At 45.9% G+C, this 128,850-nt stretch overlaps 1 protein-coding gene across 4 annotated transcripts; it reads left to right on the plus strand.

The window, feature by feature from the left end:
* Positions 1–20,955: 20,955 nt before the first annotated feature.
* Positions 20,956–111,568, plus strand: TMEM63A (transmembrane protein 63A). Of its 4 annotated transcripts, XM_068232833.1 has the most exons (24): positions 20,966–21,027; positions 50,646–50,878; positions 62,593–62,806; positions 62,998–63,077; positions 64,934–64,982; positions 70,027–70,064; positions 73,748–73,890; positions 74,748–74,799; positions 78,533–78,641; positions 81,152–81,222; positions 84,834–84,914; positions 85,032–85,155; positions 89,866–89,999; positions 90,786–90,923; positions 94,081–94,234; positions 96,868–96,974; positions 99,560–99,646; positions 100,347–100,406; positions 104,285–104,447; positions 105,455–105,560; positions 107,691–107,858; positions 109,007–109,119; positions 109,800–109,865; positions 110,698–111,568. In XM_068232833.1, the coding sequence occupies exons 3-24, from the start codon at positions 62,609–62,611 to the stop codon at positions 110,824–110,826; spliced, it is 2,370 nt and encodes a 789-aa protein (XP_068088934.1). In that variant the 5' UTR covers positions 20,966–21,027; positions 50,646–50,878; positions 62,593–62,608; the 3' UTR covers positions 110,827–111,568. The 4 variants fall into 4 exon arrangements, with proteins under 4 accessions (XP_068088933.1, XP_068088934.1, XP_068088935.1 ...); XM_068232832.1 differs by lacking the exon at positions 50,646–50,878 and having other exon boundaries at positions 20,956–21,027; XM_068232834.1 differs by lacking the exons at positions 20,966–21,027; positions 50,646–50,878 and adding an exon at positions 34,226–34,299.
* The last annotated feature ends 17,282 nt before the right edge of the window (positions 111,569–128,850 follow it).

Genomic DNA, 128,850 nt, shown 5'->3' on the forward strand with positions numbered 1-128,850 from the left:
GTCCCTCGGACACTGGGACCACCAGGGCAGGAGGCAGCCAGTATAATAGGCTTTGTATACATTACAAAGCCTATTATACTTATTACATGCGGCGATCCGGGTGCTAGTAACCCGCCGGCGCTTCCGAACGGCCGGCGGGTTACAGTGCGAGGGGGGCGGAGCCAGTCGCCAGCGGCTGATCGCGTCACGAATGACGCGATCGCCGCATAACCACGCCTGCCTCCGCCGATGGGCGTATTGCGGTCGTTTAGGCCCAGTCTTTGCCGCCGCCCATCGGCTGGGGGTGGTTGGCAAGTGGTTAAAGGGATACTGTAGGGGTGTCGGGGGAAAATGAGTTGAACTTACCCGGGGCTCCTAATGGTCCCCCGCAGACATCCTGTGCCCACGCAGCCACTCACCGATGCTCCGGCCTCCAGTTCACTTTTGGAATTTCAGACTTTAAAGTCTGAAAACCACTGCGCCTGCGTTGCCGTGTCCTTGATCCCGCTGATGTCACCTGGAGCATACTGTGCAGGCTCAGTACAGTCTGTGCCTGCGCAGTATGCTCCTGGTGACAACAGCGTGAGCGAGGACACGGCAATGCAGGCGCAGTGGTTTTCAGACTTTAAAGTCTGAAATTCCAGAAGTGAACCGGAGGCGGGGCTGGAGCATCGGTGAGTGGCTGCGTGGGCACGGAATGTCTGCAGGGGACCATTAGGAGCCCCGGGTAACTTCAACTCATTTTCCCCCGACACCCCCCCCCCCCCCCCCCCCCCCCAGTATCCCTTTAACATTGAGGCAGAAACGCATCCACAATCCAAATAATGCCTCACCCCAGGAGTATGCGTTTCTGCAAAACGCCTCCCGCTCTGGTGTGACCCACCCCATTGAGATACATTGACCAAGCGGCTGCAGAAAAAGCCGCTCGGTGTGCACCAGCCCTTCGTGCTTTTGAAAATAAATAAATCCCTGAGAATCCCCTACGAAGAGATGGACTAGTCCAAAACCTGTCGCTTCTGTCAGATTTCTACTACCTACTATAAGTGACAACAACATAGGGGAAAAGTAATTTCCGGCTCATTTTACTCTGGAAAAAACGTACTGCTTATTTGTGTATATTTGCTCATACTTTAAATTTTACAACTTTTTGCCATAGTGCCCCTTTAACTATTTCTCCCCCACACTCTTCCGTAGTTACATATTTGTATAGAAAAAACAATTTTTTGCATAAAAAAAATATATAGTTACTTTAGGGACTGAACTTTTTAAATATGTATGTCTATGGTATATTACTGTTATTTTTTTAATGCATAGGCTTGTAAATAGTGATGGATGCAAAACTGTAAAAATGCAACTTTATTTCCAAATAAAATACTGGCGCCATAAATTGTACTAGGGAAATATTTTAAATGTTGCACTAATGGGACAAATAGGCAAATAAAATGTGTGGGTTTTATCCACAGTAGATCGTTATATTTTATAACTATAATGGCCGAAAAATGAGATAATGATTTTTTTTCCATTTTTTTTATTATTCCTATTAAAATGCATTTTGAAATAAAATAATTCTTAGCATAATGTACCTCCCAAAGAAAGGCTAATTGGTGGTGAAAAAAAAACAAGATATAGATCATTTCGTTGTGATTAGTAGTGATTACGTTATTGGCGAAAGAATGGGAGGAGTGCTGACAGGTAAAAATTGCACTGGTTGTAAAGGGGTAAAAAACCCTCACTGGTCAAGTGGTTAAACAATACCATTTACTTGGCATCCTGCTGATCCTCTACCTCTAGTAACTATTAGCCATAGACCATGAACAAGCATGGAGCAGATCAGATGTTTCTAACAAAAACGGACTAGATTAGCTGCATGCTTGATTCAGGTTTTTGATTCAGACACTACTGACCAGAAATATCTGGAGGACTGCCAGGCGACTGGCATTGTTTAAAAAGAAATAGGGCAGCTTCCATATTCCGATCCCTTCAGTTTCTGTTTGAGGCCCCATTCACACTAAACACCGGCGATTTTTGCTGATGTTTTGCAGGAGTGATTTTTTTTTTCCGCGATTTCATGCAGAAAAATCACTGAACACTGTGGCGATTTTGCCGCGATTGCATTTAGCGCTTCTATAGCACTGAAACGCGATCGCCTGAAATTGGTGCAGGCAACGCGTTTGCGTTTTGCCAGTTTTTGGGCGATTTGCAGCGATTAGCGTAAATCGCCCAAATAAGAACAGGCCCATAGGGTTTGATTACGCTAGCGCATTTAAAAAGCGCTAGCGTTTGAACGTTTTGCCAAAATCGCGGCAAAACGCTCTAGTGTGAATGGGCCCTCAAGGTCATTCACCTTGATGTAATTTCAGTTTCAGTAGAAGAAAAAATCCTCACCAGATCAGTTATTTGCACAAGTTGTATACGGGCATATCTTTCTGTGCTTTTGCATTATTATTAATTGGATTTATATAGCGCCATCCTCTATAGTTTTAATATAAACACTTCTACTGTACATAAAACCCACACATTTTATCTGCCTTTTTGTCCTGGTTATCACAACATATTAATTATGTCCCTAGTACAAAGTTTGGTGACAATATAGTATTTGGAAATAAAGGTGTATTTTTTCCTATGGTGTTCATTTTTCTCACTGTGATCTCATGTGCACGGGAACGCACGTGTGGGAGCGCGCACGTGCACACGCACAGTGGCAGCAGCACTGTTTGACTTATAAAAACGTCCTGGAGCCCATAAAAGGCTCTAGCAGGACGTTTTTATAAGTCTGGTTGTCATTAAGTGGTTAAACCGCGACCCTTTAAACGCAAACTGACGTCAGCCGTGAACAGAATAGAGGCCTTGCTTATATACACAGCTACAGCGAATCAGGATGGTTTACTTAGCTTAATGAGTTAGCATATCAGCAGTGGGGGTTAGGCTCTACAAGGCTTATGCACATCAATCAGGATTGTAGGGCTAACAGACTGTTAAAGCAGGAGGATTAGCCATACTATGCCAGGGGGAAATAAACACATATATAAGTAGTACTTAATATACAGTGGAGGAAATAATTATTTGACCCTTCACTGATTTTGTAAGTTTGTCCGATGACAAAGAAATGAAAAGTCTCAGAACAGTATCATTTCAATGGTAGGTTTATTTTAACAGTGGCAGATAGCACATCAAAAGGAAAATCGAAAAAATAACCTTAAATAAAAGATAGCAACTGATTTGCATTTCATTGAGTGAAATAAGTTTTTGAACCCCTACCAACCATTAAGAGTTCTGGCTCCCAAAGAGTGGTTAGACACTTCTACTCAATTAGTCACCCTCATTAAGGACACCTGTCTTAACTAGTCACCTGTATAAAAGACACCTGTCCACAGAATCAATCAATCAAGCAGACTCCAAACTCTCCAACATGGGAAAGACCAAAGAGCTGTCCAAGGATGTCAGAGACAAAATTGTAGACCTGCACAAGGCTGGAATGGGCTACAAAACCATTAGCAAGAAGCTGGGAGAGAAGGTGACAACTGTTGGTGCGATTGTTCAAAAATGGAAGGAGCACAAAATGACCATCAATCGACCTCGCTCTGGGGCTCCACGCAAGATCTCACCTCGTGGGGTGTCAATGGTTCTGAGAAAGGTGAAAAAGCATCCTAGAACTACACGGGAGGAGTTAGTGAATGACCTCAAATTAGCAGGGACCACAGTCACCAAGAAAACCATTGGAAACACATTACACCGCAATGGAATAAAATCCTGCAGGGCTCGCAAGGTCCCCCTGCTCAAGAAGGCACATGTGCAGGCCCGTCTGAAGTTTGCCAATGAACACCTGAATGATTCTGTGAGTGACTGGGAGAAGGTGCCGTGGTCTGTTGAGACCAAAATAGAGCTCTTTGGCATTAACTCAACTCGCTGTGTTTGGAGGAAGAAAAATGCTGCCTATGACCCCCAAAACACCGTCCCCACCGTCAAGCATGGGGGTGGAAACATTTTGCTTTGGGGGTGTTTTTCTGCTAAGGGCACAGGACAACTTAATCGCATTAACGGGAAAATGGACGGAGCCATGTATCGTGAAATCCTGAACGACAACCTCCTTCCCTCTGCCAGGAAACTGAAAATGGGTCGTGGATGGGTGTTCCAGCACGACAATGACCCAAAACATACAGCAAAGGCAACAAAGGAGTGGCTCAAGAAGAAGCACATTAAGGTCATGGAGTGGCCTAGTTAGTCTCCGGACCTTAATCCAATAGAAAATCTATGGAGGGAGCTCAAGCTCAAAGTTGCACAGAGACAGCCTCGAAACCTTAGGGATTTAGAGATGATCTGCAAAGAGGAGTGGACCAACATTCCTCCTAAAATGTGTGCAAACTTGGTCATCAATTACAAGAAACGTTTGACCTCTGTGCTTGGAAACAAGGGTTTTTCCACTAAGTATTAAGTCTTTTATTGTTAGAGGGTTCAAAAACTTATTTCACTCAATGAAATGCAAATCAGTTGCTATCTTTTATTTAAGGTTCTTTTTTCGATTTTCCTTTTGATGTGCTATCTGCCACTGTAAAAATAAACCTACCATTGAAATGATACTGTTCTGAGACTTTTCATTTCTTTGTCATTGGACAAACTTACAAAATCAGTGAGGGGTCAAATAATTATTTCCTCCACCGTATATACTTGATCTACTTACACAACACGTATTTGTACTGTCCATGTTTTGATTTAAGTGCATTTTATATAGCAAATGAAAAGAATTCTGTTCCTGGTGGGAACCATTTATTTTGCCCACAGTTTGAGGCTAAATACTGATGTCATTTCTGCCCTTTACTTTTTTTCTTTTCTCCTCCAATCGCTGAGTCACCTCAGCCTTGCTTGTAAACACAAGTGAGCAGAGGATCATGTTTCAGCTAGGCAGGGAAATAAAGGGAAGAGGAGGAATATATTATAAATAAAAAGAACCCCCAGCATGCAACTGTTTAGCACTGACTATTAAAGGGCCAGTGCTCCTAAGGTAGGTGATAACTCCAAACCATAACAGCAGAAAAAGTTTTGAATGCAGGATTAGCATCTTTATCACTTAATACACTGACCAGTTGCGGTTGAAATTTGATTTTTTTTTTTTATGGTGACAATCCTGCTTTAACCCTCCTGGCGGTCTATTAGAAACCGCCAGGGGTCAGCGCAGCACTTTTTTTTTTTTTTTAAATCATGTAGCGAGCCTAGGGCTCGCTATACGATAGCCGCTGTACAGCGGCATCCCCCCCGCCCGCTTCGATCGCCTCCGGCGATCTTTGATCAGGAAATCCCGTTCAAAGAACGGGATTTCCTGAAGGGCTTCCCCCGTCGCCATGGTGACGGGGCGGGATGACGTCACCGTCGTCGTGACGTCTAAGGGAGTCCCGATCCACCCCTCAGCGCTGCCTGGCACTGATTGGCCAGGCAGCTCACAGGGTTGGGGGGGCGGCACAGCGCGACGAACAGCAGCGATCGAGCGCGGAGCGGCAGCAATTGGAATGCACACGCAGCTAGCAAAGTGCTAGCTGCGTGTTGCTAAGAAAAAAGTGAATAAATCGGCTCAGCAGGGCCTGAGAAATCCTCCTGCGTGGCATAGCCCAAACTCAGCTCGGGCTTACCGCCAGGAAGGTTAAGGTAGCCATACATCAGGCGATTTGGCAGTTGATCCACTATCTGATTTGATTATTATAATCGAATTGGATGGAAATCGGTGCCACCAAGTGCATGCTCAACTGACAATGTGACTAATTTTGGGGCGAAAATTGGTCGCATTGTCAATCACGCATGCTGCAAAGTGTTAGGCTGTCTTGCTCTATCGGGTGCGCAGCGGGAACTGAGTGTAATTTTGCGATGTTTGGATGTGACAAAACCCCCGGCACCGTCCCCCTAATGATAGATATGACCAGCGTAAGGTATACATTACTTGTCCGCTACCCCAGGCGCTCTCCGCTGTCCATACACACGCGCCCTACGTGGTTTCCTAGTAAGGGCACGTGTATGATGTCACACGCATGTATGCAGAGGAGGAATCCTGGAAGCAGCGGAGGTCGTGGACAGGTAAAGTATACCTTGAATCGGGGGGACATTTATTATTAGGGGACATGCGGCGAGGCGGACGGATGCTGCACCACAAGGCAGGTTCTGGATCGATTTCAGCATGAAATTGATTGGGAAACAGACTGTGGTGTATGGGCAGCTGACTTCTCTCTCATCAGATTTGATTAGAGAGAGTTTTGTCTTTTGGTCGAATTCGCCCATTCATTGCTAGATGTGTGGCTACCTTTTAGAAGTTCCACATAAGCCACCAGGTAATAAGTGTGAAGCAAGTGAATGAGTTGCCCTGGACAGTGGACACTTAACTGCCATAACTACCTGGCAGGAGGTGATAAGTGGGAGAGATTAGGCTCGGAGTCTGCTATGGAGTGGATTCCTGGAGCAATGGTGATTTTTACCTTGCGGCCATTGAATGTGATGGTTTCAGGGTCATCCCGAAAATACTGCTTGCACTGCTTTGCATTCACAATGCTGTAAGTGGAGCCAGTGCCATAGGGCTCCACTCTTGCAGCACTTTGCTCATTGCAGGTGATCGGGAAGCACTGTAGTGGGCAGGCCTAAGTCTTTCCTGAAAACGTTATCCCTAGTAGGAAAGCGTGCAGATTCTGGCTTTAGAGCATTTTTTGGTTTGCTCTCTGGGTAAATGTACCTGTAGAACTAATCCTAATTATGGATCTGGCTGCCATATTTATTTATTTTTAAACAATACCAGTTTCCTGGCATCCTGCTGATCCTGCATCCAGGCATCAGTAGTGTCTGAATCACACTTCTGAAACAAGCATATGGCTAATCCAGTCAGACTTCAGTCCAAAACAGCTCATCCACATGCTTGTTCAGGCCTTGTTCACACTGTAGGCGTTTTTGTTAAATTTTAAGCGCGGGCGATTTTCAAAATCGCCCTGAAAGCGCTTGTGCAATGATTCTCTATGAGAGAGTTCATATCAGAGCGGTTTGTTTGCGATCCGCTTTGAAAAGCGCTGCTTGGGCCATTTTTTCCTATGCCTGCCTCAATGGAAGGTATAGGAAAAACGCTCACAAAATCGCTTTGGAAAGCAATTGCGTGAGCGTTTAAAAAAAAAAAACATACATTGTATTTTTTGTTTCCGGATTTTCTTTCCAGATCAAAAGACGGAAGTGCTCTGCAAAAGCGCTTACAAAAACGAGCGAACGCGCAGAAAATCGGCAGAAAACGCTATAAAAAATACAGGAAAGAAAGCCCACCGCGGATGGACACGCGAGCCGAACGCAATTTGAACAAGGCCTCTGTGGCTAAAAGCATTGGAAGCAGAGGATACGCAGGACTGCTAGGCAATTTGCTTTCTTAAAAAAGAAATCAATATGGCAGCCTCCATATCCCTCAGGTGTGCTTTAAAGCACTGGTTTGCATTCAAAACAAATAAAGGAATGTATGAAGTTCTACGTATGACCAGTACTTGTACGTTCACATATGTCTCGTCATGCCACATATCACAGTGGATGTGCTGTAACTTACTGATTTCTGCCCCATGCAGTGGTTCTACCCAGTGGAGTTACCACTCATTGCAGAGGAAGACAAACGGACAAACCGGAATTCAGAAAAGCTTACTAATCTTTTCAAATGTCAGGGTTGGTGCACACCGAGCGTTTTTGGTAGCGTTTTCAAAAACGCTGCCGCTTGTGAAAACGCTTGGCTAATGTATCTCAATGGGATGGTGCACACCAGCGGTTTGAGGTTTTTTGCAAACCGCAAATGTGGCTCCTGCAGCATTTTTGCGGCTTGCAGATGCGTTTCTGTAAAGTATAGAAATAGCTCAAACCGATCTGAAAAACGCTAGATCAGGGCGGTTTTCCAGGCGTTTTTGTTACAGAAGCTGTTCAAAAAATGCTAGACATGTTTAGAAAACCTCTCTAATGCCCGATTCACACTGACAAAACGCTAGCACTTTTGCTAGCGTTTTTTGGCGATTAATGCCATTCACACTTGGGCAATTTCCCAGTGATCGCGATTAGCGCTTCTATAGCACTAAACGCGATCACCGGGAAATCGCCAGAAAATGGTGCAGGATACACATTTTTGGGGGGCGATTTGCGTTAATCGCCGGCGATTAATGCAAATTGCCCAAGTGAGAACAGGCCCATAGGTTATTATTGCACTAGCGCTTTAAAAAGCGCTTGAGCGTTTTGCCAAAATCGCCGGCAAAATGCTCTAGTGTGAATGGGGCCTAAACATGCCTAGCATCGCTCTGAAATCTGCTTCAAAAACCTCTAGCGTTTTGCAGATCTGCTAGAGGTTTTTGGTGTGCACTGGCCTTATACTTATTTCCTGTTGTAATGAATGAGCTAAATTAAACCTACAGATATTGAAATATGTTTAGTTTCACTTCCAGATAAGTATCTTTTCGGATTAGATGCAAACCAATAACCTGAGGTAAGACTTGAGAAGTGCTTTACACCGAACCATGTACTGTAATTGTTGTATTATAAGACACACTTATTCTCCCATAAAGATGGGGACAAAAAGTCACTGTGTCTTATAGTTCAAATACAGGGAGTCTCAGAATTACGATCGCCCGCTGATAGGAACCGCTGTGATGTTGGGGACTTCCTGTACTTCCCCACGTCCTCCTCCGCTCCCCCTCCGGCAGCCCGCGTGTATCCCTGACCTGAGGGTGCCCACAGCGATCAGCTGCTTCTCCTCTGCTGCCGGTCGCTTTGTGTTATGACTCGATCAGATGCCGTCACTGGGGGAGCAAGTGAGAGGAGAAGCAGCTTATCACCGCGGGCATCCTTGGATCAGGTGAGCCGCATGTGGCTGCCGCTCCAAATTACATTCCACGTGGTGAGCGGAGAGGGCCGCAGGAGACAATAGAGGACATAGGAAAGGACATAAAGGGGAACAGGAGGGCTCAATAATTGGGGGGGGGGGGGGGAGAACATCTACAAGATGCCCCTGGACCATGGTGCACCAGGAGATTTTACACGCACGCACGCACGCACACACACACCCCCCTCCCCTCTGATTTCTTATTCTTTTGCATGTTTGTCACACTTAAATGTTTCTGCTCATCAAAAACCGTGAACTATTAGTCAAAGATAACATAATTGAACACAAAATGCAGTTTTAAATGATGGTTTTTATTATTTAGTGAGAAAAAAAACTCAAAACCTACATGGCCCTGTGTGAAAAAGAAATTGTCCCCTGAACCTAATAACTGGTTGGGCCACCCTTAGCAGCAATAACTGCAATCAAGCGTTTGCTATAACTTGCAACGAGTCTTACAGCGCTCTGGAGGAATTTTGGCCCACTCATCTTTGCAGAATTGTTGTAATTCAGCTTTATTTGAGGGTTTTCTAGCATGAACCGACTTTTAAGGTCATGCCACATCTCAATAGGATTCAGGTCAGGACTTTGACTAGGCCACTCCAAAGTCTTCATTTTGTTTTTCTTCAGCCATTCAGAGGTGGATTCATGGCCGGATTTCTGGCAAGGCCGCATAGGCCATGGCCTAGGGCACCAGATAAACAAGGGGCGGCCTGCAGAAAGTGGGCATCATTTGCAGGGCATTATTTGCAAGTTTCCAAACAAATGAAAAGGGTCAGGATAATTGCACTATTAGTACCAGCTGGCATCTGCCTGTGCTGTGCTACAGGCAGCTGCAGTCCAGTAACCAAACATTTGTGAACAGTGTGTGACTAGCAAAAACCCAGACTTTGTCCAATGACATAGCAGCAGCTGCAGGCAGTTACCAAGGCACTTGGTGTAGGGGATGAAAGGACCAGGGGCAGCACCAGCAAATAGTACAGAATACAGAAGGCAACCTCTCACAGTACCCATTTCTTAATTATTGATTGGCTAGCGCTGTTACCCTGGAGACAGCAGTGGGTACAGGAGTCACTTTTACATGTTGCTGACCCCACCCAATGTCCAATTGTGAGCCACTTTTGACAATGTGTGAGTGGAGGACAGCTCCCACGGTGTCCCACCACGCCCATCACCTGTAGATCGCTTGATTGACCAGTTCCCCCGTGTGACGTGATTGATTCACTTCACGTTGCCAAGGAGACCTCGGCACTAGCCGCAATAGTGGACACCAGCGGCCCAAAAATTATTGGGTGGGTGTGTGTGTGGGGTGGCTGGTAATAGTCGGCCTTGGGCGGTAAGAAGTACAAATCCGGCCCTGGGTGGATTTGCTGGTGTGTTTGAAAATGTTACTAGAAAGTGCTGAATTAAACCAGGCTGTGGCTACCGATGAGGACTGCTTTAGGTGAGAATCCAGTATGTGTATGAGAGCACCGACATTGCTTAAAGAGAACCTGAATTGAAAATATAAAGTCAAAATAACCATATACAGGTCACACTTACCTCCCGTGTAGTCTACTCCTCAATCTCTTTCTTCTCTCCTGCGTCCCATTTGTCCACTGGGATCAATAAGATTATCCGTCCTCAGTTTTAAAAATGGCCATTACCCTATAACAGCTTCCTGGTCAGCACACTGTTAAACTGTAATATCACCCACTTGAGCTATATGGAAACATGGACATTACCTTGCACATTCGGTTGTAACTGACAGCTGCTGATATATAACTGACAGCAACTGGTGTATTTCACTTCTGACAAAATCTTGTTAGAACTGGAAGGGATCACTGTAAGAAGAAAATGGTGAGCTTCTGAGAGGAACTGATGGTGAGGTTAGTATGTAATATTAATTTGCAACTACATCATGTGTTTATTTTAAAGGATACCACAACTGACAAAAAGGAAGGTGCAGTGGCTAGGGAAAGAACGTTAGATACTTACCGTCTCTCTTGTTCCCCGCCGTCAGCCGCTGGTCTTTTCCAATAGATGCCGGTGTCGGGTGACTCTCCTGACCTCTAACCCGGACATACTGCATGTGCAGTATGTCCGTTCTTGACTGCTTCTGCCGATGCATAATTTCAGCAGAAATTGCATTGTTGTGTTTACTGTGCCTGATGGAAGCCACTCTGTTGCATGCAGTGCACTCTCCCCTCGCTCCATAGTAACAGATGTGCTGCTTGGCTAGCAGTGTGTCTCTCTAGAGGTGCGTACACACATGCGACTATAGTCGTTTGAAACGATCGTTCCCGATTGTTTCAAACGACGATTGTTTAAAAAAAAGCAACCGACGACCATTAAGTCTAACGACGGACGAGCTAGATCGTTAAAAACGAACGATCTAGCTTGGCGGATTTTTTCCAACGACGATCGTTTGCAAAAGTAGTACATCGTTGGAAACGGTCGTTCGCACTAGGCTTGACATGCGCATTTCGCTATTTCTCCATGAAACTTCTCATTTTTATGCGCAAGCGCAATAGTTGCTTTACGTGATGTAACGTTCGTTCTAACGATCAGATCGTTACACACATTTAAAAACTGACTTTACTTAGGTCGTTCTTTCATCAATTAAAAGTTCGTTCGTCGTTCACAACGAACGATCGTTGTCGCATGTGTGTACGTAGCATAAGGCTCTGCCCCGTACTGTTGCTCCAGGCTTAAAGGTAACCTGAGATGGGGGGGGGGGGGGGGGTAAAAGAATTGATACTTACCTGGGGCTTCCTCCAGCCCCATGCCCACCGTTCACATCACCGGGAGCGTTCTGCACCTGCACAGGTCTACCTGATGTGATTGAAGAAGGATTACAGGTGCCGATAGCAGGCGAACGGAGCCACCTGGAAGCTTTAAGTGCAAATCGCCTCTCTCTGGCTGTCTTCCATACGCATGCAGATAGCTGAGTTCCCCAACTGGCAGAGGAAGACAGTGTTTCACTGTTTGGACAGATGGTAGCTTTAGGCTGCTTACACACTAAGACGTTACAGGCGCACGTTAGTGCAGCCTGTAACGCTCCCCCAACGTACAGCAATGTAACACAAGTGGGCTGTTCACACAGCCCACATTGCGTTACATGTAACGCTGCACATTCTTCCGAAAGTGCAGCATGCTACGGCGTTACAGCGGCTTAAGCCGTGTTAGACTGTTTGCACATGCTCAGTCAGGTTGGGGAGGAGCGGCCAGGCACATGGCTAATTAATATTCACTGCACGTTGTGACGTGCAGTGTTTACTTCTTGGTGCGGCCGCTCTGTGCGGCGATTGGCCGGCGGGACCACGTGATGCCGCATGCGTCCAAGAGTACGCATCACGGACGCCAGAGTGAGCTGCACAACGCGGCTCACTCTGACGTCCACATCGAAGAGCACCAGGCCTTGCGTTAGGTACACGTTACGCGACCTTAACGTAGCACCTAACGCAACGTCTTGGTGTGCAAGTAGCCTTAATGGCTTATACACGCCATGCAGTTTTACCATGAGATAGACAGATCGATCAATAATTTCCAGCATATCTGATCTGCTTCAGATCGAGAAAGAGATCAATTTTGTGCAGCACTGATCTGAGAATTGATCCCTTACTCAATTGAAAGTAGATCAGACATTCTGAACATTATCCATTCATTTGACAGGGAAATTGAATTGTGGGTATAAGCTTCAAAGGAAACCTGAGTTGATTTAAATAGAAGAATTTGTACTTATGCATTGCATAACAAAAGGCAGACTGGGCACTGCCCTGCTATTTGCATTTATTGCCAAACATCACAGCCAAAGTAACATCAAAGTCTAATGAATGTGTGCATGAAACCTGTGTCCGTTGTGTATATGTTTGGTGGAGGAAGGTGCGATGACTACGGGATGAGCGGACGGGAACAACAGCCGTTTCACGCGGTTACAGCTCACGTGCTTGTCTGGGCCCGTATTGTTTAAAAGGAAATAAATATGGTAGCTTCTGTATTCTTCTCACTACAGTTGTCCTTTATTTATTTGTCTTTTTATGTTCTGTTACTCAGATCTATATTTTATTTATTAGGCCTGAAGAAGGGTTATCTAACCCGAAACAAGCTGACGTTGTCTCTTACAAGTCTTCTGTTATTCAAAAGTGTTTTGGGCCTCATTTGCCTATTGTCATTGGATGGATGTATTTATTACTATTAAAGACTTTTCTTGTCAATTTTTTGCAATAAAGATTAAAAAAAGTCTATTCTTGGTTGCCGGCGCTCTTTCTTTTACTGATCTGATTATATGCTTGTAAAAATTCTACACAAATGGGTAACAGCGGGGGGGGGGGGGGATGGGGTTTCACTTCAGAGTTTCTGCCTCTGTTATTGGAAAAGCTTGTCCCGGCACTGGACACCAGTGTCCCTGGTTCATATATATGCCCGCAGCTCAGAAAGTCTTTCTTTGAAATACAGTAGGAGCTAATCAGTCTGTTGGATGTTGACAATGACAATGGTATAAACAAAATCATGCTGTGTTAACGATAACCAGCAGGGGGTGCTGCTGCATTTGAACAACAATCCCATAACTGCACTGCTGTGACATCCTATTGGAGAAAGAGGAAACACTGCTACAAATAGTTGCCCAATATGTCACTGCCTGCTACCAACTGAGAGGAACGTGGTGATATCCCATGGACTATATACCCTTTATCCTACATGGTACACACATAGACATAAGACTATGGTAGGGATTAGATTGTGAGCCCCTCCTGAGGGACAGTCAGTGACAGACAATATACTCTGTACAGCGCTGCATAATATGTCGGCGCTATATAAATACTTAACCTTTTGAGGACCGCGTGCATTAGATTCTACGCCGCACTTGTGGCTGTTTTAGCCTGATGCGGCGTAGAATCTATGCCGGCCTGCCGTTTCCGCTCCCAACGCGATCGTGCGCACCCGGAGGGGGAGATTAAAGGGAACCTGAACTGAGAGGGATATGGATTTTTCCATTTAAACAATACCAGTTGCCTGACTCTCCTGCTGATGTATTTAGTTGCAGCAGTGGCTGAATCACACACCTGAAACAAGCATACAGCTAATCCAGTCTGACTTCAGTCAGAGCATCTGATCTGCATGCTTGTTCAGGGGCTGTGGCTAAAAGTATTAGAGGCAGAGGATCAGCAGCACTGCCAGGCAACTGGTATTCTTTTAAAAGGAAAAATCCATATCCTTCTCAGTTTAGGTTCCCTTTAAGCTGTCATATGACAGCTGACATCTCCCCTGAGTGATAAGCCGCCATCGCGTATGGCTGCTGATCACGTGATCACTACGATTGCCGGCGGATCGTAGTGATCACTTTGACAGCTGTGGTGGTAGGGGGGGAAAGAAGAGGATCCACTCACCTCCCTGCCGTTCCCGCGACGATCGGCACTCCCCACCGCTCTGACCGGCATCTCTGTTCGTTGTGACATAAGTCCCTGGCCGACGTCATCAAGCCGCGACCCGGGACTTAGCGTCAGAACGAGCGGAGATTTCGGAGAGAACGGTGTTGTCCGCAGCGGCTCATTGCTGGAGCCTGGAAGGTGAGCGATGACTGCTGCTTAAAGGGGGGACACCTGGCCACACGGGGGCACACACCAGCAAGCCCTAACAAGATTCGGCCGCCTGACCCCCCAAATGCGCCCCCCCCTCTCCAATGCAAAAGTGGCCGGTCCTGAAAAGGTTAAATAAATAAAAAATAAATAATAATAGGCTACTGAATATCAGCCTGGCTACATGAGAGCTGTGATCGTACCATTTCATTTCAATTTAGGCCTCTTTCACAGTAGGACGTTGCGTTTTGATGCAACGTTAAAGTCGCAACGCAAATTACACAACGCAACGCCCCCAAAAAGTTGCAATTTAATGCCCCGTTATCGTCGCATACAGGCTATGAAAAGTATGCTTCCAAGTCATTACTGAGCTTGTGCAAGCAGTCCAACGCAGCTAATAACGTGTATAACGCACAGCATGCTGCACTTTCTAATACCGCTACACGTTAGACACAAACGCAAAGTGTCCGCTGTGAATGTCGCACAGACTTAGTATTGCTGTGCGTTAGTCTGCAGTGAAACATTTTCTAACGTGCGACTTTAACGTTGCACTGTGAAAGAGGCCTTCAAAAAGAAAAAAGCTTGATTAGGACCAACTACAGGTGAAATTTGAAAATTAGAACATTGTGCAAAGTCAGGGCTGGATCTATAAGGCATGTGCCTACATGCATCTGATGGTGATGGAAAGGCGGCTCACTCCCCTCCCCAAGCACCTCCCTCCCTCCTTCCTTATGCTGCGTCCCGAGTGGAGTGTAAATGAGAGGTTACTCACCTAGCTCTCAGCAAATCCACTGGGGGGCGCCACTAGCTACTTAATACTTAGGGTACCTCTTTCTACCTAATGCTAAGGGGCACCTGTAGCTACCTATGATGGGCAAGGGAAGTAAGGGAGAAGTGACAGCTGGGACAGTCAGCACACTTGCGGTGCGGTTCGGCAGGTGTTTGTAGGTTCATGGAGGGCAAAGTCTAAGGTGCCAGGACATCTGTGCCTATAGGCTCCTGTGATGTAAATCCGGGTCTGGCAAAAGCATTTATTTCCGTAATACAACTTAAAATGTGAAACTAATATATGAACCCTTTTGTAGGTGTTTTGGATTAATCAGCTACGATCTTCTCCTACCAGACACCAGGCCTGCCTTTGCACACAGGTTTACAATATGCTAATTGATGTCTGTAATAGATTAGACGATTTGAATAAAAACTTACAAATCAAAATGCAGAAAAAACTAGGGACCTTACAATCAGTTGTTGACTTTTAAATGTGAGCCTAGTTGTATGCATTTACTTATGTGGACTTACTGTCTCTTACTTCATCTGCTACAAATAAACTTGGCATACTGGGGTGACTTGCCCACCACACAGTGAAACCCGGGTTCGATACCCAGACATGGTATGTAAACTGGTTTTTTAAATAGTATAATTCCCTGGCAGATGAGACCCTCCTCCCTCCGGTAGAAGGGTGGGAGGGTGGAGGGACCCACAAGAGGCTAATTAAAATCTCCCTAGCAGAGTGTGTAGCAGCTGTCCCATAACTAATTAGTGTAGGCAGACAACTGAGTCAAATGGTATAAGGACCTTGCTTGGAGGAGGGAGGAGGGGCAGGCCTCAAGCAGTGTGTTTGGCAATAATGTGTCTGCTGACAGTGATATGGAGAGTCAAAGTTTTGCTCAATAGAGCATTATGGGGCGAATCGAACTTCCGCAAAAGTTCGCCTGGTGCAGGCGAACGCGAACCCCCAAAGTTCGCCTGGAACCGTTCGCGACATCAGTAATAAAGAGCGCCGGCGGGGACGAGCGGTAATCGATCCGCGCGGATGAGCGGGGATGCGGCGGGCGTCGATCCGGCGGCAAATCGGCCGCCGGATCGACCCATGTATTCCCAACATTAGGCCTCATTCACATTGTGTTCCGTTTGTGCTAGCTTTGGGCGTTTTTTTTGTTTTTTGGGGTGTTTTTGCGATTACCTGCGCATTTTTTTTTCTTTAAACGCTTTTCTAAGCGATTGTGGTTTTTCACTTCCTGACTTCAGTCAGGAAATGAACGCTTTGAACCAGAAAAGAATAAATACAATGTATTTATTCTTAAAAACGCAATCGCTGCAAAATCGATTTTGTGAGCGTTTTGCATTTTTTCTATACCTTTCATTGAGGCGGAATCGCCTCAAAAATTGTCCACGCACCGCTTTACTGAACGAACAGCGCACGACCCGCGCTGATATGAACCTTCTCACAGACATTCATTGCACAAGCGTTGGGGGGGAGATTCTCGCCCGCGTGTGAAAAAAAGGACGAAAACGCCTCCAGTGTGAACGAGTCCTAAGAGGGATATGGAGGCTGTCATATTTATTTTTAAACAATAATAATTGTCGGTGAACGTTCTTTCGCAATGTTTGTTCATCACTAATAGCATACTAGAAAAGCAATAAATCAATAATACAATTTCTGCTGATGGTTGAAAGGACAACTGTAGTGAGAGGACAGGCTTCCATATTTTTCCTTTTAATACCAGTTGCCTGGCTGTCCTACTGATTATCTGCCTCTAATACTTTTAGCCACAGCCCCTGAACAAGCATGCAGCAGATCAGGTGTTTCTGACACAGATCTGATAAGATTAGCTGCATGCTTGTTTCTGGTGTAATTCTGACACTACTGCAGATCAATGGGGCTGCCAGGCAACTGGTATTGTTTAACCACTCTGCGACCGCCTATCCCGCAATTGCGACCGCAGAGTGGCTCTCCTGGGACCGCCTAGCCCAGGAAAGCGTCATCTTGTGATGCGTGAGATTAGCAGGAAACGAGTGCTCGCTCAGCGTCTGTTCCCTGCAGGGGAAGAGAGGTGGCGGCAGTAATCAGTGTGCCAGTCTGCGATCACGGCTGGCATGCTGCTGATTTCAGCTACAGGGGGAAATATAAATGTAAACAGCGCAGCGTATCTCCCTCAGTGCTGTACAAGTGACACTTAACTGTCCCTAAGGTGGCCTCACAATCTAATCCCTGCCACAGTCCTATGCCTTGTAGGCACAGGACTGAACACCGATCATCGTGTAGAGACAATTTTTTTTTGGGGGGGGGGGGGGGAATAAAGTAAATAGGGCTTTTAAAAAAAACAACAAGATCATTTTTAATTAATTAAAAAAACAACTAAAGACCGCAGGAGGTATCAGAGACCACCAGTATGACGCCCTGTTCATGGCAAGAAAAGAATGTAAGATTCACTTGGCTGCTAAGTTGTATGAGTGAGCAGTAAACTGTTAAAGCTGCTCAGTGCTGAACTGTAAAAAATCGCATGGTCACTTGAGGGTTTAAACCTGTGGTCCTTAAAGGGGTTCTCCGGGGTGGGAAGGGGGGGTTGAAAATAAAATCTGACACTTACCTGGGGCTTCTATCAGCCCCTTGTAGCTGTCATGTCCCGCGCCGTCCTCCAACGATCCGCCGTGTTCCCTGCCGCTGGCACCGGGCATTTATTCGTCTAACAAGAAGAATAATGCGTGCCCCCACTCGCGTCATCGGAAGCTTACTGCGCAGGCACATGATGACGGTTTCTTGTACTGCGCCTGCGCAGTAAGCTTCCGATGACGTGCGTGGGAGCGAGCACACGCAGCAGCTGCAGTTGGATGGGATACCACGCTAGACCGGGGCCGGCGGCGGGGAACGGCGGCTTGTTGGAGGACAGCGCAGGACATTACAGCTACAGGGGGCTGTTAGAAGCCCCAGGTAAGTGTCTGTTTTTATTTTCAACACCCCTCAGAGAACCCCTTTAAGTGGTTAAAAGGAAATCAATATGGCAGCCTCCATATTCTCACTTCAGTTATATAAACCTCATCCTATATGTTGTTGGTAAAAGCCAAGTCAGCTTTGTTAAGTATATGAATGTAGTGGATAGCACCCTCGCCTTGCAGCGCTGTGTCCCCGATTCTGATCCAAGCCAGGGCACTAGCTGCATGGAGTTTGTATGTTGTCCCCACGCACCTGCTGTCTGCATGAGTTTCATCTGGGCACACCAGTTTCCTCCCACATCTCAAAAACATAGATACGTTAATTGGCTTTCCCCTGAATTGAATACACTATACGCATTGGTGTAGCTATGGGCCCTAGTGCAAGTTTTACATTAAGGAACCCCTAAGCACTCTATGCATAACAACTGATATGGCGCAGCAAAACCTGCCAATGGCAACTATAGTGTCAGAAGTGCAAGAGGGGGAAGGGGTAGAGTTACTACTATCCAAATGATCTATAGAAGTTACCAGCACAGGACCAATAAAGAGATAATACTGCGGTTGAGGGAGGCCCAAGGGCCCTGGTGCGGTCACAACCTCTGCACCCCCTATTGCTATGCCACTGGCTACACAATACATACATACATAGACATATGACTAGGGTAGGGATTAGATTGTGAACTCCTCTGTGGGACAGTTAAATAAAATTTGTAATAAAAAAAAAAACCATCCCCTGGGGGTATTTACCTCGGGAGGGGAAGCCTCTGGATCCTAATGAAGTTTCCCTGTCCTCGTCCGTCCCTGGGTTCCAATGCTGGCTCCCTGAACACCGGTGAGGGAAAGTAATTACATACAGTGATCCAGCTCAGTAGCAGCTTTCTGATTGGGCTGAGGCAGAAATAGCCGAGCCCAGCTGGGTCCCCTCTACTGTGCAGGCAACTCACACCTACACAGTAGAACGGACCCGATCAGGCTCGGCTAATTCTGTCTTCTGCACCTGCGCCAGATAAATACTGCAGGCACTACTGCGACTGTGCCACAGCCGACATCCTAGTCAGCAGTGGTTTTGGGGGAGCCAGCGCCGGAACCAAGGGACAGAGGAGGACGGGGGAAGCCTCATTAGGATCCAGCAGCTTCCCTCTCCTGAGGTAACTATCCCCCGTGGGGGATGGGTGGGGTGGGGGCAGTAGTAAGTAGGCTACCTGATCCGCAGGGCTGAGTGGATCGGGTAGCCGCAAAGAATCCGCTTCCCGCCACTCCCGTGGGCCGCAATGGCCCACTTTCACTTACGTGATGCATGGGTCACGACGCTGCACTGTGTTGTCTCTCATAGTGTGCAGGGAGGCGGGGGAGAGGCAGGAGGCGCGGCCAGGAAACCCTGTAGGAACGCCCGACGGGCGTTTTAAAAAGGGAATTCCTCTCCCTGTGTTTACCTCTGAGTTAGCGACAAATCTTGTTGGGGCTATAGAGTGGCGGTGGGGGGCAGAGAGCGGCGGTTGGGGGACACAGAGCCATGTCATGAGGCAGAGAACATGGCTCTGTGTCCCATCTGCCCACCGAAGATCCACCTCGGGTTTTCTTTAAATGTAGAGCAGGATCATCCACTAGGCAACCTAGGCAGGTGCTGCTTGGGGCTTAGCGGGTGTCATGGGGCCCACCTGCCACCTTCCAATGACCTCTAGGGCCGGCCCCATTTTATCTCAATCCACATGTTTAAAGTGTACCAGAGCTTTGTTAAATAAAAAGATTTATACATACCTGGGGCTTCCTCCAGCCCCATCTGCTCAGATCGCTCCCACGCCGCCGTCCTCAGTCTTCCCGCAGCTCCGGTACCGAGTCCCCACACTTCCGTCAGTCTGGCCTAAGAGAAGTACGCCCTCTACGTATCTCTCCAGCAGCTGCTGGAGAGATACGCAAAGAGCACACGTCTCCTGCGTAGACTGGCTCTGACTGACGGCAGTGACAGGACCCGGTACCGAATCTGCGGGCTGCGGAGGATGGCGGCGTGGGAGCGATCTGAGCAGATGGGGCTGGAGGAAGCCCCAGGTATGTATAAATCTTTTTATTTATCATAGTTCTGGTACACTTTAAATGACAGGACAACATACCTCCCAACTTTTTGAGATGAGAAAGAGGGACACTTAAGCCCCACCTCTGCCACACCCCTGATCATATCTCCATCACACCCCTAGTCACACATTCCATAAAGATTTTATAAGAAAAATATGTTGTTTTATAATGCAAACCCCACTGGTCCTTTCCATCCTGGTTCATTTTCCTTCATATTAACATTTTAAAATTAGTAATATATCAATTTAAAAGATGGGAATAAAGTTCAGAGTCAATCAAACACATTTTTTAGTACAGAAATATATATATTTACGCAGAAAGAGAAAGAGGGACAAATTAGGAGGAAACAGGGACAGAGGGGCAGGCCAGGGCTCTCAAAGAGGAACTGTCCCTCCAAAAGAGGAGCTTGGGAGCTATGGGACAATATACTCTGTAGAGAAGATGTTGGCGCTATTTAAATACTAAATAAAAATAATATCAATAACCCCCTTACGTCAGTCTTCGCTGAAGGGCACAGGCTACAGGTCTCCCCCACAGGGGTACAGGTTACTCACAGGCGCACTGGCTACACAAGAGTTACACACATACATGGGGTACAGGGCAGGTTACACACAGGGACACAGGCTACACACAAGGGCACAGGCTACATACAGGCAGGGTACACACAAGGGCACGGGCAGATCAGTGCTGGTAGAGAACAGCGTATAGGGAAATCACATGCTGCACACTGAAGCTATAGCTGGGGCAGGAGGGAGGGAGGCCAGCACGCATGCGCAGCACTCCCACCCAGTAGGAAGTTTGTGGCCCCGCCCCCAGCTCAGGAGCTCCGGGAGTCCCAGCCGGCTGCAGGCAAGTTCTTATACTTTCTTATTAATAAATAATATTATATTGTGTGATTTGGGATTTACAGTGCGCCCCCTGTGGGTTGCCTCCGCCCCCTCCTTGGAGAAGCAGCAGGTAATGGAGAACAGGTGGGGGCTGCCCTTCCCTTCCATATGTCCTCCTGGCATCTCATCCAGTAATATTATTGTTATGTGTGACTCATCTCAGTGTGACCGGGGGATTCTGCTAGTTACAGCAACGGGGCTCTAGTATGAGAGCAATACTCTCCACTGATCTCACAGTAATACACCCAAGTCCCCTGACTTTATATATACACTATCACCCACAGAGCTGATCTCACTATCTGCTGGCTGTGGGTGATAAGGTGTAACTGCAGTTACACAGGTCATATGGGAGCAATACCCAGATCAGACAGGAGTACATGCAAGTCCCCTGACTTTATATATATCGCCCACAGAGCTGATCTCACTATCTGCTGGTTGTGGGTGATAAGGTGTAACTGCAGTTACACAGGTCATATGGGAGCAATACCCTCCACAGATCAGACAGGAGTACACCCAAGTCCCCTGACTTTATATATATCGCCCACAGAGCTGATCTCACTATCTGCTACCTGGGCAGCACGGTGGCGTAGTGGTTAGTGCTCTCGCCTTGCAGCGCTGGGTCCCTGGTTCAAATCCCAGCCAGGTCATCTGCAAGGAGTTTGTATGTTCTCCCCGTGTCTGTGTGGGTTTCCTCCGGGCACTCCGATTTCCCCCCCACATCCCCAAACCATACAGATAAGTCAATTGGTTTCCCCCTAAAATTTGGCCTTAGACTATGATACATGCACTACATTACATATGACGAGTACATTTGAAATCAGTGCCGGTAGACTTGGGCGCAGGATACAGCCGGTATATAGCTGATCCTGCTTCTGCACAAGTCCGGGCCGATTTAATTACTATTCCCCCTCCAGGCCGCCATGGATAGTGGGGGAATGATATAATTCGGCTTTCAGCTATTGCTGGAGGCCGGATTATTGTGTTTTTTAAGCAACCTCGGCTCCGACGTTACTCACTGAGCACTGCAATAGGAATGATTCCTATTGTAGTCTATGGAGGCGCCGGCTGCGCCCAAATCTAGCAGCGCTGAAAAGCTCTGCTCCGCATATGACTATGGTAGGGATTAGATTGTGAGCCCCTCTGAGGGACAGTTAGTGACAAGACAATATACTCTGTGCAGCGCTGCGTAATATGTCAGTTCTATATAAATACTTAAAAAATTAAATAAAATAAATCTGCTGGTTGTGGGTGATAAGGTGTAACTGCAGTTACACAGGTCATATGGGAGCAATACCCTCCACAGATCAGACAGGAGTACACGCAAGTCCCCTGACTTTATATATATTGCCCACAGAGCTGATCTCACTATCTGCTTGTTGTGTGTGTGATAAGGTACCACGGTCACACTGGCTTGTATGGGAGCAATATTCCCCCACTGATCAGTCAGGAAAATGCACCAATTCCTTTGGCTACTGAAACCCTGAGGGTGTTTTCACAGCAGCGATGTTATTTTTCTAAAATCGTAAACGCGCTGCATGTAGCATGTTTTTGGAGCGATTCAGCTTGAATGAATGAGCAAAAATCGTGTGCGATCGGCAAAGCGCTGCTACTAATGTATCCCTATGGATACATTCACAACATGGCTTTTGCGTTTTCAATCAAACGCGCTGCATGCAGCTTCTTTGGGGGCAATTGCGCTGTGATTCTCGTTCTATTGACGGGAATCACAAGTGCAAATCCTCCTGAAATTGTGAGATTTTGCTGCCGAATCACGACCGCGGGCCCGAACGCGATCGCCGGGAAGCGGCGGGCAAGCGCCCAGTGTGAGCCCTGACTCTGCTTGTGGGTGAATTTCAGTAAAGTGTATCTGCAGTCACACAGGCAGGCAGTGGCGTAGTATTAGGTGAGGCAGAGCAGGTGCTTAGGGCCTAGTGGGTGTCAAGGGGCTCTCTATCAGGCCTGGTGCACACCAGAGGAGTTTTTCTGAGCGTTTTGAGTTTTTGAAACCTCCTGCTAATGTTATCCTATGTGTCTGTGCACATTTGAGCGATGAGGTTTTGTAAAAAAAACAAAAAAACAAACCAAAGCATTACATTGGGAAGAGCTTTTGAAACCTCTAGCGTTTGGGGAGCTTTTCTGGTGTGTCTCAGCCCTCACTGATTGAACATTTTCTTGGCTGTGTGGAGCTTTTTGTGGTTTTCAGGGCTGTGCAATCTGGTCATTTCCCTGCACCTGAATAGCTGCTTTTTTTTTTTTTTTTTTTTTTTTTTTTTGCACTATTACTATCATCATATTTTTGCACATACTCCAGCCTTGGAGGGATTTCTGACTACAATCAGATTCAGGAGGCGGGTTTAACTGTTTTTAACTCATATTGTTGTACACAGTTCCTAAAATAAAATTGGATATTTTTCTTTGGATGTTAAGTGTGATTTGTTATCAATATGTCTCCAGAGAAGGCTTCTTTTCCTTGGGTATTGCGTCTATTTGCACAAGTACAGAACGCTCCTAGTGATGGCAGCGTGATTGGGTTGCGCGGCCGGTGCGCACATGCGCACTCCGACTGGCCCAATTGGTTTCCTAATACCGGGTGAGATTGCAGACTAATGGAGTGGCCTGTGAGGACAGCGAGGGAGGCAATGGTGTACGTGGGGCTGGTGGAAGCCCCAGGTGAGTATCAATTCTTTCTTACTTTGTCTCAGGTTCTCTTCAACATTACTGGCATCTCATTGACCTCTCTGTTCTCTCTGTCTAAACAATTCTCTGTAGGGCCAAAGATCCAAGGTCAGCTTTACTCTAGTGTTGTCCGGATCATGAACGATTCGGATCTTTGATCCGAATCTATTTAATGAGTCGATCATCCGAATCATCAAAATGAACGATTCGGATCGCAAAAGGGGCGGGGCCAGGAGCGACACGCCCCCTCTCAGCGGGCAGCTGGGTCCTGGAAGCAGAGCAGAGATGGATCGCTCTGTTAGAAGGGAGGCAGCCTTGCAGGGAGACAGGTAGATAAGAGAGAGGGGACATGGGTGCCACTGCCAGATATGTGTAGAGCACACATACTGGCTGAAACGTGCTTCTCATTATAGGCTGGCTGTTCCGTAGTGCTGCACAGTGAACACATGGGAAGCTTTTGGCTCAGCACAGCTCAGTAACTTTGCAGACAGTGTGATTGCAGGGCAAAATGATCCTCCTCCACTCGGCACTAAACAGCTGCACTTATCTTCTGGGAATGCTTTCCTTCACTGTGTGACGTTTGCATGGAAAGTACACAGATGAGCATATAGGTGAAATAAATACATGTAAAGCATATGATTGCAGCATGTGGGTATTGTGTGCACAAACATTTCTGCTCTCTGCTCGTCCCTCCTCCCTTCTCTGTCCACTCCCTGCCCTCTGTCCATCTTCTCCCCTTCTCTCTGTGTGTCCACCCCCCTCCCCTTCTCCTGTCCACAGCAGGGAAAGACCTGTCCTGCTAGTCATCTCACCCCGAATGCTTCGGTAGTAAAATGATCCGAGATTCGGATCAAAGATCCGGATCTTTTCAATGATCCGATTCGAATCATCCGGATCATTGAAAAGATCCGAACTTCCCATCTCTACTTTACTCTGGAGGGTAAGGGGGCTATGTAAATAAAAAATTACAATATAGCCACTCCCCCACGTGACCTGGCCTGTCTGCACAGGGGGAATTCGGGGGATGGTGGCAGCTTTGCACTATAGTGTATGCACAGCCTCTGCCTTCAGGTAGGGCTGATTCACACTACAAGAGTTTTTTTAAGCGCTAGTGATTTTGAAAAGCTCTTGCTAATGCAATGCAATGGGGGATTTTCTCAAAATCACATCACTTCAGTGTGAACACTCACGTAGGATAACATTAGCTAGAGCTTTTAAAATCACAAAGCGCTTAGAAAAGCTCTTGTACACTCGGGCGATTCCTCAGCGCTTTGCTGATCGCCGGCGGATCACTCGCGGTTTGGGGGTCACCGTCTGCCGTACACACGCCTGATTATCGATTGAGGCGGTCGTTATCGGCCGCCTTAATCGATGTATTTATATAGCACCGACATATTACGCAGCCCTGTACAGAGTATATAGTTTTGTCACTAACTGTCCCTCAGAGGGGCTCACAATCTAGTCCCTACCATAGTCATATGTCTATGTATGTATGGTGTAGTGCATGTATCATAGTCTAGGGTCAATCTAGGGGGAAGCCAATAAACCTATCTGTATGTTTTAGGGATGTGAGAGAACATACAAACTCCTTGCAGATGTTAACCTGGCTGCGATTTGAACCGGGGACTTAGCACTGCAAGGCGGGAGTGCTGCCCACTATGCCACCGTGCTGCCCACTACGCCACCGTGCCGGTGTGTACGAGGCTTTAAAATGCTGGACAATCGGCGTTGCAGATTTTTTCATAGATACAATTGTGAAGAGTTCAAATGCTGTGGATTGAACATGAGCTTTTCTTTCAAGCTGAAAGATCTAAACAATACAATCATTTAAAAGTGCACCAGTTTGTTCCAGGTGAGAAGCAATCCACTGATTCCTGCATCAGTCCAGTATTGACCCTTATACCATACGGTTACGCTATCAGTCGTGAGTGTGATGTGTTGCATGCGTTGGCGTCTGGCCTGTGCTATTATTATTATTTATATAGCGCCATCGACATATTACGCAGCGCTGTACAGTGTATATATATATATCTTGTCACTATCTGTCCCTCAAAGGAGCTCACAATCTAATTCCTACCATTGCCATATGACTATATTATGTAGTGTAAGTACTGTAGTCTAGGGCCAATTTTAGGAGTGCCCGGAGGAAACCCACGCAGACACGGAGAGAACATACAAACTCTTTGCAGATAGTGCCCTGGCTGGGATTCGAACCAGGGACCCAGCGCTGCAAGGCGAGAGAGCTAACCGCTACGCCACCGTGCTGCCCGTGCTATGATTTGATCTTGTGGTTGGACGAAACCTTCCTTTTTTTTCACACCGCTTGGTCTGGCAACTTCATTCCAAGTAACAGGACTCAGATCTGGTTAAACATGTTTGCCCTCTTGTCTAGAGCTGGAATTTGTGGCCAGAGAATGCAGATATATTATGTTAGTGTACTGAGCTATCGCCCGCACAGATAAAAGCATTAGGTAATGAAGCAGGTAAGGCCTAGACCAGAGATCTCTGACACCTCTCATAGAGGAGTGTTTGGTATAGCACATGCCCAAAAGTGGTGCTAAGCGCTCTCTGTCCACGCCTGGAACACACAACCTGCTATGCTTGTACTATTAAAGCGGAATAAAATCCAGCATTTTTTCTTTGCTCTAAAAAAATATTTACAGCATATTATATACAACCAGCATTTTTTTTTCTCACTAGAACAGCATTCAAAGGGTTACACAGGACTTTGGACACAAACAGACACTCCAAGCATGTCTGCCTTTAATGCAAGATGAATAAAAGCAGTTATAAATAAAATGCAAAGGCAGCTCACAAAGCAAAAAACTGTACTTTTGGGGACCTGTCGTTTCTAAATGAATAATAATAATACTTATGCACAAATGCAAATATGATAACCGTATGGCCTATAAATGTAAGAAAACATGTTTTTAATGAATATTATGTCACGGTTTATACCGCTTTAACGCAGCAAACAAGCAGAATCGATGCACGGAATTGTGCCAAATACAAACACATTCTACTGGGACAGTTTATAAGGACGAAAAGGTTTTATATTGGTATGAGGCTGATGATATTTAATGCCAGAAAACTCTTTCTCAGCCTATATAGCTAAACTTGTGAACTCAGAATTTACGATGCTTCTGTGACAATCCAACTCCCAGGTCTGTGAGCATGGTGTAAACAAGGATTCTTATCTCAGCTAACAACCTCCCATCCCATTTAGTTGTTCTGTTTCACTTAACCCTCCTGGCGGTTTGTCAAAATCCGCCAGGGGGCAGCAAATACGTTTTTTTTTTTAAATTTTTTTTTCTTCATGTAGCGAGACGAGGCATCCCCCCAGCCCCTCTGATCGCCGCCGGCGATCGGAGATCAAGAGATCCCGTTCAAAGAACGGGATCTCCTGGAGGGCTTCCCCCGTTGCCATGGCGACGGGGCGGGATGACGTCATCGACGTCGTGACGTCAAAGGGGACTCCGATCCACCCCACAGCGCTGCCTGGCACTGATTGGCCAGGCAGCGCACGGGGTCTGGGGGGGGGGCGGCTGCGGCGACGCGTTTAGCGGCGGATCGGCGGGTAGCGGCGGCAATCGGGCACTGCACGCAGCTAGCAAAGTGCTAGCTGCGTGCAGCAAAAAAAAAAATTATGCAAATCGGCCCAGCGGGGCCTGAGCGGTGCCTCCCGGCGGCATAGCCCGTGCTCAGCACGGGCTTACCGCCAGGGAGGTTAAGGCAACTTAATGACATATATTTATGCTTGAAAAAAATCTATGTATCCCCTTTTGATGTTGCATGTATTGAGCTGTCTGTACCATCAGCCTGCAAGCAAACAGGATTTAAGCCTGACGAAGGCTGCAAGGCCGAAAGCTTGCTTGTTCTTATTGTTTTTAGTTAGCCAATAAATAGTATCAACCTGGTTTAAAACGTCTTGTTTTTATTGATGGCTGACACTGTACCCTACTGCTACTTTTAATGGACCACGATTGCAAAAAATTGTAAAATTTTAAATTAATGAAAACATAAATAAAAAGTACTTTTCTCCCAGAGTAAAATGCGCTATCAATTACATTATTTCTCTATTGCTGTCACTTACAGTAGCTAGTAGAAATCTGACAGAAATAACAGGTTGTGTCCATCTCCTCTTGGGGGATTCTTAGGGTTTTCTTTATTTTCAAAAGCACTGGTGAAAGGCAGTTGCTCAGTGCAACTGCTATTATGCCTGGTACACATCATGCAGTTTCCCATCAGATAGAAGGGTCGATAATTTCCGACAGATCCGAACGGTTTTCCGATTGTTTTTCTGATCACTTCTATGCAAATTGATTCTAAAAACAATCGTAAATCAGATCAGACCTGTCGTAATTTATTTATTTGACCCATCTATCTCATGGGAAATTGCATGGTGTATACCAGGCAGTGTGCAAACAGGTGGTGTAGGTGAAAGAGAAAGGGAAGGGAGTGTCAGCCTGCATCTTTGTATAGATTGTTTCCAGGGAGTGCGTTTGTAAACCGTAAATTAAATACTGAGAATCCCCCATCAAGAGATGGACTAGTCAAAAAACATGTCAGTTCTGTCAGATTTCTATCAACTACTGCAAGTGAGAAGCAACATACCGGTAGGAAAAAAGTAATTTATAGCTCATTTTACTCTGGAAGAAACATACTTCTTGTATTTTTGAATGTGTTTACATGTATTATAAATTTTAAAATGTTTTTTTGCGATAGTGGTCCTTTTAAACAGTCAGACAAGGGATGTACCTAGGCCCCAGCCAGGGCTATACCTGTTGGACCATCCAGAGGATTCCCACTACTGAGGTAAGTATTCAGTTATATTTCTCTCTTTCACTTCAGGTACCCTTTAAGGGATAGGATAGGATGGTAATTTAATAAGCAATGACATTGTATTGTTACTTTATGTCTAATTTAAAGCTGAATACATGATGCAGCAAAATTGCGTTGTCGGAAAACGTTCAGTTCATTGGCCAAAGCTAACGTAAGGATACTGATACTTATAGCATGAAAGTGATGTGACAGGTGGTATCGATATGCTAGTTGAATGGTAATTGTTTAAAATTTTATTTTTTTTACACAACAGGATCGTTTTTTGGGGTCCCCCCCTCCCCCTTTCTGGGTTAACTTGATGGGCAGATATCTAAACGCGGGTCTTGCAGCATTTCTGCTGATTTCTGAGGCGATTCAGCCTCAATGTTAAGTATAGGAAAATGGAAAATCGCTCTGAAAAACGCTACATCAGAGTGATTTTCCAAGCGGTTTTGTTACAGAAGCTGTTCAGTTACAACTCTACTGTAACAAAATATAAAAAAAACACTAAACCAAAACACTCCAAAAATCGCTAGGCATGTTTACAAAATCGCTCTGAAAAAACACTTCAAAAAGCGCTCAGTGTTTACGATTACGCTAGTGTTTTTTGATGTGCACTGGGCCAAAGACAATATTCAAGAAATAAGAGAACCAGGTCATACGTGAATGGTATAATTGTATTGTTAAAGGGGTTGTGTGTTCATCTAAGGATTTTAGGAAGGGTTGTTAGGTGGCGTCAGTATTTGGGTGTGTGAAGTACATTCAGCTAGGTGATAATTGGCACATCTTGTATAATAACTTATTTTGGCAACGGTAGCATTTCAATGTTTCTTCATAGCCTTGGCACTGCCTCTTGCTGTATTCACAGGAGAGTTGTATATTTAATTATGAGAAAGGATCGTTGTAGTATAGTTTTTTTTGCAGTTTCTTATGGTGGCGTGGCTTGCTTAGCATAGCAAAAGTGGCCGTGGCATGTTTCCAGAGACCGTCAGAATACATTGTCATATTACAAAAGACTGAATAATACGCACTAGTTTATAGCTCACTGGATGGGAAGTTATAAAACATTAAACACTTATGTAAATTATATAAATTGCCATCTCTGCCAGACAGTGACAGACTGACTGTTGTCTTCTGACTACGAGAGCCAGTCCAAGCTCCTCCCCCCAGCAGCTTGGTCACGCCCCCGCTTATATTTTGGAGGATGGTGAAGAGGGGTCGAGGCCTCTCCTCCCAAAACACAGTGCAGCTCTGGGGAATATGACACATTTATCTGCAGAGTCATTTTCCACATTGTGATTCATTTACCAAGGCTGAGTGCCATTAATGGCGCCAGTCAACGGCGAACGATTGCTCTATCGATTGTTCTGTTGATTCGAGTTTTGGAATGATTCTTTTTAGTTTTATTGGATTGATTATAATTTTCTCCCCATTGTTGGACCTGAGCGGTTATTTCTGATTGATAGCAATGATTAGATCGGACTGTCAATCATTTGGGAAATTTGATTAATGTGCGCCTTCAGGGTGCATACACACATCCAATTCTGATTAGCCAATCACTGCAGTTTTACCACCTCCATGTAGCATGAGGGCCAACAGATTTTTAAAGCACACCTGAACTGAGATGGATTTTTTTTCCCTTTGAATCAATGCACATTGCCTGGCTGTCCTGCTCATCCTCTGCCTCTACTACAGTAAATTTAGCCATAGACCCTGAACAAGCATGCAGATTTGGTGTTTCTGACTGAAGTCTGACTTCTGCTTGTTTCAGGTGTGTGATTCAGACTCTAAGCCTAATCAAAGGAATCAGCAGGGCTGCCAGGCAACTGGTATTGTTTAAAAGAAAATAAATATGGCAGCCTCCATATCCTTCTTCCTGCAGGTGTACTGTAATACTATGAACAGATTGTGTAGGTAAACTCTCATACTACATGGAAGTGGTAATATTGAACAATTATCGGTCCGTCAACGTTTATTATGCTTACCCAAGTTGGGTTTACTCTGCCTCCTTTCCTCCAGGGCTGTGGAGTCGGTGCAAAAATCTTCTGACTCCAACTCCGACTCCTCAGTTTCTGAAACCACGACTGACTCCAACTCCGGGTACCCAAAATGGCTCCGACTCCTTAGTCTAATACTTAACAGGGCTGTGGATTTTGTACAAAAATCATGAGACTCTTGACTCCGGGTGCCCAAACTTGCCCCAACTCAGACTCCTCGACTCCGACTCCACAGCCCTGCTTTCCTCCCCCCCCCCCATACTGTTTTGGTAGGTTGTGAGGTTGGTCAGTGATATGCCCACAGTTTTGAGTGAGGCAGGGAACACACTTGCAGGGCCGTTTTCCCCCGCGATTCCCAGGTTTCCGTCTGGTTTTTGCGGTTGCATTTAATGCGAACATTTTACCGCATGAGTTCACGCGTTTGCAGCGGCATGCACTGTATTCGAGCGTGCGGGAAAAAGCCGAAAACATTTTAGAAAATGGCAAAACGCGCACAAATGAATGTAGCGTGTTCCCTGCCTGAATGCAACATTTATGCTAATTTTATCCAAACATATGCAGGTTGGGAATGGACCAGCCACGTGCAGCAGCTGATGATTTTGATTGGTCCATTTTCAGACCGGGAGCACACTTTGCAGAATTGCATGTGTTAGGCCTTGTTCACATTGCGTTCCAATGGCCTTCGCACTGGGCGTTTTTTGTCGAGGTTTTTTCTTGCGATTCCCGGTGCTTGGGTAGGCGGTGCGGTTTTGTTAGAAGCGCTTTTCTAAGCGCTTTTCCAGAGCGTTTTTTTTTAAATTCACTTCCTGATGTCAGTCAGGAAGTGAACTCTTTGACCCGGTAAAGAATAAATACAACATATTTATTCTTAAAAACGCAAACGCAATCGCTGCACAAAGCGATATTGTGAGCGGTTCACGTTTTTCCTATACCTTCCATTGAGGCGGAATCACCTCAAAAAAGGTACAGGCACCGCTATGCTGAGCAGATCAGAAACGGACTACTCAGATGTCAACTCTCTCGTAGGGAATCATTGCACAAGCGGTTTTAGAGCGATTTTGAAAAACATCTGCGCTTGAAAAAGCGCCCCTAGTGTGAACGAGTCCTTACTCCTGAAAAACACATGCAAAAGTGTGCTCCCAGCCACAAAGCTGCATAAATTAGCATCAACTCAGAATCCATTAGTATTTCGATACCATCCCTAGTCAGTATTGTGCTTGGGATTCCTGTACAAAGCAAAGAATAATATTCAGACAGGGCTTGATTTACAGCAAGGCACTGTAGGCAAGTGCCTACAGGCGTCTTATGATGGAAAGGCAGCTCACTCCCTTCCCCTAGCACCTTCCTCCTTCCCTATGCAGAGTCCAGAGTGGAGTGTAAATGAGAGGTCACTCGCCCAGCTCTCAGCATTTCAGTGACGAGATCTCCCTTCAGCCTGGAGACACCTCTAGCTACTTAATACTGAGGGTACCTCTGGCTACCTAATACTAAGGGGCACATGTAGCTACCTATGATGGGCAAGGGAAGTAAGGGAGAAGTGACAGCTGGGCCAGTCAGCGCACTTGCGGTGCGGCTCGGCGGGGGTTTGTAAGTCAATGGAAAGTGAAGTCTAGAATGCCAGGACATCTGTGCCTATAGGCTACAGTGATGTAAATCCGGGCCTGTATTCAGATTATGCTGATCTGCTGTCTGTAGGTTACAGATGTAACATAATGCGATCATTGCAATCTGTTTATTTATCTCCAGCGCTGGGCGAGGCCGGCGGAGCTCAATGTCACTCCTATGAGTCCACATTAACATTGGCTCACTTCCATCGTACTTTGTGAGAAAATACAGCGAGACTACTCCCTGTATCCATGCAAAGGAGCCTGCTTAAAGGGGAACCCCGGCCAGCTAAAAAAAACAAAAATCTTTAGAAGCCCTGGAGTGACATATAGTAGAATGCAGTACATTTTTACCCAGATTTATGGTAATTTTTCCTGGTTTCAGCATCAGAAACATTTCCTATATTTATAAATTTGTGTGTGTATTTAGCTCTGTCCTTCCAGTGAGGCTTAAGGTGCGTACACACATGCGACTATAGTCGTTTGTAACGATCGTTCCCCGATCTTTACCAACGACGATCGTTACAAAAAACGAACCACCGACTATTAAGGCAAACGACGAACGAGCCAAATCGCTACAAAAGAAAGTTCTGTCTCGGCGGATATTAACCAACGACGATCGTTTGCAAAAGTAGTACATCGTTGGAAACGGTCGTTCGCACTAGGCTTGACATGCGCATTTCCCAATTTCTCCGTGAAACTTCTCATTTTTACGCGCACGCGCAATAGTTGCTTTACGTGATGTAACGTTCGTTCTAACGATCAGATCGTTACACACCTTTTAAAACTAACTTTACTTAGGTCGTTCTTTCATCAATTAAAAGTTCGTTCGTCGTCCTCAACGAACGATCGTTGTCGCATGTGTGTACGTAGCATTAGCCTAGGCTGTTTAGTTATGTGGAATTCTCCTCCTAGAGCATTCTGGGAGACCAGCATTATTTTCACTGGCTTTTGAACTCTCAGAAACAAACATTCCACAGAGCTGCTCCTGACAGGATTAAAGATGTCACCACCAGTGATGAATTCCAGAATTTAAATCAGGGAGAGGGAAGCTATTGCAATGGGCAAACACTGACTAAATAGTTTATAAGTGAATATTGTATTAAAAAAAAAAAAAAAAAATGCATTACTTTATTTTCACTCCAATTCTTTTTAATTAAAGTTTTACAATTAAGTGTAGAAATAAGTCAGTTATGTTTCCTATGTGGCCAGGCTGAAAGCTTATAGCTTATTATTATTATTATTATTATTATTATTAAACCTTCTCATAACAACTGGACATTTTTGATCTTTGAATTGCTGTATCTGCGTCCTCTCTCCTTCTGCCTGACACCAGTTTCTGCCTTTGTCTCTTCCCCTTACCTGCTGTGCCCGTGATAAGTCCTTTGAGCTTGCAGAAACCAGAGTTGGCAGCCGTCAGTTGGGAGGGGGATAAGACGGCAAGGTACACTCCCATACAGCAGGCTGCTAACCAAATTTGGGCAGAAAGATACGTGGGGTCTAACCCAAGTCCGGAGTTTCCTGCATGAAATAAACTCGAAATTAACCAAAACAAGAAAAGACCTAAACATTTTAGAAAAACACATTCTCCTCAATAAGAAAATGGACAAAGCCTTGTCTAAAATAAACAGACTTATCAGTCAAGGTGAGAGCCACATTTTGATCCCCACTTATTGTACAAAATGGGAAAAGATTCTCGGTTGCTCCCTAGATAACGAATGGCCTAGGATTTGGAAAGCCAACTGGGAGATCCAAGATACAGAACTCCAGCTTGTCCAATATAAGACCTTAGCCAGATGGTACATGACACCAGCCCGTATTCAAACATTTTCAAGACAAAAAGAATTTTGCTGGAGGTGTGGGCAGGAGGGAGGAACAGAGATGCACATGTGGTGGACCTGCCCAGTAATTAAGAACTTCTGGGAAAAAATATGTAATTTTAGCAGCGAGCTACTAGAGGAGAATTTCGAGCTGACAGCCAGTGAAGCTATCTTTGGCATCTCAAGCCCAGAAAGCAGTAAAGGTAGTACTTTAATCAAAGAAATTGGCTCTAAGGTCGCAAAAAATATCATAGTAGATAAATGGAAAGACTCATCCCCGCCAAGTCTTGACGTCTGGATCAACAGAATGAATCAGGTATGTGGTGGTGAAGTGCATGGGGTAAATGATAAAACTAGCTATATACCTTTCTTAGTCTGTTCGAAAGCGTTAAGATCCTGTAATAACTTGTGGCAATCACTTATAAAAAAATATCTGGACAAAACATAAGCTTCTGGCACATGTGGATTGGAGGGCAAGACCGACATGGCTGAGATGGGGTAATGATAGGCACATGGTGGGTCGAGGTTCGTGTTAGACTGAGTGTGTGCATGTAATGAGTGCTGGATGAGGATGATAATGGTATAAAAGCCTACTGGTGGTTGATTGAGTGATTAGCGTGTGGTTAGAATGAGGAGGGGAGTAAGGGGTATGGGAAGACGTTAGAAATATGAGCGTAATTGTCAATACACGATGTTATAATAAAATTAACATATGCACCTATCAAACCATGATGATGGCATTACCCAGTACTGGCCAACAGCTGTGGAAGGCTGAGACGCCATTGGCTGACAAACTTCCCATACCAGGTATGCTTCTGAGTTTGAAAAAAAAAAAAAAAAAAAAAATTTTTAGCAGGCACATATTAGAAAGGTTATTCCTTTTCCATGCCCCGTCCAATCACACTTCATGGAGTCCGAGTTAAAGCAAGACTCCGGACAGAGCTATTTCCTTGGGGTGCCCATACATTAGTCAATATTGCGGCTCAATCGTCCTTCCGATTCGAAAAAATGTTATCAAATTTGAACAGAATCGGTGCTTCCCGATAGATCATTCAGTCAATTTCCGGCCAAAATCGCTCAAGTGGATTTGATCGGGAATGATGGAAAATTCTCCATCGCGAGGGCTGGATCGGTGTGCAGCGGTAACGTTGTTCAATATTGCGTTGGCCGATGGACCCTCCGGCCGGTCTCCCCCAAGTGTATGTGTGCCCCTTGCCTGTGAAGTCTCACCTCCCTGCCTGTGCGACTTCTGACCTCCGGCGTCACCGCGAATGCCTGTTCCACGTAACGCTAATTCATGTGTGATGTCACTTCATGTGCCAAGTCAGGTGGTACTGGCGCTCTGAGGCCAAACCCCGGAGGAGGCCAGGAGTTATGAGAGGTGTGCCTTACACTGGGCAACATAGGCAGGTGCTTGGGGCCTAGTGTTTTTCAAGGGGCCCAACAGCCACCTTTTCTGACCTCTCTCCACTTCACCTAACCAAAAAGACCACAACGGGGGGCCCAAATCTACTACCTTGTCTAGGGCCTCATTACATCTTAAAGGATAACTGTAGCGAGACGTAAGTGGAGGCTGCCATATTTGTTTCCTTTTAAGCAATACCAGTTGCCTGGCTGTCCTGCTGATCCTCTGCCTCTAATAGATTTAGGCATAGCCCCTGAACAAGCATGCAGCAGATCAGATGTTTCTGACATTGTCAGATCTGAAAAGATTAGCTGCATGCTTGTTTCTGGTGTTATTCAGACACTACTGCAGCAAAATAGATCAGCAGGGCTGCCAGGCAACTGGTATTGTTTAAGAGGAAATGAATATGGCATCCTCCGCATACCTCTGGCTACAGTTGCGGCCAGGCAGGCGGCGGCAGGACAATTTCTAACAGATTTCAGGCTGTAACCTACTGGAAATCAGTGTGCAATGTGTGGGCAGGCAGCAGATCCCTCTCTGATCAGATTACATGGAGTTGGATCTACCACGTTTCTCCCAAAAATAAGACAGTATATTCATTTTTGCATCTAAAGATGTGCTAGGGCTTATTTTCAGGAGAGGTCTTATATTTCTATGAAGACACAAGCTCCTGTGCTGTATGTCGTCTGCTGTGTCCTCCTGCCTTCCCCACTGTGCCGCCTCTTCCTCTGCTGGATCCACCTCTTGTGTGCCCCTGTGTCCCCCTTGTACCTTCAGTGTCCTCCTGGTGTCCCCCTCTGTACCTGTGTCCTCCTCTATCCCCTGTCCTCCTTTGACCTGTGTTCCCCTATGCCCTCTGCTGTCCTTCATGTCCTCCTGGTGTCCTCCACATCCTCCTCTTACCCCCAGCTCTATGTAGCTGTGTCCCAGAGCTTCAGGCTACGGGGACTACTCACTGAGTAGCAGTGATTGGCCCCGTGTGAGAGCCATGGTCCTGCCCGTGAGACCATCGGCTCCAGTAATAACACAAGCTGCCATATTTTTTTCCCCTTAGGGCCCTTTTCCACCTGCAGTCGCTAGCGTTCACGCTGAACGCTAGCGATTGCTGAATCGCAAAACCGGCGATTCCCCGACGTTCGCGGCCGCGATTTTGCTATGCTATGCACTGCATAGCAAAATCGCGGCAAATATCGCTCCGCCGTGCGTTCGCGTTCCCGTCAAAAGCGAATCGCGGTAGTGGAAATGACCTACCGCGATTCCTATGTTAAAAAGCAAACCGTAGTGATTGTAAAATCGCTAGCGGTTTGCGTTTTTGCGATTCAGCCAGCGCAAACGCGCTGGTGGAAAAGGGCCCTTACTGTTGCTAAGACTTACTTTAGGGGTGGGGCTTATATTTCTAGCAGGCTTAAAATTCCTGCTAGGGCTAACTTCTGGGGATATCTTAACTTTGGGGAAAGAGGTTATCTAATGGTGGATCTGGCCACATATCATACCACAGATAAGTAATGTATTCCTCTGTATTCCGTTCCGCTGTATTTCAGCAATATATTTTTCCATCTTCTTGGCTGGTGTTTTTTATGACGTAAAATAACATTAGTTCTTAATTTAGTTCCGCTTGTACAAAGAGAGCTCTCATCTCCTCTGCCAGAGGCCGCATCAGTGAGCCGCGTTATACGCCCGCAGTTTCACCTCCTGGAACGCCTGAGCTCATCATTCATAAACAGTCATACGTTATTCCGAGGAATCGCCTGCCAGGAATCAGGGAGGCTGCCGTTGCTGACTGTGTGCTGAGAATACTGCCAGCCTGGCTGTCATGCTGAACCTGGGCAGCTCGGTGGCGTGTTGGTTAGCGCTCTCCTCTTGCAGTGCTGGGTCTCAGGTTCAAATCCCAGCGACGGCACTATCTTCATGGAGTTTGTATGTTCTTGCTGTGTCTGCACGGGTTTCCCCCAGGCACTCTGGTTACCTCCCACATCCCAAAAACATACAGATAAGTTAATTGGCTTCCCCCTAAATTGGCCCTAGACTACAACCTTGTTAATCATCATGATTTTCCTGTATAAATTGTTAGTTGTTACGATAAAAAATGTCAGTTAAATATATCATATAGGAGACACACTCCGTAATATTTGAGAAGTGAAATGAAGTTTATTGGATTTACAGAAAGTGCACAATAATTGTTTAAATTAAATTAGGCAGGTTCATAAATTTGTCATTTTATTGATTCCAAAACCTTTAGAACTAATTATAGGAACTCGAATTGGCTTGGCAAGCTCAGTGACCCCTGACCTACATACACAAGTGAATCCAATTATGAGAAAGAGTATTTAAGGGGGTCAATTGTACGTTTCCCTCCTCTTTTAATTTTCTTTGAAGAGTTGCAACATGGGGGTCTCAAAACAACTCTCAAATGACCTGAAGACAAAGATTGTTCACCATCATGATTTAGGGGAACTATACAGAAAGCTGTCTCAGAGATTTCAGCTGTCTGTTTCCACAGTTAGGAACATATTGAGGAAATGGAAGACCACAGGTTCAGTTCAAGTTAAGGCTCGACGTAGCAGACCAAGAAAAATCTCGGATAGACAGAAGCGATGAATGGTGAGAACAGTCAGAGACAAGACACAGACCACCACCAAAGACCTACAACATTGTCTTGCTGCAGATGGAGTCACTGTGCATCGTTCAACCATTCGGCGCACTTTACACAAGGAGATGCAGTATGCGAGAGTAATGCAGAGGAAGCCTTTTCTCCGCCCACAGCACAAACAGAGCCGCTTGAGGTATGCTAATGCACATTTGGACAAGCCAGCTTCATTTTGGAATAAGGTGCTGTGGACTGATGAAACTAAAATTGTTATTTGGGCACAAAAAGGGACGTTATACATGGAGGGAGGGAAAACTCAGCATTCCAAGAAAAACACATTTCACTGATTCCCCCGGTGGTTAATGAGCAAAGGTGGCCATACACAGATTCAACCAACAGATAGATTTCTGTCACATGCCTGTCAAGTCGAATCTGACAGGAATCTATCTGAAATCGCGCGGGGAAACTATGCCATAGGGTACAATGGAGCCACCGGCCGAATCGCTAGCGCAAGCGATTCGGCGGCGCCGCCATTGTACCATATGGCATAGTTCCCTCTCGCAATTTGCCTGCAAGGAATCTATGCGGGAATCGCGCCAGTGGAAACGAGCCCTAAGGTCCCCGACAGCTCCTGCGCAAAGTACTGCAATGGCTTGAAGTCTCGTTAGCGCCCGTCGTGTAACGTCACGTGATGTCACGCATACACGCCGGAAGATGGATCGGGAGAGTGCTCGTCGTCAGGGAGAGGTCACTGCATTCATCTTCCTGCATTGCGACGTAAAAATGTAGCTTTAGGATTTTTTTTAGCTGCGGAGGACACCTTGGAGATGGTTCAGTGATCTGTGACTACTTGTGTGGACTTTACACCTGCGGTAGTGCTGCGCATTTAGATTCCAGTCATTTACCTTTGTAGGTGGATTTGGTATTGAAGCTTGTCTCCATGCACAGCTCCAAATAATACTCTCCAATAGCTGAGTGTCCAACTCCAAATATAACCTTTCTGGATCAAGGAGGCTGCTGCAGCTAAGAATCTTGTCTTAACAAAACATTGCTTTGTGATCAGAAGCTTCTTAGGTGGAATGAGTTAAAGGGGAACTGAAGTAAGAGGTATACAGAGGCTGCCATATTTATTTACTTTTAATCAATACCAGTTACTTGGCAGCCCTGCTGGTCTATTTCTCTGCAGTAGTCAGTGTTCTCCCCAGGCTCTTTTAGCCGGGTGCTCCACCCGGCTAGATTTGGTGACCACCCGGCTGGCATTGGCTCACCTCCTCACCACCTCCTATGCTGTAAGCAGAGTTGCCCTGCATTTTCATCTCTCCCCACCCGGCTGCTTTTTCATGCCACCCGGCTACTATTTCATGCCACCCGGCTGGAAAATAATTCTGGGGAGAACACTGGTAGTATTTGAATAACACCAGAAACAAGCATGCAGCTAGTCTTGTCAGATCTGACTTCTAAGTCTGAAATACCTGGTCTGCTGCATGATTGTTCAGGGGGTATGGCTAATAGTATTAGAGGCAGATGATCAGCAGGGCTGCCAGGCAACTGGTATTGCTTAAAAGGAAGTAAACATGGCAGCCTCCATATACCTCTCTCTTCAGTTCCCCTTTAACAGCAGGCTCCATGGACAGAGATCTGTTTTAGACTCAGTCATGCTGTATAGATTCCTAGAGGACAGGATACAGAGGAAATTGCAGTCTCAGGAAGTGTCTGGAGCAGCTGGGCCCCTGACCAGGCATTTTCCATTGCTCACAAATAGGGTGGGAGATTTGACAGGAGAAAGGGAAGAATAGGGCAGACAGGTTTGCAGCTGCCTTTCTTGCTCATTAACCACAGGGAGAATCAGTGAAATGTCAGCGGTGCGCGCAGGTGCAGTAGCGTCTGCAGTGTGTGGCAATATTTATCATCTGCACTCCTGTGCAGGTGCAACCGCGGCTTTCCGGTGGGCTGTGGCGAAATTAGCCAAGACTAATCGCATCCGATCTACTGCGCAGGCACAAGTCGTCTACACAGTAGAGCAGCCCGATCGGGCTCGGCCATTTCCGCCGTGGGCCCATCGGAAAGCTGCTGTTGCGCCTGCGCGGGAGTACAAATCTTAAATATTGACATGTGACGGTTCGAGAGGCTGCCAGAGCTGGATCGCCAAGGATTAGGAGGACACAGGAGGCCTCATTAGGATCCAGAGGCTTCCTCCCGAGGTAAGTACCCCAAACGGGAAGTTTTCCTTATTACAGATTACCTTTAAGATTGGCGTTTTAAAAGGGAGCCAAAACACTTATTTGCTGGTCGAAAAAGCATCACATTTAAGTCTTGCACAAAATACTTCAAATTAATACAGGTCAAGGGCTCATATGCAACTTCTCATGCAGAGTCCTAGATAATGGCCGGAGGTGTGTTTTGCAGTATATCACCGCTTCCTCAGAGGCACACGAAATAACATATACTGTCAGTTCGTTAAAGCGTAAAAACTTCCCATGTATCTGTGATGCCAACAAGAAACATCCCTCCTCACTAGTGAGGTGCATGGGAAGCTTTTACACTTTCTGGAGCTATGTTATTTCGTGTGCCTCTGAGGAAGTGGTGGTACACCACGAAACACATCATCTGGGACTCTACATGAGAAGTTGCATGCTAATCCTTAACCTGCATTAATTGGAAGAATTTTGTACAATAATTACATGTGACGCTTTTTCAACCAGCTAATCAGTGTTTTGGTTCCTATTAAAACCCCAATCTTAAAACCAGTGGGAAAAAAATGCCTGGTCTCCCAGAATGCTCTGGGAGGAAAATTTCGCATTGCTAATCAGCCTAGGCTAAACATCACTGGTAGGGCGGGGCTACATACCAGTATACAGCAATATATAGCATATAGGAAGTAGTTTTGATGCTGAAACCAGGAGAATTACCGTAAAAATGGGTATCCAGAATAATTTGCTGATTTTTACTATATGTCACTACAGGGCCTCTTTTTAGTATTATTAAAATTGCTTTCTCCACTCCTATTGGCAGCCAGCTTAGAATTTCTCTTCTTTGCAACCCTCACAGCATCACCTCATTTTGTATACAGACCATTCGTAAATCCCCACCTTGTAGCACAGGTAATTACCGCATGGAAGCAGGAGCCCTTGTAACTCATTTTAAAGAGGAACTGTAATGAAAATAACACAATGAATAAAATTGCTTATTTTTTTTACAATATTCATTTATAGGTTATTTAGTCAGTGTTTACCCATTGTGAAATCTTTCCTCTCCCTAATTTACCTTCTGAAATATATCAATAATGGTGACTTCTTTAGTTCTGCCAGGTTATTTCTCACAATGCAACGAGGTTCACAGACAGGAAACTGCCAGGACCATGGTCATGACATCACACTGTGGGAGGGGTTTCACCACAATATCAGCCATACAGACCCCCTGATGATCTACTTGAGAAAAGTAAGAGATTTCTCATGGGAAAGGGGGTATCAGCTACTGATTGGGATGAAGCTCAACCCTGGGTAAAGCTGGCCATACACTGGCCCGATTTGCTGCCGTTTCGACAGCAGATTTGATCACTGGGATTGAATCTGCTGCCAATTGTTCGCGCTACACGCCGAATTTCGATCCATTTTGTCCGATCCCGTCAATCGCTCCGTGCGGAAAATTACCGTCGATCGCCCGCGGGTAAGGAGCGCTAGCGGCGTTCGAGTGCCCGACGACCGACGCAATAGAGCGGCAATACATTACCTGCTCTGCCGGCACGACTACACCTGGTCACCGCTGCTCCGTGTCCGCGCTGGTATCCGGCATGCTTCAGTTCCTCCTGCCCGGCAGGAAGTTTAAACAGTAGAGGGCGCTCTACTGTTTAAACTTCCTGCCGGGCAGGAAGAAGTAAAGCATGCTGGACCTGGAGACCAGAGCGGAGACTGAGCAGCGATGACCTGGGGACTGGAGTCGAGCGGAGACTGAGCAGCGATGACCTGGGGACTGGAGTCGTGCCGGCGGAGCAGGTAATGTATGCGGGCCGGGGGAGCGGCGGCAGCACCACCACCACCACAACAGATTGTGAACGGTTTCAGGCTGAAATCGGTTCCCAATCTGTTTGCAGTAAAGGTAGCCATACGATCCCTCTCTGATCAGATTCGATCAGAGAGGGATCTATCTGTTGGTCGAATCTGATGGCAAATCGACCAGTGTATGGCTACCTTTACAGTTTCTCGTCGTTGGCCCAGAGATTGGCAGCACGTTTTTGCATTTCTGTCTGCACACAATGCAAGCAAGATAAAGTAATGTTTCTGTGTATCCTTGAATATAAAGAGCACAACTGAATGGGTCGTATTTGTTTTTTTTTTCTCTAACACAAGTGGAATATCCTGTAGAGAGGTAATTATTACACCTGGAAAGCAGGGTGGAAAGTAAATACTGGATGCATAGCAAGTGTTTAATTATGTGACTTGTCTGCGATAAGAAACCATCATTTATCTTTAAACTAGAGAGCAGTAAAACCTACAGCACAAGTCCGGACAAAATGTAAACGAAAATAGAAACTCTACACCTCCTGCTGTCAGGGCTCTATCACACCAGACAACGCGTGCAGGAGCTGTTCTCCTGCACGCATCGAATAGCCTGCGGCGTATCGTCGGTGTGATCGGAATCAGAATCGCTTTTATTTCGCCAAGCACGACTGAATCGTGCCCGGAATTGGGTTCGGCACATAGATACAGGGCATTACATAGAAACATAAGAGACATAGAACATGTTAGACATCACTTCATTCCAAAACATATACATAGCACATTTACCCCAGCCATGTGGGTTGCAGACAGAAGATCAGCCTGGAGGGGGCAGCCTAAGGGGGGAGAGAATGAGCAGCGTTTGTAGAGTTCAGCAACTTTACGGCTGAGGGGAAGAAGCTATTTTTGTGTCTCGTGGTCTTAGTGGAGATGGACCGGTACCTCAGATACCTCCGCCCCACAGGGAGCTGACTGAAAAACTGGTGGCCAGGGTGAGAGGGATCATTTGCAATCTTTAATGCTTTGGAGCGTAACCTGGCATTATAGAGGTGGTCAAGGGCAGGGAGTGTGTTCCCTATGATCCTTTCCGCTGACCTGATCACCCTCTGTAGTTTGCGTCTGTCGCTTTCGGTGGAGCCAGCATACCAGACAAGGATGGAGGAGCAGAGGACGGATTCGATAGTTGCGGTATAGAAGTTCGTCAAGAGATTGTGTGACATGCCGAACTTCTTCAGTTGGCGAAGGAAGTAGAGCCTCCGCTGAGCCTTCCTTTGGGTGAAGACAGTGTTTTCCTTCCACTTCAGGGTGTTGGAGATGGTGGTGCCCAGGAGGCGGACACAGGACACTTTTTCCACCACCGTTCCTACAATGTGCAGTGGGGGTGGAGTGGGGGCATACTTCCTAAAGTCGATGATAATCTCAACGGTTTTTGCATTGTTGAGGACCAGCTTGTTCTCCCTACACCAGTGGCAGATCCTGTCCACCTGATGGCGGTATGCCTGCTCGTCATTGTTGGAGATCAGGCCAACTATGGTGGTATCATCTGAAAATTTGATTACTTTGACAGAGTTTACTGAGGATCTGCAATTGTTCGTGTAAAGGGAGAACAGGAATGGTGACAAGACGCAGCCTTGAGGGGCCCCTGTGTTGGTGGTCCTTGGTTGCGAGGAGGTGGAGCCCAGCTTTACCACCTGAGATCTGTTTGTAAGAAAGTCTTTGATCCACAGTTGAAGAGTGGGGTGGACCCCGAGCTCAGCCAGATTCTCTTCTTGTATCTGGGGACTAATGGTGTTAAATGCCGAGCTAAAGTCAAGGAGGAGGACCCTGGCATATGAATTGGGTTTGTCAAGGTGATTGTTGACAAGCTCCAGGCAGATGTTAATGGCGTCGTCGGTCGACCTATTTGCCCTGTAAGCAAATTGATATGGGTCTAGCTGGGTTTCCGTTTTTTGTTTAAGGAGGACAGCCTTTTCAAAAGTTTTCATTATGACCGATGTGAGGGCGACAGGCCTGAAGTTGTTGAGGTCAGACGCGCCTTGCTTTTTGGGCACAGGGATGATGGTGGACCTCTTGAAGCACGCCGGTACTTTGCCACACTGTAGGGACTTGTTGAAGACAGAGGACAGGATAGGTGCAAGCTGCTGTGCGCATGTTTTCAGGCAGGCTGGCGACACCCCATCAGGGCCTGAGGCTTTCCTTGCCTTTAGCCTGGACAGGTGTAAAATGTATGATATGTAATAACTGTATGTTTTGCTTAATGTATTTTGATTCTGGTTTGTTTGTTTGTTGTGATTGGACCCTGCATTAATTGTGTTACGGGAGTCGGGTGGGGAATATACTATTGTTCTGTTGTGTGTTAGCAGACTGGCCTTGTCCTTATCACCTGATAAGGTTTGAGGTCTGTTTGTTGACAAGCTGATATACTGTCTGGTAGAGAGGGAGAGACAGTCAGTTTGGTGTGAGACAGCTAGGTGAAAGCTGTATTCTACGTTTATGGATGGAAGTTCACTTTTGTATTGATCGCAATAAAGCATTTATCTTTGGATTCCATGTCTGCTCACGGTTTATGGACAATCCTCATGTCATATCATGACAGTCGGGAATCTGCGGTGCGACGCAATCAGCGGCGGTAGCTATTAATCGAACCCGACAGGAAAATGCCGGCTCCCGTCGTTTCAACGCTCCAGGGTGCGTCGAGCCGAAACGCAGCGTCGGGTGTGAAAGGTAAAATGAAAGTCTATGGACTTTCATTTTACCTTGGTTAACGCAAAGAATTGCCTTTGCGTTGAGACGCAGGAAAAGGGCTCTGGTGTGAAAGAGCCCTCAGCATATAAAGCAAAGGTCTTTTTCCTGGGGCCAGACGCGAAGCGCAAAGGAAAAATGCACTCCTTTTTTGTGTGCTTGCTATACGTTTTTCTTCACATTTCAAAAGCTTTATTGAAAGGATCAATAACAGCAACAAGAAAAATCCACATGAGATCGGCATAGTTAAAGAACAAATGGTTACAAACAATAATTGGTAACATGTGGGAAAGCATATAGATTACATGCATATATGAAATATCCAGAAAAAACCCAGCCAAATAATAAATACTCTCAGAGTGTTAAAATAGTGAACAATCCTAAGTGAAGTAGTTATGGACCCATACTAAAAAGTATTGCCTGTCAAATGAAATTTCAGATACAACCAACGCTTTAAAGCAGGAGTGTCAAACTCAAATACAAAGTGGGCCGAAATTACACACTGGGACCTAGTCACGGGCCAACCTCAATGTCTACTGGGCACCTCCCTCCCTTATAAAGTTCATAGGTGTCTATTGGCCCCCTCCAGCCCCTATACACTTACCTGGTGTCTAGTGGTCTCCCTCCCCTATACAGTTCCCTGGTGTCTAGATGCCCCCACCATCCCCTATACAGTTCCCTAGTGTTTAGTTATTTCCCCCAACTCCCCCATATTGCTTCCATGGTGATCTAGGGCTTCACCTCCAATATAGCATCCCTGGTGGTCTAGAGTGGGCCAAACAATGGGAAATGGGAAAACCACTTGAGGGCCAAATTGAATGGCTCTGGGGCCAGATTTGTCCCACGGACCGCAGTTTGACATGTATGCCTTTAAAGGAAAGAAAGGGAAACAAAGAGAGTGAGAAGAAAAGGAAAGAAAGGAGAATAGAGAGAGTCAAGGGGAGAAGTATAGACACCATGAAAAGAGGAAGCTAGGTTGTGCCACCAACAAACCACATTTATTGCATCAAAGTTTTGTATTCATCCGAATACTTAAAGTGGACCTGAACTTTTGCACAGGACAGAAGGAAAACATAACAGAAATGAACCCTGTATGTATTTAGAGAGTTTAGCCTGTGTAATTCCCCCTCATTTGTGTCTTATCCAGGCATGGGCAAACTCGGCCCTTCAGCTGTTACGGAACTACAAGTCCCACAATGCATTTGCCTTTATGAGTCATGACTGTGGCTGTCAGACTCCTGCAATGCATTGTGGGACTTGTAGTTTCGTAACAGCTGGAGGGCCGAGTTTGCCCATGCCTGGTCTAATAACTAGTTGTAATTTGATCTCCCCCTGTGTCACATGACTGCCTATGGCAGATAAGCAGATAAGCCCATTTGAAAGTACAGGCTGTAAACAATATGTCGGCTTCCATGACTCAGGATTTGTATCAGCTGTAACAAAGAAATGTTTTTTGTTTAACCTTTTCGGGACCGCCTCTATGAGATCCTACGCCGCACTTGTGGCTGTTCTAGCCTGATGCGGCGTAGGATCTACGCCGGCCCGCAGTTTCCGCTCCCGACGCGATCGTGCGCACCCGGAGGGGGAGATTAAGCTGTCATATGACAGCCGACCTTTCCCCCGAGTGATCAGCAGCCATCGCGTATGGCTGCTGATCACATGATCACTACGATCGCCGTCGGATCGTAGTGATCAGCTTGACAGCTGCGGCGGCAGGGGGGAGAAAGAAGAGGATCCACTCACCTCCCTGCCGTTCCAGCGACGTTCGGCGCCCCCCTCCGCTCTGGCCGGCATCTCCGCTCCGTCTGACGTCAGCGCCGGGTCCCAGCGACCCGGAACTGATCGTCAGACAGAACGGAGATGCCGGCTGGAGAAGAGGGTTTCGTGCGGCTCATCGCTGGAGCCTGGAAGGTAAGTGAAGGCTGCTGGCAGAAGGGGGGGCCCAGGCCACCATGGGGGGACACAAATCCAGGCAGCCACAGACGGGATCCGGCCGCCTGACCCCCCCCCCCAAAACGCGCGCACCCCCTTCCCGCGCAAAATGCCTGGTCATTAAGGGGGGGGGGGAGGTGGCCGGTCCCGAAAAGGTTAAAGCAGGGCTGTGGAGTCGGAGCAGCTTTGGGTACCTGGAGTCGTGGGTTTCAATAAACTGAGGAGTCGGATGATTTGTGTTCCAAATCCACAGCCTTTGTAAAAATTAGACTAAGGAGTCGAGGAGTCGGAGGTTTCAATAAAATCAGAGTTGGATGATTTTTGTACCAACTCCACAGCACTGGTTTAAAGGTTATTATGTTGTTGTGCATCTTTCAGAGCAGAGAGGAGTTCATAGTTCAGGTCCACTTTAACCTCCCTGGTGTTGAATTTCCCAGGATTTCTGTGCAAAAAGTGATCCAATTAATTTTCATAACCTTTTTTCCCCTGTAACTTACCAAAATGAGTCAAGCAAGGTTCTAGTATGCAGTGCAATAGAGTATTGACGGGCAGCACGGTGGCGTAGTGGTTAGCGATGTTGTCTTGCAGTGTTGGGTCCTCGGGTTCGAATCCCAGCCAGATCAGCATCTGCAAGGAGTTTGTACGTTCTCCCCGTGTCTGCGTGGATTTCCTCCGGGCACTCCAGTTTCCTCCCACATTCCAAAAACATACACAAAAGTTAATTGGCTTCCCCCTAAAGTGAAAGTGTCCCCATTTAAAAATAAAGTGTTCACAACTGCCCCCCACCAGCAAAATATTAATGCTTACCTAACCAATTAACCCCTTGTGTCATCTATACTTAGCCTTTAGATCAGTGGACACTTGTAATGGCTGGCAACAGTTCCGAGACCCAGCACTGTACAGATACATTGCTATACTGTTGCTTAGCAATGTATCTGTACAGCACTGGGGCCCCCAGACTGTGCGCCATAGCGATTGGATCCAGTCGCTACAAACGCACAGGCTGGCGATAATGATACGCCACATTCCCTACTAGTGATGACATTTTGCATGTAGGGTATCATTTTAACCGGAATAAGATTAATAATACATTTTGAGGTGTTTTATAACTGTGGCACGTGTCATGTAAAAATTATGAAGGGTGTCAAATGCAAAAATGTGTCTCTTTTGCATTTGCACCTAATTTTTTTCCAACAAAATGCCTATAAAATTAAATAATTATTGGAAACAATATCAGAAGAAAGCCGACATTGTTCTAAAAAAAAATATGTATCTCTCTGATGACATAATTCATAAAAAAAAGTTATTGCTGTATCATTGCAACACAGCAGATTTGCCAAACAAGGCGTAAGGGGTGAAATGCAAACTGGTTAAGTATGAATGGATGCACCTGTGGGCGGTTGCTTAGTGTGTGTGGCGCAGTTGTGGGTGGAGCTCAGTGCAGGTTGCAGCTTAGTGTGGCGGTGTCTTGGAAAAAATAAGTCTGATTTACCAAATAAGAAATGTTCCAGCACTACAATGTGCACGTTATTGTGCTGTATGAAGGCAATTCCTGGAAATTGCTTATTTTTGTTTTCAGCTCAAGTCAGATAACAGAACACTGAAGTCTGCACTTTCTGTTTCTCTTCTCCTTCCGCATTGTTGGTCTGTTGACTATCACAAACTGTACTCCCTGACCTAAGTAGTTCTTGATCGACAGTGGAGGATTTATCAGACTCAGGTGATGAGTAAGGCTGGCCATACACTATCCAACTTACCGTAATAGATCAGATGTTAAGTATGATAAAGAAAATATCAATGAGAGCAGAGCTAATTGTTTTCAGTCAAAATATATGATGCCCAATACGTAATCAAAATACCATCATAAATAAAATAGCTTATTAGTTTTACAATATTAATGTACTATAAATAACTCCCTTATTGTTTGACCATTGTAACATTTTTACTCTCCCTGGTTTACTTTCTGAAATGTATCACAGGCGGCAACATCTTTAGTACTGGCAGGTCATCTCTGCAGAATGTTCATTTACTGAGAGTACTAAAGCCAGTAGAAAAGATCCAGATAGAAAAGAAGGGTCTATGCCTACAATTATTAGAGCCAGAGGATCAGCAGGACAGCCAGGCAAAGTGCATTGTTTCAGGCCGCTTTTAAACCTAAACGGTGCGGTGATCGCATGGCAGGGGAGCCTGCAGCGGCATCACCACACCACAGAAATCAGTATTTCGATGACCCACAGTGCAGCACAGGGCCATATGCATATCACTGGCTGGGCAGGAAGTACGTCACTGGGATTCCCGTTGGTCCACGCATGTGTGCTGCATCGCACCGTGCTCACCGTGCTCCCGTCGTTCACACTCACTTTGTCGCCCATTGACAGGCATTACTGCATGATCCGAGCGGTAGGCCCAGATCATGCCGTAACGCACTGCAGACTTTACTTTGAGAATGCAGCGACTTAAACTTCACGTTAAGTGTGCAAGTCTCCATAGACCTGCATGGCCAATGTGGCTGGGAAGTAGGGATGACCAATGAGATGCAAATTTTTCCCAAATTATGTCAATTTTTATGCAAATGTATGCAGTTTGAAAATGGACCAATCAATTTAAACCCAGGGTTAAATTGATTGGTCCATTTTCAAGCTGCATGTATTTGCATACATTTCCATCAGCTTGGAAAATTTTGCATATCTGTGATCATCCCTACTGGGAAGTGGAACGTGGGGCGATGCAGCGCACAAGTATGAAATCGGCCTAAAAGGAAATAAATACAGCAGCCTCCATATCCCTCTAACTTCAGTTATCCTTTAGGGCTCTTACACAGTGGGACATTGCGTTTCAGGGGACGTTAATATCGCATAACGTTCCCCTAACGCAACGCCTGGTGGTGCTAAAGGTGGACGCTACATAGAGCTGCGTTATGCGGCTCTTGGTGCACCGTTTTCATTGGATAGAACTGAGAATGATTCATATGAATCATTGCTAGCAGGCCAAGAACCGAGAATGATTCATATGAATCATTGCTAGCAGGCAGAGAACCGAGAACAATTCATATGAATCATTGCTAGCAGGCAGAGAATGATTCATATGAATCATTGCTAGCAGGAAGAGAATCGGCGTTGTAGTGCAGTGAATATTAATTAGCCATGTGGCTAGGCAAAATAGCGGACTCTCCCCTCCTCCTTTCCTGCACACATAAACAATAAAACAACATTACTGAGCATGTGCAAACAGTCTAACGCGGCTAAAACCGCGTATAACGCACAGCATGCTGCACTTTCATTGAACGTGTAGCGTTATGCTGTAACGCAACGTGGGCACTGTGAGCAGCCCATTGATTTTTCATTGCTGTGCGTTGGGCTGCGTTACAGGCTGCTCTAACATGCGCCTGTATCCTCCCACTGTGAAAGCAGCCTAAATGGGCATTATTTTTGTTGGTTGGGAATGGATGGCCACATAACAGATACAAAAATAGAGGTGTCAGTTGATTTTCAAAAAGATTCTTGCCAAAACCTGATTACAATTGATTCCCAGACACGTTGATGGCGATCATTGGCTGTATCGGGTAAACACTGGATAGTGTGTGGCTGGCTACCTTTTTAGAAAAAAAATGACAGTCCTATGTGGCTCTCAGAGAACATTCTCAAAAACTCAACCCAAAATGTGGCGAATGCTGGGTACACACCATAAGTTTTTCCTCTCGATAGATGGATTCGATAGATAATTTCCGACATGTCCGATATTCCTTCGGAACGATTCTTCGCTCAATTTCTCATAGAAGTGAATGGAAAAAGATACGAAAAACGAGCGGAAGATAAAAGAATCGAGCGGAAAAATCGATCAGGTGGAAAATCGAGCAGAAAAACGAATCGTGTGTACCCAACATTAAAGGAGAAAATGCAGGCCAGGCAGGAAGAGAGAAAACTCAAATACAAATCACTTAATCTGTATTTCAGGGTATAATGAAGCTATTTGTGGTAACGTTGATTGCTGTTGGTTCTCAGGCTGGCCATGTGAAATGCGACAATGCCCTATTTCAGTGACCGGAGATGCAGTTGACCATAGAATTACAGGAAATTCTTAGACTGTCTTCCCAGCATCAGATCACACACCCCTGTCCAGTGTGGAGACATCACAGGGAGCGTTGCTAAACAGGAAGAGGCAGTTTCACCACGCCGACAGCAGGTCCACATATCTGTGACATTTTCTGCAGGATATTGTGAGAAAAAAAGTCTTGGTAAATAGTTTTGGTTACCGTAGTTACTGTTTCCCTTCTTTATGTTTGAACAGACTTCTGAAGTGTCAGCTCTCCTTATGATTAGTGTTCATTTGTTACTTATTGCTGTGTGATACTGAAGGCAAATGTGTGCCTGATTGTGTTTATACAACATGGTACATAGTCATGTTACTGACTGTCCTCAGAGGAGCTCACAATCTAATACCTACCATAGTCCTTGTCTAATGTCCTACCATATTATTATAATGTGTTTATATAGCACTGACATCTTCTGCAGCACTTCACAGAGTACATAGTCATGTCACTGACTGTCCTCAGAGAAGCTCACAATCTAATACCTACCATAGTCCTTGTCTAATGTCCTACGATATTATTATGTGTTTATATAGCACTGACATCTTCTGCAGCACTTCAGAGTACATAGTCATGTCACTGACTATCCTCTGAGGAGCTCACAATCTAATCCTACCATAGTCATATTCTAATGTCCTACCATATTATTATTATATGTTTATGAAGCACTGCCATCTTCTGCAGCACTTTACAATCTAATCCTTCCATAGTCACAGTCTAATGTCCTTCCAAATTATTTATTTATTATTTATACAGCTCTGGCATTTTCTTCAGATTTACAGTTTACAGAGTACATAATTATGTCACTGACTGTCCTCAGAGGAGCTCGCAATCTAATGTCTGATTATTTTTTATATATTTTTCCCCCTAATGGAATAGTTATTTTTTTAAATGTATTTAATACAACATTCTTACATGAGGTAAAACTGTTAGTTGCGTGTGGTCCAGTACTGAGCTGGCCACACACCATACAATTTTTTTTTTAATATCTTTTCAATTCAAGAATTATAATCAATTTTTCTGACTGATTGTAACATTTCAAAAAATCTGACTAATGTACCACACACCTATGTTCAATTTTTCTCCAGTCATGAAAAAATGATTGAAAACGCTTAAGAAAATTGCTTGGTTGTGTATATTAATAAATTGACAATCTACCACACACCATTCAATTTTCATAAAAACTGATCAGAAAAATCAACCACTAATATAGAATAAAAATGGGAATTCTGATCAGAATTTTTTGCTCGAATTAAAAAAAACCTTTCTGATTTATGGAGGAAATCCAATCGGTTTTATCAAAATGCTGTAAAATCGGATCATTTTATTGTATCGTGTGTAGCCACCTTTAGTCATGGTGAGAATCCAAAGACATAACAACAATAGTTAGTAGAAAACAGTGAGATAAGGAAAAAGTGGGTATGACCCGATTGGGCACAAATCACAGAAGATAGTTGCAGTATCAAAAAGAGAAATATTTTATTAATCCACGAAATGTAGCATAAAAATACACAATTAAAAATGTGCCCACCCCGCACCCTCCACAGCCCCCCCCCCCCCCCCCCCGGGAAACCCAGACCCCCACCCCCACAGCAGGTCCCACTCCTGTACCTCCACTAGTGATAACATCAAAAAGGACCGGCACCGCTGTAAAGTATAGTATCAAAGCTCTTTTATTCCATCAAGTACGGCTTGGCAATACTTGATGGAATAAAAGAGCTTTGATACTATACTTTACAGCGGTGCCGGTCCTTTTTGATGTTTGGACTATTGTGGGTCTTTGTGGGCACTCAGACCTTGACCCTGGCACCCGGATACTTTACTGCTGTGGTGCTCCTTCTAGTTGCCATCCTCCACTAGTGATAACACAAAAGGAGCCAGTCTGGCCCCTATAGACAATAAATTTAGCCGTGTATCAGAGACATTAGTTGGAAGCTAAAGTTCAGCATATGCAGATTTGTGGGCAACAAGATTATAGTGACTCCATAGGGATGTCCAAATGAAGACACTTTATGCAAGTGAAGGTCCAGCAATCCTCCAGCCCGTCACAAAGAATAGGAAGCATCCAAGCACATAAGCAACATCAACATAGCGGATCTGATGATCATGCGTCAAAAGTGTTGAAGTCTGTGCAAAATGACCTGATTGAGCAGCAGCAAGAGACAAGCTAAGCACATGAGTACAATTGCCATGCAGTAGCAAAGTTGGTAAGCAGAGACTCCATGTAAGCAGATATCCATAAGCAGCATTCCAGCTCTTGGGATTGCAGGCATTTGCTTACTGCACACAGGATAGCAGCCAGCCGACAAGCACATAGCAGTGTAATTGCTGTTTCATCAGTAAGCTTACGTGCTCCAGAAAGTGTCCATGTCCGGTCAGCACTAGATGCTTTCAGGGCTCAAATGAGGTGCTGATGATCAAAAGGAGTCCAGGGACTGCATACGAGAGAGGCCAGGTCCACGTGTGGGAGGATGATGGAGGTCGGGACGCAGCACATGTGTCCTCGACCGGTTTCGCCGGACTTCCGGCTTCCACTGGAGGTATACGTCACTCCACCTCATCCCCATGATTGGATCTTAACTCCCCGCCGGGTCAACGTCACCAATGGGCCGTCTACGCCCGCTCCCACAGGCGGCCAATGCCGGGCAGGAGGGCGGGGCGGGCAGACGCGACGGCAGGCCGCCATTGCAACCCGCCGGCGCGTCCGCCGAAGCCCCACCCACCAGCCCGAACGCCGCACACGGAGCGGGCAGGGCGGATGGACTCCGCGCGAGAGAACAGTCGGGCCAAACCGGCACCATACGACCCCCAGCCACGGAGTCCACCAAGCCCCAGCCGCACCAGGCGGCACCACCAGAGGGGGCGGGCGAGGCCGGACCACGCGACAGACCAAACCGGAACAGGGAGACAAGGGCCCCACAGGTATACAATAATTATATAATTAAAGGAATCATGACGTCTGAACAAGACCATTAAATCTAAAGGATAATCAGTGATAACAAGGATGGTTGGTGGCCAATAGCAAATAAATCATAAACACATAACACACAGGGGACAAACAAAAAGGAAGGAGTCCCCCCAAAAAACGGATGCAAAAAGCACCTTCAAATAAAGAAAGTTATCATTATGGCCTATAGTGTTCGGCGGTGTATATAGTAAGGGACACCCCGTGCCGTCACAGAAGGCAGAGCGAGTGCACCAAAAAGCCAACATACGAAAAGGGTTCAATGAGAGGGACATCAGACAGGCAAAAAAGAAGCATAACTGGTGTTCTCATTCAATCCCGGAGGCAATGTTGCATCCAGGTCAAAGATCCACCTAGATTCACGCTGTAATAATAGTCTGTCCATGTCACCGCCGCGCTGAGAAGCATGAATGTGGTCCAAACCGATAAAACGCATTTTAGCAGGATTCCCTGCATGCATGGTTTTGAAATGCCTGGCCACCGGGGTGAGATTGGACGTATTTTTACTCCTTATATTCGTTACATGGTCAGAGATCCTGGCACGCAACTCCCGTTTGGTTTTATCTATGTAAAATGCACCGCAACAACAATAGTTGTTTAGGCGATGCCTTTAAAGGAGTGATCCAAGCTAGAAAAAAAAAAAAAGGATCCACTTATCTGGGGCTTCCTCCAGCCCTTGGCAGCCGTCCTGTGCCCTCGCCGCAGCTCTGGTGGCTCTGGGTCTGGTTCGCTGGCGCAGCCGACCTCGCCAGGCCGGTTTCCGGGTCATCTTCTACTGCGCTCCACTGCGTGGGTCACGTCTCTCTGACGTCATCAGGACAGTACTGTGCAGGTGCAGAACTACTGGGCACAGGATGGCTGCAAGTGCTGGAGGAAGCCCCAGGTAAGTGGATCTTTTTTTTTTTTTTCCCTAGCTTGGATGTTTTCTTTAATGACTAACTGTACAAGATTTCTTTGCAAGCTTTCGAAACTTTAAGTTTCTTCTTCAGGCATGTTTCAGAACTGAATCAGAACCATAAACCGTTGCAATTTTTTGTGGGATAAAAAAAGTACCTTAGCACTTGATGAAAATAAATGTAAACAGAGAATGAGAACTAAAAGTAACTAACATAGCTCAAAGAAGTGCTGGCTAATTTGGGCACCCGGTACATTTGATGCCGAGGGTTAAGGTTAATGGACAACTGAAGTGAGAAGAATATGGAGGCTGCCATATTTATTTCCTTTTAAACAATACCAGTTGCCTGGCAGCCCTGCTGATCTATTTGGCTGCAGTAGTGTCTGAATCACACCAGAAACAAGCATGCTGCTAATCTTGTCAGATCTGACAATAATGTCAGAAACACCTGATCTGCTGCATGCTTGTCTATAGCTAAACGTATTATGCTGGATACACACGGTGCATTCGCGCACTCGATTTTCCCGTCGATTCCCGTCGATTCGTTTATTTCCAACATGTCCGATTTGGATTTCGATGGATCGTTAGGTCGATTCGCATGCAAAGTATGCCGAATCGACCTAACGATCCATCGAAATCCAAATCTGACATGTTGGAAATAAACGAATCGACGGGAAAATCGAGTGCGCAAACGCACCGTGTGTATCCAGCATTAGAGGCAGAGGATCAGCAGGATAGCCAGGCAACTGGTATTGTTTAAAAGGAAATGTATATGGCAGCCCCATAGCCATCTTGCTACAGTGTAAAATTAAAAACATCCCCTTGGGGTACTTGCCTCTGGAGGGAGAAGCCTCTGGATCCTAATGAGGCTTCCCCTGTCCTCTGTTCCAGCGTTGGCAGCCCCTGAACGGCGGAGAGGTAAATATTTACCTACCATAATCCAGCGCAGGCGCAGTAACAGCTTTCCGCTTGGGCTCAGGCAGAAATAGAGGAGCCCGATAGGGTCCACTACGGCACGGCGACCCTGTGTGAGAGTAGGGAGAGGTTAGGTCCTAGTCAGATATCAGAATAGGATACTAAATATTGGTAAATGTACTGATTTAACAAGGTACAGGCTTTTTCCTGCACCTTTTAGGGCTCGTTTCCACTGTTTCGACGCGATTTCGTCGGCATTCCGACGCTTGTAAAAACGCATGCGGATGCGTTTCCGCACGCGTTTTTACCAGCGATTTCGCGTGCGATTTCGCATGGCAGGGTGCCATGCGAAATTAACCATGACACTGCCAGGGCAAAATAACATTGAAAAAGGTGCGAAATCGCGGGTAAAAACGCATGTAACAAACGCATGCGTTTTTACTATTAAATACATTAGCGGCGATTCGCACGGATTCCCGACGCAGGCGAATTCGGTGGGTCCCGTCGTGCAGATTTGGCCCGCAGCCAAATCGCTCCCGCACGCCGCACATATGGAAACAGCCCTGGCCACTTCAGTGTAACAAGCGAATCCGCATCTCGTCGCCGCATGCGAATTCGCTATGGTGGAAACGAGCCCTTATATTTTTTGGGGTAAACCCTGCTCCCAAATTAGCTTGTGACGCTTTTAAATGTACGCTTTGAGGCTCCCTGCACACGATTCTGATTTTTAATCGTTACTGCATGCTGCGTTTTTTCCTCCGTTTTTTCTGATGATTGTATTCAGGGAAAATCGGAATTGCAAATCGGAAACGGAATCGCAAAACGGATTTGCAGTGTGCAGAGAGCCTGAAATGTATTTTAGGTTTGCCTTTTATCATGTAGTTTATCTGTGGCAGGGTCATGTGACCGGCTTATCTGTGACACGGTCATGTGACCAGCTGTGTGGCGACACATGACTCTGCTCTTTTCTCATTATCAGCAGGTTGTGGCTTGTCGTTACATCAGAAGTCACGTCTCAATGATCACAACAATTCCCAGGCTGTAATTTATAACGTTGGCCTTCTAATTTAGGGGTTTCAATAGAGCTACACATAAAGAATGACATTGATACTAACAATGGATGAGTTGTCATCGATCTGGATGAAAGCGCAGAACTATTAAAGCTGAGTAATTGCGAATACTTTCTGGTTTAAGAAGATGGATTTATATTTAGCGTAGCTTTGTTAGTAGTAGTTAAAGAGGACCTCCAGAGTAAATGAGAAAACCCGGCAGCCTGCAAGTAAAGCAAAAACATATTTACCCGAGAAGTCTTGTCCCGCAATACCCTCCCGAAGTTCCTGCATCATCCGGCGCCTGGCCCCGCCTCCTCTCTCTGCAGAGAAAACCGCCAAGATATTTACTACAGTAAATAGCGTGGCGTTTTTCTCTGCGGAGAAAAACTTTTACTTGCAGGCTGACGGATTTTCTTATTTACTCTGGAAGTCCTCTAAAGGGACCCTGAGCATTAAAAATAACCAAAATCAGTACTCACCCGCGGCTTTCTCCAGCCTACCGTAGGTCGGGAGGTCCCCCAGCGTCCTCCTGGCTCCTCTCCCGGTCCCGCTGCAGAATACACCACCGGCGACACCCGGGCCGAGTGTCGGGCTGACACTTCCTTATCGGTGACGCTACACGTCATCACGACGGCCGCTATGTGTCACCATGGCAGCCGGCGTGACAGTACAGTGCATGCACGGTTTTCTAACTCTAAACCGCGCATGCGCAGTACAGTCAGGCCGGCCACCGTGATGACGCGTAGCAGCCACCATGATGACTTGAGCCTGCGCAGTATAGCGCGCCGACAGCGATCGACTATTTCCGCCTATCTCCAAGAGTCGATACTGGGCCTGCACTGGAGCCGGGAAGGTAAATATTTACATCAACGCTGTTCGGAGGGCCAGAGCGAGACCGCCGTGGGACACAGGAGGATAGGGGAAGCCTCGATAGGATCTGGAGGCTTCCCCCACCCGAGGTGAGTACCCCTCCAGGGGAACTTTTTTAGTTACAGGTTTTCTTTAAAAGTGCTTGTACAGTGTTAGCATATGTGAGCGTTCTCATATAAGCGATATAATTATATCTAATCGCAAACGCAGCTCCTTCATCATTTCCAGAGCGTTTGTGAATCAATGGAAAGTATAGCAAAGTCGCTAAGCGCTTGAAAAAGCACTTTGAAAAGCGATTTGCTGAGCGCCTTAATGAATAAATGCATTGTATTAATTTCCAGGGCAAAGAGTTCACTTCCTGATTGACATCAGGAACTGAACAAAGCATCGCTACACAAGAGCACTTAGAAAAGCGCTTTTCTAAGCGAAACTCGCTCTGAAAGCTCTTAGAAAAGCACTTACCAAATAGCTCAGCGCTTGCGATTTGTGCTGGCGATTTATAATGTGAACAAGACCTCAGGAGGCTCGGTTCACAATAAAGCGGATCCGAGATGAAAAACTAACTATAACAAGTAACTTGTCTATACATCTTATCTCAAGTTTAGATAGTTTACACAGCAAATCTAGCTGCAAACCGCTTCAACAGTATATGATTATTTCTTCCTGTGATACGACAGCAGCCATGTTCTGTTTGTCACATTATATGCAGGCAAGCTGATCTGCATCTCCAGCCCTCAGCCTGTGAAAACCTAATTCTCCCTCCTCCCCTCTGCCTCTGAAATCTCTGGCTAGTAACACCTCCTCCTGCCCAGACTGAGCTCCCATAAGCCCTTGCTACTGTCTGAAAATGCCTTGGCACTCTGAAAAGCTGTGGGCGAGGCTTGTTTAGTTTATAGGGAATTAGAGTATTAAAACAAAAACAAAAAACTATTTGGCTTGAGGAATGCTCTATAAACTATATGAAAGGGACACAATTATGCAACGGGTAAAAGTTTATCTCTGATCTACTATAAGCTGGATCATTGATCACGGCCCATTCGGAGCGGACGGTGCAGTGTCCGCCCTGATGATGTTTGGTTTCCGGTTGAAGCGCTGAGCAGATGCATTCCCACCACAGACTTTGTGGGAAACGCATCCGCTTTCCAGAAAAAATAGCACAGGTCAGGTGATCTCTGCGGAATGTTTGATTGCTGAGAGTTTCGAAGCCAATGAAAATAATGCCTGGCCTCCTAGAATGCTTGTTGGTTTGGGAGTCCACATATCTAATCAGCCTAGGCTAAGCATCACTGGGAGAGGGGGGGCTACATACTAATATACACCAAGACATGGATAAAGGAGGGGTTTCTGAATCTGAAAACTACAGTAAAAGTGGGAATCCTGAATAATTTACTACATTCTACAGCATGTCACTACAGGGCCTCTTTAAAGGATAACAGAACCGAAGGGGTCTGGTAAAAATGATACAGTGTGTAGGGGGTAAAAAGTACATACCGGCCGCTCCTCCTGGCCCCCTCTGTCTGCCGCCGTTCTTGCTGTATACACGCCGGTGTCCGGCGACTTTGTTGACCTTTGCCCCGGACATACTGCGCCCTGTGTGCGCAGTATGTCATTCCCTCTTCGCTTCTGGCCGGCGCATAGTTAGAGGCTCAGAAGCACGCTGATACTGCCGTCTCCTCCGTGCTGCGTGTGCACTCCACTAAACCAAGCGTCACATGATGCGTCACGTTATGATGCTTGGTTTAGTGGAGTGCACGCAGCACGGAGGAGATGGCGCTGTCAGCGTGCTTCTGAGCCTCTAACTATGCGACGGCCAGAAGTGAAGAGGGAAGGACATAAGGCAAAGGTCACCAAAGTCGCTGGACACCGGCATGTGTACAGCAAGAACGGCGGCAGACAGAGGGGACCAGGAGGAGCGGCCGTTATGTACTTTTTACCCCCTACACACTGTATCTATCATTTTTACCAGAACCTTTCGGTTCTGTTCTCCTTTAAGCTGTTCTGCTTATTAACCACAAAGGACGCCACACCCTTCTAAAGGTGGGTACACACGTCAGATAAAAGTCTTTGGAAAATGAAAGATCACAGACCAATTTTACCCCCTTCCATGTAGTATGAGAGCCATACTCTACACAGTCTATTCTATTGAGCTGAACTCCTCATCAGATAGAAATCTTTGCAAGATGCTGCACACAAAAATGCTGTACACATGCAACAGATCAGTATCTGCAAAATGCATTAATAGTCTATATCTGCAGATCATCATACACACCTTGTTTAATGGACATTCATCTGCAGATCAGACAATTATCTGAAGATCCAACCTGGTGGATCTGATCTACAGACAATTGTCCGTTAAACCAGGTGTGTATGAGGATCTGCAGATATCATCGACTATGAATGCATTTTGCAGGAACAGATCTTTTGCAGGAACGGATCTTTTGCAGATACTGATCTGTTGCATGTGTGCAGCATCTGTGTGTGCAGCATCTTGCAAAGATTTCTGTCTGATGGGGAGTCCAGCTCCATAGAATAGACTGTGTAGGTATGGCTCTCATACTACATGTAAGGGGGTAAAATTGGTCTGTGATCTTTCATTTTCCAAAGATAAAAATCTGACGTGTGTACCCACCTTTAGGCAGACATGGAGTGAGGCCAGTCACTGCTGGTAAGAGTTCTGTCATGCTGAAAGTGTATTTTGCTCCATTTCCTCTGGATAGCCCAGTGGTCTCACCCAGTACGGATGTACTCGTACACGGCAGGAGCGTGGCCACGTGTAACATACCCGACAAGCTCTTATCGATTAGGTATAGGGGGGCCCTGCACTGGAACGGTGGTCGGCAGAGGATCTGGGAGGCCCTGACTCTTCAATAAAAACATTTAAGCTAATGAAAATCTATTAAAAATAAAGATTATAACAATAATATAAACACTCCATATTTTATCAATCATTATAGTGACTGAGCACTGATTGGGAAAGCCTGTTTTTTGACTGTAAAGAGGAACTTTAACCAAGGCTTGAACTTCATTCCACTCAGTTGATACCCCCTTTCCCAGGACAAATCTGTTCCCTTTCTCAAATAGATCATCAGTACGTCTGTGTGGCTGATATTGTAGTGAAACCCCTCCCACAGTGTGATGTCATGACCATGGACCCGACAGTTTGCTGTCTGTGAACCTCCTTGCATTGTGGGAAATAACGGCTTTTTCCAACTGTCAAGCAAGCAATATCTCCCTCCCTGTGCATAGAACTCTCAGTACCGAGCATTCCATACAGATTACCTGGCAGAACTATAAATGCCGCTGCCTGTGATAAGTTTCAGAATGTAAATTTGACAGGAAAGCTTTTACAATGGGCAAACACTGACTAAATAATCTGTAAATAGATATTGTAAAAAATAAGCAATTTTTTTACATTTTCACTACTTAAAGGACAGGAGCGAGGTAAGGGAAAAAAAAATCAGGATCTACTTACCTGGGGCTTCCTCCAGCCACTGGAAGGCGACTTGTCCATTGTCGCAGCTCTGCTGTCCCGGGATATCCTCCGTTGCAGATGTCGATCTCGCTAGGTCGGCATATTCTGCACCTGCACGAGCGTGTGGCTGCGCTCATGTGGTCTGGAGAGTTCTGCGCCCTCCAGGTCATGTGATCGCGAGCGGTGCGTCCACGAGCTTGCGTAGGCGCAGAAGATGCCGACCTGGTGCATCTGCAACGGATGGGACCCTGGCACACCGGCTGGGAGAAGAACTGCGGCAAGATACAGACCGGCTGCCAGGGGCTGGAGGAAGCCCCAAGTAAGTAGATCCTGTTTTTTTTTTTCTTACCTCGCACCTGTCCTACAAGAGGGAGTCTCATTCACCTCCCCACAATTACAATCACATGCAGCTGCTACAACACCTGCTTTGGAAAATTGACTGAATTTTTTTTTTTATTTTATTCTCTGTAAAAGTGTACAGGAAATGTGTCACTGCTCTATAAATGAATAATTCTGGTAATAAAAGTGTTTGGAAGGGGTTAGGGTTAGGCGGGAGCAGGGCGTGAGGTTAGGGATAGTCTAGTTGGGCGTTGAGGGGTGAGAGCAGGTCACCTGGAAGCAGCAGCCATATAGAGATCAGCATTAAAGGATACCCAACCTGGGACATGATAGACATGTGTATGTACAGTGCATAGTACACAAATTACTAGGCTGTGTTCCTTTTTTTTTTCTCTGCCTGAAGGAGTTATACCTCAGGTATGTAAGTGGCAGTTCTGGTCTGAGTCAGGACTGAGTCAGACTACAGCGTGACCCTCACTGATAAGAAATTATAACTATAAAACACTTTCCTAGCAGAAATGGCTTCTGAGAGCAGGAAAGAGATAAAAAGGACCAATAGTTCATAGAATTTAACTCTGGCATACTTCAATGAATGTGTCATTGAGCAAAAAACAATAAAACAGTAAAAACTTAAAAAGTAGATTTAAATATAAAATGAAACTGTGGAATATCTTAAAAAGTCATTTTTAGGAGGAGGAGGAGGATAGATACAATTGTTTATTTCATTGGTTTATTTTCACCTCGGGTGTCCTTTAAGGTGGCTTTGCATTACTCGATGTATGGGCAGATCGACCATGAGATAATCTCCCTCTGATCGCATCTGCTGAGAGAGAGTGATCTAGAGTGCCCACACACTGCACAGCGACTTCCAATAGATTTCAGCATTGATGCCACGTGGTACAGGTACTCATGGTGACAGACACTGGAGAAGGCCAGATGAGCCTGCAACACTGCACTTGGGGGTGGGGGGGACACAATACTGACCAGGGGTCAGTCAGTCGTTGTGATTTTCGAGCATTTGAGAACGATCCTTTTGACCGTTTTCAAACTGAAATCGGTCGAAAAGTCGATCAGGCATCCATGTTGCGGTACTAAGTTTCTTTGAATTTGATAAAATTACCGAATTAAAAGGTCGATCGGTCCACAATATGTATGGGATCCCTTACACAACCCACCCTACTAATCTGCATGCAATTATACATACTGGGATTTATGGGAATGCCCGCGCCGGGGGGCTCTGGACATGCAGATGGCACCTGAAATAAACATATTATTGCTGAAGTTTATTGTTTTGATTATGAAAGCAAAGTTACCCTCAGAACCTTTATCTGACTTTTTTTTTATTTCTTCCAGACCTCAGACGAGGACCATGTGGTTCTTCTCATTTCCGTCTGGTCACAGCTCCTCCTCCTTCCTCAGCTGGAGCGACATCCGTATAGGGAACACGTCAAACCCAAACCAGACGCAGCCATACTGTTACAGCGGGCGCTCGGGCAGCACGGTGCTGCAAGGCGTCACATTTGGAGGAATACCCACAGTCCTTGTGCTGGATGTCACATGCTTTGCGGTGAGTGTTATCATTTATTATTAATGAATTAAGTAAGGAGTCTGTGGACAAGGCTCCCTAGTGATCCTGGGAGCGCACCCTAAGTGGCTTCAGCCCTGAAGTGCTTTGAGTCCGCCAGGAGAAAAGCGCGATATAAACGTTCTGTGCTGTTCACATAAAATACATATAATTCATGTATACTTGTGTTGCAGCTGCTACTACTGATCTTCTCCATCATTCGGAAGAAGTTCTGGGACTACGGCCGCGTGGCGCTGGTGTATGACGCCGACAGGTACGATCACCCTGCCGTGAGATATCACATGACCGCAGGGAAGAGAGAGGTCACCATTGTTTTCTGTTGCACCAGAGAGGCAACAATCACACCACTGTGTAGCTCAGAATGTATCCCTGCTCTCACAGGCCAGCATTGTTCTCCATGTGGCCAGGCCAACATCTTATAGTCCTTTATTATTACAAATTGTTTTCACTGGCTCCTGAAATGTTGACGGACAAACTGCTTTATGAGTTTCCTCTCTCCACTTGCATGTGACAAGCTGAAGCCACGCCCCCCTGCTCATCAATAGGCTGCCGGTAATTTGGGCCAGTACACACCAAAAACCTCTAGCAGATCTGCCAAACACTAGAGGTTTTTGAAACAGATTTTCAGAGCGGTTTTAGGGCCCATTCACACTAGAGCGGTTTGGCGATCAGCAAAACGCTCAAGCGGTAGCGCTTTTTAAAGTGCTAGTGCAATAATTACCTATGGGCCCGTTCTTACTTGGGTGATTTGCGTTAATCGCCGGTGATTAGCGCAAATCGCCAAATGCAACCCTGTAGCCTGCACCATTTTCAGGCGTTTTTTCCAGCGATAGCATTTCAGTGCCATAGAAGCGCTAAACATGATCGCTAGAAAATCGCCAAGTGCGTTTAGCAAGTGTGAATGGGCCCTTAGACATGTTTACAAAGGTTTCCTAAACATGCCTAGCGGTTTTTGGAGCGTTTGTGTGTAGCAGATTTCATATATTGTTACAGTAAAGCTGTTACTGAACAGCTTCTCTAACAAAAATGCCTGGAAAACCGCTCTGATCTGGCGTATTTCAGAGCAGTTTTCCACTTTCCTATACTTTAACATTGAAGCAAAAACACCTCACAAATCTGAAAAATGCTGCAGCCCCCGAGTTTGCGTTTGTGGAAAAAACAAACCGCTCTGGTGTGCACCAGCCCATTGTAATACATTACCCAAGCAGTTTTCAAACCGCTAGCTAGCATTTTTAAAAACGCTCCATAACTGCTGTGGTGTGCACCGGCCCTTAGTCTTTAGTATGTCCCGTGAGTGGGGTTTTAGTAGGCAGAGCAGTCTGACCCGCCCCTCCTGCCACATTTGCCTTATTGCAGCTCCCATGTGACTTAAAGGACCACTCCAGCAAAAAAAAAGTAAGCCGTTAAAATCTGACAGAATCGACGGGTTTTGGAATAGTCCATCTCCTCATGGGTGATACGTCAATTTTTCTTTGTTTTCAAATTAATTTCCCTAAGCAGCAGTTGTTAATTCTAACTGCCAAAATAGTATGCAAGTGAGTATGGGTACTGGCTATTAAACTGCTGTTCAGGACATGCTTTTGAAAACAAAGAAAACCCTGAGAATTCCCCATGAGGAAATGACCTAGTAAAAAAAACCTGTTGGTTCTGTCAGATTTTAACTGCTTACTTTCTTTTACTGGAGTGGTCCTTTAACCTTCCTGGCGGTATGATTATTTCTTTATTTTAGTGTCTGAAAGCGGTGCAATTTTGTCACAGGCCTTTAGTTCCTAAAAATCATACCGCTCGATTAGATCTGCGGCAGCCCTGCACATTACACACCTCCGACGGATCCAGCTCGGGATTACCGCTCGGAGCTGAGGATTTCCATACCGAGCCTGACTCGGTGTTATCGCTAAGGAGGTCAATGTGAGCCACGCAGCTTTTTGTAGCAACCAGGGCATCTCAATAGCACATTTAATATGCATGCCAACAATGTGGCTCATTAATAAAAAATAACTTCAGTATTACCTCTTCTTTTTACATTTAAACGTTTAGAGGTGGGGGAGAGAATACTTAGCAATACTGTTCCAGGGATAGTGCTGATGTTCTGTATTTCTCTCTGAACAGGTCCTATGAAGCAGTGTCCCCAGCTAATGAGGATCTGGAGAGGGACAAGGTACGTACGCCAGAGTCAGGCATTCTTGCAGACACTTTAGCATTGAGACGTGACATGGTGAGACAGAGCTGCGAGATTCCTGAATGCCGAGCTGATGCAATTCTTAGGAATATTAGTGCCTATGTGATGCATGTATCACTGAATGCATGTCTGCTACTTTCAGCTTCTTTAGTTCCATTTAAGGGACACTTAAAGGGACTCCGAGCTCACAATAAAAAAGAAAGTTGAACTCACCTGGGGCTTTCTCCAGCCCAGTGCTGGTCGGGAGGTCCCACGACGGCGTCCTGGCTCCTCTCCAACACCCCGATCCGGAATGGCTGACAGGCCGCAGCCCGGGCGACACTCTCCCGAGTGTCGGGCTGCTCCTTCCGCGTATGACGCGGATGCCGTCACACGCCGGCCGCCTCGCGTCATCACGGCGGCCGGCGTGAAAGTACTGCGCATGCGCGCTTTAATCGCGCATGCGCAGTACTTTCACGCCGGCCGCCGTGATGACGCGAGGCGGCCGGCGTGTGACGGCATCCGCGTCATACGCGGAAGGAGCAGCCCGGCACTCGGGAGAGTGTCGCCCGGGCTGCGGCCTGTCAGCCATTCCGGATCGGGGTGTTGGAGAGGAGCCAGGACGCCGTCGTGGGACCTCCCGACCAGCACTGGGCTGGAGAAAGCCCCAGGTGAGTTCAACTTTCTTTTTTATTGTGAGCTCGGAGTCCCTTTAAGCCAGGAATTAAAAATCAGTTTTACTTTCCTGGGGTTTCTACCAGCCCCCTGTAGCCATCCCGTGTCCTCGCAGTCACTCACGGAGCCTCCGCTCCCCCACCGCCAGCTAGTTTCGTTTTCGCTGACTGGCCTGGCCACGAGTATTTTTTTCTGCGATCCCATCCGCAATAGTGTCCTGTGCCTGTGCAGGATGCTCTTGAGGATGGGAACGTGAAGAATGAGACACGTGGCCAGGCCTGCGCAGGCGCAGAAACCCCACCATCTCCCTCTCAGGGCCTGTCAGCGAAAATGAAACTAGCTGGCGGCGGGGGACTGGAGGCTCCTTGAGTGACTGCGAGGACACGGGATGGCTGCAGGGGGCTGGTGGAAGCCCCAGGCAAGTAAAACTGATTTTTTATTTCTAGCTGAAAGGGAACCTAAACTGATAAGGATATGGATTTTTCCTTTTAGAATAATACCAGTTGCCCGACTCTTCTGCTGATCCTGTGTCTCTAATACTTTTAGCCACAGCCCCTGAACAAGCATACAGATCAGGTGCTCTGACTGAAGTCAGACTGGATTAGCTGCATGCTTGTTTCAGGTGTGTGATTCAGCCACTACTGCAGCCAAAGAGATCAGCAGGACTACCAGGCAACCAGAATTGTTTAAAATGAAACATCCACATCCTCTCAGTTTAGGTTCCCTTTAATCTACTTACAGCCTCATTTGTTAGTGATTCTGCTGGAAAGTAATTTAATGCCTAGTACACATGATGAGATTTCCAGGCAGGTTTCCTGCCAGATCGATTATTTCCAACCTGTCCGATCTGATTTCCAGTCGATTTTCCATAGAAGTGAACGGAAAGTCAATCGGAAATCAGATTGGACACGTTGGAAATAATCGATCTGGCAGGAAATCTGCCAGAAAATCTTATCGTGTGTACCTAGCATAAGGCGGCTCAGCTTTAAATTGGTAAAATAGATAAGACGAACCTCCCTCTGTCCCCTGAATCTGATTAGAGAGAGATCTGTTGGCTGCCCATACACCACAGGCCGATTCCTGATTGATAACCGCGTTAAATCTGAGTCCGCCGCATCTGCCATTCCCCTTGTGTATAAATGTGCATGTATGTGTGTGTGTGCATTTATACATTACCTGTCCTGTATTGCAGAGCCCATCCATCTTCCGAATCCGCTACTCTTTCATTAGCCTTATACATGCCGCCGGCGTGGCACGTGTGTGATGTCACCCGCACAGGCGTGCTATGTTCCGGCGGAGGTGTATAAGGCTAATGGAAGAGCAGCGGATTCGGAAGATGGATGGGCTCTGCAATTCAGGACAGGTAATGTATTAATGCACACATGTAAGCGCACATTTATACATTAGGGGAACGGAGGTTTCGTCGTGTTCATCCTGATATCGCTCACTGTTACCGCCTTGCATAGATTTTTATCTGTGCAGATAAGGCAGTAGAAGACACTGGCGGCTCTCCTTAAAAGTCACAAAAATCACTTGTCTGGCTGAACAAACACTCCTGATAACAGGAGAATGCTAAAAAGGTTAAAGGCTCATCATTCCGTTTTGTTGGGAGCTGGATGAACCGGATTTTACATCACACTGTTATGGCACCTGGTTAAAGGGAAACCAAAGTCAGAGGGATATGGAGGCTGACATGTTTTTTTTTCCTTTTGTAAGAGGGATTTTCAGCCACAAAATCAAATTCCATCTCCCCTCCCACATTCCTGGCAAGGGCAGTTCAGTGTGACATGAGGCTGAAACCTGATCTTGCTGTGCTCACATGTTTACAAAGCAAGCTAGCTATGACAGAGGAGGTTCTAGGAGGGAAAACAGAGTGAGAGGAAATCACATCAAGATTGACGTCAGTCAGGGGGAACCAAGATGGCTTACGCCAGGAACAGAATTCTCTTTATTTACTATATAGCATTCACTAAAAATAAAACATGGGCAGTACAATACATCTGTTATGTAAGTAGAGCAAATAGTGTATATATATATATTTTTTTTTTTTTACTGGCATAGTATGGCTGACCCTGCTGCTTTAACCACTTGCCGACCAACTGATTTCCCATTGATCTGTGCTGGGTGGGCTCTTCAGCCCCCAGCACAGATCGTATGGCAGGCAGGTCGATCAGACTTCCCCCCCTTTTTTCCCCACTAGGGGGATGTCCTGCTGGGGTGGTCTGATCGCCGCCGCTCTGCTGTGCCTTGCGGGGGGGGGGCTCCTTAAAGCCCCCCTCCGTAGCGCTATTCCCGCCTCCCTCTCCTTCCCTCCCTCTCCCTGGCTCTGTGGGCGGTACAGGACGGCGATACGTCCTGTACCACCTCTGATAGGTTTCAGCCTATCAGACGGCGGCGATCCCCGGCCTATCAGAGGCCGGGGATCGCCGATCTCCTTTACGGCGCTGCTGCAGCGACGTATGATGTAAACAGCGGGATTTCTTCCCCGCGTGTTTACATTTCGCCTGCGAGCTGCGATCGGAGGCTCGCAGGCAGTTCACGGAGACACCCTCCGTGAACTGACATGGAACGGCCGCTCCAACGAGTGGCCGTTTCCATGGAAACCCGCAGACAACCAGTTTACGCCGATCTGCGTTAGCTGGTCGTCAAGAGGTTAAAGAGTAACTGCCGGGCATAAAATCAAAAATCAATTCTTTATTTTTATTTGGTAAACAAGTAATAAGGATGCTAATCAGGCAATCCAAATGTTAAAATCACTATTACTTTTATTGTTGATAAATTATCATTCCTCAGTTTACATGACTCTGGTACACAGAAAATTTGGTACACAAAAGAGAAGTTGCAGGGCATTCTGGGTTGTCTTTTTTTGCTTCCCTACTTCCCCTCAAACTTAACTAATAAAGCCTGATTGGCTGAAGCTTCTTTCCCTCCTGTTTTCCCCTCCCACACCTCTGTTCCTTTCTTATTGGCCAAAATTTGATTTAGACCGTACTGACCAGAAAGATCAGCAGCACTGCCAGGCAACTGGTATTGTTTAAAAGGAAATAAATATGGCAGCTTCCATAGGTCTCAAACCTTGAGTTTCTTTTAAGGAATTAGTAGCGCCTTGGTAGACTGCATCCATATACTTTACTATGAAAGCACATGTGAAGTGTGTATAGATGGTCAATGAGAGGCTTATAATTCAGTGTTGATGCAAATGTTATGCTAATTTATTCAGCCTGGAAATGGGCCAGATGAGCTGCTGTAGTTGCCATTTTCCAAGCTGCATGTGTTTACATAAAGTTATCTATATCAACTGGGAATTACTAAAATCTCATTTCCCATCCCTAGTTAAAGAGGCACTTAAGTGAGGAAAAAAAATTGAGTTTTACTCACCTGGGGCTTACCTCAGCCCCCTGCAGCTGATCGGTGCCCACGACGAGTCGCTCTGATGCTCCGGGTCTCGCCGGCGGCCACTTCCGGTTTCGCCGTCAGGACCCGTCAGGCTGGGGAACGTGGCTCATGCTACGCGTTCCCAGCCAAAATAGCACCCCTATGCGGCCATATGTCCGCATACGGGTGCCTATGCGGACATATGGCCGCATAGGGGGTGCTATTTTGGCTGGGAACGCGTAGCATGAGCCGCGTTCCCCAGCCTGACGGGTCCTGACGGCGAAACCGGAAGTGGCCGCCGGCGGGACCCGGAGCATCAGAGCGACTCGTCGTGGGCACCGATCAGCTGCAGGGGGCTGAGGTAAGCCCCAGGTGAGTAAAACTCAATTTTTTTTCCTCACTTAAGGTTCACTTTAAGCATGTATCCTACCGACTTTAAGTGAAACCAATCTCTATGGTTAAAGCTCGTTCTTCCCTTCCCAGAACTGCAGTGAAAATAATTTTAATGAATAAAATAGCTTTTTGTTTGCAAATAGATTATTTAGTCAGTGTTTGCCCATTGTAAAATCTTTCCTCTCCCTGATTTACATTCTGAAATGTATTTATGGTGGCGGCATCTTTAGTTCTGCCAGGTCATCTGTACGGAATGTTTGTTACTGAGAGTTCTAGGCACAGAGGGAGATATTGGTTTCTTGGCAGTTAGAAAAAGCCATTATTTTGCAACGATGTTCACAGACCATAAACTGTCAGGACCTTGCTCATTACATCACACTGTGGGAGGGGTTTCACCACAATATCAGCCATACAGCCCCCCCCCCTGCCCCCGATGATCTATTTGAGAAAAAGTAAAGATTTCTCGTGGGAAAGGGGGTATCAGCTACTGAATGGAATGAAGTTCAGTCCTTGGTTAAAGTTTCTCTTTGTCAGAGAATAGGGGTGCAGTCACGTGACCTCCACTTGCTGTACTGATGTTCCACCTGCTGCTGTTTTTCAGGGTTTCTGTTCCTGGATATCTGCTCCCTTCCACATGCGGTAAGTTGTGACAGTTACGTTCATGCTTCGTTACAGGATGCCAGAACTGAGAGGAATGTTATGGAAGGTGCCATTCTTCAATCCACGTTCCTAGCTATCAAGCTAAGCTCCTGCCTTCACTGGTGTTGGAACCACACCGGGAACAAGCAAGCAGACACTGTAGTCAGAATTTGTGGAATTTGGTCACATGACCCCCTAACAGCAGTTAAAGGGAACCAGAGAGACGAAGCACCCTTGTGTATTTTACCATATATATCAGTAAGAACATTAGAGAAAACACTTACCATGCTCTCGGTTTCATCCTCACTGCTAGAAGTGTCTGTTATCAACTGTGATAAGAATCCCGGACTGAGCATTCAGTCTGGCTTTGCAGGGAATAATTATAGCCGAGTCATTATAGCAGAGCCACAAGGGGGCAGGCTTGGGCTTGAAAAGACACCAGAGAAGACAGACTCGGCTATAATCTTTCCATAGCTTAGCTAGACTGAGTGCTCAGTCGGGGATTCTTATCAGAGGTGATAACAGGCAGATTAAACAGAGAACAATGAAACAAAGAGCAGATTAGGTGTTTACTGTCATGTTCCCACTGATTTATAAGGTAAAATACAAGAGGGTGCTTCATCTCTGGCTCTCTTTAATCAAGTTGAGCTGTGGACTCGCTGTATGATTTTGTAGCCTGAAATGAAAGTTTAGGTACAAAAAGACTCTGATGGGCTTGCAGCGTAGCAAAACACTGAGTGGCCAAAGTTAGTGACACCCCTTATTTGAAAGTAAACTAGTCCAACAGTGAGGTAGAGTGACGTGGCAACGCAGAGTTTCTTCTATAAGCAGCACTCGGCTTTGGACGATGTAGTTATCGCTGGTGCTAGCATCTCTGAAAGGATGACTCTTTTAGGATTTTATCACCCAACAGTATTTCGGGTGTTTAGAGAGTGGTAGTTGTGGAAAAAAAAAACTTCTAGCGATAAGGACTATTCAGGTCGAAAAAGGCTGGTAAACGAGAGAGGTTGAAGGAGAGTAGCACGCATAGTCCACAGCAACAAAAGGGCAGGAGCATGACAAATTACAGCTGGATTTAATGCAGGGTTTTCACAAAGCATACCCAATTGCACAACAAAATGGACTTTGCAGAGGATGGGCTTTAGCAGCAGGAGACCATCAAGAGTGCCTTTGGTATCACAGAAAAATAGGAAAAGATGCCTGTTTTGTGGATCCTTGCCTCCATGCTTGATAGGTCTCAAATTAGTTTGAGGAACATCAATCAGAGTTTACTGCTTTCATGGCCAGCTCAGTCACCTCACCTGAATCCTATTAAGCATTTGTGGGACAAAGTCAAAAGATGACTTCAAAGCTTGGAAACGCCACCATCCAATCTGACCTAACTTAGAGCTGCCATTATGTAAGCATGGGCCAACATTACTCAGGAACAGTATCAGCATTTTGTTAGTCCACCTTCAGCTCTGATCAGTCTATATTCTTCTTGGCATGGACTCAACTCCTTATTGGAGGTTGTCTCTAATTTTTGGCCACTCAGTGTATATCCTGCTTGTGAGAGGGAGAAGGTAGGGAAAACAGATCACTTCCCAACACAGGAAGCAGGGCTGTGGAGTCGGAGCAATTTTGGGTACCTGGAGTCGGGGAAAAAATGCACCGACTCCGACTCCTAATGAATTTAAACTGTACTTAAAATAAAAAAATATGATAAAATGTTCTATTTCTCAGATAATAGTCATCATAAATAATTTATACATACAGTAATAGCTGTGCTTAGTCCACAAATATAAAATAAACCAATCAAAAATTAGTTACTTGTGCTGCTTCAATAAAGCAGTCCCGTATTTTCAAAGTCAGATATACATATCTGATTGTGACTGTATATATGATGTGTACACAGGAATCTTTTATATATACTAAATAACGTCTATGCTGTAAGAATAAAGCCTGATGTGTAGCTGTGTCACTAATAGAGATGGTCAACGAGACGGAAATAATTCTGTGTTGATGCCGATTTATGCAAATGTCTGCACTCCCTTTGCTCATAATATCAAAATAATTTGATATGTTGTTAAAATTTGGTTTGGTGACAACAAATTAAAGGGTAACTGAGACGATGAAAAGAAAAATTTTATACATACCTGGGGCTTCTTCCAGCCCCCTTCAGACAAATCAGTCCCTTGCTGTCCACCTCCACCACCTGGATCTTCTGCTATGAGTACTGGTAATTCAGCCAGTCAGCGCAGTCCAGCCACGTGCCGCTCCTACAGCCACGAGCATTCTGCACCTGCACAATAGTGCTGCGCAGGTGTAGTATGCTCCCGGCGGCGGAGTGTGTGCATGTGCACTACACCAGACTGGCTCATGTACCTGGACTCCTAGCAGAAGATCCAGGTGACGGAGGAGGACAGCAAAGGACTGATTAGCCTGAAGGGGGCTGGAGGAAGCCCCAGGTATGTACAAAACTTTAATTTCATCTGTCTCAGGTTTACTTTGTTACACAGTAGTACTATACTGTACATATGCACTCTCCACAGAGCTGCAGGGAATCCACTGAGAATGTTGTGCACATTGAACACAGAGGTGTTGTCTATCACCCATAAACCTGGTTTAGATTGTGCATGAAGAATGTGTAATAGAGGAAGAATCTCCTCATTCTCCTGCAGCTGCACATCACTCTTACATATACCCACACTTACATTGCCTAGGGCCTGATAGATGTTCTTTGATCCTGTCTGTACCTTCTACAAGTACTCTTACCAAGGACTAGTTTTAGTCTATGACTAAAGGGAATAAAATATGGCAGTCTACATATCCTTGTCACTTCAGTTGTCTTTTACAATTCCTAAGCGTTGGCAGTTAAGAGATGAATTTCATGTTACATACGTTAAATCAACAAGATTGTAATATGCAAATTAGAAGAGTCGGAGTCGGTGGAATCCTAAACTGAGGAATCTGAGTCGGTGGATTTTTGTACTGACTCCACAGCCCTGACAGGAACATCAACTTGCAGGCCAGAGACATCGGGAGATAATTCAGCAGAGATGTCCAGCAATAATCATTTTGGCCAAGGAAAATATAGAGTGTGTGCGTAACTATAGCAGGATCCTGCTTTGTGGCCTGCATCTGCCTGCTGCTCAGATTTCTATGGGAGCGGGGCACAGACTCAACTCTGAGCAGATTACAGCCTATGTCAATGAGGTACAGGAAGTCAGTGTCTGGGCTTTTGGCCATGTCATTTAGATGTGATTTCTTTGACATCTGGTGATCAAGGAGCTTCTGGTCCAATAACAAAAAACAAGCCAAGTGTCTAATTGCTGCCCAGGGCTAGGAAAACATTTAAGATTGAGGTTGAGTTTTAAGGGGAGGCATCAAAATGGCAACCATATATTCCTCATGAGGTTGAGGGAACAGACAGGTTTGAGTCTTGTAGAGCAGAACCCTGTCCTTAAGGCCCACCAACAGTACATGTTTTGCAGAAAACCACAAACATTCACAGGTGAGGTAATCAGTGTCTCAGCAGAGCTGATTAACTACCTCTGTGGATTTCCACAAAACATGCACTGTTGGTGGACCTTGAGGACAGAGTTGGGGAACACTAAGAGGAACCTGGTGGTCCTCGAAGCACTGGGCAATATTCCTGTAAGGGGAAATTGGATGAAAACTAACTTGCCGTTCTTCTCCCGTAGTGATGAAGACATCTTTGAGCGGTGTGGTGAGGACGCCTGTCACTACCTGTCCTTTCAACGCCACATCATCTGCTTTCTGGTCGTTGGCAATATCCTCTCTATGTGCGCCATATTGCCGGTCAACTTGTCTGGGTCTTTGCTAGGTAAGGACGTAGTCTGTAGTTAAAGATTTCACCCACTGCATCATTTGTGGAAGATCTTGCTGCTTCCTGATAAAAATAGCTTCAGAAGAGGTGTATTTTGAAGGAGAAATTCATTCTGAGGAAACGGGGAGGGATGTTGAACGATTGGCTCCAAAGTGGTGAGAGAAATGGCTCAGCTCTCAGTTTGGCATATAAAGGGCAGTAAAGGGGCTGTTACACGACACCCATCCGCATGTATAAACAAAACTGTATGGGGTGCTCTTGGGGGCGAAACTGGAATGGCTCCATTGTAGCAATCAAGGGTCAAAACCTTATCTGGTATCACACACCGCGTGGTGTCAAAGGAGCTTTAAGGGGATATTGTATCTTGGTGGTTTTGGTGTGGTAATACGGAGGTCCTTCATAGGGTTAGGTAAAGAAGAGATGGATAACTCGGTTATGCTCATGGTTTATATACCTTGGCCAAATTTGTAAGAAGTGTGCCCTACTAAGAAAAAAATGATTAGGCAAAACTGATTTAATTCAGGTGTGGGCACTTTCCCTTAATTAGAATCCTTGTGTTTCTTTATCCGCCGTAACTGGTTAAGGGCTGGGTTCAAATCTCAGTTCTTCCTGATCAGTAAGCCTATTCAGTAGGAGACATTGGGCAAGACTCCCTAACACTGCTACTGCCTATTGAGCGCATCCTAGTGGCTCTGCAGCTGAAGCGCTTTCAGTCCGCCAGGAGGAAAGCGCAATATAAATGTTCTGTGTCTTGTCTCTAAAGGAAATTCGTAAATAGTGTGTGCTTTTGGAGTGAAGCAAGCATTTACTTACTTATGTAGTTGAATGTCTTTTTTTTTTCTTTTGCTCTTTAGATGAAGATCCTTTAAACTTTGGTCGGACAACAATTGCAAATTTACAGCATGAGTGAGTATTGAATATTTCTATAGCTTTTATTTATGATCACTTTTCTAAGGTGAACTTAAAGAGACACTGAAGTGAAAAACAATTATGATATAATGAATTGGTTGTGTAGTAGAGCTAAGAAATAAAGCATTAGGAGCAGAGACATAAGTCTAATATTTGTTTCCAGTACAGGAAGAGTTAAAGTCCAGTTGTTATCTATGCAAATAGCCATTGAGCTCTGCTACTTTGAAAGTCCTGGAGAGCTCTGACTTCTGATTAGGTTATCTCAGCTGTATTGTGTTTTTCTTTTGTAGAAAACAGTTTAGGACAGGTCAAAAGTTCACTGCCTGTTCTGCAAAAACTTTTAGAATGCTGAGTAATGTGTAAACTGCAAGTATTAAAGAATGATGCAATGTTATAAAAAAAAGCTGTATAATTGAAAATAAAAATATGAGAATATTTTTTTGTGCTACCAATGTTCTAGTAATTATCCGTACTACACAACCAATTCATTATATCATAATTTTTTTTTCGCTTCAGTGTCTCTTTAAAGTCAGTGGGGACTGTCACCTGAAAAAATAAAGTCAGTTACTTACCTAAGGCGAGGGAAGGCTCTGGGTCCTAATGAGCCTTCCCTCGCCTCTCCTGGTGCCTTCGGTGCTGCTCAGGACCCCCCGTTTGAATCCCCCGCCGCAGGGGACTTCGGAAGTCTTCAGGGGCCAAGTGCGGGCGAGGCGGGTGCATACTGCACACACTTGGTTGAGCTTGTGCGTGCGCAGTATGGGAGCATTTGGGCTGCTGAAGACTTCCTGAAGCTTCCCTTCGGCGGCGGAGAGAGCAGCATTTGACCGAATTGATCGAATGCTGCTTCGGGGGATCCTGAACTGCACCGAGGGCACTGGGAGAGGAGAGGAAAGTCTCATTAGGACCCAGAGCCTACCCTCTCCTTTGGTAAGTATCTGATGGTTCCCATTGACTTTAAACTGAACCAGAGGGCAGTGTAACATGAGGCCGCCATTCCTAACTCCCTTTAAGAATCCTGATTGGTTGTTTCGTTTACCCTCTGCCTTTAACCCATTAGGAGCTTGATTTGAGAGAGTGCACTGCTTTTGACCTCAGTCGGCAAATTCGTACTGTAAATTCTTGGAATGCTTTGATGTCTCTCTCTGCTAGCAGATGATAGAGAAACTAAAAGCAGAAATCCTCTTATTGTCTCACACTGCCCCCTAGTGACAAGTGGCCATAAATACACATTACAGCAGCACTAATTAGTAGCAAGGAAATGTAACAAATTAGAAATAGAAAAATGTGCTAAAATAAATTGGCCTGGAGCACTTGCTGAATAAATTGGCTGCTAAAGGGTTAAAGTAGGACCGATTTGGCGAAATCTGATTATCTCGCAGATAGCAAATCCTCTGTTATGCTCCGTACACATGCTAGACCGCAGTCACCATAAAACGATACTCGACAGCGAGTGATTGATGGTGTACAATTCTATGACAGCACAACAATGGTCTTCCGATAGGATTGTTACTGGAAGTGTGAAAATGAGGATCTACAAGTGTGAAATTCGATATACATAAGTATTTAATCGAGTGGATCGATTGATGGTTGTTCAATACACCAGGACAGATCTGTCCACATGGACGATTATTTCTGTCTTTTACAGTCATTGGAACACTTTTTTTTAAAACCATTTTTGGCTGACCCGTGTATCGTTTCCTTTCCGACTATCGCGATCTAGCGTGTGTATAGAGCTTTAGAACAGCAAGAAAAGAGAATCACCAGAATTCAAGACTCTCAACCATCCTCTGTAGCTGAAATGGAACTTGTACTGGAAATACAGATGGCTAATAGGATGCAAATACATTTGAGTTGGATGTTGATGTAGGTTTATAAAGCTTGGAACTGGACCAGCCAAATCACAGGCTACTGCATCATTTGCTGAAATTCCAAGCTGCATACAATTAGCATAATGTTTACGTCAACTTGGAATTTTTTGCATCTGGTTAGCAATTTGTAATTGGAAGAGACCTGAGGCAGGTTGAATGGTCTGAGGAACAGCAGCTCAGGCAGATCATAGTGAAATATCTTCATAACAGTGTTATTTTAATAGGCTTAAAGAGACTCTGAAGCCTCCAAAAAATGAGGTTTCTACTTTAAAAACCTCTTTAACATAATTGTCCCTCCTAGAACGCTGCATCCCCGCGGCTGAAAACTCAATTAATCACCACTAACACCCCGGGCAAAATCCACGACTTTCTTAGTCGTAGATTTAGCTGCCCTAAGGAGGCATAGATTCGGGATGTAGCTCTGCCTCCATGCGCGTCAATGAAGACTGAGAGGGGCGGGGAGAGGCCGCGATCCGCACTGATGGATGCATGTAGAGGCGGAGCTACAGCCCAAAGCTCTGCCTCTTCACGGAAGCGCTCCCTGCAATGTGCCCTGGTGAGTTTGGGGTGATTTATGGAGTTTTAAGCCGCGGGGATGCAGCATTTTAGGAAGGGCAAATATGTTACAGAGGATTTTAAAGTAATGATTTTTTGGAGACTTCAGAGTCTCTTTAAAGCATACCTTCAGTGAGAGGTATATGGAGGCTGCCTTATTTATTTTCTTTTAAGAAATACCAGTTGCCTGGCAGCCCTGCTGATCTCTTTGGCTGCACTAGTGTCTGACTCACACACCTGAAAAAAGCATGTAGCTAACGCAGTCAGACTCCAGTCAGAAACATCTGATCTGCATGCTTGTTCAGGGTATATGGCTTCCAGTACTAGGCTAGGTTCACAGTGGTGCGTTGCGGTGCGACTTTATGGGGGCATGTTAATGCAGAAAGTCGCACTGCTATAGTAAGTCTATGCAACGTTCAAAGTGTATACGTTGCATTGTGATCCATCGCACTACAGTATCCCAATGCAGTGCATCCACCTTCGTGTAATATGAGGGTTTACCTACATTAATAGTATTCCATATCTGTTGACCTTTATTCTACATGGAGGTGGTAAAATTGGCCAGTGATTGGCCAATCAAAATAGGATGTGTGTATGCACCCTTAAGGTGGCCATACACTGGTCGATTTGCCTTCAGATTCGACCAACAGATAGATCCCTCTCTGATCGAATCTGATCAGAGAGGGATCGTATGGCTACCTTTACTGCAAACAGATTGTGAACCGATTTCAGCCTGAAACCGATCACAATCTGTTGTGGTGGTGGTGTTGCTGCCGCCGCTCCCCCCGCCCGCATGCCCGCATACATTACCTGCTCCGCCGGCGTGACTCCAGTCCCCAGGTCATCGCTGCTCAGTCTCCGCTCTGGTCTCCAGGTCCAGCATGCTTTACTTCTTCCTGCCCGGCAGGAAGTTTAAACAGTAGAGCGCCCTCTACTGTTTAAACTTCCTGCCGGGCAGGAGGAACTGAAGCATGCCGGAGACCAGAGCGGACACGGAGCAGCGGTGACCGGGGGTAGTCGCGCCGGCGGAGCAGGTAATGTATAGGGCTCTATTGCGTCGGTCGTCGGGTACTCGAACGCCGCTAGCGACGCGCTCCCTACCCGCGGGCGATCGACGGTAATTTTCCGCACGGAGCAATCGACGGGATCGGACGAAATGGATCGAAATTCGGCGTGTAGCGTGAACGATTGGCAGCAGATTCGATCCCAGTGATCGAATCTGCTGTCGAAATGGCGGCAAATCGGGCCAGTGTATGGCCAGCTTAACTGTGCAAAGGGTTCATTGATTGTGTGTGTTTGTGTTACAGAGACAGCCTCTTATGGCTCCATACGGTCATCGGAGTGGTCTATCTCGGCCTCATAGTGTTCCTCATGCGACATCACACCTCCGCCATCAAATACAAGGACGAGAATACGGTATATATGTAACGGCTGTGACATTTCTCCCACTTCTTTATTCTATGAAACGGATTTCTGACATAAGAAGGAAGCCATATCAATCCCTGCTATGCACTGATGAGGACCAAATGTCCGAAACAAGCTGTCTGCATGTTGGGTTGATGTGGCTCTGTAATATTTTAAGGATACCCGATGTGACATGATGAGATACAGTAGATATGTGTATGTACAGTGCCTAGCACACAAATAACTATGCTGTGTTCCTTTTTTTTTTCTTTCACTGCCTGAAAGAGTTAAAAATCAGGTATGTAAGTGGCTGACTCAGTCCTGACTCAGACAGGCAGTGACTACAGTGTGACCCTAACTGATAAGAAATTCCAACTATAAAACACTTTCCTAGCAGAAAATGGATTCTGAGAGCAAGAAAGAGGTAAAAAGGGGAATTCTTTTCAGTGAGGGTCACACTGTAGTCACTTCCTGTCTGAGTCAGGACTGAGTCAGCCACTTACATACCTGATTTTTAACTTTTTCAGGCAGAGAAAGAAAAAAAGGAACACAGCATAGTTATTTGTGTGCTAGGCACTGTACATCTCGGACATGTCTATCTCGTCATGTCGCGTCACTTCGGGTATCCTTTAAAGCTATAGGTTTGCTATACACCAGCGGTTCTGGATGTAAGCCTGGCTTTCAGGAGCATAAAGAGATAATTTGCATATTCAGTAGTGGTGCATTGTGGGAAACCACAGATGTTCACTTTAAGCTGAATTATTGTACATTCCTTCTGTTTTAAGAAGGCAAACCACACTGAGCATTGTGTTTTTAGTAGGAGGGCTTTTCAGGCTTGTTTAGTCCCCTATACTTTCCTTGTGGTTATGGGTCACCCTGAGCTGCTTGGTCACTGTATAAGAAGGAATAGATGACTCTCTTCTCTAGGCCGGGTACACACCGTGCAATATTCACTTCAGACCCTATTCCCGATCGAGGAAACAATCAGATCTGAAACAATCAGATCGGGCAAAAAACCCAACAAAAAATCTATAGCTTACTGACCGATCCCAAGCTCAGAATCGATCTCTTTCTCAATCAGAAGCAGATCAGACATGCTGGAAATATTGGCTGTCATTCATTGTGTATGTCGACCCATTTTTGATCAATATCCAGTCAGAAAAATGATTGTAAATCAGATAGGACTTATTTTTTTTCAATTGCTTTTGTGTGTACTTGAATATTGATCTGATCACTTGCTCGAATACGATCTGAAGTGAAAATTGCATGGTGTGTACCAGGCTTAAAAGATACCAGAGCTGACACAAATTTTTAAATCGTGGTGAGCAGGCATGTATGTGAAGCAGTCCTCATGCCCACTAGACCCCCCGTTCTCCTCCATCCCACTCTACTGTCAACCTAACAGCCCCCTTCAGCCTCTTCCTGGTCGGGCTGTATTGCACAGGCGCTGACACGGTGGGGCGTGTCCTTGATCCTACGGCTGGGAGAGCCCTGCGCATGATGTCACAACTGACGTTGTGCGCATGCTCAGAGCGATCACGGGCAAGAGATCAAGGATGTGCACCACCGGGTCAGCACCTGCACTCTACAGCCCAACCCGGAAGAGGCTGAGGGGGCTTTTAGGTGAGAATCTAGAGGATCCTACTCATCAGGTCTCCACTCTCTAGACCAGGGCTTCCCAACCCTGTCCTCAACCACCAACAGTGCATGTTTTGTGGAAATCTACAGAGGTAGGTAGGGCTGGTGCAGTTCTGAGCGCTTTTTACATCGCTAGCACTTTGAAAAGCACTTGGCTAATGTATTCGTATGGGATGGTTCACACCAGAGCAATGTGATTCCCCCCCCCCCCCCAAACGCCAACGCGGGTCCTGCAGCATTTCTGATGCTTTTTTAGCCTCAATGTTAAGTATAGGAATGTGGAAAATCGCTCTAAAAAAACTCTAGAACTAGCAATTTTTCAAGCTTTTTTTTTTTTGCAAAAGCTGTACGCTTCCAGGTCAAACTGTACAAAAAATTAAAAATTGCTACACCAAAACGCTTCAAAAATCACTAGGCATAACTAGAAAAGCGCTAGGCACATGCCTGAAATCACTTTGAAATATAGCTTTAAAAAAAGGCTTAGCGCTTGCGATGACGCTGGCACTTTAGGTGTGCACTAACCCTCAATCAGCTCTGCTGAGACACTAATTACCCCACTGTGAATGGTAATTTTTTTTTTTTTTTTTTTTTTTTTTTTTTTGCAAAACATGCACTGTTGGTGGTACTTGAGGACAGAGTTGGGAATCCCTGTGGCCTAGACAGATGCTTAATCACACAAGCATACAAATTAAACAATTGCAGTGCCAAGAAAATGTATAAAGATTGGCCTTTTGAAAATCCCCCTGTTGGTTCTGATATGATGAAGAATATTTTCCCCGTTATAAGGCACTTATTCTATGGCCATACATGATCTGCAGACAAATGATTTTTCTTGTAGGAAAAGTTAAACAAAACGTAACTGACTTCTTTTCACCCCCGTGCAGGTGAGACAGACTCTGTTTGTCACGGGGTTTCCACGCAGCGCTCGGAAGGAGACCATCAGAAAGCACTTTAGGTAAACCACATTTGTAAATCTCTTTTCTCCCATGCATGTGAGGGTGCCTGTGTGCTTCACACATTCTACTGCTTCACTAAAAATGAATGCTGCTATAGGAAAGAATCACTCCAAGTACGTAAAATCTCAGCAATCCATATCATGTGATGTTTGCTTTGATGTGTTAAAGCACAAATTGCTTGAGGTGTAGCATGTTGTTAATACTGAAAGACAATACTTATGAGAAGGAGGCGACATGGCCAGGCTGAGGGCATTACTTATTGGCAGGTGGACATGGCCAGGCTGAGGGCATTACTTATTGGCAGGTGGACATGGCCAGGCTGAAGGCATTACTTATAGGCGGGTGGACAGGGCCAGGCTGCGGGCATTACTTATAGGCAGGTGGACAGGGCCAGGCTGCGGGCATTACTTATAGGCAGGTGGACAGGGCCAGGCAGAGGGCATTACTTATAGGCAGGTGGACAGGGCCAGGCAGAGGGCATTACTTATAGGCAGGTGGACATGGCCAGGCTGAGGGCATTACTTATTGGCAGGTGGACATGGCCAGGCTGAGGGCATTACTTATAGGCAGGTGGACAGGGCCAGGCAGAGGGCATTACTTATAGGCAGGTGGACATGGCCAGGCTGAGGGCATTACTTATTGGCAGGTGGACATGGCCAGGCTGAGGGCATTACTTATAGGCAGGTGGACATGGCCAGGCTGCGGGCATTACTTATTGGCAGGTGGACATGGCCAGGCTGAGGGCATTACTTATAGGCAGGTGGACAGGGCCAGGCTGAGGGCATTACTTATAGGCGGGTGGACAGGGCCAGGCTGCGGGCATTACTTATAGGCAGGTGGACATGGCCAGGCTGAGGGCATTACTTATAGGCAGGTGGACATGGCCAGGCTGAGGGCATTACTTACAGGCGGGTGGACATGGCCAGGCTGCGGGCATTACTTACAGGCAGGTGGACAGGGCCAGGCTGAGGGCATTACTTATAGGCAGGTGGACAGGGCCAGGCTGAGGGCATTACTTATAGGCAGGTGGACATGGCCAGGCTGAGGGCATTACTTATAGGCAGGTGGACATGGCCAGGCTGCGGGCATTACTTACAGGCAGGTGGACATGGCCAGGCAGAGGGCATTACTTACAGGCAGGTGGACATGGCCAGGCTGAGGGCATTACTTATAGGCAGGTGGACATGGCCAGGCTGCGGGCATTACTTACAGGCAGGTGGACATGGCCAGGCAGAGGGCATTACTTACAGGCAGGTGGACATGGCCAGGCAGAGGGCATTACTTACAGGCAGGTGGACAGGGCCAGGCTGCGGGCATTACTTATAGGCAGGTGGACATGGCCAGGCAGAGGGCATTACTTACAGGCAGGTGGACAGGGCCAGGCTGCGGGCATTACTTATAGGCAGGTGGACATGGCCAGGCTGCGGGCATTACTTATAGGCAGGTGGACATGGCCAGGCTGCGGGCATTACTTATAGGCAGGTGGACATGGCCAGGCTGAGGGCATTACTTATAGGCAGGTGGACATGGCCAGGCTGAGGGCATTACTTATAAGCAGGTGGACATGGCCAGGCTGAGGGCATTACTTATAGGCAGGTGGACATGGCCAGGCTGAGGGCATTACTTATAGGCAGGTGGACATGGCCAGGCTGAGGGCATTACTTATAGGCAGGTGGACATGGCCAGGCTGAGGGCATTACTTATAGGTGGGTGGACATGGCCAGGCTGAGGGCATTACTTATAGGTGGGTGGACATGGCCAGGCTGAGGGCATTACTTATAGGCAGGTGGACATGGCCAGGCAGAGGACATTACTTATGGGAGGAGAGGGTACATGGTTAGGCTGTAGAACGTTCTTATGGAGGGTAGGGGGCATGCCAAACTGGGGACAACACTTATGAGGGGACAGGATATGGTCAGGCTGGGTACAATGCTTATGTGGGGGAAGTGACATGGCCTTGCTTGGGACAATACTTAAAGGCCAACATGACCAGCAACTGCTGGCTATCACCCACATGGCCAGCCTCTGCCTCTCCCACCAACATAAACAGCCAGTGCCCCTCCTGCCCACATGATCAGCTACTGCTAGGAAGATGGAGCACACCAGAGCAATGTGACTCTTTCCTAAACGCGGGTCCTGCTGCATTTCTGAGGCGATTTGGCCTCAATGTTAAGTATAGGAAAGTGGAAAATCGCTCTAAAAAACGCTAGAACAGAGTCAGCCTCTGCCCCTCCTGCCCACATGAACAGCCTCTGCCCCTCCTGCCCACATGAACAGCCTCTGCCCCTCCTGCCCACATGAACAGCCTCTGCCCCTCCTGCCCACATGAACAGCGTCTGCCCCTCCCGTCCATATGACCTGCCGCTTCCTGCCCACATGACTTGCCACTGCCGCTTCCTGCCCACATGACCTGCCACTGCCGCTTCCTGCCCACATGACCTGCCACTTTCGCCTCTCACCCACATGGCCAGCCTCTGCCCCTCCCATCCACATGAACAGCCACTTCTCCTCCCGCCCACATTACCAGCAACTGCTGACTCCTACCCACCTTACCAGCCCCTACCGCCTTCCGCCCACATGGTCAGCCTCTGCCCTTCCCATCCACATGACCTGCCACCTCCCGCCCACATGATCTGCCACTGCCGCCTCCCGCACACAGGACCTGCCACTGCCGCCTCTCACCCACAGGACCTGCCACTGCTGCCTCCCAACCACATGACCTGCCACTGCCGCCTCTCACCCACAGGACCTGCCACTGCCGCCTTCCACCCACAGGACCTGCCACTGCTGCCTCCCACCCACATGACCTGCCACTGCCGCCTCTCACCCACAGGACCTGCCACTGCTGCCTCCCGCCCACAGGACCTGCCGCTGCTGCCTCCCGCCCACAGGACCTGCCACTGCCGCCTCCCACCCACAGGACCTGCCACTGCCGCCTCCCACCCACAGGACCTGCCACTGCCGCCTCCCGCCCACAGGACCTGCTACTGCTGCCTCCCACCCACATGACCTGCCGCTGCTGCCTCCCGCCCACATGACCTGCCACTGCCGCCTCCCGCACACAGGACCTGCCACTGCTGCCTCCCAACCACATGACCTGCCACTGCCGCCTCTCACCCACAGGACCTGCCACTGCCGCCTCCCACCCACAGGACCTGCCACTGCTGCCTCCCACCCACAGGACCTGCCACTGCTGCCTCCCACCCACAGGACCTGCCACTGCCGCCTCCCGCCCACATTTCCTGCCCATAGGACCTGCCACTAATGCCCCATGCCCACGGGAACAGTTTATATCCACCTTGATATTTCTAAGTCCTGAATTCTGGGATCTGTTCAGGACCAGTCGATATTTACCAACCATCCAACATATAGCTGTCATTCTGCAGCAGAATCTGCTTCAGCATGTGATTCCTCGTTCCAGAGTGGACATTGTATTGTGTGTGCACAGATTCCAGACATGGCCTGTGTTTATCACCGTGTCATTGCTTGTTTACTGCCTCTGAATTATTATTTTGTACAGCGCCATGGAAGAAAATGGTGCTAAATAAATAACAATCAAAATCCAATATGGAACCAGTACAGTTTGAGAGTTACTCTGTCTGTGTTGCAGTGAGGCCTATCCAACATGCCGAGTGGCGGACATACAGTTGTGCTACGATGTCGCTCAGCTTATCCGGATTAACAAAGAGAGGTAATGTTTACAACACCGCAATACTTCACTAGCGCGGCTGCTGCTACATGAAGTATCTGCTTGAATTTCATTTATAGGGACAATCCATTCTGATATATTGTTGTGTTTTATTTTCAGGAGGAAAGCAGAGAAGAATCTGGCTTATTATCATGATCTATTCACCAAAACTGGGCAGCTTGTTTCAATAAACCCCAAGCCATGCGGTCAGTTCTGCTGCTGCGTGACGCCTGGCTGCGAGCGGGTGAGTGCAGCCATGTTGTTTACTTAACAAGTATCTACATTATAAATTACAATTTGAATTAAACCTTATAAGTTGCCAAGATTTACTAAATCACACATAATAATGTGTGATTTTTCTCACCCCCAGAGTCCGTATTCCATATATGGTCTTGAAATCCTCGACCCTTGTCTGAAATTGGGCCCGGGCAATTTATTTTCTTTCCTAAAGAGAGGTGCAAAGGATGCTGGGGGATTGATGTCAAAACTCCTCCCCCAATGTCCTGACCCCAACCCACACCCACTGTGAAAAGAGATGCAATCTAATCCAGGCAGGCAGACAAAACATCTGAAATAAGAATGATAGCAAACAGACATATTAATGCAGTCTGCAGCTGTTCTGATGTGTCTCCTCTCTCCTACACACTGTGAAAACAGATGTAATCTGATCTAGGCAGGCAGGGGAGGGAGGGGCAGAGGAGGACTCAATGCTGAGTAGTGATGGGAAGTCTGGCTCTTTTCAATTAATCGATTTATTCGATTCAAAGAACCGGATCATGAACCAAATTATTATTATCTTAGTATTTATATAGTGCCAACATCTTACGCAGCGCTGTATAGTATGTATGTATGTATGTATGTGTATATATATATATATATATATATATATATATATATATATATATGTATGTATGTATATATATATGTGTGTATATATATATATATATATATATATATATATATATATATATATATATATATATATATATATATATATATATATATATATATATATATATATACTTGTCACTAACTGTCCCTCAAGGAGCTCACAATCTAATCCCTACCATTGTCATATATCTATATTATGTAGTGTGTGTATTGTAGTCTAGGGCCAATTTAGGGGGCAGCCAATTAACTTATCTGTATGGTTTTGGGATGTGGGAGGAAACTCACACAGACACGGGGGAACATACAAACTCTATGCAGATAGTGCATTTATTTCACTGGGGAGGGTGTGGCTAGCAGTAACTAGTTGCTAGTCACTCCCCTCCCCTGCAAATAGGCCCAGACATTTATTACTCCTCCGCCTAGCTCCTTCTCCTTCAGCTGTGTGTGGAGGCCCTTTTCCACTTGCTGCGTTTTTGCTAAAAACACGAAACGCATGCGTTTGCTGATTCTTAACCACTTTGCAACCAGACCTTGTTTCCCCCTTATGGACCAGAGCCGTTTTGATGTTTTAGCCATGACCCTAGTTAATCAGCAATAACTTTATCCCTACTCATGACACTTAAATGATCTATATACCGTTTTTTTTTTTCAAGACAAACTAAGCTTTTGTATTTGTATTTTGTACTAAGAAAATAGTTGTTTTCTATTCATGTCAATTAGAAAAAAAAGAGGAAAAAATTAAAAATGCATGATTTCTCAGTTTTTATCGGTTCCAGTTTAAAAATAAAAAGTGCTACTGTCATAAAAACCATGCCACTAGTATTATGTCCCCCAGAATAAATAGCCAGATGTGTCCCCAGTATCAGCCCCCCAGGATAGTCAGATATTTCCCCAATATAAGCCCCCCCCAGTATAGTCAGATGTGTCCCCTGCATTTGCCACCCCTAGCATAGATCATCAGATGCGCCCCTAAGAATAGTGCCCCTAATTATATCCAGATGTGCCCCTGGGATCAGCATTCCCCCATTTTAGCCAGATATGCCCCCAGGATTAGCACCGGCCCCCCATCATAGCCAAATGTGCCCCCGGTATTAGATTATCCCCCCCCCCCAGGGTAACCAGATGTGCCTTACTATTAGACACTCCCCCCCCCTCCCCCCAGTTAGCTAGATGTTCCCCAGTGATCTTAACATCCCCCCCTTTTAAATTCCCCCTCCCCCAGGATCGATAGCCAGATGCCCCCCCCCCCCCCCCAATCAGGCAGCCCCCTCCGTGCATAAATAGTTAAAAAAAAAAACCTCCAGCAAGCAACCTCACTCACCTTACCTCATTCCCGCGACTATCCTGAAGCCCGAGCCTCCGATTCCCGCTCTGCAGTCAGCCCCGCTATGCCGAATATCCGGTCCCGGCTTGATGACGTCATCAAGCCCAGACCCGGATATTCGGCATAGCGGGGCTGACTGCAGAGCGGGGATCGGAGGCTCGGGCTTCAGGATAGTCGCAGGAACAAGGTAAGGTGAGTGAGGCTGCTTGCTGGAGGATTTTTTAACTATTTATGCACGGAGGGGGACATATGAAGGATCGCTGCAGTTGACTACTGCAGCGATCATTCATGGGAGGGGGGTGGACTAATTGGCTATAAGGGAACATGTTTCCTTTCGCCAATTAGTAATGCAGCTGACAGTGCCGGGGGGTGCGCTCTGAAGCGCACCTGATCGTGTACAGCAGGGCTGCAAACAAGTCAGTATATCTATGTCATTGTGGCTTGGAGGGTGCCACAGCTGACGTAGATATACTGTAGCAGTGGAGGAAGTGGTTAAGGCCTCTTTTACATTAAACAACGCGTACAGGAGCCGTTTCCTGCACGCGATGAATAGCCTGTGGCGTGTCGTCGGGAATCTGCGGTGCGACACAATCAGTGGCGGTAGTAATTAATCCGACGAGAAAACGTTGGCTCCCAAGGATAAAAAGCTCCCGGGTGCGTCGTGCCGCAACGCATCGAAACGCAGCATCGGGTGTGAAAGGTAAAATGAAAGTCTATGGACTTTCATTTTACCTTGGTAATGCAAGTATCAACTTTGTGTTGAAATGCAGAAAAAGGGCTCTAGAGCGAAAGAGCCCTAAGTGCAGCCTGTTTAAAATAATAATCCTGGGTGGCCTTTTCCACTGCTGCGCTCCGATTTGTAAAAAAATGCAAACGCATGTCTGTGTGATTATGATGCATTTTGGGTTTCAATATAAAGTATAGGAACGCATGAAAAACACTTTGTGTTTTGTATTGATTTAACCACTAGTATCTATTTTCAAAAATCAAGACAACACTTGCCAATCAGAAAAATGCAAACGCATAAAAAACGCACATCATAATTGGTCAAAAACGCAAACGCATAAAAAAGGTACAAAAAAGGCACAACAAAATTGGTCAAAAGTGTTTTGCAGTGGAAAAGGACCCTGTGCAGCTGCAGTTCCTGACTCATCCACTAAACTGATTTGGTTAAGTGTGATGAGTCGGCTCACTCGATTCACGGGAAAGAACCGGTTCAAATGAACCAATCACTCATGAACCGAACATCACTAATGCTGAGGGTGTACTTGCAAAGCATCAGCAAGTAAGGGTTTCTCATGGGAAAAGGGGGGTATCGGCTGTTATGTGTTAAAGAGGAGCTGTCAGCCATACTATCTCAGGAAAAAAACTACATATATAAGTAGATAAATACTTGCTCTACTTTCATAACATAACAGATGTATTGCACTGTCCACGTTATGATTCCTTTGAATTTTATAAAGGAAAAGCAGAGAATACTATTCTAGACAGTTTTCATATTAAAGGGAAGATCCGCGCAGACTATAAAAAAAACAAACTGCACTTACCTGGGGCTTCTTCCAGCTCCTGGCAGTCGGTCGGTGCCCTCGCCGCAGCTCCTGTGTCTCCCGGTGTCCAGCGGTGAAAAAGCCTACCTCGCCAGGTCGGCTTCCGGGTCGGCTTCATGTGCGCTCCACGGGGCGGGTCACGTGGTGTGGTGTACACCACGTGACCCCCCCTCCCCCTGCCGTGGAGCGCACAGAAGCCGACCTGGTGAGGTCGGCTTCTTCACCGCTGGACGCCGGGAGGGAGAGGAGCTGCAGAGAAGGCACCGATCGACTGCCAAGAGCTGGAAGAAGCCCCTAAGTAAGTGCAGTTTGTTTTTTATAGTCTGCGCGAACCTTCCCTTTGAGGGCTGGTGCACACCGAGCGGGCTTTTTGGCGTTTTTGCAGCCGCTTGCGGCTGCAGATACGCTTGGTCGATGTATCTCAATGGGGTGGTTCACACCAGAGTGGGAGGCGTTTTGCTGAAACGCATACTCCCGGGGTGAGGCATTTTTTGGATTGCGAAGGGGTTTCTGCCTCCAATGTAAAGTATAGAAAAAAACGCAAACCGCTCTGAAAAACGGCAGTTCAGAGCGGTTTTGCAGGCATTTTTGTTACAGAAACTGTTCAGTAGCAGTAAAAAGCGTTTCAAAATCTGCTAGCATTTTGCGGATCTGCTAGCAGGTTTTGGTGTGCACCGGGCCTAACTGTGGCTATTTTGAAGCCAATCCTGATGTAAGTTCCTCCCTTACCCTTCTCTGCCTGATTTGCCAACCCTTCACTATAGAAAGTGCATTGTCTCAGCATGAGAAATATTGGCCAATCAGAGAGGAACAGAGGCGTGGGAGGGGAAAACAGGAGGGAAAGAGGCTTCAGCCAATCAGGCTGCATTAGTTAAGTCTGAGGGGGAAGTAGAGCAGCAAAAAAGGACAACCCAGCATGCCCTGCAACTTCCTTTTTGTGTACCAAATTTTGTGTGTACCAAATAAGAGTCAGGTAAACTGGGGAATGATCATTTATCAACAAGAAAAGTAATAGTGATTTTAACTTTTGGATTGCCTGGTTAGCATCCTTATTACTTGTTTACCAGATAAAAATAAAGAATTGATTTTTGATGTTATACCCGACAGTTATTACACTCTAACTTACTTGGCTAAATAAAATTGATTCAGCTTCATAACTGATGTCCTATTTTCTGTGCACTGTCTCCCCCAGGAGGATGCTGTGGATTACTACTTCCGGGTGAGAGAGAAGCTGCAGGAAGAGTATACGGCCCAGATGGAGCTGGTGGCGGGGCAGCCCCTGGGAATGGCCTTCGTGACGTTTTCTGACAGATCCATGGCAACATCGTAACTACTTCACTCACGTTGTATGATTCTGGGGGAGGGGGAAAGGAGCAGCAACCAATCAGATTCCACTTTTAATGTCTCTGGTAGAAAACTACAATTAAAGGACACCTGAACTGAGAGGTAATTGGAGGCTGCCATATTTCCTTTTAAACAATACCAGTTGCCTGGCTGTCCTGCTGATCTCTTTGGCAGCAGTAGTGTCTGAATGACATACCCAAAACAAGCATACAGATAATTCAGACAGACTTCAGTCACAAACATCTTATCTGCATGCTTGTTCAGGGTCTATGGACAAAAGTATTAGAGGCAGAGGATCAGCAGGACAGCCAGGCAATGTGCATTGTTTAAAAATAAATGTCAGCCTCCATATTCCTCTCACTTCACCTGTGCCGATTGGTTGCATAGGTAACCGACGTTTGCGTTCGGGAGAAATCACACCACAAACGCGTCACACTAATGGGAACGTTCCTGCACAAATTTCATCAGCTTTAAAAGTACCGTACCTAGTGTATTGCAATCTGCAGGCGATCGGAATCAGATTGCAAAACGCTGCTAGTGGAAAAGTGTGGTGCAGATAGTTCCAGCTTCCATGCAGATTGTTTGCAACTTGGAACTGGATCAAGTCAACTTCCTGTTAGCTCTGATTGGCCCAGTTACAATTTGCATAAAACGTGCATGCAAGCTAGAATTATTTGCATGCCATTGACCATCTCTGCTCCTGACGCAGTTTGTATTGTAAATGTGATCTGCGGTCCGTTAATCGAGATCGTGATTTTGTCTCTCCAGCGTTCTGAAAGATTTCAACGCAGTGAAATGCCAGGGATGCCAGTGCAGCACCAAGCCGCAGCCGTCCAGTGTCGGCAAACAGCTCCGCGTCGGATGCTGGAGTGTCTCCTATGCCACCTACCCCGAGAACATCTCATGGTACGTGGTGCTCTGACACCTACACAAGGAAGGGGAGCTGTGCTCATCCTGCTTAAAGGAACACTACTGACTAACATGTTTTTTTTAAAATGGGATGGGAATAGTTTGTGAGGTGCTCATAACTACTGATGTATACATTTCACTGCTTATAACTTTTACTCATTGCATAATTGTGTTCCTATCATATAGTTTATAGGGCATTCCTCAAGCAAAATACTTTTATTATTGTGTTTTAATACCCTAATTCCCTATAAACTAAACAAGCCTCGCCCACGGGTTCTCCAGAGTGCCTTGGCACTTTGAGCCTTAGTTGCAAGGGCTTATGGGAGCTCAGTCTGGGCAGGAGGAGGAGGAGGTTACAAGCCAGAGATTTCAGGGGAGGAGAGGGGAGTAAGGTTTTCACAGGCTGAGGGCTGGAGATGCAGAGCAGCTTGCCTGTGTGTAATGTGACAAGCAGAATATGGCTGCCCTCATTGTATCACAGGAATAAATAATCATAAACTGTTGAAGCTGTTTGCAGCTAGATTTGCTGTATCTAAACTTTAGATAAGATATATAGACAAGTTACTTGTTATAGTTACTTTTTCATCTCAGATCCCCGTTAACTGTTATCAAATTATTTTCACAATTTACTGATGGGCCAGGGTGAGTAGTGAATCATGAGAGGAGGGGGGAATCCCTCTGCATACTTCTGTTATTGTGCAGCATAAACATGTGTAATTGTGTGTGAAACATTATACCCAGGCTTTTCATATTAAACTTTTTTTTTTTTTTTTTTTGCTTTCAAAGAAAAATACTTTGTAGTCAAAGAACAGCACTAACTCCCCTTTTGCTAATGATTTGTTCCAATGCAGGTACAACCTACATACAGCCAATTACAACTTTTGCTTCTTATATTTAATATGAAAACAGGAAAATGTTTGCATAGCTACTTAGACATTATTTGTACATTGTCATTTTAGAACATTTGGTTATTGATGGTGTTCCTTTAAAGCAGATCCGAGATGAAAAATTAACTATACAAGTAACTTGTTTGTCTATACATCTTACCTAAAGTTTAGATAGTTTACACAGCAAATCTAACTGCAAGTAGCTTCAACAGTTTATTATTATTTATTCCTGTGATACAATTGGAGCAGCCATGTTCTGTTTGTCACATTACACACAGGCAAGCTGATCTGCATCTCCAGCCTTCAGCCTGTGAAAACTTCACTCCCTCCTCCCCTCTGCCTCTGAAATCTCTGGCTAGTAATCTCCACCTCCTCCTGCCCAGACTGAGCTCCCATAAGCTCTTGCTACTAAGGCTCAGAGTGCCAAGGCTCTCTGGAGAGGTTGTGGTCGAGGCTTGTTTAGTTTATAGGGAATTAGAGTATTAAAACAAAAAAAAGTATTTGGCTTGAGGAATGCCCTATAAACTATAGGAAAGGAACACAATTATGCAATGAGTAAAAGTTTATCTCGTATCCACTTTAAGGCTCATACACATGCTCAGCTTTTCCACCCAACTTTTGTTCAAACTTGGTCTGTTGAACGATAGTTGGGCACGTGTACGTGTGACAAAGGACTAGACGAGTGACTGATAACAGGCGGTTTGCCTGATCCAACCAGCGGCTCACCATCGGTGGTCATGTGGTCAGTCATGTCGTCAGGTTGGTTGTGTGTATGAACCTTTATCCCTGGTCAGACAGGTCAAATCAATTATTTCCACCAGGTCCGATCTGATTTACAATCGTTTTTCTGATTGATTTTTTTAATCACTTTTATACAAAATCACTCGGTAAATGAGATTGGAAATCAGATCGGACCTGTTGGAAATAATCGATTTGACCAATCTATCTGACAGGAAATTGCATGGTGTGTACCAGGCATTAGGGACCAATTTTAAAGAGGATGTGTATCGAACAAAAATGCCCCTGGTTGGTACTCACCCCGGGAGGGGGAAGTCTCTGGATCCTATTGAGGCTTCCCCCGTCCTCCTGTGTCCCACGGCAGCAGTGATAGAGCTCCCGGAACGGTAGGGATGTAAATATTTACCTTCCCGGCTCCAGCGCTGGCGCAGTAGCGGCTCTCCACTCGGAAATAGGCGGAAGTAGCCGATTCCAGTCGAGTCTGCTCTACTGCGCAGGCGCACTGAGCCTGACTGAGATCGGCTATTTTCGAGCGGAGAGCCGCAACAGCGCCCCCGCTGGAACAGGGAAAGGTAAATATTGCACAGCCTGACATTGTCAGCTGTGCATTCCGTGGGACAGAGGAGGACGGCGGAAGCCTCGAGAGCATCCAGAGGCTTCCCCCTCCCGAGGTGAGTAAACCTCTCCAGTAGAAGGTCAACGAGTGGTGCGTGCATGGCGTCATGCAGCAGACGAGGGAGTGGCGCAAACAATGAAATCGGTGGGGGGTCCATCGGGCAGATCGCTTGCAGGTTGGGGGCCAGGGACTGACATACACACACCCAATTTATTATTTGTTTATTGGCCGCCTCAGCCGACTTCAGGACTACTGAAGTGGGACGAATATGGAGGCTGCCATATTTATTTCCTTTTAAACAATACCAGTTGCCTGGCAGCCCTGCTGATCTATTTGGCTGCAGTAGTGTCTGAATCACACCAGAAACAAACTTGTGGCTAATCTTATCAGATCTGACAATAATGTCAGAAACCCTGTGATATGCTTCATGCTTGTTCAGGGTCTATGGCTAAAAGTATTGGAGGCAGAAGATCAGCAGCACAGGCAGGCAACTTGTATTGCTTAAAAGGACATAAATATGGCAGCCTCCATATCCTTCTGGTTACAGTTGACCTTTAAGCCAGGCATGTGTACGAGACTTTAGACTGATGTGCAGCAGATGTAAGTGGGAAGTAGGTAAAGTGAGCTGCATTCCTCAGTCTCCCTGTTGTCAGTAAAGCTATCCATGGCATTAAAGAGCTAATAGGGTGACATAAAATGTCAAGGGGGAGGAACTTACTCCTGACATTGGAGGGCTTCCTCCTGACACTCTTAGCGGCATCACTACTTCTCTTGAGTATATCTGTGAAAGAAATATTGTTTTTGTTATGTAGCTTTCCCAATAATTCTGTTTGTTTTTATTGGCAAGGTTTTATGTTGGGGTCACTTTGAGCCCATGTCTTGTGATATCTGTACAATGCTTTCCTCCTTGTAGGGAGAATATGTCGGTCCGCGGTGCTCGATGGTGGGTTCGAATTATCGGAATCAATTTCGTCCTCTTCATTGTTCTGTTCTTCCTCACAACTCCGTCCATTATCATCACAACGATGGACAAGTTCAACGTCACTAAGCCCATCTACTACCTGAATGTAAGTAGCACAGCCGGGGGTGAGAGCCAATAGACCGCATTAATAATCGCATATTGCCAATTTGGTATTGGTTGTGGTTAACCTCCTTGGCGGTATGATTCCTTCCTGTTTTTAGAGTCCAAAAGTGGTACAATTTTGTCATTAGCTTTTTGACCCTAAAAATCATACCCCAGAGACCCTGTAGCAGACCCTGCATTACCTCCCTGGGATCCAGCACTGCAATTCTCCCTTTGTCCTCTGGGTAGCGCTGTAACCCTATAGTGAGATAGATGGCGACCTCACCAGAGGAATCCAGAGCCTCTGAGGACAGGAAGGAGAATGGCTGCCGGTGTCTGGATCCCAGGGGAGGTGAGTTGAAACGCCGGCTGCGCGCTATGCTCTGCATTAACCTTGCAGCGACTACCAAGAATGATGCTCGGGGTTACTGCTCTTAGCTGTGGATTTCCAGCCCTGAGCCTGACTCTGGACTACCGCTATGGAGGTTGATTCTAGATCTCTTTGTGGACATTGAGTGCAGTTTATAAAAGTGTACCTAAGACTAAAGTAGGAAAGGATTTATACTTACCTAAGGCTTGCTCTGGCCCCTGTAGTATATCTGCTCCCCCGGTCTTCTCTGTTGCATCACTGTCAGCCCTGGTAGAGTCTGTGTGGGGCCCCGGACACTTACACCTCCTGATCCTGCACATAGGCAAAATTAAAAATAAGTAATAACATACCTGGGGCTTTTTGCAGCCCCCTGGACCCCTTACTATGCCTACGAAGTTGTCCTGATCCCCTCCGGGCAGCAGCTGCGACCCCCACATAGTTGGCCGGCTGTCACCAGTCGGCGGCTACATTGCATGTGCACCCTAATGGCGCTTCCGCAGACAGGAGCGTTCTGCTTATGCGCAATAGCAATTTTTGCATACTGCGCATGCCCAGAACGTCCCCAGCTGCGGGAGCACGGTGAGTAGGGACATGACCGGCCAGCTTTGTGGGGGTCGCCGCTGTTTGCCTAGAGGGACAGGATGGTCGTTGTGGGCACAAGATGACTCCAGTGGGCTGCAATAAGCCCCTGGTAAGTTAAATAGCTTTTTTAATTTTGACTATAACTGAAACAGGAGCATGAACGAGGGGTGTGCGTGGCCAGAACCACACCTGTTTAGTTGCCTGAAACCCAGTTGGATCACAAGTACAGCCAGTAGAGCGTCAGGGGCTAATAAAGGGGTACAGGTCTCCACCGCAGAAAAGGGTAGAAAGAGACAAAGGCTTTTACTGTTGGGAATAGATTTTTTTTCCCTGGGTAAGTGGAAAATAAGCATGCAAAGTTCAGATCGTAGGAGAATCTTAGCGAAACCGGTCGGCGAGATGGCAGTTATCCTTAAAGAGACACTTAAGCCAGAAAAAAAAAATGAGTTTTACTCACCTGGGGCTTCTACCAGCCCCCTGCAGCAGTCCTGTGCCCTCGCAGTCACTCACTAATCCTCTGGTCCCCCGCTGCCAGCTAGTTTCATTTTTGCCGACAGGCCTGTCAGGACTAGCCACGCATTCCCGACTGTAATTAGCGCTATTGCGGGCCGCAACGCGTACAAAAATACGCGTTGCCGCATTACGCACGCAAAGATATGCGGCAACGCGTATTTTTGTACGCGTTGCGGCCCGCAATAGCGGTAATTACAGTCGGGAATGCGGAAAAAGCTACGCGTGGCCAGTCCTGACGGGCCTTTCGGCAAAAACGAAACTAGCTGGCAGCGGGGGACCAGAGGATTAGTGAGTGACTGCGAGGGCACAGGACTGCTGCAGGGGGCTGGTAGAAGCCCCAGGTGAGTAAAAATCATTTTTTTTTTCTGGCTTAAAGAGAATCTGTATTGTTAAAATCGCACAAAAGTAAACATACCAGTGCGTTAGGGGACATCTCCTATTCCCCTCTGTCACAATTTCGCCGCTCCTCGCCGCATTAAAAGTGGTTAAAAACAGCTTTAAAAAGTTTGTTTATAAACAAACAAAATGGCCACCAAAACAGGAAGTAGGTTGATGTACAGTATGTCCACACATAGAAAATACATCCATACACAAGCAGGCTGTATACAGCCTTCCTTTTGAATCTCAAGAGATCATTTGTGTGTTTCTTTCCTCCCTGAGGGGGGAGTGCATAGCAGAACCACAACACTGAAGAACTTGGCAGCCTTCCAGACACAGGCTGACAAGTCTGACAAGGGAAAGATACATTGATTTATTACAGAGACTGTGATAGTACAAAGTGTTGCAGTAAGCCAGAACACATTAGAATAGCTTTTGGAACTTGTAGGATGATAAAAAACAGGATGCAATTTTTGTTACGGAGTCTCTTTAAAGGCATACTGTAGGGGGTCGGGGGAAAATGAGTTGAACTTACCCGGGGCTTCTAATGGTCCCCACGCAGCCACTCACTGATGCTCCGGCATCAGTGAGTGGAAATTCCAGAAGTGAGCCAGAGGCGGGGCTGGAGCATCGGTGAGTGGCTGTGCGGGCACAGGATGTCTGCGGGGGACCGTTACAAGCCACGGGTAAGTTCAACTCATTTTCCCCCGACCCCCCTACAGTATTCCTTTAAGGTTCACTTTAATGTGGATTGGAGACTGCAGAGTGGCTAATAATCTACCTTGTCTTCCTAGAATCCAGTGATCAGCCAGTTTTTCCCAACATTGCTGCTGTGGTCGTTCTCTGCGTTGCTGCCCACCATCGTCTACTACTCCACCCTCTTTGAGGCACACTGGAAAAAGTAAGGCTCCTTATCACTGGTGAAACCGGAAAATGTTATACTTACCTTCGGTAATTTTTTGTTTCCTTGAACAAACAATGGTGGCTTGCTCTTTTTTTTCAGGAGGTGAAGCCTAACCCATTAATATACTGTCCAGGAAACCAAAAAATGGTATACTTTCCTTCAGTAATTTTCCTTTCCTGGAACAAACAATGGCGGCATACTGATGGGTTAGGCTCCACCCCCTGAACGAAGAGCATGCCGCCATGTTTGTCCAGGAAACAAGTTTCCTATCTTCTTGGGAGGGATTGCCAGTAAGATGCAAATCATTGTGTTAATTTTATGCAAATGTAGGCAGCTTGGGATTGGACGAGTCAGCTGCATCAGGCTGCATTGAATTTGTCTCATATTTGGCCCAAAATTTAAATTTTGGCTCCACAGTGGCTAGTTAGACAGAAGCCACTATAACAATCACGGCGTTCCGATGCTACAGTGTGGGCCGCGCTGTGCTCATTTGCTTATGGGAGCGCGGCTTCAAGCTTCTGAGGGACCCAGTGCTGGATAAGTGGTCAGGAGCAGGACGGGGAAAGCCTCTGTCAAAGTCAATATCTGGATTTGAGACCTGTGGATTTCACAGTGTAATTTTAAAGGGGAACTGAAGAGAGAGGTATATGGAGGCTGCCATGTTTATTTCCTTTTAAGCAATACCAGTTGCCTGGCAGCCCTGCTGATCCTCTGCCTCTAATACTTTTAGCCATAGCCCCTGAACAAGCATGCAGCAGATCAGGTGTTTCAGACCTGACAAGACTAGCTGCATGCTTGTTTCTGGTGTAATTCAGATACTACTGCAGAGAAATAGACCAGCAGGGCTGCCAGGCAACTTGTATTGATTAAAAGGAAATAAATATGGCAGCCTCCGTATACCTCTTACTTCAGTTCCCCTTTCAAGTAATCCTGAAGGAAAGCAACATGAAAAAAACTGTAACAAGAGGGAAGGAATATCCGTTGCCTGGCTATCCTGCTGATCCTCTGTCTCTAATACTATTAGCCATAGCCCCTGAACAAGCATGCAGCAGATCAGGCGTTTCAGACTTTAAAGTCAGATCTGACAAGATTAGCTGCATGCTGGTTTGTGGTGTTATTCAGACACTGCTGCAGCCAAATAGATCAGCAGGACAGCCAGGCAACTGGTATTGCTTAAAAGGAAATAAATATGGCAGCCTCCATGTACCTCTTGCTTCAGTTGTCTTATAAATACTACTGTAGAGGGACACCTCTGCATGCTCCCGAGGCTTCACCTGAAGTGAGAGGGATACGGAGGCTGACATTTATTTCCTATTAAACAATACATATTGCCTGGCTGTCCTGCTGATTCTCTGCCTCTAATACTTTTAGCCATAGCCCCTGAACAAGCATGCAGCAGATCAGGTACTATGGCTGAAGTGTGACTTGATTAGCTGCTTGCTTGTTTCTGGTGTGATTTATTTATTCATTGAGCATAAAAGAATAACAAACTTGTGATTAATGGATCCATTTTAAATGGACCAGTTTTGTTTTGCTGCATGTGTGAACCGGCCCTTTCTCTAAGGCTTGGTTCACACAGAAAAAGGTACCCTGTCAGTTTTTGGCATTTGGCATCAGTTTTGTATGTGTTTCTATGACTGTGTTCACTCATAAATCTGTACAATTTTCCGCTCCTGTCCTGTCAGTTTGTATCAGTTTAGTGTTTCCATGGGTGTGTTCACATATAAAAGGTGTACATTTCTGGTCCAGTCAAGTAAAACTGATGCAAAACTGACAGGACAGGACTAGAAATGTACAGATCTATGTGTGAAGCAAGCCTAAGAGAATGGAGGCAGGCGGATTACAGCTAGAGCTTTGTTCTAGGCCTAACTTACTATAGGCATGATACTTAGGCCCCGTTCACACTTGAGTTTTGGCATGCAAACGGACCGGATCCGGATCGGAACCGTATGGTTCTGATCCGGATCCAATCTGGATCCGGTCCGTTTGCATCAGGCATGCATCAGGCTGCTATCCGGATCCGTGTGGTAAAAACAGCGAAATTACTAATAAAATTGTTGGGGCCAGCAGAAGGTGCACCTGGTGCACCTGTAGAATCAGGTCCTCCGCTGTTTAGGCCTCACTCCACCTCCGACATACTGCCAAACAGCTCCAGCACGTTAGTCACTGCTGCTCCACTGCTGCCCATGTGTCCCCATCCGAAATGGCCGCTAGAATCCGCATAGGAAGTGGGGTAGAACGTCAGGTGTTTGTATCCTGTGTGTTCTGTGCTTTCCGTTCCCCATAGGTTTCTATTTCCGGATGGTGCAGTCAGGCTCCGGTCCGGGTGCGTGGGCCGGATGAGCCGGACCCGAAAAATAGCGCATGTTGGAAAAGTGTCCGGAGTCCATATCTGATCCGGCTCCGTTCTGTACGGAACGTACGCATGTGAACGTCCGCATAGACTTTGCATTGCTATGTGGAACGTATGTTCCGTTTGTACAGTACACGGTCCGGATCCGATCAGGCGGATCCGGACAGGGAACGCTAATGTGAACCGGGCCTTAGAGTACAAACATTATTTATCCTCTTTCTTCTTGCAGATCTGAAGAGGCCAGAATTATGATGCACAAGATATACTTCTTCCTGATATTCATGGTTCTGATTTTGCCGTCTCTCGGACTTACCAGGTAAGGGAGGGATATGAGGTGTCTGCCCTGGGTGTCAGCCTGACCTTCACGTCTTCTGTTCTTCTCTGTCTTCCGCTTGTCCTTTCTTCCTCCTCCAACCGCTGTCTGCCTTAATCTTATCTCCATCTTGCTTAAAGCGGATCCGAGATGAAAAACTAACTATAACAAGTAACTTGGCTATATATCTTATCTAAAGTTTAGATAGTTTACACAGCAAATCTAGCTGCAAACAGATGTAATAGAATATGATATCTTCCTGTAATACAATGACAGCAGCCATGTTGTTTGTAAACATTACACAGAGGCAGGCTTATCTGCATCTTGAGCACTCAGCCTGTGAAAAAAAACCTAATCTCCCCTCCTCCTCCCCTCTGCCTCTGAAATCAATGGCTAGTAACACCTCCCCCTCCTCCTGCCCATACTGAGCTCCCATGAGCCCTTGCTACGGCCAAGGCTCTCTAGAGAAGCTGTGGGGGTGCCTTGTTTAGTTTATAGGGAATTAGAGTATTACAACAAAAACAAAAAAGTATTTGGCTTGAGGAATTCCCTATAAACAATAGGAAAGGAACACAATTATGCAATGAGTAAAAGTTCACCTCGGATCCACTTTAATGGGACCTCCTTGCCATGACACCTCAGTCTTCTTATGGTGAATGTGGACACAGAAGGCTCTAAATTTTTGCACCATGTCTCTCTACAGTTTAGATGTCTTCTTCCGATGGCTGTTTGACAAGTCTCTGGATGGTCCCATCAGGCTGGAGTGAGTATGGACAGCTTCAGACTATTATGACAGAGAGGTGAAGGGTCGCTGATCTTCCAACAGTGTGTGATGTAATTGCCTTGACAAGCGTCACCATGTGCTTAAAACCAGGACTGCAAAATAGTTGGCTTGTATCTTGTTATATGGAGACAGGAAACAGCTGCGTTTTTTTATAATTGGGGTGAATTCTTTCCTTACATGGAGAGTGGAAATGTGACTCCTGCACTTGTCGTGGGGGGATGATGCCTGCACTTGTTAGAGGAAGTACGTGTAGGTGGGAGGCAGTGGCGTATCTAGAGGGGTACAGGCATGACTCATGACATGGGTGCCACAGCGTCCCTGTGCTGTGCCATAATGTTGCCCCTCTGCTGCGCTGCCACGTGCCCCCTACCCCCCACACACACACACACTATCACTCATATCTCAGATTAGATTATTCTTTTATCTGGGGAACATGGCTACTTAATTTAAGTATATAGGGCGCACTTTGCTATGTAATTTTATCTTGACTTCATATTTTTTTCTGGATGCTGGTGACTAATATTTTTATTGGGGGACATGTGACTACTTGATGCTTTGTCTGGAATCATGTGACTACTCGATTCTTTTATCTGAAGGTATGAAGATATTTGATTCTTTGATCTGAAATCATGTGACTATTTATTTTTGAGGCACATAGCTTCTTATTTAATAATATTTAAGAGACTATGGCCTCTAAATTTATGTATCTGGGGGCATTTTAACCACTTAGGCCCGGTGCACACCAAAACCCGCTAGCAGATCCACAAAATGCTAGCAGATTTTGAAACGCTTATTCTTATTTTTGTGTAGCGTTTCAGCTAGCGTTTTGTGGTTTTGTGAAGCGCTTTTGGTGTAGTAGATTTCATATATTGTTACAGTAAAGCTGTTACTGAACAGCTTCTGTAACAAAAACGTCTGGAAAACCGCTCTGAACTGCCGTTTTTCAGAGCGGTTCGCGTTTTCCTATACTTAACATTGAGGCAGAAACGCTTCCACAATCCAAAAAATGCCTCACCCCCGGAGTATGCGTTTCTGCAAAACGCCTCCCGCTCTGGTGTGCACCAGCCCATTGAGATACATTGACCTAGCGGATCCGCACCCGCAAGCGGCTGCAGAAACGCTGAAAAAGCCACTCGGTGTGCACCAGCCCTTTAAGACGAGCAGGCGTATTAAAACGTCCTGCTGGAGCCTCTTAACGGCTCCAGGACGTTCTTATAGGTTAAGCAGCACTTAGCACAACATAGAAAAAATACACCTTTATTTCCAAATAATATATTGTCACCATACTTTGTACTAAGGACATAATTCAAATCTTGTAATAACCATGACAAATAGGCGGATAAAATGTGTGGGTTTTATGTACAGTAGCAGTGTTTATATTAAAACTATAAGGGATGAAATTGGAGAAATAGTGTATTTTTTCATTTTTTGCCTTGTTTTTCCCTTTGAAATGCATAGAATTATAAAGTAATTACTGAAAACAAATATCAACCCCAAAAAGCCTAATTGGTGGTGAAAAAAACAAGATCTAGATCCTTTCATTGTGATAAGTAGTGATTCACCTCCCTTGCGGTAAGCCCAACACAGTGTCGGGCTAGACGCCGCAGGGGATCACATGGCCCCGGGAGGATTTTTTCCTATAAATCGTTATTTATACCCTTCAGCTAGCACTGCGCTAGCTAAGTATGCCCCCCAAGTGCCTCTGGTCCCCTCTGATCGCTGCCGATGGCCGCCGGTATACGTACCCCCCAGGGATCCCGCGATGGCACAGCCTCCCAATCAGCTCCCGGCTTCGCTATGGGGAGGATCGGGACTGCGCATGACGTCATGTCCGATCGTCGCCATAGCGACAGTGAAGCTGCGGCTCTCGCGGGATCGTGGATGGGTAAATATTACCAGCAGCGATCGGGGGATCAGAGGGGACCGGAGGCATTTGGGGGGCATACATAGCTAGCGCAGTTCAAGCTAAAGCGTATAAATAACATTTTATAGGCAAAAATTATCCTGCGGACGCAGTCATTGAAACTGCGTAACGCCGGGGACGTTAAGCTATTGACAAATGAAAATCGCTCTTGTCTGTTAGGGTAAAACCCCTTTGCGGTGAAGTGGTTAACCTCCCTGGCGGTATTATTCCCGCGGCCGCAGGTTATTCTTAACTTTTTTTTTTTTTTAGCATGTAGCTAGCCTAGCCCTAGCTACATGCTTCCCCCCCCCTCCCTGCGGCGTCCCCCCGTACTCACCGATCGCCGCCGGCGCATCTGCCCATCCGGAAATCCCATGAGGGCTTCCCCGTCGCCATGGCGATGGGCCGCGATGACGTCATCGACGTTGTGACGTCAGAGGGAGTCCCGATCCACCCCTCAGCGCTGCCTGGCACTGATTGGCCAGGCAGGGCACTAATCTTGGGGGGGGGGAGCACCCTCTGACGTGGCGGATAGCGGCGAATCGGCGCGGAGCGGCGGCGATCGTTAGTAACACGCAGCTAGCAAAGTGCTAGCTGTAAAAAAAAAAATTATGCAAATCGGCCCAGCGGGGCCTGAGAAATCCTCCTGCGCGGCTTAACCCGTGTCCAGCACGGGGTTACCGCTAAGGAGGTTAAAGCAGATCTGAGATGAAAAACTTACTATAACAAGTAACTTGTCTATAGATCTTATCTAAGGTTTAGATAGTTTACACAGCAAATATAGCTGCAAACAGCTTCAACAGTATATGATTGTTTCTTCCTGTGATCATACAATGAGAGTGGCCATGTTCTGTTTGTGATCATTACACACAGGCAAGCTGATCTGCATCTCCAGCCCTTGGCCATTGAAAACTTCACTCCCCTCTCCTCCTCCCGCCTCCCCTCTGCCAAGGCACTGGAGGAGCTGTGGGCGAGGCTTGTTTAGTTTATAGGGAACTAGAGTATTAAAACAAAACAAAAAAAGTATTTGGCTTGAGAAATGCCATACCATATGAAAAGAACATAATTATGAAATGAGCAAAAGTGTATCTCAGAGCCACTTTAAACGTTTGGGTAACCCAGCTGCTTAATTCTGGTATGTATTGACAACACAATTGTAGTGCGGCCTAAAGGTAAAAGTTAAACTGCATCTCCAGCAGTATTGAATTGTGGTCTCCCATTGCTTGTTGGAGCGCAATTCCAGTGTTTGCCATAGGCGCTATATTACCCTGATACATCCCTGGTGGGAGGTGCTAGAAGTTCCCGTAAGAACAATAGAGGTTGGTCATTAAAATTAAGGCCCATACACACGTCTGATTTTCACAAACGACCCGTCGTTTGGACGTCAAATCAGGCGTGTGCAGATCGCTCAAGTCCCGTCTTATCAGCTGAACGACAGACTGTACACATGCCCGATATGACGTCCAAACGACGGGTCGTTTGCGAAAATCGGACTTGTGTATGGGCCTTAAGTAACACAGGATGAGTCACAATCTTTCACCTATGATACTGAGGAAAACTGTATACATTTAGTGAGATCTTTAGCCCCATCTACACGATACAATTCTTTGTGCGATTCGGTTACGATTCTATTTAAGATCCGATTCAATCCGGGATTCAATTTGATTTGCCATTGTTTTTGTTTTTCGAATCGAATCCCGATCGGACATGTCGGATTTAATCTGATCGTCAATAGAATCGTAATCGAATCGCACAAAGAATCGTATTATGTAGATTGGGCTTTTGAGTCATGAGCAATCAGGATTGGCTGGGAAATGTCTCAAGTGTGTGTATAGTTTAAACAATGAGAATTGATTGGTATATTCGGTGTCAGCACTCTATATCAGCACATAATAATTTAAATAATAATCACCTTACAGGGAATAATCTGTGACAGTTATTCATTCCATTTCAGGTGCGTCTTTCTCCCTGATCAGGGAGCGTTCTTTGTGAACTACGTCATCGCCTCGGCCTTTATCGGGAACGGGCTGGAGCTGATGAGGCTGCCAGGGCTGATTCTGTACACGGTGCGCATGATCCTGGCCAAGTCTGCCGCGGAGAGGCGGAACATTAAGCAGGTGCGCAGAACGGGCTGATGGGAGGGACAAACCAGTCATGTGACAAGGAACGGTCCAAGTGTCTGGGAGGAGACTTATTGTTGTTCTTCATAGCAACCAATCAGATAGTCTATTGCTCTATTCCACTTTCACTGTGCTGTATTGGAGAGTGAAACGAGGTTATATGGCCATAAACCTATCAGTCACAAAGTTAAAACCAATGAGGCTTATCAATAGGGATGGTCAATGAGATGCAATTAAATTTAAGTTGATGCAGGAGTATGCAAATTTTGTATGCAGCTTGAAAAGTAACCAATCAGATCCTGCTGAGGTAACATTTGATTGGTTCATTTTCAAGCTGCATAAATGTGCCTACTAAATTTGCATAATCTTGCATCAACTTGAAATTATTTGCATCTCATTAACCATCACTAGTTATCAAGGGTGAACATCAGTTATCCCATTACAGTGAGTGCCCGAGATTCATTAAAGGGAACTCGAGGTGAGAGGGATATGGAGGCTGCTATATTTCACAAAGCCTTCCAAAGCTCTGGCCACCTCCACCTGCATTGCTGCGGCCTGCCCCGGGGTGGCTTGGCAGCTGGCAACCTGGTAGCAAGCTTAGACATAGGTGGGAGTTGCCAGAACTTTGGAAGAACTTAAAAAGAAACACCCACAACTGTTTTGCTGTTGGGGGGGAGTTTACGACTTCTAATGATTACGTGTGTGCAAGGGAGTTGTTACTGCTGACACCCGCTTATCCTGGCAGTATTAACAGAGAGCCTTATATGACAGGTTCTCTATTTTTTGGTTTATTGTTGTTGTTTTTTCTGAGCCGGGAGTCAAACTCATTACCTCATGCTTGACAGTCAGGGGCAGTACCTCTGGACAATGTCTGACTGGCTTTCTGTCCTTTAATCTTGTTCCTTTTTTCCCTCTTTTTTTTGCTGATTAGTGAGTGTGTGACATCCATTAATATCATTTTCTTAGTATAACAAGTCTTGTGTCTTTGAACTTGTGTCTTCCAGCACCAGGCCTTTGAATTCCAGTTTGGAGCGATGTACGCTTGGATGCTTTGCGTCTTCACGGTCATCACAGCGTACAGCATCACCTGTCCCATCATTATGCCTTTTGGTAAGTAATAGGCTTTGGGCATTAATGAGCTGAATAAGTACCAGGAGAGAAATAGATTTAAACCAGCTCTGAAATTTGAGCATCTCATGAACTACAAGGTAGTTGTTAACAAGCAGTTAACTTTTTTATTTGCAAGGGTTAATATATGCAAAGCTTTCTGTATGCAGATGAGGTGGGTGGGTCTTACAGTCATTGAAGCCCCAGTTCTCCTGAACTTAAAGTGGATCCGAGATGAAAAACTAACTGACAAGTATTTTGTTTATATATCTTATCTAAAGTTTAGATAGTTTACACAGAAAATCTAGCTACAAACAGCTTCAACAGTATATGATTATTTCTTGCTGTAATACAATAAGAGCAGCCATATTCTTCTTGTCATCATTACACAGCCAAGCTGCTCTGCATCTCCATCCCTCAGCCTGTGAAAATCAAATCCCCTTTCCCCCCTCTCCTCCCCTTTCTGCCCCTTGCCTCTGCAATCTCAGCAGCTCCCAGCTGGTAACTCCTCCTCCTTCGGGAAAAGCCTCCTCCTCCCCAGACTGAGCTCCCATAAGCACTTGCTACATGGGACTCAGAATGCCTAGGCGCTGAAGGAGCTGTGGGTGCGGCTTGTTTAGTTTATAGGGAATTAGGGCGTTAAAACAACAACAAAAAAATAAAGTATTTGGCTTGAGGAATGTCCTATGAAATATATGTAAGGGGCACAATAACACAATAATGAAATGTGTAAAGTTTATCCTGGATCCACTTTAAAGCATGCCCAAAGTGAAAGTTATATGGAGGCTGACTTATTTATTTCCTTTTAAAGAGAACCCGAGGTTGGAATTACTAATACTATTGGGACACAGAGGCTGGTTGCGCACACTAAGACCAGCCTCTGTTGCCCCATCGTGTGCCTCCATGTCCCCCCTGCTCGCCGCTACAGACCCCGCAGTGCTGGCGACACGCAGCGTGTCGCCAGCACAATGTTTACCTTAGCGCTGTCTGTCAGCGCCGCTCCCCCGCCTCCTCCGCATCGGCGCACCCGCCCGCGTCACTTCCCTCCTATCAGCGGGAGGGAAGGGACGCGGGCGGGTGCGCCGATGCGGAGGAGGCGGGGGAGCGACGCTGACAGACAGCGCTAAGGTAAACATTGTGCTGGCGACACGCTGCGCCAGGTCTATAGCGGCGAGCAGGGGGGACATGGAGGCACACGATGGGGCAACAGAGGCTGGTCTTAGTGTGCGCAACCAGCCTCTGTGCCCCAATAGTATTAGTAATTCCCAACTCGGGTTCTCTTTAAACAATGCACATTGCCTGGTTGGGGAAGAGATGCATGGCAGTGCGTACAATTCCGTGGGAGGACTGTGATGATACTTTTTTCGATCATTGCAAAGTGAAAGTGGTAACCCTGCAACCTCTTTTGTTTATATTCACATTATTCCTCATTTTCCCCGAGCTGCTTATTTGTACAATACTGTATATCCAGTGCTCAGGCAATTCTTCTTGTCTTACAAATGTTAGCAGGCATCAACTTACCTGCGACCAGCCTGAAGCGAGCAGCCGACCATGGGTTTCACACTGACATATGATGCATGCTCCGCCCACTGACCTATGACGCATGCACCGCCCACTGACCTATGACGCATGCACCGCCCACTGACCTATGACGCATGCACCGCCCACTGACCTATAACGCATGCACCGCCCACTGACCTATGACGCATGCACCGCCCACTGACCTATGACGCATGCACCGCCCACTGACCTATGACGCATGCACCGCCCACTGACATATGATGCATGCTCTGCCCACTGACAAATGACGCATGCACCGCCCACTGTTTGCTATATCCAGAGTCAGCCTCACATAGGGGCCAAAAAAACATGCTTACTATAACAGAAGTTTTATTATATGAGAGTTTACTATACCAAGTGTTGCTCCCAGAGACTTATAATGGAGATTGGCCGGGACCTGGAGAGTCAGTTCATTATACCCGAGTTTATTATAACAAGATCATACTGTAAACACTGCCTGAACTTATAAAACTATAAAAGGACTGGTCCTCTTGCAGACCCTCCTGGTGTCCTCCTCCTGTAATTGGCAACCAGAGTTTCCTTTACCCTTTGTCTGGCTTTCTGTTCTCCCAGGTTTGATCTACTTGCTGCTGAAGCACCTGGTGGATCGGTACAACCTGTACTACGCCTATCTCCCCACCAAACTGGACAAGAAGATCCACTTCTCAGCCGTCAACCAGTCCTTGGCGGCCCCCATACTGTGCCTCCTGTGGCTCTTCTTCTTCTCCCTCCTGCGGATGGGTGCGTAACAACATAAGATCATTAGTTATAAGGTGAAAAACAAAATGGCTACCATAAGAAAAGTTGACAGGAAATAGTTTCTTGCTGTGTGGTTACTTGTCTGTGAGGCCAAGCTATGGAGGTAAAGTTAAAAAGATATGGAAGGTTTTGACAAAGTAAAGTCATCCATAAGTTTGTGTGTGCGTGCGCGCGTGTGTGTTATAACCTGAACATCTGATATTTAGATACTGAATCAGAGGCTACCCAAAGTGGACATTTTTAGAAGAGACTGCAGAAGATGTAAGTGGAGCTGAGAATAGAGTGATCTGAGCTTCCCTGTTGCGGTGATCTGGAAAATCTGTGATCTTCCAGGAGGAGAGAAAAAGCACAGGAGGGACCAGGAGACGCTTATCGTGTAGTTATGCAAATGGAATGAATTAGACCAATAGAGGTGGTGCTGACAAACCCGGGTTGTGGAATGGCAACCACGGTAGAGGCCTGCATGGGGTTGGGTTCCCATGGGTTACCCGAAATGTGGGTTGGGTTCAGGTAGCCTTTTTTTTTTCCGTGCGGGTCGGGTTTCGGGTAGAGCGGATGGCAGGGAAATGCTATAATCCTGTATGGCTGCATTGTCTTCTCTTCCTCCACTCGGGGAAGCTCTGTGGCTTCCGTTCACATAAGTTGTGATCAGGGCTCAGAGGATGGTGTCAGGCTTGCAATGCCACCCTGTGGTGGGAGAGGGGTGATAACTGTAACGCTGACACCATGCTCTGATCATGTGATCGGAAGCTGCATGAGGCAGCTGGAAATCGGGTTGGGGGTTGGGTGAGGGTAGCGGGACTGCAGGTCTGTAAATGTAAACCTGCGCAGGCCTTTAAACCACAGTGTATGAGCTTTGGGTGTGGTGTATCCAATCACACTTGTGGATGTACACGTCTTATAGCGTTTAGGTCGCTCTGCAGGATAAGTGCAGTTAGGCTTACAAAGAAGGCAGACAGTGTCCCAAACTGATAACCACCCCTGATTAATTTATGAATAAATATTGTAAAAACAGTAAGTAATTTATTACGTTCTTTTCACTACAGTCCCTCTGTAATGGTGTAACTGACTATCTGTTCTTCATATATACCACACCAGCAGTTCCAACATCAAGCATTTTTTCCCCCTAGGTTTTAAAGCCCCGACTGTCTTCACGTTGGTCATTGTTGTGCTGACAATAATGGTTTCCCTCTCATATACCTGTTTTGGCTACTTCAAACACCTCAGCCCCCATAACTACAAGGTGAGTTTTTTGGCCGCGGCAGGGCGAAGGGTACATTCTACAAGAACAAATAGCATAGCTTTATCTGGTGTCCTATTTGTGTCTTAGAACAATCGTACTTATCCTTTTTCAGTCAAGGTACCCCTTGATAGTTAAATGCTGGTCTTGGGTACCTCTGAGGGGAGGGGGTGTGGCCAGATAGCCACAATAATAAGTATAGTGTTCTGAAGTTCCACGACTCTGTTTTCTGGTGGGGCTTGTTTTCTGGTGGCCTCCCAAATATGTCCCTGCTTTTTTTTGTGTTGTACTCTCTTTGCTTGGCATCCTGTAGTGTGTAACCTACCTTTATTCTGGTGCCGCTACACTTCCCATGATGCTTAGTGGGGGGAAGCTGATCGTACACAGTGGGGGTGATGGATAAGATGAAAATAATTTCTCCTTGCATTCAAATTGATCATAGTAATACATAGCTCTGCGAAGGGTGTGTCACCTCAGGGAAGGCCTGATTGGCTGAGCAGCGGTGTTGGGCGGAGGATGTGGGCTTGCGGTACAAGAGCTCTGAATCTTGATTGGTGCCAGTTTGTAGCTTTGTCAATCATCAGATGAGGATTTAAATCGATGTTCTCTTTAATGCTTGATTTCAATATGGTGAATAAGCTACTTCACATCTTACTTTGTGCTATTATTATTATTATTTGTAGATAACAGAATCTGTGACTGAGACGGACGCACCGATGGAGGAGGAGGAGTCTCCCCGCAAGTCACCTGTGAGTAGAACTCCGCCTTCACATTGGCACTAAAATGTTCTGTTCAGCGGAACGGATCAGAATGGATGCCAACAGATCCTTTGCTAAGCAATAGCATCCAGATGGCGACGGAGGCCAACGGAATGAATGCTAGCCTATGAGAACAGATGCTGTCCATTCTCACTAGGCTACTCGTCGTGTACGTTTCGCATACTACTCACCTGCCGCCATCCATTTTGGTCTTCCATTGCTGCTGTCCATTTGGGTCCCTGCATGGAAAAAACACCAGCATACCAATCCTAGTGCCCCACCAGTAGCATCAGACCAATGGGAATCATCCCTCCACATGAAAGATTCTCATTGGTTCACTGAGTGGTGGACCAATAAAAATCCTCCCTGGTGCTTAGAGAGGATTCCCATTGGCCTTTTGCAAACCTGTTGTATGGCTGATATTGTGGTGAAACCCCTCCCAGAGCGTGATGTCATGACCATGGTCCTGACAGTGTACTGTCTGTGGGCCTCGTTGCATTGTGGGAAGTTACGGCTATTTCCAACTGCCCAGCAAGCAGTATCTCCCTCTGTGCAAAGAACTCTCAGTAAATTAACATTCCGTACAGATCACCTAGCGGAACTTAAGATGTCACCACCAGTGATAAATATCAGAATGTAAATCTGGTTGAGGAAAGATTTTACAATGGGCAAACACTGACTAAATAAACAATAAACAATTTTATTCATTATGTTATTTGCACTACAGTTCCTCTTTAAATAAAAAATAATAATCAGTTGTTACAGGATCAGTTTTCTATTTCTATCAGATCAGCTTCTCAGACATAATCTGATTTCATTACAGTATGTCCCCAGCGTGTTACTCTCTAAGGATTTGGATAAAGATCCCCATCGGACATATGGAACAATGGAAGAGTCGGCAACCCCTGAGACAACAGATGACCAGCAAGTGCTCGTCCCTGAATCACCCTAATGCTCAGTGCAGTATCCAGGAATCGCCACATGAGGGAGACATTGTACTTCTGCACGAAAGACCTCAAACACTCCATACAACAGAAATGTGCTATTGCCAAATAGAGAGGATTAGATTGCTGTATGGACTGGGATAGAGGTGGTCATTTATCTAGGCAGGTGCAATGAAAAATAGAGCAAATTTGGGACAGTTGGCAAGAGCAGCGAATCAGATTTCAGCTGCTAAATGAAACAAGGATTCTGATTGGCTGGTCTAAGCAATCGCTGCACTTTTGCCCCATTTTTGTTTCTGTGTCTGTCATAATAAATCACCCCAGCCCTATGCAGCTCCTCCTGTGACAGCAGGGACACTCAGGGAACAAAACAAGTGCTGGTGTGTCTTTGAGGACTGAACATTGTTGCCAAAAATATGTTCTTATAGAACAAGTGGAATGCACAGCTGTCTGTGCGCAGTACTCATTATCTGCCAGGAGGGGGAGACAGATTCTTCCCTATGCAATTGATACTGGAAACATGGTGAAAAGGAAAGGGTTTTTTTTGTTTTGTTTTTGTATTTTCGAAATGAAGGAATTGGAGAGCAGTCATCACACAAGCTGCACCGGAAGCCAAAAATAGCACAATTAGAATTAAACTCTGCCACAAAATGCTGCAACTTTTTTTTTTTTTTTGTGCTAATGTCGGCTTTTTCACTATGTTGTAATATAACCGTCTATTTTTATTAATATTAAAAATGTTGGATATTATTCTGTGTGTGGATTGAATCATTTTCCAGCAGACGGGTTGTGCTCTATAGTGCTGTGCAATAGAGCCTAATTGTACTGCTACCTGTCCCTGTGCCAGTCTGAGTCCTGCTGTGTAGGGGATTAGAATAAGATAATATATATAAGGACAGGGTTATATGTAAAGGTGGCCATACAGCGACCATCCGATTCGAATATTATAATTGGATTGGATAAAAATCGATGCCATCAAGAGCATGCCCGATCAGTTTGGGCTTGAAATTCGTTGCACGTAAGATGTAGGGCCGGCTTGCTCGATGGGGTGCATGGCGGTAATGGCGTGCGATATCAGACAAATGCGACAGATCCCTGGCATAGTCCTCTCTAGTATAAGTTGTGTCCCCTGCAGTATACCTTACCTGGTGTCCACCACTGGCTCTTCGCTCTGTCCACATACACGCGCCCCACATGGTTGTCAGAGTATACATGGCAGTGTTCTCCCCAGAATTCTTTTCCAGCCGGGTGGCATGAAATAATAGCCGGGTGGCATGAAAAAGCAGCTGGGTGGGGCGAGAGGAAAATGCAGGGCAACTCTGCTTACAGCATAGGAGGAGTTGAGGATGTGAGCCGATGACAGCCGGGTGGTTACCAAATCTAGCCGGGTGGAGCACCCGGCTAAAAGAGCCTGGGGAGAACACTGCATGGGTGTGTGTGTGAGTCACACATGCGTCCACGTTATGCCGGCAACCACATGAGGTGGTGGGTGCGGTGTTACAAGGCTGATTCCTGAGAGATTTCATGCTGAAATCAATCAGGAATCGGCATGTGGTGTATGGGGAGACAACAGATCCCTCTCTGATCAGATTCCATCAGAGAGAGATCTGTCTTTGGTCAATCTGCCCATACATTGTCTGCTGTATGGGCACCTCTTAACCTCCTTAGCGGTAATCCCGAGTCAGGCTCGGGACAGAAAGCCGCAGAACAGGGTGGTAATCCCGTGCCTGAGTGAGTATCATGCAGGAGCAGCTGCAGACCTCTCGAGGTATGTTTTTCTACTTGTTTTTAGGGTCTAAAAGCTTGTGAAAAAATGTTTTGGCTTTTAGACCTTAAAGTGAACCATAGACAAAGCAGCCTCAGGTATTTTATCATATATATCACTGGGAACATTAGAGAAAACACCTCTCCTGCTCTCTGTTTCATTCTTTACTGCTCAGCCTGCTTGTTACCAGCCCTGATTAAATCTACGACTGAGCATTCAGTCTGGCTTTGCTCAGGAATCTTTATAGATGAGTCATTATAGCAGAGCCAGAAGGGGGCAGGCTTAGGCTTGACATCAGAGAAGACCGCTATAATGATTCCTGAGCAAAGCCAGACTGAATGCTCAGTCGGGGATTTTATCAGGGCTGTTAAGAAGCAAGCTGAACAGTAAAGAATGAAACAGAGAGCAGGGTATGTGTTTTCTCTAATGTTCCCACTGATATACAGTATATTGTAAAATACATGAGGGCGCTTCGTCTCTGGTTCACTTTAAATCTAGAAATAATCATAACGCCAGGGAGGTTAAAGAGAACCTGTACTGAGTAAAAATATTTAAAATAAACACATGAGGTAACTTCAAATGAACATTACATAGTTACCTTGCCATCAGTTCCTCTCAGAAGCTCACCATTTTCTTCTGACAATAATCCCTTCCAGTTCTGACAATATTTTGTCAGATCTGAAATATATCAGTTGTCGTCAGTAAAATATCAGTTGCTGTCAGTTATAGCTAAGAGGAAAACTGATGTACCAGGTAATGTCCATGTTTCCCTATGGCTCAAGTGGGCGATGCTACAGTTTAACTGTGTGCTGACCAGAATGCTGTTATGAGTAATGGCCATTTTCAAAATGGAGGACGGAAAATTCCCTTGATCACAGTGAACAAACAGGCCCTGGGAGAGGAGAAAGACACTGAGGAGTAGAATACATGGAAGGCAAGTATGACTTGTGTATGCTTATTTTGACTTTTAATTTTCAGTTCAGGTTTTCTTTAAAGAGGAACTTTCACATAGGATTGTACTTCATCCCAATCAGTGGCTGATACCCTGTTTTCCTCGAAAAATCTTTACCTTTTCTTGAATAGATCATCAGGGGAGTTGAATGAAGTGCCATCTGCAAACTGTTGCCTGATGGATTGAGTCCCGATCCTTGCCAGGCAACATTCCTCGCACGTGTGTACCCTGCTTTAGAGATTCTCTAAGAAATACAACACGATCCTTGCCAGGCAACATTCCTCGCACGTGTGTACCCTGCTTTAGAGATACTCTAAGAAATACAACACGATCCTTGCCAGGCAACATTCCTCGCACGTGTGTACCCTGCTTTAGAGATTCTCTAAGAAATACAACACGATCCTTGCCAGGCAACATTCCTCGCACGTGTGTACCCTGCTTTAGAGATTCTCTAAGAAATACAACACGATCCTTGCCAGGCAATATTCCTCGCACGTGTGTACCCTGCTTTAGAGATTCTCTAAGAAATACAACACGTTCCTTGCCAGGCAATATTCCTCGCACGTGTGTACCCTGCTTTAGAGATTCTCTAAGAAATACAACACTCACCAAACAAGCTAGCGTGACAAGACCGTGTCCTAAATTACACCTGTGTGTGGCAACAGCGCGTTAAGATTAGATGACGATCTGCCCAAATCATAAACGCAAAGCCAGGAACAAGTTGAGAACTGTCAAACAGTAAGAAAATAAAAAACTGAGAATCCTAGATGTATATTTATATAGGAGATTTCAGGAAACAGACCCGTGTGTGAATGCCATTTACACCTCAAGGATAAACAGTATCAAATGTGTGACCGCACAATGTGTCTCTGTCGTAAAGACTGTTTCATTGTTTATTTTATTTTACCACAAGAGGAAACTTCTGAATTTGAGGTTATTTCGCTTCATATCTGAGGTTACAGAACAATCCTCTATTTGCATTATTTCCTTCTAGGAACATTACCGGAGGACAATGGGGCTGATTGATACAGGGTTCACACTTTTTAGCGCTGCAAATGATTTTAGGTGCCCTCATTATCAACCAAAAGCTTTGCAGGCACTTGTATTGAGCCGAGGAGAGCAACCGAGCAGCATCTGCACCAACATGCCTGGGACACCGAGCGAGCGGCGGTTATTCTCCCACAGGCTTTGACGATGGTTGCAAGTTGTTTCAACCCACCCTTGTGAGTGTATTACCTATACAAGTAATCTCATATAATATCCTTGTGCAACGATACTGCACCATTGGGTTTCTGGTCTCTCTCACAAGCAGACACTTGAAGGTTACGGGTAACCATCAAGGATCAACACTTCTCCCGGCGATGAAAATGCACACTTGTTTTTCTGCCTGTAAATTTTCAGATACTACGTGTGCCGCCTGGGGCACACCAGAGGAGTTTTTCTGAGCGTTTTGAGTTTTTGAAACCTCCTGCTAATGTTATCCTATGTGTTATCCTATGCACACTGGAGTGATGAGGTTTTGTAAAAAAAAAAAAAAAACCCATAGCATTAAATTGGGAAGATCTTTTGAAACCTCTAGCGTTTGGGGAGCTTTTCTGGTGTGTCTCAGCCCTGTCTGTGTTACAACGCATGCGGTTGCCACAGTACCTAATCCTTGTTAAAGTGAACCACCGGACTAAAAATCTACTCAGCAGAACTGAAAAGGCTTAGTGTTTCTTTAACAGTTTCACAGCATCAGAACTTTATTTTTCTTACCAAAGCATCATTTTTAGCTGCATTTTTAGCTAAGCTCCACCCATCCTGGGAAAAAAGCCCGGGCTTTTTTCCCCTGATGCTGTGCAGAGCATGATGGGATTTCCTGTTGTTATTCACATTGCCTAGCAACTGGGAGAGGTGCTCAGGACACAGGACAGTTGGAACTGTGTCTCATGCTCCCTGTCACCTCCTTTCAACCAAAAAGATGGCTGTCCTCATGAAATCAAACATTTGCCTGTTCTGTTAAAACAGGGAGGGTAAGAGATTATATTCTCTATCTATTTTAATTAATATAACAAATGTAACTTAATGACAGTATGTTTGTTTAGGCTGAAGCTCCTCTTTAACCCTCCTGGCGGTTTATCAAAATCCGCCAGGGGGCAGCAAAGCCGTGTTTAAAATTTTTATTTTTTTTTCATGTAGCGAGACAAGGTCTCGCTACATGATAGCCTCCGGCGATCGGAGATCAGGAGATCCCGTTCAAAGAACGGGATCTCCTGGAGGGCTTCCCCCATTATGGCGACGGGCGGGATGACGTCATCGATGTCGTGACGTCAAAGGGGACTCCGATCCACCCCACAGCGCTGCCTGGCACTGATTGGCCAGGCAGCGCACGGGGTCTGCGGCACGACGGATAGCGGCGGATCGGCGGGTAGCGCCGGCGATCGGATTGCACACGCAGCTAGCAAAGTGCTAGTTGCGTGTAGCAAAAAATAAATTATGCAAATCGGCCCAGCGGGGCCTGAGCGGTGCCTACCGCCAGGAAGGTTAAAGAAAACCTCTAACTAAAAAAAACCCCTCTGGAGGATACTTACCTCAGGAGGGGTAAGCCTCTGGATCCTTACGAGCCTTCCCCCGTCCTTCTCCGTCCCGGCAATCCAGCATTGGGGCCCCTGAACAGCGGCACGATCAATATTTACCTACCGCGATCCAGCGCAGGCTCAGTAGCGGCTCCTCGTTCGGGCTAAGGTGGAAATAGACGAGACCGATCTGCTCTACTGCGCAGGCGCGAGTTCTCTGTGCCTGCGCAGTAGAGCAGATACGATCGGGCACCGCTATCTCCGCCTTAGCCTGAACGAGGAACCGCTACTGCGCCTGCGCTGGATCCTGAAGAGGTAAATATTGGCCGCGCAGGCGCACCACTTCCCAGGATTTGTCAAGGAGGTTTCGGGGGAGCCAGTGATGGATCCTCCCAAGCTGCACAGGATGGGGAAGCCTCATTGGGACTCAGAGCCTTCCCCCTCCCGAGGTAAGTATCCTGTAGAGGGGTTTATTTTTGGTTACAGGGTCTCTTTAATGAAAAAACACAAGTGGCGTGCCAAATGATGCTGCAAGGTCGTACATATTTTTTCCCCTCATTTGTGAAAACTGCATTTAGAGGTGAGCCCATGAGTTCTGATGGGACTTTGCATGCGGGAGTCTAGTGTGAAAAGATTGCAGCCCTGGCCTGGGTCATATCACACCAGTCCTGGTGCTGAAGGATTCGTAAATAAGGACGCATCCACACATCTAATTTTGATTGCCTGATTTTACCACCTCCATGTAGTATGAGGGCTTACTGCACAATCTGCTCATAGCATTCAATATCTGTGGACCCTCACACTACATGGAGGTGGTAACATTGATCAGTGATTGGCCAATCGTAAATGAAAGTGTGTAGGAGGCTTTTGTCTACTAGGGCATATTTACAAGAAGGGGACGATCAATGAGATGGAGATAATTCCAAGTCTGTGCAGGATTGTGGAAATGTGGGCAGCTTAAAATGGACCAATACAGGCTGGGTGCACACATAGCAGAAACGCTAGCGTTTTATGCACCAATATTCCTCAATGGGCCGCATAAAAAAAAACATGGGTATGCGTTTGTACTTCGGCGTTTTTAAAATCGCTAGTTTTTTGCATATTATGCATCAAAAACGCACATAATGAAAGTCAATGGAAACGCAATGCGTTTTTTTTTTATAAAGATTTCTGATGTATTGCTGCTCACTGTTGTCTTCCTAGTGATTTGCATAAATGTAAATATAAAAACGCATACAAAACGCATGTGCATTTATAGATGCAAACGCATTAAAACGCATCTTCATTAAAAAAAACAGCTAACACAAACGCACACAGAATGCACACAACCTTAAAGGGATACTGTAGGGGGTCGGGGGAAAATGAGTTGAACTTACCTGGGGCTTCTAATGGTCCCCCGCAGACATCCTGTGCCCGCGCAGCCACTCACCGATGCTCCGGCCCCGCCTCCGGTTCACTTCTGGAATTTCAGACTTTAAAGTCTGAAAACCACTGCGCCTGCGTTGCCATGTCATTGATCCCGCTGATGTCATCAAGAGCGCACAGTGCAGGCCCAGTATGGTCTGTGTCTGCTCAGTACACTCCTGGTGACCTCAGCGGGAGTGAGGACATGGCAACGCAGGCACAGTGGTTTTCAGACTTTAAAGTCAGAAATTCCAGAAGTGAACTGGAGGCGGGGCCGGAGCATCGGTGAGTGGCTGCGCCAACACAGGATGTCTGCGGGGGACCATTAGAAGCCCCGGGTCAGTTCAGCTCATTTCCCCCCGACCCCCTACAGTATCCCTTTAACCTAAAACGCAGCTTTTCATGTTATGTTATGTGTGCACCTGGCCTTCATCCCACTAAAGGTTTTTTTTGCTTGGCCTGCAGAAACATTAACCTCTTGAGGACCACAGTGTTCAATCCCCCTAAAGACCAGGGGCCATATGCAATTGACTTTTTCTCCTGAGTTTTCTCCTAGGTGATAATTTTTCATTTTCACTTTAAAATAACTTTTCAGCATTTTTCAATTAAAAAGGTACCAAGAGTAGTTGAAAAAGTACTTTCAAAATCATTTTGTGTATCTTCTTACATGCTGGTGGCTTAAAGACATGTTATTTACAAGCAATTGTAGTAGGGGTGGATGAACATCCTGTAGAAAAAGTCACAGGAGACAAAAAACGGGAGCCCAGTAGTGCAATATGTCAATGACCACAATAAAAGAAAATACATTAGAAGCACTACTCTGGGGGGAACCAACCACAGGAAGCAGGTGGAGACAATAAACCCGACTCCACTCGGGGTGGTCCTAGCCAGAACCAGAAGGATGGTCGCTCTCTTAGTGGAAAAGGGGGACAGAGTCCACTGTGGAGACTCTACTGGTGGTCTGCCACCTCCCCTCGGACAGGATGCGTTCTGGGGTATACTTAGCACGTAAAAGGGAAAGAGGCGCCCTGGTGTAATAAAAGCATCTAAAATCAGCTTAAAATTGAAAAGTGATATGAGGTAGCTTACCTCAATGACGAAACCTCTGTAGTTAATACAAGGGATTTTTATTAGCACAGGCAACGCGTTTCGCGGCTCTCAGCCCACTTCATCAGGCCAGTAAAAGTGCCGAATAGAAAATATCATCTAGCATAGGGAGTGTGAGGAAACGCGGAAAAGCCGCCGCATGGACGCAAGATGAGGCGGCTGTTTCCGCGTCTGGCATGGAGGAACGCGGAGAAACCGCCGCGTCTGACGCGGCGGTTTGTACGCATAGGCCTGCCTCGCTCAGTAAGGTGGGACGCGGAGGAAACGCCGCACGCTCGGACAGCGTGGCGGCGGATTCCGCATTCCATACGGCAACTACATTACAACACATGACTGGTGTGGCTGGGACTGATAGTCCACACTGGTTTAGGAGGACGCGTGCGCGCGCAGTGAGGCAGGGCTTTTATGGCAGTCAGAGGAAGGTCAGCTGACCAGGCCGGTCAGCTGACATTTGCAGCATCTTTCATTGGTCCAGCAATTAAGGGAGGTGCTGGAGAGCACTAAAGTATATATACTGGGTGCTGGTCATTCACTGGTTGTCTGCTGTTGCGATCACTACGTGGTAGCACTCAGACCTTGTCTGTATCTGTGTACTAGCATAGTTTCCAAAGTTGTTGACGGCCAAGGATCTCACACCTTAGCGTCAGGAATATTGAACTGTATTATTTGTTATGACCTTATGCCTGCCTGACTATTCCTCTGAACTCTGATTCTATACCTTGCTACTTCTGATATCTTGTTGCCAAACTCTGCTCGTTCCTGGACTCTGTATTTGCCTCCTGATTCTGTACCTTGCTATTTCTGATATTCCGTTGCCAAACTCTGCCTGTCCATTGGATTCCGTATTTGTCTCCTGAATCTGTACCTCATTTGTCTGTGTGTTAACGACCTGGCTTGCCCGACCTCGAGAACTGGCCTTGCTATTAGAGGCAGTTCCCAGACCTGTTAGTGACACCCTCTCTGGTGTCACTCACACTCTGTCCTTCCTACTCTCAGCCTAGCTCCTCCCTCGGGAGAGTCTAGGCCTACGGAAGAAACATTCCCCTGTGTGTTCTCTAAGTATTTCTGTTGCATTACACTCACTCGTTATTCAGGTGTCCAGAGGTTAGTGTATATATCTGATTATCGGTGATACTGCAGATCATCTATAATCGGGTATATTCTGCATTGTCGGTGATACTGCAGTTCACCGGTGATCAGACCCTCTCTGTGTTACACCGATCATTACAGGGAGACTCTCTCGTATCTGCTCTACTGCGCAGGCACAGAGAACTCAAGTAGAGGCTCCCTATGTTAGATGATATTTTCTATTTGGCACTTTTACCGGCCTGATGAAGTGGGCTGAGACCCGCGAAACGCGTTGCCTGTGCTAATAAAAATCCCTTGTATTAACTACAGAGGTTTGGTCATTGAGGTAAGCTACCTCATATCACTTTTCGATTTTAAGCTGATTTTAGATGCTTTTATTACACCAGGGCGCCTCTTTCAATTTTACATGTTATTTACAAGTTTAAAAATATCACCTTGGAGAAAACTCAGGAGAAAAGGTGAATTGCATATGGCCCAGGTCATTTTTCACTAAATTGGCCACTGCAGCTTTAAGGCCTCGCTGCAGGGCCGCACAACTCAGCACACAAGTGATTTCCCCTTTTCTCCCCACCAACAGAGCTTTCTGTTGGTGGGCTCTGATCGCTCCCCCAATGTTTATTTTTTTTTTTTTTACAAATATTTTTCTTATTTATTTTTCAATATTTTTTTTTTTTTATCCTACTTTCTCCGTCAGCCTATCAGCGCGATCGGCTGTGATAGACTTTAGCCTATCACAGCGGATCGCTTTTGTGCCTCTGGAGGGGACAGCCGAGTGACAAGGCTGTCCACTGTACAGCGCTGCCTTAGATCGCAGTGCTGTACCTAGTAAATAGACGGCGATCGCCACTGGGAGACTTAAGGCGGAGCTCCGCCATTCAAGCAGGGAAGTGCGCGCATCGGCGCATGCAATCTCTTTCAAACCACACCCCAAGGACCTTTCGTCGTTAGGCGGCCCTGGGGCTGCCACCGCGTCCACATCCATCGGCGTGACGCGGTCGGCAAGTGGTTAAGCCAGGAATGGGAATACTGTAAGAACCCGTTCATACTAGGGGCATTTTCCGCCTTTTTTCAAGTGCAGGCGATTTTGAAAATCACCCACAAACCGCTTGTGCAATGATTCCGTATGAGAAAGTTCACATCTGAGCAGTTAGTTACCGATCTGCTCAGTAAAGCGGTGTCTGGCTGACTGTAACATTTTTGAGGCGTTTTTGCTATAATAAAAGGTATAGGAAAAACGCAAAGCGCTCACAAAATCACTTTGTGCATTGACTGTGGTCGCGTTTTTAAAAATAAATACATTGTGTTTATTCTTTTCCAGGTCAAAGAGTTCACTTCCTGAATTGCGTCAGGGAGTGAATTATAACTTATGACAGTGATTAAAAACAAAAAACTGTATCCATCATGAAAGGAGTAAAGTATTGGCTTGTGGTTTAGGCTGTGGGGACGGTCCCTTAGCAGGAAGCTACTGCAGCAGTTTGGAACCACAAGGACAGGCAATGATGAATCTCTGGGCGTTGGTCCGGACCACATTTGGCAATACGATTAGCATTAGAAGAAAACCGGAAAAGTTCACGCAGGTCATCTGCTGCTGCTATTTTCTATAATTTATTTGCTCAAAGAGCCAGATCTTCTGCCCTTTAAATAAAGAAAACTCCTTTAGGCCTTCTTCACATTCTAAATCGCCAGCGCTATCGCAAGCGGTGTGCGATTTATAGGGCTGTTTTTGAAGTGCTTTTTGAGCAATTTTCGTTTAGAAAAGCGCTTTTGTGCAGCGATGATTTTTCTTCACTTCCTGACATCAGTCAGGAAGTGAACTCTTTGCCCCGGTAATGAATAAATACAATGTATTTATTCATGGAAGCGCTCAGGAAATCGCAATTCAAAGCGCTTTTTCTAGTGCTTTGCGGTTTCCCTATCCTTTCTATCGAATTGCAAACGCTCAGAAAATGGTGCAGGTGCCGTGTTTGCAATTGGATAGAAAGCTCACATAAGCGACCATTGCACTCTTGCTTTTATGACGATTTTCAAAATCGCCAGCACTGAAAAAAAAAAAAAAGAAAATGCGAAATCACTCTTAGTGTGGACAAGCCCTTAAAGTGCACCCAAACCAACATGTGACGAGATACACGTGTATGTACGGAGCAAAACATATTAATAACCGGGCTTTTTCGTTTTTTTTAAAGAAAGAAAGAGTTAGTTTTCAGACATGCAAGTGGCAGCATCTGTCTTATTGGAACTTTGTTCAAAATATAGTAAACCTCACTGACAAGTATATTACAGCTATAAACGTTTTCCTGGCAGAATACAATTTCTGAGGGCAGGGGAGAGATAGAAAAAGGTCAATAGTTCATGTATTTTAACTTTGGGACTCTTTATAGACTGCCACTTATTTTCTCCTCAGATTTAGTTTAAATTAAAACTTTAGCATCTCTTAACAGAGCATCGCCTGCTTAAAGGACACCCGAGGTGACATGTGACATGATGAGATGGACATGTGTACGTACAGTGCCAAGCACACATTATTTTGCTGTGTTCCTTTTTTTCTTTCTCTGCCTGAAAGAGTTAAAAAATCAGACATGCAAGTGAAGTGGCAGTTTTTGACTGGGTTGGGCTATAGCATAACCCTCACTGATAAAGATTACAGCCAAGTACAGAAAGTAGATTTGAGTATAAAATAAAATTGTGTGTATAGAAAATCTAAACAAAGGGTCATTTTTAGGAGGAGGATAAATACAAATGTTTATCTCAGTTTATTTTCACCTCAGATGTCCTCTAAAACAAAAGGCATTTGCATCATGTCCCTTGCAAGACGCAGGTTAGTAAATATTTTGGTCTCCAGGACTTTCAGGGTTATGTCGGTAGCAAATGGTTAGACATATATGGATTCAATTCACTTTTTCTCCTAGATCATTTTTCATCTCCTGTTTACTATAAAAAGTACTGTGGAAGTTTTCTATTTTTTTGTTTACTGGTAATACACTCACTCTGTCCATCTCAGTTGGAGCAGAACTGGCTCTGCAGACTTCTGCATCACCTGCTGAGGGGCGTGGAGAGACTGGGTGTAGAGCAGTGCTGTACATAAAACACTGCTGCACACTGAATAGGGACTGTTTACAAATCTTTGTCTGCAAACTTTGTATGATTCCTTATCAGTGGCTGAGCAGATGCAGTAATTAGAACAATTGTGCAGACAGCAGAACGTTTTTTCTTTGTTCACTTAGTTGTCTGTCTCTCAGGGCCCCCTGTGGCTTCTGGCCCCCTTGCAGCTGCATCCCTTGCAGGGTCTATTGTTACGTCCCTGTGGGTGGGGGTGGGATGTGGAAGAGTTCAAAAGAAACCAGAGTCCAATAAAACTGAATTGTTCTCAACAGGAAAAGGAGCTACAGGACCCACCCAGCAAGGTACTTTCAATATAATAATTGCAAGAAGTTCATACATACAATGCACAGTAAAATGTTTTAGCATTGCAGATTTATATCATCTTCCTGCCAAATATCAGGCAACTTCATGGAGACCGTCCACGTCCAGGCAGGAGTCCGCAAGTTACTTAACTATCCAAAGATTAATGAATCTGTATCCAAAAGATTAAATCTGATATGTGATGAAAGTATTGCTGCAATAGGAATTATGCATGAATGAATAATGAAAATGCTTCCAGAGAGAACTATGGAGTGGAGACTGTCATGGATGGAAAGTTCTTCAGTATTATTGGGAGTGAGTCAAAAAAAGACTCAATACAAAACAAATATAAAAAGATCCACACTTAAAGTGAACCTCCAGACTAAAAATCTACTCAGTAGCACTGAAAAGGCTTGGTGTTTCTTTCACAGCATCAGAACTTTATTTTTCTTATCTAAGCCTCATTTTTGGCTGCACAGAAGCTAAGCTCCGCCCCATCAAAGAAAACTGCCCAGGCATTTTTCCCCTGATACTGTGCAAAGCATGATGGGATTTATGATGATGATGTTCTTGTTGCCTAGCTTGGAGGGGCGATCAGGACACAGGACAGTTGGAACTGTGTCTCATGCTCTCTGTCACCTCCTTTCAACCAAAAAGATGGCTGCCCTCATGAAATCACAAACATTTGCCTGTTCTTTTAAAAGAGGGTGGGTAAGAGTTTATATTACCTATCTATTTCAATTAACATAACTAATGTAACTTAATGACAGTGTGTTTGTTTAGGCTGAAGTTCCTCTTTAAAGGGATACTGTAGAGGGGTCGGGGGAAAATGAGTTGAACTTACCCGGGGCTTCTAATGGCCCCCCGCAGGCATCCTGTGCCCGCGCAGCCACTCACCGATGCTCCGGCCCCGCCTCCGGTTCACTTCTGGAATTTCAGACTTTAAAGTCTGAAAACCACTGCGCCTGCATTGCCGTGTATTCGCTCCCGCTGATGTCACCAGGAGCATACTGCGCAGGCCCAGTATGGTCTGTGCCTGCGCCATGCGCTCCTGGAGACATCAGCGGGATCAAGGACACGGCAACGTAGGCGCAGTGGTTTTCAGACTTTAAAGGGAACCTTAACTGAACAGGGGGTAAAGAGTTTCACTTACCTGGGGCTATTACCAGCCCCCTGCAGCAGCCCTGTGTCCTAGGAGCCGCTCTGGAATCCTCCGGTCCCCCACTGTCACTTAGTTTCGTTTTTGACGACTCACCAGTCGGCCGGCCGCCATGCGTATTATTGGACGCATTCCCTACTGCAATTAGCGCTGTTGCTGTTAGCAACACATACAAAAATATGCGTTGCCGCATTCCGCACGCGTAGATATGCAGCAACGCGTATTTTTGTACGCGTTGCGGTCCGCAACAGCGCTAATTGCAGTATGGAATGCGTCCAATAATACGCATGGCGGGCGGCCGGCCGACTGGTGAGTCGTCAAAAACTAAACTAAGTGACAGCGGGGGACCAGAGGATTCCAGAGCGGCTCCGAGGGCACAGGACTGCTGCAGGGGGCTGGTAATAGCCCCAGGTAAGTGAAACTCTTTACTCCCCGTTCAGTTAAGGTTCCCTTTAAAGTCTGAAATTCCAGAAGTGAACCAGAGGCAGGGCCGGAGCATCGGTGAGTGGCTGCGCGGGCACAGGATGTCTGCGGGAGACCATTAGAAGCCCTGGGTAAGTTCAACTCATTTTCCCCCGACCCCCCCCTACAGTATTCCTTTAAGCAAGTTCCACTTTCAGCAACATCAGCAATTTCCCCGAGAGCCAGAGAGGAGAAATACTGACTAACAGCTTGTCCAATTAGCTAGCTGACTTGGGGGTTGATTCACTTTGTAGGACGAGATCCCCGCACTTTGGCCCAATAGGCTGCCTGTTAGGTGCACTGTGAAGTGCATATAGGCCTATGTATTTTTTCTGCTGCCTTACACAACTACTGAGTACACAAATATTCTAGACCATAGGTTCTCAACGTGTGGTATGCGTACCCCTGGGGATACTTCTGATGGTTCCAGGGGGTACTCAGGCTTGATATACTTAACCAAGAATAACAAATTTGGAGTTTTAGAAAATAACTCTTATTTAAACAACACCAAATTAGTACTATGTACTAATATGTACTACTAGGAAACCTAAGCCCGTTTACAAACGGGCTCTAGGACTGTGTCGAATCCCCATCCCCTCTCCTCCACTCCCCTCCCACTCTTCGCCGCAGTGTCGCCATGCGCACGCAGCCCGCTGACCCCACGCAAACCCGGCCGCCCGCTGACACGCTGCCTGCCTGCTCGGCTCCCTGGTCCCACGCTATCCCTGTGTAGCGTTGTCCCTGCTGCGCACAATGGTTCAGCACGGACAACGCTACACAGGGACAGCGCACGGACACAGGTTTTATTATAGAGGATGATTAATACTATGTACTATCATGTACTATGGTTAAATATATATTTGTCAAGGGGTACTTGTAAAAATGTTTACTATGCTAGGGGTACTTGGCGAGTACAGGGTTTTAAAAGAGGTACATACCAAAAAAGTGTTGAGAAACACTGATCTAGGTGATGCACAGCCGGGAGTAAAGATGTTGCCATGCGTTTTCCAATCACCAAACATAGACTAGGTAATATTGTAAAAAAGAATACATTTTATTAATTATGTTATTTACACTACAGTTCCTCTTTAAATCCTTTTGCAATGACATATAATTAGTCCTGAATATGAAGATGTCCTGTTGGTGACCCCTGATATTGAAAGCCTCTACACATACATACCAAACATCACGTATCATGGAGGGCCTACACAAGGCAATAAAAACGCCCTGAGGAAACTATGTAGAATAACCTGTTACAATGTGTCGAAATACAGCAAACTAAGGTCAAGTATATTCAGAACAGCTTTAAGGATTGTGCAGGTGTGGAAGTAAAGTTCAGTGGGAGGAGTCCTGACTCCTGAAGTGTTTCGTGGCCAAGGGACACTTCCTCAGAGGATCCATGAACGCATACATGTAAAGAAAAAGGATCTGCGGTGATTTGGGCACTGGGGATAGCCGATAGTACAAAATCAGTAAAATTACTGATTTTCCACTGTTGGGCAATGGATAATTTGATACCAGAGTATCAGTATTTTTTACCATTTTTTGGTAGTATATTGGTACAATAACCAATATTGTGATATCTGGAATAGCCGCTAATAGAAAAGCAGTAATATTACTGATATAATGGCAATACACTGAAATTTCCTAGCAGTTTTATTACATGTACGCTTATGGAGGGTTGTAGGTTATCTGTAGGGAGGTATTTTAGTAATACTTAAAGGACATCCGAGGTGAAAATAGTGAATAGATATCAGTTTGTCTCCTAAAAATGACCCTTTTTTTTTTTAGATTTCCCACAGTTTTATTTTATATTTAAATCTAGTTTTTAAGTTTTTACTGTTTCACTGGCTCTACTCAATGACACCTTCATTGAGGTAATCCAGAGCTCAAATCAATTCCATGAACTATTGACCCTTTTTATCTCTTTCCTGCTCTCAGAAGCCATTTACTGATAGGAACGTGTTTTATGGCTGAGGGTCACACTGTAGTGTGACCCAGTCCCGACCCAGACAGAAACTGTCACTTGCATACCTGAAGTTTAACTCTTTCAGGCAGAGAAAGAACAAAAAAGGAACACCACAGTCATTTGTGTGCTTGGCACTCTACATACATTTGCCTATCTCATCATGTCACGTGTCACCTCGGTTGTCCTTTAACCATTTCAGCCCTCAGTCGTGTTTCACTCTACGCATTCAAGCAATTTTCACCTCCCATTCATTCGCCTATAACTTTATCACACTGAACTGAACTATATTTTTTTTCCACCACCAATTAGGCTTTCTTTGGGTGGTACAGTTTTGCTAAGAGCCACTTTACTGTAAATGCGTTTTAACAGGAAGAATAAGAAAAAAAACTGAATAAATTCATTATTTCTCAATTTTCAGCCATTATAGTTTTAAAATAATGCATGCCTCTATAATTAAAACTCATGTATTGTATTTGCCCATTTGTCCCGGTTATTACACCATTTAAATTATGTCCCTATCACAATGTATGGCGACAATATTTTATTTGGAACTAAAGGTGCATTTTTTCCTTTTTTGCATCCATCACTATTTACAAGTTTAAAATAAAAAAAAATTAGAAATATTTAATCTTTACATTGCTATTTAAAAGTTTAGACCCTTAGGTAAATATTTACATGTTTTTTTTTTTACTGTAATGTTTTGTTTTTTTATATTAAACATTTTATTTGGGTATTTTTGGGAGGGTGGGATGAAAACAGTAATTTTTTTCAGTAAATATGTGTTGATTTTTATTGTTTTTTACATTTGGTTGTAGTTTTACTTTTTGGCCACAAGATGGCAGCCATGAGTTTGTTTACATGATATCACTCTAAGCGTAACACGTACGCTTAGAGGGACGCATGGGGACACTAGAGCCAGAATAAGCGAAGCTTCCGAGAGAAGCTGTCGCTTTTTCTGCAGGGGAGAGGAATCAGTGATCGGTCACCATAGCCCAATTCACTGATTGCCTGGCTAACGAACCGTGGGCCAGGAGCGAGCGTACACGCACGCGATCGGCCCCGGGAGCGCGCGCGCACATGGCCTCCTGGACGTAGCTAGTACGTCCAGGAGGCGAAAGTAATTAAATTATGTCCCTATCACAATGTATGGCGACAATATTTTATTTGGAAATAAAAGTGCATTTTTCCGTTTTGCATCCATCACTATTTACAAGCCTATAATAAAAACAAAAATAGAAATATTTCATCTTTACATAGATATTTAAAAAGTTTAGACCCTTAGGTAAATATTTATTGTAATTTTTTTTTATTGTTTTTTTTTATTAAACATTTTATTTTTGTATTTTTGGGAGAGTGGGATATAAATAGTAATTTTTTAATGTAAATATGTGTGTTTTTTGGGGTTTTTTTTTTAAATGTAGATGTAGTTTTACTATTTGGCCACAAGATGGCAACCATGAGTTTGTTTACATTACGTCACTCTAAGCCAGGGGTCCCCAAACGTTTTGGGTCGATGGCCGGGTCAACATACTTCAGACTGCTGGGGGGCTGGAGTATACATAAAATGATCTAGAAGTCTTTGCGGGCCAGACAGTGAAGCATACCCAGGTGACAACCTGCTGTCCAATTGGACAGCAGTGTCACCTGATGTGGAATTTGATTGGAAACCAGCAAATTACTGCTTTCTGGCTTCCATGTGGATGGGTGGTGCCAGCACTGCTATTCTATATGCAAACTACCAATATTTAAAGATGTAGCTGACTGCACCTATAAGTAATACGTTTTGTGTGTGGGGGGCCAGTAAAAAAGCCTCAGGGGGCCACATTCGGCCCGCGGGCCTTAGTTTGAGGACCACTGCTCTAAGCGCAACATGTACACTTAGAGGGACATAGGGGGGACGAAAGAGGCAGAAAGAGCGAGTCTTCCGAGAGAAGCCATCGCTCTTTCTGCCGGGGCAAGGGATCAATGATCGGGCACCATGTCCCGATTCATTGGTTCCCAGGCTAACGAACCGCGGTCCGGGAGCGCGTGTGCACGCGCGCGATTGGCTGTGGGAGTGCGTGGGAGCGCACATGCGGCCTTTTGGACATATACTATACGTCCAAAAGGCCAAAGTAGTTGAGTTTTTATTGTTTCATTATCTCTGCTCAATGACACCTTCGTTGAAGTAT

The sequence above is a fragment of the Hyperolius riggenbachi genome, chromosome 4 (genome assembly GCF_040937935.1).
Source record: "Hyperolius riggenbachi isolate aHypRig1 chromosome 4, aHypRig1.pri, whole genome shotgun sequence".
NCBI lineage: Eukaryota > Metazoa > Chordata > Amphibia > Anura > Hyperoliidae > Hyperolius > Hyperolius riggenbachi.

Excerpts from the sequence above, each read along its gene's own strand:
- TMEM63A (XM_068232831.1), top strand. The coding sequence starts at position 37,987 with ATGGTGAGAACAGTCAGAGACAAGACACAGACCACCACCAAAGACCTA. Across the intron at positions 74,800-78,532 it reads ATTGCAAATTTACAGCATGA|AGACAGCCTCTTATGGCTCC; the intron begins GTGAGTATTGAA and ends TTTGTGTTACAG. Across the intron at positions 109,120-109,799 it reads TCAGCCCCCATAACTACAAG|ATAACAGAATCTGTGACTGA; the intron begins GTGAGTTTTTTG and ends TATTATTTGTAG.